Source organism: Pelmatolapia mariae, linkage group LG6 (genome assembly GCF_036321145.2).
Source record: "Pelmatolapia mariae isolate MD_Pm_ZW linkage group LG6, Pm_UMD_F_2, whole genome shotgun sequence".
Taxonomy (NCBI): Eukaryota; Metazoa; Chordata; class Actinopteri; order Cichliformes; family Cichlidae; genus Pelmatolapia; species Pelmatolapia mariae.
Genome location: NC_086232.1, coordinates 2604881 through 2749059, shown reverse-complemented (window position 1 = coordinate 2749059; position 144179 = coordinate 2604881). Strand labels below are relative to the sequence as shown.

Below are 144179 nucleotides of genomic sequence, written 5' to 3'. Positions count from 1 at the left end.
TTCCTTGCTAATAAAGACTTGCCCCACTTGGTGGAAATTTTTGGGGAGGATTCATAGGTGGCCCTCTGCAGTCCATTTGGGAATATGTTTATTGCTTGACATTGAACAATTTCTTTCTAATTTACATTTAACCTGTGAGGGTGCGTAATTTATGGGAGATGCACACAGTTATTTCCCCCTTTCCCCCCCTTTTTTTTCCCTTGTTTGTTTGTTTTGCTTTTGTGTGTTGTTTTTGTTGTTTTCTCGTTGCTGTTTTTTGTTTTTTTTTCTTTTCTCATCCTCTCCTATATGATGTTATGTGTATAAAGGCAGTATGTGTAACTTGTAGTTTCTGTAAGTTTAGCTACTCGTTTTGTTACGCTTCATAGATGTGTACACTGCTATGTTCAAAATAAATAAAGACACTGTTGGGAAAAAAAAACAAAAAAAACCCACAAAATTCTGCTGCTGTGTAGGGCCACCGTTTTTCTTTCCACTTGACTGACTGGGCGTTTGTGGAAGGTGCAGTTTTTGGCTTTCCTCATATTCCAAAACGGGCTTTGTTTTTGAAGTGATAAAACAAATTACTTGTATTCCCTCTCTTCGCCATTACTGTCGCCCCGCATAATTTGCAGATGATATTTTTCTGCTCAACATCCGACTGCTTAAACCCAAACCAGGTCCATATGACCAACGTCACACTGGTCTTCTTTATAAGCTCCTTGCTTGCATGACATCATCAACATGTGCTATCGCGGTAGAGCGGTATAGTAAAAAGCCAAATTCATATTGTTTCTACCGTATACCGTTTATACTGCCCACCCCTACCTTGAGGCACTATATAAGTAAAATCGAATTGAATCAATATGTTTTAAACACCAACAGAGGTTTGTCAGTTTATATGAAGGCATAAAAATAGTTCCAGTCCCTCTGATACAGTATGGTTGCTTTGCATTGTTGTTTCTGTTTCCCAGTTTCTTTTATAAATATCACTATTTTCACTCTTCTCTTTCTCTGCAGATATCAACATCTGGTTGGTCACATTTGGCTTTCATCTCCATAATGCAATCCCAGGATTCCCTATTCCGAAATTTGACCTGATACAGCCATCACTGGAGATGAAAAAGAGCCAGCTGTGGGATGACCTGCCTGTATGTATACTCAGATAAACTATGGAGGAACACCACTGTGCTGATTCAAACTTTACCACTGTCGTGCTTCTGGCCACACCCGATCAGTCACAGCGGGCGTTTTCTCTGGTTGCAGCCCAGTGACAGTGAAATAAGTGTCAAAGAAACAGTGGCTACATTTGTGCAAAATTCATTTTTGCTTGTAATACAAACCATGATTTTTTCTTAAAATTAAACAAGTAGTTTTATTGCCTTGATCTTACCAAACAGTGTTAGAAAAAAACTATCTTGAAAGTTAATTAAATTGAATAAATCGAATGGGCGTTATCAGTCGTACATATCACCAGTAGGTACTCATCTTTTCTCAAAAGTCTTCAGTGATGTAACCTGGCCTAGACGTACTTCTTAAACATATCTGAATCATCTTTCTTTGACTTTTCAGCACAAGAAAGAAACTCTAACAAGCATAATCCAGCTCTTCAGGGCTTGATCTGGAGCTCGTATTGTAGCCCACCATGCTAAGTGGCCAGCACTGAGAACGGCTTTAGAATCGTGCCATCAGGTAGCGAGTCAGTGGCTAATCTAGTCAGTCCAGTCACTGAATGATATTTGTAAATGGAATAAATGACGGCCTAGTGTAGATGATGTAACTGCATCAACCATATCTGGGGTGGTTTGTTCGGTACTCTTGTCACTGTTGCTGATGGCCACATACAAGACATTCTAGACCTTAATAGTTACTAATTTATATATAGTCATGCAAACATAGCGTTGACAAGGAACAGAAAATAACAGAACGAGAAGAAACGAGGAATAAATTAATAGGGAAGTGATTAGTGAGACACATCCTCCCATTTAAAGAGCAAAGGAAATAAAGTAAAGGAGGATATCTGTACACGTGTTGTCGGGTCATCAGTAATCACACTCACACACTGAGAGTGAGAAAAAGGCGCTGACATAGAGACACTGAAGTTAACTCAGTGATTAATGGAGGCAACGACAGAAATAGAAGTGGCAAGAGAGAAACTGAAAGAGGAAAGAAGCAGGAGAGACTAAAAGTGTGCACTTCATCCTGTCTTCCTCCGCCCCTCCCTGAGCCTGCTTCAGCCGGGGCTTTCTTCCTGTTAAAAGGGAGTTTTTCCTTCCCACCATCACCAAGTGTTTGCTCTCTATTATTGGGGTTTTCTCTCTATGACCCGAAACACGACTTCTCTCTCTATTTCTCTTTATTATTGTCAGGTTTTTACTTGATCATATAAAACGTTGTTGTGATTTCACGCTACATAAATCAAATTGAATTGAACTGAATTTGTACAACTTGGAGCAGCAATTCAGAAACTCTGGGAATGACCGATTGAGTCCACACACCTAGATGCAGCAGACAATAATTTTGAGTCAAATTTTCAGACACCTTTTCTCCTTTTTCTCCACAGTCTATCTCAGGCGTCCAGCAGGAAGTGACCCGTCAGTCTCAGGCCTTTCTGTCGTTTGAGCGCATGCCAGAAATTCAGCTCAGTCGGCGACATTCAGACCACAACAAGCCTTGGCTGTGGTTTGCCACTGTCAAGTCTCTGATAGGAAAGGGAGTGATGCTCGCCGTGATCCAAGGTCGCGTTGTGACCAGTGCTCTAAACATCGCCAACGAGGACTGCATCAAAGTGGCTGCTGTCCTAAATAATGCCTTTTACCTTGAGGGCTTGCATTTCACAGTGGAGGGAAGAGACACGCACTACTTCATCAAGACCAGCCTGCCTGAGAATGACCTCAGCGCACTGCGGCTCACCTCGGGGAGGAAGTCACTAGAAAATGGAGTAAACGTCACAGTATCCCAGTCCACAACAGTAATGAACGGGAGAACGCGGCGTTTTGCTGATGTGGAGCTCCAGTACGGCGCCCTGACACTTCACGTGCGTTACGGGACGACGCTAGATGAGGAGAAAGCGCGAATCCTGGAACAAGCAAGGCAGAGGGCGCTGTCGAGTGCCTGGGCGCGCGAACAACAGCGAGTGAGAGACGGAGAAGAAGGAGTACGGCTATGGACGGAGGGAGAAAAGAGGCAGCTACTAAGCAGCGGGAAGGTTTTGGGTTATGATGGATACTACGTACTGTCTATAGAGCAGTACCCCGAGCTAGCCGACAGCGCTAACAACATCCAGTTCCTACGGCAGAGTGAGATAGGGAGGAGGTAACACGGCATTAACAGAATCCAATGATCCCGCCCACTGACTGTCAGAGACTAACAAAAGTTTTTCAAAAATGGATGTCACAGACTGAAACCAAGCCACTGAAGAGATCCCGTAATCCCTTTTTTTTGGATCAAAATGTTAAAATGGGATTTCTAGACTGATGATGTAACAATCACTTCAGTGCAGCTGACCCGAAACACGACTGCAGTTTGATGGTCTGCAAACCCGGATAAAGGTTCTTTTTTTCGGCCATGTTCTTTTTCTCTATCTCGCTTTCTCTTTTTTTCACCCGGTCGTCTGCCTTCGAACAGCTTGCACGCATGACCCCCCATCCCCGCCGCCTTTCGTGAAAGGTGGGGGCTATAACCCGACTGCTATATTTGTGTGCTATCTAGCTATCGAACAGTGGGATGTAGAGACTCGTTCAAGCGGCCGACTGAGGATTTTACAGTTACATGAGCTTACAAGCGTTTCAACAGCTGTTAACTGTCAGTCAGTGTAATCGCCATCTGTGCATCCCTAAGAGATGTTGCAGGTGTCATATCTCTGTTTGGGTCTTAGACCTCTAGGAGCCATGTCTGTAGGCTCTATCGTGTCCATGGCTGAAGCAACTGAGTGGAACCACCGTCGTGGACTCTCTCTAAGGACAGGCACAAAAAATTATACTTTGTATGAAAGCTGAAAAAAATAAACTGATTTTCTCTTTGAGTTTTTTTCTTTATATAAACTTGCTGTTGCTTCAGACAAAAAGGGTATATGAAAATTAACAAAAACATTTTTACATAGTATTACTTATACCACTATTACTACTTTTACTGCACCATCACCACTGGAATGGACCATTATATGACCTGAACAAAGACAAACTTTGATTTGTGTTTTTACTTAAAAGCCACTTCTTCCCATTCTGTGCTCTAACAAGTTCTACAAATTTAGAGAGACCACAGTCAAACTGACGTATGTGAAGAACCAGGGCCACTGTAGGGCCACCGTTGTGTTTGAGTGGATGTACATTGGTCCTATAAATCCCTGGTACCCTGGCAGCCCAGGTGTTATTCACTTTTACAAAATGTGACTCGGCCTCATAACAAATAGACTTGTGCTTTTCTCAGTCACAGGTAGTAGTATTGCTTGCAATAGAAACATGTTATCATGGCTTTGGGTGGGAGGGGTGGGGGACAGGATTGCTGTGAGTAGTAACAAATCGTTGCTTCTCCCTTTATTTTTGCTTGTTTATCTTTAAAGGGACAGTGCATTGCCATCAGTGACATTAACGAGTAACAGTAATAGATCAAAGATCAATGTGGATGTTTACTCATTGACTGTGGGTCTCTGTACTCCTTTAGAGTTTCCATTGTGCGTATGTGTGTTTATAAGGTTGAAAAGTAACTTTAGTCATTTGGAAGGAAAGAGCAGGAACTTTCCACAGAGAGTTAACCTCATATGCTACCGATCTCTTTTTTTCAACGACAGTTATGACAAGTTGACAATGTTTTATGGTTTATCTTTTTCTTTATTTCGGAGGTTGATAAATTCCACTTATACGTACATCAATATTAGTCTCAGAGAAAGTAATTTATGTACAGTGTTTCTACAGTAAAGAATAAAATACATTGAAACTAACGTCTTTTTTGCTGTGTTTGTTCTTCACTTTCAAGGTCAGCTGCTAGCAGCAATAAGAAAAAACTGATTTACTCAATGCTTTTTCACACATTACATGCTTTTTATTGGCAACATCTGAAAACATTGTAACATGACTTAATAAATAAGCCTGGGATGGGGTAGGATTTTCTACAAAAGATGTCATTGAAAATCAAATCCACTAATCACCAACACCAAGAAACATCCTGCTCCCAACACAAACTGTACACAAGGACCAAACAAACTACATTCAGGTAGTGTTTTTCATGCAAATGCAAAACAAGAAGACCGTCTAAGTCAACTCAGAAAGACCGGAACATTGTAATGGGTGCTGACCCAGCTCTTCTTTTCCTTCTAAGGTTGATCACCATCTCAGTGGTCTTATGTGCATTCAAAAGCAGATTATTCCTTCCAGACCACTGCAGAAAATAATTTCAATATTTCGTGCTTTGTGCTCCTCTTCCCGTCCATCAGTAAAACATCCAACTACTGCATCTACTCCGGTCATGAGCTGAGCTTTACAGGGGAAAAAGGAATGGAGACAGAACAGTCCCTATGGATCTCCTGCAGTGCACAAATCTGACAGAGCACTGCCCAATTACAGTCTGTCTATAAGGTTGTTGGTAATCCATGAAGTGGCGCATGTGTTTCCTGACGTTTCCGTATCTTCACTCTCAGCAGCAGCTTCTGAACTGTGTAAAATGCCCTTGAAAAATCAAAGGTTATCCTCACCTGTTAACAGTGCTGGGTGCTCATGTGCATTGTGCAAACTGTTACTGGTTCTGCTTTCACTGCTCTGAGATCAGTTACAATCTGCACTTCGTGTTTAAAATTAATCATTTTTCAATAACTCTTAGTATTAAAAGCGCTTTTTCATTTTGGAGACCTGCTCCACTGGAAAATATGCATATCATATATTTCATTCTTCAGTTTTGTGATTACATATGTTTTATTTTGCATTATTGTGCAATACAAACATATATAACTATATACCATTCAGAAATTGTTTCTAGTTTTCTGTTTTTAGGTGAATTTTTTTATTCAGTATGCACAAAATGTGTGACTTTATTGGACGGCTTAATTGTTTGTGTGGAACTACTGAAAAACTGAATGTGTTTAAGAATCTTAATTCTATAACTGTTAGTGCTGACATCCACTCACAGTTCCAAAATAAATACACCTTATTTTATTTATTGTTTTAAATATTAGTGAGGAAGGGTTAGGGTCTCAGCTGTCTGAGGTAGGGTGGCCAGGGGAAACTTCAACTTCTTTCTACCCCACATGACAGTAATTATAAGCAGTTAAGCTAACATTAGCTAAGATGAGAGCCAATTAATAAAGCTCATCTGGCCATTTGGAATTGGAACATCAGGGTCGTCAACGTCAGCAGGATATTTGATTCTTTTAGAGATCTTTGGCAGATAGCAAAGTGACTCTGGACTGGATACACCACAGATATACCACAAGCTCCATAAAGGACGACAAACCAGGTTTGAATCGGAGTCCAGATGATCAGTTATGGATCTGGAACAGATCAGATCCGGTGATTTTCCAGGTCATCTGCCCGGGTCTCATTCAGATGAGTTCAAGTACATCAGGCCTGGATCCAGTTTGCATCTGTTCATGTAACAGTTCATCTGGCACAGATTCATTTTGGATCCATTCATGTTGGCTTGTTGCTGTTTTTGGTGCTTCAAACAGCTGAAAGCAACACTAGCTGATCATAAGGTAACATTATGTCTGCTAATGTTAGGCTTGAGTGTTATATAAAAAACAAATCACACTTTCACACTTTTGATAAACAGTTTGATTATATTTTCACACCATATGAGAGTTTATTCACAAAGTGAGGAAGTTCAGTTATGACAGATCTCCTTCAAAGACATTTTCTGTATATTCTTTTAAGTCTACTCTTAAAAGCTTAATCTTAAAAGAAGAACATTGTCTCTCAAATCCAACTGAGAGCTGGTTCCACAGAAGAGCGGCTGGAAAACTGAAAGTTCTGCTTCCCATTCTACTATTAATTATGGAACCACCAGTAAGCCTGCAGTCCAGGACTGAAGTGCTCAGTCAGGGTGATATAGACCCAGCGGGCCTTGATAAGTTGGGACCTAATTCTTCAAGACCTTGTATGTGAGAACAAGGACTTTAAATGTGATACTGGATTTAACAGGGAGCCAGTGAAGAGAAGCTGGGATGAGAGAAACACTCTCTTTCTAGTCCCTGTCAGGACTCTTGCTGAAGCATTCTGGATCAACATGTTTTAGAACACTGTGAGAATAATGATTTACAATATTTGAGTCTGGAAGTAACAAATGCATGAACTAGTTATTCAGCATCACTCTGAGACAGGATGTTTTTAATTTTAGAGATTTTGTGCAAATCAGTAAGGCTAGCACTTCTTGCATTGTCAAATCTAAAAATAGACATGAATTAAAATGTGCCAAAATAAAGCAATTGCTCTCCTTTTATGTTGGACAGCACTGTCCTAAAGCTCCTCGCCTCAGTCCTTTGCATTACTGGCCCCTTGTGGCCTCAGTCGGACATTGCAAGCTGCGCTTATTTTAATCTGACTGGAGACTGCAGCTCTCGCTGCCTGTGCCCTAAACACACTGTTCCCCTATTTTACCTGTGTTACTTTTGATAGCCTAAGCACAATTTTCCAGTAATACCGAGGTGTTCATAGTGTTGCTTATTTTCCTAAAGCAGAGGTATGAAAAACTTGTCAGTGGCAGCTAAGATTAAATCGTTTTTGGTGGTGACCGATGTGCATTTGATGTGCACCGACTAACATACCCTGGCCGAATATGACCACAGGATTCCTCACTGTGTTTCTGTGATGGCATTCCTCACAGTCTTACAGGTAATGCCATCTAAGGGAAGTATCTGGTTAGATACTGTGTTTCTAAGACTTTTAAGGCTGAGTGCAATACCTCAGTTTTGTTTGGATTTAGATGCAGGAAATTAGAGATCATCCAGGCCTTTATGTGTCTTTTGTTTTCACTTTTACATTGTGCTACATTCCTGTTAAATAAAACCTTTGCAGAGAAATGTTTATTCATGAACCCAGAGTGCATTCTCTAAAACCTTATAAAGTCTTTCACTTCACTCATTGTACCTGCCTGATGTTTGTAAATATAAACCCTAACAAAGTACTGTAGCTGTGAGGTCCCTCTCCCATTCCCTTGAGTGTTGCCACTTTAGGAAAAATAACTACACAAGGGAATAGCAACTTTTGTCCAATATGGTCAGCATATTGGACATTACTCAGTGTGCTTATTGGACAAATCTGGACAAACTATTTAGTCACATGGAATGCAACTGTGTTGGTGATTTGTAAAGTCAATGGATATGCAGACAGGCTGCACAGCCTCGTTCTGATTTCATGTTGGTCAGTTCACATTAAAAACCACTGCATTGTTTTTCTTGACCTTCATAAGTTAGTTCAGTTTCAATTCCATTTTGTTTGCACAGCGCAAAGTCACAAAAACAGTCGCTTCAAGGTGCTTTATATTGTAAGGTAGACCCTACAATAATACATACAGAGAAAAACCCAACAATCATATGACCCCCTATGAGCAAACACTTTGGCGACAGTGGGAAGGAAAAACTCCCTTTTAACAGGAAGAAACCTCCAACTGAACCAGGCTCAGGGAGGGGCGGGGCCATCTGCTGTGATTGGTTGGGGTGAGAGAAGGAAAACAGAATAAAGACATGCTGTGGAAGAGAGACAGAGATTAATAACAGATATGTTTCAGTGCAGAGAGGTCTATTAACACATAGTGAGTGAAGAAGAAACACCCAATGCATCATGGGAATCCCCCAGCAGCCTACACCTATTGCAGCATAACTAAGGGAGGATTCAGGGTCACCTGGTCCAGCCCTAACTATATGCTTTAGCAAAAAGGAAAGTTTGAAGCCTAATCTTAAAAGTAGAGATAGTGTCTGTCTCCTGAATCCAAACTGGAAGCTGGTTCCACAGAAGAGGGGCCTGAAAACTGAAGGCTCTGCCTCCCATTCTACTTTTAAATACTCTAGGAGTAATTTTAGAGATGTTGCACAAATGGAAGAAAGCAGTCTTACATATTTGTTTAATATGTGCGTTGAAGGACATGTCCTGGTCAAAAATGACTCCAAGGTTCCTCACAGTGTTACTGGAGGCCAAGGTAATGCCATCCAGAGTAAGAATCTGGTTAGATACCATATTTCTAAGATTTTCAGGGCCGAGTACAATAACCTCAGTTTGATCTGAATTAAGAAGCAGAAAGTTAGCGGCCATCCAGGTCTTTGTGTCTTTAAGACATTCCTGCAGTTTAACTAATTGGTGTGTGTTACCTGTCTTCATGGACAGATAGAGCTGGGTGTCATCTGCATAGCAGTGTAAATGTATGCTATGTCTTCTAATGATACTGCCTAAGGGAAGCATGTATAATGTAAACAGAATTGGTCCTAGCACTGAACCCTGTGGAACTCCATAATTAACCTCAGTGTGTGAAGAGGACTCTCCATTTACATGAACAAATTGGAGTCTATTAGATAGATATGATACAAACCACTGCAATGCAGTACCTGTAATACCTACAGCGTGCTCTAATCGCTCTAATAGGATATTATGGTCGACAGTATCGAACGCTGCACTGAGGTCTAGCAGGACAAGCACAGAGACTAAGGGAGGATTCAGGGTCACCTGATCCAGCCCTAACTATATGCTTTAGCAAAAAGGAAAGTTTGAAGCCTAATCTTAAAAGTAGAGATAGTGTCTGTCTCATGAATCCAAACTGGAAGCTGGTTCCACAGAAGAGGGGCCTGAAAACTGAAGGCTCTGCCTCCCATTCTACTTTTAAATACTCTAGGAACAACAAGTAAGCCTGCAGTGTGAGAGCGAAGTGCTCTAATAGGGTGATATGGTACTACAAGGTCATTAAGATAAGATGGGGCCTGATTATTTAAGACCTTGTATGTGAGGAGCAGGATTTTGAATTCAATTTTGGATTTAACAGGAAGCCAATGAAGGGAAGCTAAAACAGGAATGTTTGTTAGAGGTGCAGACACAACTTGATAGCCTCCATTGGTTACGATTTTGTCTCTCTTGTGCTAAATCCAAAGTATTTCCAATCAAAAATGATGGGACACATAACGGGACAAAGTTTTAGCCTTCCGATGTGCCAAATATTTAAATTTTGTTGTCTGTCTTTTAATGCAGTGTTACTCATCGAGACTACATAAAGGAAACCTCAAGCTACACGATGCAGGGAACAGCTGTGGCTGGAAAATCAGCTGCAATGTCAGATACTTGATTTGTTGATTTGATACTTGATACTAGTGTTAAGGAGTGCTTAATTTCATTTTTGTTTGAGTTCTGTTGGCAATGAAGCACATTTATTTGATTATGGGGAACTAAACTCGTGATTTTAATTAATTGTGCAGCCCTAATCACTGGTACAGCACAAAATTACATAAGGCCTAAATAAACAACTAAATATTAACAAGTACCTTTCCGTGGACCAAACTGGACCCGTAGATCAGGGGCGCCTACAGAATTTTTTCATGGGGTGGCCATATGGGGGCCACTAAAAATATTGGGGTGGCACACCAAAAACAGAACAGCGAAGAGGCACAGCGTACAGGAAGGGGTGATGACGGGAAATGGTGAGGGACATACGAAGGGACACAATATGACTGAAAAATGTATATGAAGAAATAAATAAGTTAATGTTTAAACTCATTGTATCTTCCTCTCTCTTGTGTTCACGTTTATTAAAATTATTACCAACATAAGACAGTCTTGTCAGCAGTGGCAAATGGGGGGAGCAAATTATGGGGGGTGGCCAGTGCCTCCCCCGGCTCCTCTTTGGTGGCACCCCTGCCATGAAGGGCACGTATTTGGCACCCCATTATAGAACATAGAGAGCAGAGACACACCTTCAAGCTCCAAGTGTATGTCCACTCATACGCTAGCAGTCAAAAGCATGGACACACCTTCTTGTTTAATGTTTTTCCTTTATTTTCATCACTATTTACATTGTAGATTCTCACTGAAGGCATCAAAACTATGAATGAACACAAATAGAATTATGTAGTAAAAAGTATAAAATAACTCAAGACATGTTTTATATTTTAGATTCTTCAAAATAGCCACTCTTTGCTTTGATTACTGCTTTGCACGCTCTTGGCGTTCTCCCTCTGAGCTCCATGAGGTTGTTACCTGAAATGGTTTCCAACAGTCTTGAAGGAGTTCCCAGAGATGCTGAGCACTTGTTGGCCCTTTTGCCTTCACTCTGCGGTCCAGCTCATCCCAAACCATCTCCATTGGGTTTAGGTCAGGTGACTGTGGAGGCCAGGCCATCTGGTGCAGCACTCCATCACTCTCCTTCTTGGTCAAACAGCCCTCACACAGCCTGGAGGTGTGTTTGGGGTCATTGTGCTGTTGACAAATAAATTATGGTCCAAATAAATGCAGATGGGATGGCATGTCGCTGCAGGATGCTGTGGTAGCCATGCTAGTTCAGTGTGCCTTCAGTTTTAAATAAATCCCCAACAGTGTCACCAGCAAAGCCCCCCCACACCAGCACACCTCCTCCTCCATGCTTCACAGTGGGAACCATGTAGAGACCATCCGTTCACCTTTTCTGCACAAAGACACAGCAGGTGGAACCAAAGATCTCAAATTTGGACTCATCAGACCAAAGCACAGATTTCCACTGGTCTAATGTCCACTCCTTGTGTTTCTTGGCCAAGACAAATCTCTCCTGCTTGTTGCTTTTCCTTAGTCGTGGTTTCTTAGCAGCTATTTGACCATAAAGGCCTGATTCAAACAGATGTGTCTGCTACTGGAACTCTGTGCGGCTTTTATCTCCACAAATTCTACAAATGAACCCTGACAGGCACGCCTGTGAAGTGAAAACCATTTCAGGTGACTACATCATGAAGCTCACTGAGAGAAGGCCGAGGGTTTGCAGCACTATATCCACATTTTGACTGGTAGTGTACGTGGGTATTTTTTAAAGCAGGCCTTTTTCCAAGTTTGTTTTGAAAAACCTTTCCATCAACATGAAAACACAACCTGAAAACCATGATGCTGTTTTTGAGTAGCCATTTCCCTTGCAGTTGGGTCATAAAAATGGCGTTTGATCTCTGTGAAGGACACTCTCATGAGTCATCAAGTAACGCCACTGACTAGTCCAGTGTTTCCCAACCACTGTGCTGCGGCACATAGGTGTGCTGTGAGAAATGATCAGGTGTGCCGCGGAAGATTATCTGGTTCCACCTGATTAGCACTCTGGGGTGCGTAATGGGCAGAACAATTACATTCTCTTCCACTAGAGGGCAGTACAACTACCTGCTCTAATTAAATGGGTTGCCACCTGCCGGTAAAACAGAAGAAGACAAAGAAGAACTGACATAACAGTTCTACTGTGAATAGCAATAGATAAATATTTGGAAAAAAAAAAGTAAAAGAAAGAAAAACAAGTATACTGGGGACAAACCGAACCGATTCTGCTATGTCTGGTGCGCGAGGAAAAATTATCAATATGCTTTTTGTGATATTTTAGTTTGGTGGTGTGCCGTGTGATGTTTCTAATGTGATATATGTGCCGTGGCTCTAAAAGGTTGGGAAACACTGGACTAGCCAATCGGTGCCATGCAGTCTGTTGATGTTACATTTTTGGATCACCTCAGATAACTTGGACCCCAAGCTGAGTAGGTACTAAAAAGTACCTGGTAATAGGTACTACCTTTTAATGAAAAACACTAAAAAATGGTTTGAGACTAGCCCATCTGAGTAGGTAGTAGTGGAAAAGAGCTATAAGAGATGCGGTTTTCTTCACAAAACTTTGACTTTTGTAGTTTCAAATTTTTTGATAGCTTCATGGTTAAAAGTTAAAATTAAGTTTTAAATGCAAAGCAGATTAACTTTACAGTCAGCTTGGTAAAAGAACTGGTTTTTATATAGCACTTTCTACTTCACCTGAGCGCTATATAAGTGCTTTAAACAACTTGCCTCATTCACACAAGGACTTCTTTCTATGTAAGTGCTTTCTATCTAACACTCACATGCAGTCTTACTCCAATGGATGCATGAGAGAGCAACTTGGGGTTAGCATCTTGCCCATGCAGACTGGGATCGAACCACAAAGCACTGAGCCGATACTCCTGACACATATGGGATCACTACAGGTTTTCGCTTGGGCAGCGGTTGTCCTTCTCTCCTGGATCGGCTGGAGCTTTCTTTAGGCGCCTTCCCAGCTTTGACAAAAGTCCAGCTGGGATAACCACATTTACTCAGGGCCTTCTTGATGTGCCGTTCTTCTGCCTCCCTGGCCGCTGTGTCAGTGGGGATGGTGTTCGCTCTGTGTTGTAGCGTCCTGATGACACCCAGTTTGTGCTCCAGTGGATGATGAGAGTCAAACCTTAGATACTGATCCGTATGTGTAGGTTTACGGTACACGTCAGCTTTTAGATGTCCCCCATTACTGATGGAAATCTCACAGTCTAAGAAGGCTAACCTGCCACTTTTCATATCCTCCCTGGTGAATTTGATGTGTCGGTCCATCGAGTTAATGTGATCTGTGAATTGTAGTACATCCTGAGATTTGATTTTTACCCAGGTGTCATCCACATATCTGAACCAATGGCTTGGTGGTGTTCCAGGGTGGGATAGCAAAGCCCTCTTTTCCACTTCTTCCATGTACAAATTGGCCACGATGGATGAAACTGGGGAGCCCATGGCACACCCATGTTTCTGCCTGTAGAACTGACCCTTGTATGTGAAGTAGGTGGAATTGAGACACAGTTCAAACACACTTGGTCGATGCTGAGAGTGGTCCTGTTGCTGAGGTTGGTGTCATCCTGTAATCTCTTTTTTTTTTATTTATTTATTTTTTTTATTAAACCTGTCCCGTTTGGTTCTTTTGCCATCAGAATTATTGTCTAAAGGCGAAGAAAGATGCCCAACGGATTTACTTTACCAAATGGACCATCCCAGCCTTGCCGTAATGGTCCATTTGATTTACCTTTTATTGTTTATTTTATTTTATTTATTTATTTATTTATTTTTTACTTGCTAGATACGGGACAGGGGAAAAGAAAAGGGAGAAAGAAAGAGGGGGAAGAAAAAAAAAACAGCGAAGAAGAGGGACGGGGATAAAGGGCAAAAAACAAAAACCAACAAAATAAGCAGACAAAAAATACATATATCAATCACCTGGATCACCTGTTGGGAAAGAAAAAAGAAAACAAGCAGAAGAAAATGAGAGTAATAGAATAAACAACATCACAATGATATATGGGAATATAACGCTAAATACTTAATATCATGACATCCTGTAATCTCTTACGAACTACCTCCAACGCTTCCGTGACTGGGATGCAAGTGAAGAAAGATGTAACATCGTACGAGACCATGGTTTCATCTGCCTCCATAATGACATCTCTCACCTTCTCAACAAAATCCAAGATGTCCTGGAGGTGATGGTAAAAGGCTGTCCTGGATAATTACCCCCCCAAAAAACCATCTCCATTGAGACTGTGTCAGCTCCCAAACAGACAAAAAACAAACCAAAAACCAGCAATAAAAAACTTAAACATAAAAAATCAAAAAGAAAGAACAATACAGAATCCACATCTGAACCAAAGAGTAAAACAGTGAAATGTGGATTATTAAATATTAGGTCTCTCTCCTCCAAGTCTCTGTTAGTACATGACTTAATAATTGACCAACAAATCGATTTACTCTGCCTTACAGAAACCTGGTTGCAGCAGGATGATTATGTTAGTTTAAATGAATCAACACCCCCGAATCATTCTAACTACCAGAAACCTCGAAGCACAGGCCGAGGGGGCGGTGTGGCAGCAATTTTTCACACCAGTCTATTAATTAACGAAAGACCAAGACAGACTTTTAATTCATTTGAAAGCCTGATGCTTAGCCTTGTCCACCCCAGCTGTAAAACTCAGAAACCAGTCTTACTTGTTATCATCTATCGTCCACCTGGGCCTTACACAGAGTTTCTCTCTGATTTCTCAGACTTTTTATCTGATTTAGTGCTCAGCTCTGATAAAATAATTATTGTGGGTGATTTTAACATCCATGTAGATGCTAAAAATGACAGCCTCAAAATTGCATTTAATCTGTTATTAGACTCAATTGGCTTCTCTCAAAATGTAAAAGAACCCACCCACCACTTTAATCACACTCTAGATCTTGTTTTAACATATGGCATAGAAACTGAACATTTAACAGTGTTTCCTGAAAACCCTCTGCTGTCTGATCATTTCCTGATAACATTTACATTTACAATAATTGATTACACAGCAGTGGAGAGTAGACTTTATCAAACTAGATGTCTTTCTGATAGTGCTGTAACTAAGTTTAAGAATATAATCCACCCACTGTTATCATCTTCAATGCCCTGTACCAACATAGAGCAGGGCAGCTATCTGAACGCTACTCCAACAGAGGTCGATTATCTTGTTAATAATTTTACCTCCTCACTACGTACGACTCTGGATACTGTAGCTCCAGTGAAAACTAAGGTCTCAAATCAGAAGTACCTGACTCCGTGGTATAATTCTCAAACACGTAGCCTAAAGCAGATAACTCGTAAGCTGGAGAGGAAATGGCGTGTCACAAATTTAGAGGATCATCATTTAGCCTGGAGAAATAGTTTGCTGCTTTATAAGAAAGCCCTCCGCAAAGCCAGAACATCTTACTATTCGTCACTGATTGAAGAAAATAAGAACAACCCCAGGTTTCTCTTCAGCACTGTAGCCAGGCTGACAAAAAGTCAGAGCTCTACTGAGCCAACAATCCCTTTAACGTTAACTAGTAATGACTTCATGAACTTCTTCAGAAATAAAATTTTTATCATTAGAGAAAAAATTACCAATAATCATCCCACAGATGTAATATCGTCTACAGCTACTTTTAGTACCATTGATGTTAAGTTAGACTCTTTTTCTCCAATCGATCTTTCTGAGTTAACTTCAATAATTACTTCCTCCAAACCATCAACGTGTCTTTTAGACCCCATTCCTACAAAACTGCTCAAAGAAGTCCTGCCATTAATTAATTCTTCAATCTTAAATATGATCAATCTATCTCTAATAATTGGCTATGTACCACAGGCCTTCAAGGTGGCTGTAGTTAAACCCTTACTTAAAAAGCAATCTCTAGACCCAGCTGTCTTAGCTAATTATAGGCCAATCTCCAACCTTCCTTTCATATCAAAAATCCTTGAAAGAGTAGTTGTCAAACAGCTAACAGATCATCTGCAGAGGAATGGCTTATTTGAAGAGTTTCAGTCAGGTTTCAGAGCTCATCACAGCACAGAAACAGCTTTAGTGAAGGTTACAAATGATCTTCTTATGGCCTCTGACAGTGGACTCATCTCTGTGCTTGTCCTGCTAGACCTCAGTGCAGCGTTTGATACTGTCGACCATAATATCCTATTAGAGCGATTAGAACATGCTGTAGGTATTACAGGTACTGCACTGCAGTGGTTTGTATCATATCTATCTAATAGACTCCAATTTGTTCAAGTAAATGGAGAGTCTTCTTCACATGCTGAGGTTAATTATGGAGTTCCACAGGGTTCAGTGCTAGGACCAATTCTGTTTACGTTATACATGCTTCCCCTAGGTAGCATCATTAGAAGACATAGCATAAATTTTCACTGCTATGCAGATGATACGCAGCTCTATCTATCCATGAAGCCAGGTAACACACACCAATTAGTTAAACTGCAGGAATGTCTTAAAGACATAAAGACCTGGATGGCCGCTAACTTCCTGCTTCTTAATTCAGATAAAACTGAGGTTATTGTACTCGGCCCTGAAAATCTTAGAAATATGGTATCTAAGCAGATCCTTACTCTGGATGGCATTACCTTGGCCTCCAGTAATGCTGTGAGGAACCTTGGAGTCATTTTTGACCAGGACATGTCCTTCAAGGCACATATTAAACAAATATGTAAGACTGCTTTCTTCCATTTGCGCAACATCTCTAAAATTAGAAATATCCTGTCTCAGAGTGATGCTGAAAAACTAGTTCATGCCTTCATTACTTCCAGGCTGGACTACTGTAACTCATTATTATCAGGATGTCCTAAAAACTCCCTGAAAAGTCTTCAGTTAATCCAAAATGCTGCAGCAAGAGTACTGACAGGGACTAGAAAGAGAGAGCATATTTCTCCTGTTTTGGCTTCCCTTCATTGGCTTCCTGTTAAATCCAGAATTGAATTCAAAATCCTGCTCCTCACATACAAGGTCTTAAATAATCAGGCCCCATCTTATCTTAATGACCTTGTAGTACCATATCACCCTATTAGAGCACTTCGCTCTCGCTCTGCAGGCTTACTTGTTGTTCCTAGAGTATTTAAAAGTAGAATGGGAGGGAGAGCCTTCAGTTTTCAGGCCCCTCTTCTGTGGAACCAGCTTCCAGTTTGGATTCAGGAGACAGACACTATCTCTACTTTCAAGGTTAGGCTTAAAACTTTCCTTTTTGCTAAAGCATATAGTTAGGGCTGGACCAGGTGACCCTGAATCCTCCCTTAGTTATGCTGCAATAGACGTAGGCTGCCGGGGATTCCCATGATGCATTGAGTTTTTCCTTTCCAGTCACCTTCTCACTCACTATGTGTTAATAGACCTCTCTGCATCGAATCATATCTGTTATTAATCTCTGTCTCTCTTCCACAGCATGTCTTTCATCCTGTTTTCCTTCTTTCACCCCAACCGGTCGCAGCAGATGGCCGCCCCTCCCTGAGCCTGGTTCTGCCGGAGGTTTCTTCCTGTTAAAAGGGAGTTTTTCCTTCCCACTGTCGCCAAAGTGCTTGCTCATAGGGGGTCATATGATATGATTGTTGGGTTTTTCTCTGTATTTATTATTGTGCTATCTACTGTACAATATAAAGCGCCTTGAGGCGACTTTTGTTGTGATTTGGCGCTATATAAATAAAATTGAATTGAATTGAATTGAATTGATAATCAAGGAGGGGGCCTAAGGCTACATCTGTCACCATCTTACAATGCTGTGATTGCAGCCATTCCCCAACTCTCTGTGAATGGGACTCATGGCCATTGACAATGCTCACTGATCAATGATCAGTCAGTGGTTGATCAGTGGTCATGACAGTTTGCATATTAATGATCAAGGAGCTGACCTCCCAGCCCATTGTTCATTCAGTGGTGCTGGTTTCAGTCATTATGCAAATGTACTGTTTATAAGGTTGGAAACCTGCAGTCAGCTGAGACTGAAGAAGTCACTTGAAAATGGCAGACTTCCATCAAATATGAATTCTGCAAACATTAATCTCCTGCTAAAACCAGGCAAAGACCCTGTATATCCCTCAAGCTATCGTCCAGTATCCCTTATAAATGTAGACCTTAAAATAATCTGCAAAGCTCTCTCGAAGAGACTAGAGAAAATAACCCCCCTCTTAATTCATCCTGACCAAACTGGTTTCATAAAAGGTAGACACTCATCAACTAATACACGTAGATTACTTAATTTGATAGACTACTCATACAGTAAAAACCTTGAAACTACAATATTTTCTTTAGATGCAGAAAAAGCGTTTGACAGAGTTAACTGGAAATTTCTATTTGCAACTTTACACAAATTTGGTTTTGGACCTTCTTTCATCAACTGGTTAAAAATATTATATAATTCCCCAACAGCTTGTGTCAGAACAAATGACCAAACATCCTCCAGCTTCTGTCTCCTGAGGGGCACCAGACAGGGATGCCCACTCTCCCCTTCACTGTTTGCAATTTTTATCGAACCACTAGCAGCAGCAATTAGACAGAATTCAGTAATTAAGGGCATAAAATGCAAGAACGTGGAACATAAAATTAGCCTTTATGCGGATGATGTGTTACTCTTTCTCCAAAATTCACAAACCAATATCTCTGGGGTGATTGAACTGATAAACTCTTTTGCAAGAATATGAGATTACTCAATTAACTGGTCAAAATCTACAGTCCTTCCGATTAATTGCTCCTTCCATAATTCTTCTTCTACTCCACTGCAATCGGGAAATATAAAATATTTAGGTATTAATGTTTCTCCCAAGCTTGCAGATCTAACTAAATTAAACTATATCCCACTTTTAAAGAAAGTAGAAGGTGATCTGGCTAGGTGGAAATGTCTACCCATATCACTCATGGGAAGGGTTGCCGCTATAAAAATGATGGTATTACCAAAAATAAATTATTTATTCTCAATGATCCCAACTAAACCGCCGCAAGATTGGTTCAGATCTCTAGACTCATATATGTCCAAATTCCTTTGGAAAAATAAGCCCCCACGTATAAGCTTAAAAACACTACAAAAGACGAAGGATAAAGGAGGATTAGAACTACCTAACTTTCAGCACTACTTCTTAGCCAACAGGCTTCAGTTTATCTCAGGATGGCTAAAACATACCCTCTTAGATGAACCTTGGCTAGATGTAGAACAAGCACTTTGCAATAATCTAGAGATTTCAGATCTACCATTTATCAGCTCAAACATCCAACGACATGAATGCTTCAAAAGCGTCAACATTAGCTCCTCTCTGACAGCGTGGTGGGAGTTTCTAAAAATGACAGAGTCTTCATTAATCCCATGCAAACGTACACCTATCTGGAACAACCCTGACATATTACAAAACAATAATATGATAAACTTTTCAGATTGGAGTGGTAAAGGAATCAAATACTTAGAACATATATTAGAAGGAACAGAATTTATTTCATTTGACAGACTAGTTACACAATATGGGATCAACAAGAAAAGATTTTTAGAATATCAACAAATTAAATCCATAGTAAAAAAGAGATTTAAACCGGGTCAAGTTGAAATACAAACACCACCAAGTGTGGTTCAATTTCTTGCTCTTAAAACCCCCAAATTACTATCCAAAATATACAGAATGCTTTCTAAAACAGATGAATCAATATCACTTCCTATTGCAAAATGGGAAGCGGATTTATCAGTTAACTTAGACCAAAACTTCTGGTCTCAAATTTGCTTAAAAACCTTTCATCTAATTAGAAATCCCAGTCTTCAATTAATTCAATACAAAATACTACATAGAGTGCACTATACAGGTCATCGGATGTGCAAGATGGGCTTTACGTCTACCAACAACTGCTCACACTGCCAAACCAATTCACCGGACAATTATATCCACGCTCTTTGGTTCTGTCCACCAGTTCAGAAGTTTTGGCGCGAGATATGTGAAGACTTATCGAAGTGTCTGAAATGTAACATTCCAACTTCTCCTTTAGTATGTTTGTTGGGCAGCTTAGATAATGTCACTACGGAAAAGAATATAGCCCATATGGTTTTCACTGCCCTATGCATAGCCAAGAAAACAGTCCTCATGAACTGGAAAAATAAAAATAATCTTAATTCTAACCAATATAGAAATGATCTATTAGATTACATTAGTCTTGATACAGCCTCTGCCACCACATCAGATCAATTGCTCTGGGCTCCTTTGATCAGCTCCATCACCTAGTGGGGGTGGGGGGTCGTGGTTTGGTCCCACCTTCACTGTTGTGATTGGTGTGGGGGTAGGGACAGGCTTAGGGCGTCGGGGGGTTCCCCAGGAGCATCTTCCTTGGGGGGCTCAACCTGGGGTAGCGGTCATGGCCAATTAGGGGCTCTGTCGGCTCTTAGGTGACGGTTTCCTCGTGGCTGCGTGCAGCGGGGCTAGGGGAGGGTCTGTGCTGACGGACGTGGGTTACTGACCTGGTAGCCTGGCTGCCCCTGGGTGGGTCCGGGACGGGCGTGAGGTTCTGGGGGCGCTCCGTCTCTGGGCTGGGGCCCTGGCCGGGCCTCAGGGGTTTGGGTCCTGGTTGGTGTGTTGCCGGGGTTGTGGGCAGGTGGGTGTATGGGGGCCCAGCCCTGGCGCAGGGTGCCGCCGGTGCATCGAGCCACCTGGGGGGCTCTTCAACTGGTGGGGGAGGATGTCACATCTTGCAGGAGCTTTCCTCTCCTCAGGAATTCTCTCTGCAGGAGGGGGAGATACAGGAGAGGTGGAGGAAGATCTCAGCCTGGGCGTCTATTGTCTTGTGTAGTCTGGAAGATGAGTGGATGATGGGGTGGGTGCAGTTTTCTCTGTGGTGGGGTCGGGTGGGCTGTCCCGGGCTCTGTGGGGCCGGGCGGCGCTGCTGCACTGGGCCCCGGTCCGGATGGGCCTGGGCCCCCTTTCCCTGGCGGGTTGCGGAGTATGGGGGTGCCTACTGGGGTCAGCGGGGGAGCTGGCCCCAGGGAGGGGTCACTTGCCCCTCCCTTCCTTCCCTCCCCATCTCCAGCTGCCTCCCTCTTCCCGCTCCACCACAATCACCCACACATGCAGGGCCTTGGGGTAGGGGTGTGTCACCAGGGTGCAGAGGAGGCATCCCCCCCCTCTGTCCCCTTCTGGCTGCCTGTGCCTCAATTTTATCCCACGACTTAGACATTCACATTACTCACACTCTCATTACACATACATATAGGATCTTGGGGGTGGGCACGCTACACGGAATCCAAATTACCATCAGGGTGTACAACCTCACCCCTGGCGTCGTTGCCCATCTCTCAATTTTAAATACACGTAGACATTGAGGGCTATCAGGAGGGGCTATGCGCTTACCTGCTGCTCTGGCAGGTAGCTCCATGCCCTCCTGGGTTTTAAATGCACCTTAGAACACACATACATCAACACTACATATGAGCGGGCGGAGGGAGGTTTGGAGTCTTCTCACACCCCCGTTGTCTGCGGCCTGCTGGAGCGGGGGGGCTAGGAGGAGGAGTTGGCCGTCCGACTGGGGTCTGGAATGTGGGGCCTCCCTGCTGCTGCGGAGTCGGGGCAGTCTGCTTCTCTCCACCGCAGGGAAAAGGGTAACACCACCTGGGTCTGGGTGCAGTTTCCCCCTCCAGGGGCAAGGGTACCTAGACCTGGGGCTTAGAGTACGCTTGGGGAGTGTGATTGTGTGTACAGTGTCTCTTTATGTCTGTCTCCACGTTGGTTGAGTGTGGAGTAATTGCCTATGAGAGCATGAGGGTGGGAATGGATGTTTGTATTTGAGTGTGCCTGTATGTTTGTGTCTATATGTCAGGTTGGGTATCAGACGCCACCTCTCTGGGGACATCTCAGGTCCTCCTAGGTTTGGAGGCCTATCTCCCCCCACCACTTCCCCTGCTGGTGGCGGACGCCCCCAGACATCGGTGCGTTGGTGGTTCTTTGTGTCCAGGGGTGGGCGTCCGGGTACACACCGGCTCACTCCTTGGCGGCTGCTTATCGGGGCCTGGAGCCTGGGGCTCGCTCGGGCCACTTCGGAGGTGGGGTGCCCTCGGCCTCTCGGCCCGGGGCTCGGTCACTCTGGCGCAGCCGGCTGCCGGCGGAGCTCACGGGCACGTCACTTCAACCCCCCCTGGACTCTGCTCCACGGCTGCTGATTGACCCCTCATCTGGGACTCTCCTCAGCTCTTTCTGGGATAGTGGCGCGGCTGCCCCTCTGTTGGTCTTCCTTGGTCTCTTGTGTTCTGGGGGCCTCTGGATGTCTGGAGTTTTGATCTCCTCCACACCTGCTTCATGCCCTGGAGGACGGGGCAGTGGCCCCCCACACCCTCTAGCAGATCATTACATGAAGGAACCTTTTAAAAAAATCAAGCGCGTCCATGTCCACAGATGAGCACACGGGTGATCACACACACAAACTACACCCTTTTTGGCTCCTATCTCAAAGCACACTGTGCGCTGTCAATGTTACGTGCTGCACAACAATGTTTAACATTTAATATTTACTGCCATATTCCCATATATCATTGTGATGTTGTTTATTCTATTACTCTTGTTTTCTTCTGCTTGTTTTGTTTTTTCTTTCTCAACAGGTGATCCAGGTGGTCAATATGTATTTTTTTTGTCTGCTTATTCTGTTGGTTTTTGTTTTTTTGCCCTTTTCCCCGTCCCTCTTCCCAGCTGTTTTTCTTTCCCTCTTTCTTTCTCCCCTTTCTTTCCCCCAGTAAAGTCTGTCCCGCATACAACAAGTAAAAATAAAATAAACAATTAAAGGTGAATCAAATAGACCATTACGGCAAGGCTGGGATGGTCCATTTGGTAAAGTAAATCCGTTGGGCATCTTTCTTCGCCTTTAGACAATAATTCTAATGGCAAAAGATCCAAACGGGACAGGCAAAAAAAAGAAAAGAAAAAAAAAGAAGTCACTTGGATGAGTGACGAAACATTTGAACAGAACAGAATCAACCTTTTGGGATTTACTTACCTGGATGATTGGGCATGCATCAAGAGAAATTAGAAAAGTACTGTCAAATCCTTTCCTTCTATGAGTCTGACTGGCAACAGCTTCATTTTTAGCATAACAATAATCCCACCATGATAGATTGGCCTCCACAGAGCCCAGATCTAAATGTTATTGAAGCAGTGTGGGGACATCTTAACTGGAATGAAAGTGTTAGGGTTTAAAATGATAAAATAAAGCTGTTTTATTATTATTATTGTATACACATCGCATGTGCTCATTTTACGAGTTGGCGCTACGTGTTTTGAGGGTCAAACGTTTAGCAGTATGACTGGACTGAGATATTGAGAATTGTTGTAGAAGTGCTGAGAGTCTCTTTTTTGCTGCATGTTTACATCACATCAAAATAACAGTTAGAAGGATATTTCCTGGACCAAAGGGAGTCTGAACAGAATTTCCTGAACTAGATAAATAGAATCAGTGGTAGGTTAATATTAAATAATCAGGCGGGGAGGTGTTTTTGTCTCTGTCATTCCAGGAAAAGGTCGGGAGTGAGCGGAGTAGGAGGGAGACATCAGGACTGCCGCGTTGGTTCCAGGAAGAAGATAGTCTGATAGCACTGAAAGAATAAAGTCTGAATTGTCATTGTGCATGTGTTGGGTCCCACGGTAGTAATGAGCGGTTTCCCAGCACATGAGGCAATGATGGACTCACAGGCAGGGCAGTTGTTGGCATAGATGGTGGCTACCATCCACCATGAACAGGTGGCAGCGCAGCAGCAGTAGCTGGAGACGCTGCAGGCACGCTCTGAGCCGCACACAGAGGTATTGGTAAACCTGGTAGCTTGGTCTGGGCCCTCGGTACAACTGAGCCTACAGCGTCTCTGTGCACTGTGGTGTACATTCCCAGTGGTGTGCATGCTGTCTGGAATGTCAACTGGTAAATCAGCCGGCCATTCCATGGCACCCATTACCATTAATGGAGGTCTGGTTTGAGCGCATTGGTATGAACCTCATCAGCATATTTTAATAAAGTATACAGGAATATCGCTTTAAACGAGTTCTCGTGTATTATGCCATGTGATATCCTGAAGCAGTGCTGCTGTGTGGGATATTGGCAAGGAGTGTGTTGCAGGTGCTGTTCCAGGTTATCACCTGAGTTGGCATCCAAAAAGAGATACAGACAAAGATCTACGTGAATGACTGAACATTAAGCATGTTTGGACGAGCATGACAACTCCCAGACTGACGGGGTGGTGCAGGACCGGAATAAGACCTTAAAGTCCATGATTTGTACGTTTATTCATGAGGATGAACGTGATGGGGAACACTGGTCAGACCTGTTGTTTGCAGTGTGGGAGGTGCCCCAGGCCTCCATGGGATTTTCTCTTTATTATTGTAGGCTCTTTATTTATAATATCTGTTGTTGTTTGTTTTTAAGATTTGTTCAAAACAATGAAGAGAAGAATGCTCAGTCAACAATCAAACTTACTAGTGACTAGTAAGCAGGTAACAACCTTAATGTGTCATCACTTTCAACCACAACACAGACAAACACACAAAAAGGCTTCTTCATAGACAAAACTCTTTTTCTCCTAAACTCATTAGGAGAAAAAGCTTTAAAACAGCAGCTATTGAGCGCGAGACTGTGGGAGCAGAACAAGCTCTCTCATGGCATTAGTCATTTATGTTATGTCAGCAAAGCTCTGTTTCACGTTAGATCATTATGCAGAACTTTGCTCCGTTTCTGTCTCATGACAGGCTGAAGGGAGATAATGGGATTTGTACAGGATAGCTTTTGCTTTAAATCCCTTGATGGATAAAACACACACCAAAAACAGGTAAACCAAGTACAGACAACTGCTTACAAGAACACATATGGTACAGATAACCGATATAAAGACATTTATAATATAAAGTGTGATAAATACTAACAATTATTTTTAGAGCAGTTTAAATGATGAAGTATTATTATTATTACTATTATTAATGTTATTGTTGATGTTGTACAACCTAATTCAGAAAAGCTAAAGCATTGTGTGAATTGTAAATAAAAAACAGAATGTAATGCTTTGTAAATCTCACAAACCTTTATGATTATTCATAGAAAACATCAAATGTTCAAACTAAGACATTTTGCCAGGCTTTTGGCTTTTGCCAGGTCTGGTGAAGGTGCCTGAGGGTGAGCGTCTGGTGGCCGGGGCCCTGAAAAAGGGACATGGGCCCATCCTCCTGTAGGCCCACCACCTGCAGGAGGCGCCAAAGAGGTCGGGTGCAATGTGTGTTGGGCTGTGGCCAGAAGCGAAGGCCTGGCGTACCGATCCCGGGCTACCAAAACTAGTGAGTGGGACATGGAATGTCACCTCTCTGGTAGGTGAGGAGCTTGAGTCAGTGCGTGAGGTTGAAAGGTACCGGCTACATTAGGGGTCGGCAACACTCAAAGAGCCAAATGGACCACATGGAGAAAGCACCTGGATCTGCAAATCCTTTTTGACATGTAAAATAAAGATAACACTGCATATACTGTTTTATGCTATGTATAAAAAAAATAGCTGGCGTCTTGCTTGTGAAATTTTATTTATGTAAAAAAAAACCATTTTAAACATTTAAAACAACAACAACAAAAAAAACCACGCTGAGTTGAAAGTCTCTTTCAAATGAAATAAAAAGTTGAACTTAAAGTATACATGCAGCAAATTAAAACTGCCGCAGACAGTTGTCGTGCCAAGACAGGTGTCCCCGACAGAATTTGTTTCCCCTGAATTGGGAGCGTTACAATTACAACCAACTAGATGTGGAAGTAGTGATGTTTTACTTTAATGAATAAGTGAAAGATGAGTGTCGTTACATTACCGGTCTGTTTTCCAGCAAGATTTCTCTGCCTTTTCATACAACTTACTATGAGTTTTGCCCATGCCTTGCCATACCTCGCTCTTTGCCGTACACCTAGCCTCCCAGTTCTAACTCTTTGCTAATTTTTTTTATAATTCTTTCCTGTACTTCGTCATTCCACCACAAAGACTTCTTGGCCTCTTTCCTCTCTCCAGAGGATACAGGAAATACCCTCTTTGCAGTTTGCCTTAGTTTTGGAGATGGACTTTCTTATATGGTAACTCTTCTGTACCACCCAGAGCACGTCTGAACTCCTTCTGACCTCTGTGTAACATTCTTCCTTATTCAACTTCCACCACTTAATCCTATGCTCTGCCTTCACTCAGGTCCTCTTCTTGATCACCAAAGTCATCCTATAGACTACTATCCGATTCTTCTTGCACCATCTAAACCCTCTTTTCCTGTTATAATCATTCCGGTCAACATCTCCCTGCCATCTTGAACAACTTCTATGAGCTGTCCTGCCTGATGGCATTATGAGCTACATCTTCTGCTAGTTCTGCCCTAATTGGCCTTACAAACACCTCCAAAACTGTGTACCGTCACCTTCATTCGTTTAAAATTTTTTTACAAAGTAGTCATCACTGCTTTGACAAAGTGAAACTAGCCAGCCAGGCAGCCACCTTTCAATTTTCTATTTCAAGATAAAAAACAAACAAACAGATAAACCCCCTAAGCCCTCACAAGAAACTGGTCCATTACCTCCAGCTTGAAAAATCCTAGCATGCTTCACCTTTAGAACCTCTGTTGATTATCAAGTCCAGCCACATTGCTGTCTAATTTTGGCTACTCTCACACTACCATCAAGTTTGCTCATTGTCCGGATTTTCTTCCCATCTCCTCTCCAGCTTCTAACCAAGGAATCCCCGACTACCTGAATGAGATCATGGGCCACCCGTCATTGTTACAAATATTTAAGTGTTACACTTACAATCTTGAAAGAACTTCATAACGCAGTCATTGCTGCAGCAGTAAAACATTTCTTTGTCACCACGTTTTCACACATTTCAAAAGAGATTTTGGCCCACTTACACTGACAGAAAATCTCTAAATCAGGGGTCTCAAACTCAAGTGTGGGCCACTGCTGGCACTGTCCTCTCATTGGAGGGCCACTTTAGTGTTCAAGCAGTACAAAAAAACAACCAAGCAAACATGAAAACACCCACAAATATTTCTGAAATCATAGTTTTTGTTTGTTTTTTAAAATGTCAAGTATTGCATAACAAGACAAAACTGCAAACACAAGCACAATGTTTTTTTCTCACTACAGGAGTGAAGTCTGGAGGCAGGCTAGGGTACTCCATGTGCTGCTTCTTTAACCACGTTTTTGTTGCCTTCACAGTATGTTTTTGGTCATTCTAATGCTGGAAGACCCATCCACGACCCATGTTCAGTGTTCTGGCTTAGGGAACACGAGATTTTACACTACATGGTTGTGTCCATTGGCTTCTCAATGCGGTGAAGTCATCCTGTACCCTTAGCAGAAAAACAACCACAAAGGATAATGTTTCCACAAGCATGCACAGCTGTGGGGATTGTGCTCTTTGGATCATATGCAGCATTTCTCACCCTCCAAACATGGCAGGTCAAGTCGATATCAAAGAGCTGCAATTTATTTTGATCAGACCTCAGCACTTTCTGCCAAGTCTTCTTAAACCATGTAGATATTCACTGGCAAACTTAAAATGGGTCTCCACAAATGCCTTTGTGAGCAAGGGGACCTTGCAAGTGCTGAAAGATTTTAATGCTCTGCCTTCTGATTATTCATGATTATCCACACCCCATGAGGTAAGACTTCACAGAGATTAAAAAAAAAACCCTCCAACCTGGCAATTTTGGTTCAGGAGGCCCACCATGGTCCAGTTAAATGTGTGCACAGATTTGTGTAATTTCTTAAAGCAATGGAAAAACTGAGTAATACATGTAAAAAAGGGAAATCAAGTAAATATGGAAAAATCAAAATAGCCATTTATTTTAACTGAATCCTTGCATCTCTCCCTTCATCTGTTTTCTTACCACATCTTTATCTGCAGGTAGTCTTTATCCTTCGAGCATGAGTCCTCTACCAGAGGCCTGGGAGCTCCAGGGTCTGCTGCAGTATTTCTGCTGTTCCTACCCCTGCACTCTTCTGGATAGAGATCAGGGATGTTGTTCCTGGGCTCTACTGGAGCCACTGGCCCAGTTTGGACAGTTCAGATTACCACTGTTGCATTCATTAGCGTATTTGTTTATCCACCTTGAGAAATCACGAGCCAAAACACTTCATCTATGATTGTTTATTAACTCACTGGATGATTAAATATTAGCACGTATGTGGATCTCTGTTCCTGTATAGTATGCAGGCCACTTGGTTATGGCCTGCCATGTATGCCCTGCCTGCTAGCATCTTGCTGTTATGTGCTGGATTGTCTCAGAGGAATCTTTGCACAGCCTGCACCTGGAGTCTTGCCTGGTGTTGTAGATCCCAGCCTCTGTGGATCTTCTGCTCAGAGCTCGTTCCTGTGATAGTATGATTAGTGCCTCTGTGCCATCTTTCAATCAGCCACTTTTTTCTATCCGACGCTGGTACAAACTGTGCAGGGGTTCGCCTGTCTGAGGTATTCACTAAGCACACGGTCAGTTGCAGTCATCTTCCTCATGTACTCCTGATGGATCTGCCTTATTTCATCCTGGACTTTGCTTCTGACACTCACCAGTCCTCACCCTGATTTCTTCCAGTTGGCTTACAATCTCAAGGTGCTGGGATGAAACCCTCCATGCATGGTAAGGAGCTTCCAAGCTTTGATGTCAGTGACTTCGATTGCTTTGGCCAGCTTATTATCAGCAGGGTATCTGATCAGTGGCAGGGCATAGGTGTTGATTGCATGACAGAGATTCTATATTTTTTAACTTTTATTCATCCCCAAACATAAACAAAGTGCAAAGTATGTAAATAAACATACATATATGTAAATTTATTGGTTACAAACAGCCATTAAACCTTTTTATATAAATTTATATGAAAATTATTGACTCTCCTCATGTGTATGGCTAATGGTTACCATCACCAGAGCAGGAAAGGGGAAAAAACAGTGGTAAGAAAACCCCCCCACAAATTAAGAATAATAACATAAATAATATAATGTGTAACATGGGCAGTATTAATGTGTCCCAGTTTTTTTCACTTCAGCTGCAGTGACAGTTGACATGGCTGTGTGCTACAAATATGGAACTGAGCAGTGTTTCCTACCTGTGTGGGGCCTCAATGGTACACGGACACAAAATAAACAAATGATTCATTTTCACGCGTGTTTAATGAATGAAAGATTTACTGTGGTACAATCAAACATTCTGTTACAAAGGTCCAAAATAAAAACTGTGTGCTCTCTTGTTTCTGACACTTTACTCCGGCTGTAGTAAAGACATTCTTCATTACAGAGGAGGCATTAAAGAGTAGAACACTTAGTAAAAAGTCAGAGATGGGGTAAAATTTACAGACATTACTTTTGGTAAATAATATTGGCAGCTTCCAGTGTCACACCTCATCCTGCTAGTAGATGCAGCTACACTAAATACACGGGAAAATCGTCCTGACTTATCACCAAGACTTAAAACTTGACCTCTGACACCGACTTTGAGGTCAGATGTTGAGGTCACCAGGATTCGACCTCATCCAAGATCTTTAGGCGCTGCACCTACGTCACCTGGATCTCCAGTAATCATATTCACAAACTTGGCTGTGACAAAAATACATAAATCAGCCTTTCACAGCTTGTTTGCTTAATTAAAACTACCATTTGGCTATAATGAGTGATGAGGCTCAGCTGCATACAGCTAATTCGTATTAACAATATTAAAGCCCAGTATTGTAGAGGTGGCATCAGTCGAGAGGATGAAAGTAGTCATAAAATACTGAATGTTGAAACACGGAGTGCCAGCAGTAATGACAGCATCTCCCAGTCTCAAAAAACAGATTCAGCTGCGAATGTGAACAAAGGTTAAGTGATCTTCATATAGGAGAACGAGCCTGGAAGCTTGACAGAAACAGATTTCTGAATTACTCTCCAGACACCTCGCCATAAGAACACCAAACACAAGAGACTTAACCATAAAACACTACAGTTTGTTCATAAGCCTTATGAATTCCTTGACCCAGAGGGAGCTTTAAAAGAAAAACGTTAAAGCAGCAAATCAAAATATCTAAGATGCCAAAGTCAGGTTATCCTTGAGATTTCCTTTGGACAAAGCAGGAGGCGAGAAGACATACATAAAAAGAGGCATCAAAGTCCCTTTTAATCTCGTCATTCTTCGTCTGACTCACTGCCTCATTCAACAGCTCCCCAAGGTGAGTCATTTGCATTTTCACTTGGTTGCGCAGTTCAGCATTCCAGAATAGTTAATGGAATTAAAATCAATGACAATCTCAGTCCTCTTGGGCTTGAACTGCCTGTGAAAACACCAAACACATGCACACACAGACTAGTCAGAGACGCACCTTTACACACAGAAAATGCTTAAAAAAAAAGAAAAAAAGAAAAAATGCACCTTTTAAAGATTTTTATTGGCCTCCTAGTCTGATAAGTTATAACAAGGTTCATGTAGAGGTTTGTAACCACAAAAATCCATAGTTCACCTCACAGACATGTCTTAGGATCTTTTTAAGCCACATCGAGCATCATAACTTGGGTCTAGCAGGTGTTCCTGAAACGTCCCCCGACTTTCACAGGCCTCTCCTAGTCTTCTCTGTATGATGAGCTTTCTAGAAGTGCAGGTTGTCCAAAAACAAATTGAGTATCGAATTACGATACTCGTTTGAAACAATTGCGATACAAACAGTGCTGTGGCGTGGCACTGCTGCAGACAGACACACAGCTCTTCTCCTCACTAACAGCAGAGTCCAGACTGTAGAGAACTAATCTGAGCAAATAAAGAGTCGAATCCAGAGCAGCACAGCTGAGTCAGATGCAATTCAGGCCTGAACAGAGAGAGAGAGGCTGAATGCAGATCTGGACAAGATAATAAAGTTGATCATTACTACCTTTACGATTATTTATTAAAGTGTGTTTCTTATTTTATTTATTTTCCTCTCCGTGAATCACTACCTTATCGTGGTGGAGGGGTTTGTGTGTCCCAGGGATCCCAGGGGCTATGCTGTCTGGGGGCTTTTGCCCCCTGGTAGGGTCTCCCATGGCAAATTGGTCCTTGGGTGAGGGACCAGACAAAGAGCGATTCAGAAGACCCTTATGAGAAAAACATCGAGGGAACAGGTTACCCTGCCCGGGATAGGGTTACCCCTTCTCGCCCTGGAGCCAGGCCCGGGGAGGGGTCTGGAGAACATGGGCCCATCCTTCCGCAGGCCCATCACCCGCAGGAGGTGCCGTAGGGGTCGAGTGCATTGTGTGCCGGGCGGCGGCCAGGAGTGGAGGCCCTGGTGGACTGATCCCCAGCTACCAAGACTGGCAATTGGGACATGGAATGTCACCTCTCTGGTGGGGAAGGAGCCTGAGTTAGTGTGTGAGGTTGAGAGGTACCGGCTAGATATAGTCGGGCTCACCTCTACGCATGGCTTGGGCTCTGGAACCAGTCTCCTGGAGAGGGGCTGGACTCTGTCTCAGTCTGGAGTTGCCCCTGGTGAGAGGCGGCGGGCTGGGGTGGGTATTCTAATATCCCCTCGGCTTGCTGCCGGTACGTTGGGGTTCTTCCTGGTGGATGAGAGGGTTTGTTCCCTGCGCCTTAGGGTCGGGGAATGGGTCCTGACTGTCATCTGCGCTTATGCGCCGAGTGACAGTTCAGGGTACCCAGCCTTCTTAGAGTCCCTGGGTGGGGTGCTGGAAGGTGCTCCACCTGGAGACTCTGTTGTCCTACTGGGAGACTTCAATGCTCACCTGGGTAATGACAGCGAGACCTGGAGGGGCGTGATTGGGAGGAACGGCCTCCCTGAACTGAACCCGAGCAGTGTTTTGTTATTGGGCTTCCGTGCAAATCACAGTTTGGCCATAATGAACAACGTGTTTGAACATAATACTGTCCATAAGTGCACGTGGCACCAGGATGCTCTAGGCCGCAGATCGATGATCAATTTTGTAATCGTATCACCAGATCTGCGACCATATGTTCTGGACACTCGGGTAAAGAGAGGGGCTGAGCTGTCAACTGATCACCACCTGGTGGTGAGTTGGATCAGGTGGCGGGGGAGGACACTGGACAGACCCGGTGCACCTAAATGCGTAGTGAGGGTGTGCTGGGAATGCCTGGCAGAGGCCCCAGTCTGCGAGATCTTCAACGCACACCTCCAGCAGAGCTTCAACAGCATTATGAGGGAGACTGGGGACATTGAGTCTGAATGGACCATGTTCAGCAGAAGCTGCTGCTGAGCTGCGGCCGCAAGGTGGTTGGTGCCTGTCGTGGTGGTAATCCCCGAACCAAATGGTGGACACCAGAGGTGAAGGGAGCCACCAGGCTGAAGAAGGAGTCCTATCGGGCTTGGTTAGCCTGTGGGACTTCAGAGGCAGCTGATAGGTACCGACAGGCCAAGCGGAATGCGGCTCGGGCAGTGGCTGAAGCAAAAACTCGGGTGTTGGAGGAGTTCGGAGAGGCCATGGAAAAAGACTTTCAGACTGCCTCGAAGAGATTCTGGCAAACCGTCAGGCGTCTCAGGAGGGGAAAGCGGTGCTCTACCTGCACTGTGTATAGTGCTGGCGGAGCGCTGCTGAATTCGACTGAGAAAATTGTCGGGCAGTGAAAGGAATACTTCGAGGACCTCCTTAATCCCACTGACATGTCTTCCAAGGAGGAAGCAGAGTCTGGGGATGAGGGGGATGACCCGCCAATTTCCGGGGGCGAGGTCACTGAGGCAGTTAAACAACTCCTTGGTGGCAGAGCCCCTGGTGTGGATGAGGTCCGCCCCGAGTTCCTGAAGGCTCTGGATGTTGTAGGGCTGTCCTGGTTGACACGCCTCTACAATGTTGCGTGGAGATCAGGGGCAGTACCCCTGGACTGGCAGACCGGGGTGGTGGTCCCCATCTTTAAGAAGGGGGACCGGAGGGTGTGTTCCAACTACAGGAGGATCACACTCCTCAGCCTCCATGGGAAAGTCTATGCCAGGGTGTTCGTCCGCTAGTCGAACCTCAGATACAGGAGGAACAATGCGGTTTTCGTCCTGGTCGCGGAACACTGGACCAGCTCTTTATCCTCTCAAGGATACTTGAGGGTGCATGGGAGTTTGCCCAACCAGTCTACATGTGTTTTGTGGACTTGGAGAAGGCATTCGACCGTGTCCCTCGGGGTGTCCTGTGGGAGGTGCTGCGGGAGTATGGGGTGTCTGGCCTATTGCTACGGGCCATTCAATCCCTATACAACCGTTGCAAGAGCTTGGTTCGCATTGCCGGCAATAAGTCGGACTCGTTCCCGGTGGGTGATGGGCTCCGCCAGGGCTGCCCTTTGTCACCGATTCTGTTCATAATTTTTCTGGACAGGATTTCTAGGCACAGCCAAGTGGCGGAGGGCTTTCACTTCGGTGGCCTCAGAATCTCATCTCTGCTTTTCGCGGATGATGTGGTTCAGTTGGCTTCATCGGGTGATGGCCTCTAGCTCGCACTGGAACGTTTCGCAGCCGAGTGTGAAGCAGCGGGAATGAGGATCAGCACCTCCAAATCTGAGGCCATGGTTCTCAGCCGGAAAAGGGTGGAGTGCCCACTCCGGGTCGGGAATGCCCCAAGTGGAGGAGTTTAAGTATCTCGGGGTCTTGTTCGCGAGTTATGGGAGAAGGGAGCCGGAGATCGGCAGACGGATTGGTGCTGCGGCCGCAGTGATGCGGATGCTGCACCGGTCCGTCGTGGTGAAGAGGGAGCGGAGTGTAAAAGCGAAGCTCTCAATTTACTGGTCGATCTACGTCCCTACCCTCACCTATGGCCATGAGCTGTGGGTAGTGACCGAAAGAACGAGATCGCGGATACAAGCGGCGGAAATGAGCTTCCTCCGAAGGGTGGCTGGCCTCTCCCTTAGAGATAGGGTGAGAAGTTCGGCCATCCGGGAGGGGCTCAGAGTAGTGCCGCTGCTCCTCCACATCGAAAGGAGCCAGTTGAGGTGGTTCAGGCATCTGACAAGGATGCCTCCTGGGCGCCTCCTGGGTGAGGTGTTCCGGGCATGTCCCACCAGGAGGAGGCCCCTGGGCAGACCCAGGACACGCTGGAGAGATTATATCTCTCGGCTGGCCTGGGAACGCCTTGGTGTTCCCTCGGATAAGCTGGAGGAGGTGGCTGGGGAGAGGGAGGTCTGCGCTTCTCTGCTTAGGCTGCTGCCCCCGCGACCCGGCCCCGGATAAAGCGGAAGAAGATGGATGGATGGATGTTTCTTATTTTGTTGTGACCAGCTGTGTTATTATCACACCTGCATTTTAAATGCAGGTGTGATCAGTGCATCTTTCACAGTGAGTGCTCTGGGTTTTTTTTTCTTACCTTTTTATTTTAGTCTAATAGCAGACCTTATCTATAGCTCATTTTAAATTGGTTCCATAACAGCAGAATTACACACAGTCTGTATAGCAGACAGAACACCTAGAAGGTGGACAAGTCTAAGCCCAATGCTTAGCCTTGTCCACCCCAGCTGTAAAACTCAAAAACCACTTACTTTTTATCATCTATTGTCCACCTGGGCCTTACACTGAGTTTCTCTCTGATTTCTCAGACTCTTTATCTGATTTAGTGCTCAGCTCAGATAAAATAATTATTGTGGGTGATTTTAACATTCATGTAGACGCTAAAAATGACAGCCTCAACATGGCATTTAATCTGTTATTAGACTCAACTGGCTTCTCTCAAAATGTAAAAGAACCCACCCACCACTTTAATCACACTCTAGCTCTTGTTTTAACATATGGCATAGAAACTGAACATTTAACAGTGTTTCCTGAAAACCCTCTCCTGTCTGATCATTTCCTGATAACATTTACATTTACAATAATTGATTACACAGCAGTGGGGAGTAGACTTTATCACAGCAGATGTCTCTCTGAAAGTGCTGTAACTAAGTTTAAGAATATAACCCACCCACTGTTATCATCTTCAATGCCCTGTACCAGCACAGAGCAGAGCAGCTACCTGAACGCTACTCCAACAGAGGTCGATTATCTTGTTAATAATTTTGCCTCCTCACTACGTACGACTCTGGATACTGTAGCTCCTCTGAAAAGGTCTTAATTCAGAAGTATTTGACTCCGTGGTATAATTCTCAAACACATAGCCTAAAGCAGTTAAGTTGTAAGCTGGAGAGGAAATGGCGTGTCACAAATTTAGAGGATCATCATTTAGCCTAGAAAGCCAGTTTGCTGCTTTATAAGAAAGCCCTCCACAAAGCCAGAACATCTTACTATTCATCACTGATTGAAGAAAATAAGAACAACCCCAGGTTTCTCTTCAGCACTGTAGCCAGGCTGACAAAAAGTCAGAGCTCTATTGAGCCAACCATCCCTTTAACGTTAACTAGTAATGACTTCATGAACTTCTTCACAAATAAAATTTTAACCATTCAAGAAAAAATTACCCATAATCATCTCACAGATATAATATTATCTACAGCTACTTTCAGTACCATTGATATTCATTTAGACTCTTTTTCTCCAGTTGATCTTTCTGAGTTAACTTCAATAATTACTTCCTCCAAACCATCAACGTGTCTTTTAGACCCCATTCCTACAAAACTGCTTAAAGAAGTCCTGCCATTAATTACTGCTTCAATCTTAAATATGATTACTAGGGCTGTTCGATATAACGATATATATCGGATGACGATATAAAAACGTCCATCGTTTCATTTTACGCTATCGTTTGTTTCGTGGTGTTGCAAAATAAACTGTTTACGGCAATATTTTTTCATCGTTTTGATGGTCACTGTAGTGGCTATATTAATTTCTTAAATTTCTCTCTTTCTCTTATATTTAATATAACCACACTACGGACGGACAAGCACCTGTTTTTATGCGTTGTCGTTAGCAACAACGATGGTAAAACCATCGCGTGTCCGTTTCTTTATTTTCCACATAAACCTTTCACAATAAAGCTCAAGACACGAGAATTTTCAAAATAAACTGAATCACGTGAAAGAGTATGCAGAGTATTTATGGATGAAAAGCAAAAAAGAGCCGTCAGGTGCTAAAAAATAAACCTTAGACTCAAACGTTAGAACAGGCTTCTCCCCGCAGCACGCCGTGTAATAAATACTCACAAAGAAAACAGCGGCCGTTACAACCTATGTCTAAAAATGTATCGTTTCATGCATCGGTTAAAACACTCGACTCCAGGTACACGACGCCCAGCTGGAAACACTTCACGCAGGTCAAGCTGCCCAAAATTCACAGAATTTACAGAAAGTGTTACATTTTTGTGATTTATATCGTTATCGGGATGATAGATGTCTTATATCGGGATATGAGATTGTGGTCATATCGCACAGCCCTAATGATTACCTATCTCTAATAATCGGCTATGTACCACAGGCCTTCAAGCTGACTGTAGTTAAACCTTTACTTAAAAAGCCGTCCCTAGACCCAGCAGTCTTAGCTAATTATAGGCCAATCTCCAACCTTTTTTGCTTTAGTAAAAAACAAACAAACAAACAGTTAAATATGTAACTTCTTTACACTGACAGAAAAGGGAGTTTCACTGGTCTGGCCACCTTAGGATCAAAGTGAGCTGTTTGTGGTTGCAATGTAAAATGAGTTTGATACCCCTGGTCTATAGGGTTGGCGAAATCTTGATTTGGTACTCTCTTGGAATCGCCAGCAGGTGGAGCTGTGGCTGCTCTGCACACCCTTGATCCTATTTTTCAGCCGTTCATCCCAGCTGAGGAAAACTACACGTTTCTCCCACTGAAACAGGTGCTTTACTTTTCTTTACATCTTCTTTTCCCTTTAAATCAAATACATGAATCATCCTTTTCTGACCTCCATAATAATTCCAACCCTTTCACCACATTTTCACATGCACAGTTCATTTGTTGTGCTCCATTCCATGTCTGTCCACTTAGTTCTCAGATCTGGTGGTCCTTTGTTTATACTGACTTATTGTAAGTCAATACGTCTAAAAGATAACTGTTGTTGTTAATTGGGGCTATGTAAATAAGCGTACTGTTATGTCTTGATGCATGCTCAATCATCCAGGTAAGTAAATCCCAAAAGTTTGATTCTGTTCATCTGGACGTAGCGTTGTCAGAGGGAGAAACGTCTCGCCACTCATCCAATTTACAAATGCAACCTGAATTTTGTGAATTTGCAGAGTTCTTGGTAACTTTGTACAGCAATCAAATAGAAAACCCCACAAGAACAAAAATATACCCACTTTAGCCTCTGCACTCAAGAAATGTTTTATTGCAACTAATATAAAATCTGAAGTTTAAGATTTGGATGCAGTTCCACTTAATTGTGCTATTGGATTTAGCACACATCTATTGGGCAGTCTTAACTACAGTCACAGTATGAGAACATCCACAGAGATTTTTCTCTGTACTGTCTCCAAAATGAAGGAGGAATTGTGTGAAATTTAGGTGAAGCACCATCATCACAACAACTTTTAAGCAAAAGCTTTAGTTTTGCTATTTGGCCATAATATTTGCAGCAGTGGCATTCTGCAAGCATGGAAAAGCAGACTGTTGGCCTAAGCCTAAGTTTCCTGATAGCAGTATGTCAACAACAACAGAATTACAACATTCTGAAACTGTCCGAGACAGACTACTGCAGAAAAGTAACCACTGATTGACCTGAATTCAGTCTCTGGTCCTGAGTAGTTTGGCCGTACTTAAGGCAACGAAACATCAGTTTCTCCTTCTAGACTGATGTGTAACTTACCTGTACTTGATCTTTGCCATACTGAGCAGCCTTCTGGAAGCAGTCATTTCAGGTGTGTCATGGTACTTATCAGAAAGATACACCACTTCCTTCAGACCTGGAGAAAGTGAGGGAGGGATCATAAATTAATCTTATTTGATATTACAGATAATGGAATATTGCAAATCAATTAAGGTTAAGACATAAACACTAAGTAACAGACACACCGATGAGGGTTTAACACTTTTTATATATTTACGTTTTTGTTTTTTTTCTGTTCTAAAGGACTGAACCACTCTGCAGCCTGATGATAGTAGTAAATCACATTCTTAAATGTAAAAAAAAAGAAAATAAAAAAGGCCATCTATGTCCACTGTGAATGACCATTATTGAACAGAGGTGGTGGCCACAACCCACACTCACACTTTGCACCAGGTTACATCGTGTATGTAAGTCAGGTGATAGAATGCGGCGAGGTTTCACCTGAAACCCCTGGAGGTAATAATAATAACAATAATAATAATAATAATAATGGATTGCATTTATATAGCGCTTTTCGAGACCCTCAAAGCGCTTTACAATTCCACTATTCATTCACTCTCACATTCACACACTGGTGGAGGCAAGCTACAGTTGTAGCCACAGCTGCCCTGGGGCAGACTGACAGAAGCGAGGCTGCCATATCGCACCACCTCTGGCCAACACCAGTAGGCGGTAGGTGAAGTGTCTTGCCCAAGGACAAAGACAGACAGAGCTGGGGATCGAACTGGCAACCTTCCGGTTACAAGATGAGCTTCCCAACCCCCTGAACCACGGTCGCCCCCTACGCCCTCTTTCACACCTTGGCTCATATGATAACGCTGATGACTAATAGATGGTCAGTGACCACCTCTTAAGGGACAAACTGGGGTTTAAACACTGTTGGTTGGAAAACAGCCTTGAAAACAGCCTCTCATCCTCTTGGATGAGAGCTGAAACATCTTCAAAAAACCAAAAGAAGTCAAATTGCCTTCCTTTCAAGCTCCTAAGGTGACCACGTCCTGGGTGACCGAGCACCTACACAGACAGCAAATTGCATTATTATTATAATTTATGTTTTCTCTGAGCACTCTAAATCATCTAGAACTAAATGAAAATGTGAATAACTGGATGGTCTTTGAAACAAATGGGGGGAAAGACGTTCTCACAATGTGGTCAAGCATGCTTTGGTCTCGACTGCAAACACTGGTACTTAGAAAATGTGCCAAGAAAGAGGAAGAAAATGAAAGCTGACTGAAACAGATGTCACACACCTACTTTTAAGTACATGGAGAGAAAAGAAGATTACTGCTACTAAGAAGTCTTAACTAGTCTGAGAAGATTTTCAGAATGACCATAATTAGACAACTGAATGAAAAAGGCTTAAAAGGGAAGAGAAGCTGCTAAGAAGCAGCTACTGAGCATTAAGGAGGTCAACAAATGTACAGGAACACTTCAGATTTGTCAGGGAGCACAGACACTGGAGTGTAGGTGACTGCAACTAGGTACTTTGAATTCTTCAGTCAACATTACTGTTCCTGTGCCCACAGAAAAGCTGCTGCTAGATGCACTGTAACCACAGTGACAGACACACACACACACACACACACACACACACACACACACACACACACACACACACACACATGTCTGGTTTGCTATCCTTGTGGGGACATCCCATTGACATAATGCTTTCCCTAGCCCCTTACCCTAACCCTAACCATTAAAAATGAATGCCTAACCCTGACCCTTACCCTAAACCTAACCATAACCTAATTGTAACCCTGACAGTAAAACCGCATTTTGAGTGTGAAAATTGCTTTCAACCCCGAGGGGACCTGGATTTTGGTCCCCACGGTGCAGAAAGTCCCCACCAGGATAGTAAAAGTCAGATTTTGGTCCCCACCAGGATAGTACGAACCCGTACACACACACACACACACACACACACACACACACACACACACACAGTAGTATGGGGTTACATTTCTGGAAACAACATGGGGAAATTAGTGAAAATTGACATCATTAAAACAAAAAGGTTTACAACAACATCTTGTTGCATCATGGAAACCCTTCTGGACTATTGTGGGCACATACACCAACAAGACAAAGGCCACAAGCAAACTTTAAAGCAACGCAGAGCTTAACTAAACAAGAAAAAGTAACTTTGAGTACTTGAACTGACAGACTGTCCGAATCAAAGTGTGGACTTAAATCCCACTGCACACATTTGGGATTTGGTGGATTTGGATGGATCACACAAAAGTTTCATCCAAAGCAGGTCAATGGGAACAGCTAGAAACTTTTTGTAAGTCACTAACAAAAGAGTATTACATAAAGTACAAAAACAATGCCAAAAAACATGCAAGCTGTTATCAAAGCCAAGAGAGGCCATAAAAACCACTGTTTTTAACAAGTTTCTTTGTAGAATAATAGCTGGGCACAAATGGAAATGTGTTTTAATTACAATTTTTTAAACAGTTTTGACTCTACTTGACAACGTATTTTAAATCAGTCATTATGGGATGGAGGTGTGGACTTTTAACTAAATATATAACTCTTACAAGGGACAAGTTACAGAAAGACTTTACTATCACACAGTGATAAACATTGACAAATACAGTCTTCTGACTTTGTTGGGTGTCTACTTGATTTGTTATTCAGTGAGACTAAATACAGACAGACAAACTGGTGATGGCTAACCAATCAGACAATAATAATCCATTATTATTATTAAAAATGAAGTGAGTTCTGACAACATTGGCCGCTTTGACTAATATTATTACCTGGACCTTCATGAATCAGTATAAATGTAGAAATAGTTACAGTGTGTGCTGTTAATACTCACCTGCCTGAATAATGAGCTTGGCACACTCATTACAGGGGAACAAAGCCACATACATGGTGCAGTCCTTCACATCAGCACTGTTCTTATTCATAATAGCATTCAGCTCTGCGTGGCACACTGTGAGACACGACATTGAAACAAACCTCAGTCACTAAAACACACTGCAAGTTTGATAGCTCTTCATTATTTAGCCTCTGCTGCCCCCAACTGGCCAAACGTTTGAAACTTTGTTCCATCCACTTCCATGATCAAAGGTGCATAAAATCACGCACAGATAAACATTTGTGAAAGAATGAGTCGCTCAGGTGTGAGGGCAGATGAACAAATACTTTTGGCAGTATGGTGCAAATGTAGATAGGATCTGGTTTACTCCAGACATTCTCCCACACATAAATAATGTGGAGTAGATGGATGAAAGCAGGAGTGCTTTGTTACTTTAATGCACCAAATACACCATTTTAAAACAAGCTGTTGTAGAGGAAAGCAAAAATGACAGTGTGCATTCTCACCATAAGGGTATTTAGTGTCAAGCTGGTCATCAGCAGAGCGAGACCATGGCAGCAGGTCATCATTACAGCCATTAGGCATACCATTGTAACCGATGCCCACTATCTTATTCTCCTGGTTCACTATACATGCTCCCACCTGCGCACACACACACACACACACACACAGTGAGAGACACCGAGACAGAGGGACATAAAGAGAGGGCAAGAGGAAGTGATATATAGAGAGCAATAGAGGGACATATACACAGAGAGACACACACAAAGAACTGATTCCTATATTTATAAAAACAAGACCATCAAATTAAAATTATTATACCACCAAGTCCTATTTTACAATAATGCATGCCCCAAATTCACTCCCTGACAGACTTTCTAATATTCAGTTCACCTTAAATTTGTGTGTTTTTTTCTATTTCTTTCATCTGCATATTTAAATTGGGAGAAAATACAATTTTTTGGGCACGTTCAATTTCCACTTTTCCCATGTTTTTCTTTCCATCAGAGTCTGAGTAACTGTGTTAAATAACCATTACATCAACAGTGAACATCATATTGGAGCAGGCCTAAACCTTGTCTCCCTGTTTTTGGACAGCAAAAGGAAAAAACTAAACTAGGACTGTGCATAGACAGCTTGACAATGAAGGTGACATTTGACAGTTTTCACATTAACCTATTGCATTATAAATGTTCCTGCTAATACATTATATTTCATTTTAACACAATGGGAGATTGTGCCTTTCGGCCGGCCTGGGAGCTCCTCAGTGTCCTCAGACAGCTGGGGAGAGATGAGCAACAAAACATTCTCATCCCAACATGCAAATGACAACAACAACAGTAAACTCATAGTAACAGACTCTTCTAAACCTGAACCACACCTCAGTTCTGTACACCAGAATTTTGGATATGAAGTCATAGTAAAGTATCTGTTTCAGCGCTGACACATAAGCAAACACAGATGTACCTGGGAGCTCGGGTCTTTGCTTCTTTGTGCTGACAGAAAAGCCACAGCCATGAAGTACTCTGGCCATTCAAGGTAGTCCTCTCTTTTCTTGGTTTTGCCACTATAGAGAAAAACCCCCCAAGAGATTTATAAAGTTATGTGAGAGAAAACAAAAACTGTCCTTACAACAATTCTGGTTTAAGGGACTTCACAGCTTTGTGAGCCGTCACTCTGGTAACTCACCATCAGTGTTACAATTCAGTTTGTGTTATCTGATGTGTACATTCGTATGTATTAATTGATGAGCTGCCAAAACAATCATTTACATATAAGCACCACAGTGGAGTCTCCTGAGTAGAAGCTTAATGTGCATAACCTTTAGTAAAAGCTTGACCATAATGGTTTACAGTCAGTGTCCCTTACAGCCACCTTGGGAGCAGGCTTCACTTTGTTACTCAGGTCTCCTTCCTGTTATCTGGGTTTGAGGACAAGCTTTAGTAAGAAATGTAAAGGAAGCATCAATATTCAGGCCAATCAAACGTGGGTTGTAGACATGGATGAGGAAACAAGGACTGCATTCGTGGGTGTAAAACTAAAAAGCAGAAAAGACATAGAAACTTGGAGACTTTTCCACAGGAAGTCAAAACTCCTGATTACTGATTATTTAAACAAAAATTACAGAAAAGTAACACTTTGATGGAAGTATTGCTGATTTTGTGTACGTATTTACCAACTATTATAACCAGAGTCTTTTCAACAGGATAATAATTGATTTTTCAGTATCAGCACTTGTAACAAGACTGATACTATTCAGATATACACCAATTAGGCACAACATTAAAACCATGTCACTAATACTGTGTAGGTCTTCTTCCTGCCCCAAAAATCAGCTAAGCTGCCAGAGTATGGAAAGAGTGGACACAGTGCCTGTTGTGTCTGGCACTGGGATGTTGCCCTGGCTGCCCTCTGCAGCACAATTTACAGGGATGGTAGGGTGCCAGCGTTAATGTCCAACCGATAATGACAAAACTGATAGTTTTTAATTATATTAAAAGACGAATAATAATTTTATTACTCTTTATTATTACACATTATTATTTTTTTATTAACATTATGAATAATAAACATAATATTTCCCCCAAAATGACTCATATAAGCCCCCTGACAAACAAACCTTTTTACTGAGCCACAAACGATAACACAAACTACTCAGAGCCACAGGGACACTGCTTATGTTTGGAGAAAGAAGGGCCAGATGTGCAACCCAAAGAAAACTGTCCCAGCAGTGAACAAACAGAGGGGGCAGTGTTAGGCTGTGGGAGATGTTTCCTAGTGTCTGGAAATGGGGAACTCATCAAGGTGGAAGAAATCATGAAGACAGAAGGATAATGGGAAGATGATGAATGAAAACTTTAAGCAGTCAACAGCAAAACTGGGTCTGTTGGTCCTTGTTGTTGCAACAAGGACCAAAACATATGTCGATCTCGAAAAACTCCACTTCAAGCGAGACTAAACTGATAACCTGGAGTACAGGAAGTGTATTTGGGACTGACGTCACTCCCGATTATCGAGTTTGAGAGAAAAAATGTAGAAAAAACAGGATTTAATTTGGTTCTCGGCAAGGTAGAGCCGTGCAGGTATCAATGGGAATGCAGCATAATACTTTGCGCTTCAAAAAAAAAAAAACCTTATCACGAATAGAGCCACATGGTGAGTCAAAATCCACAACAGTGCAGTGCAGATTAAAAGTTCACGCTTTTACTATTGGATCGTTAACTTGGGGTATGTTCCGACTTTTTTGCTTTTTTTTTTTGCATTCCACAAAATCTCTCCAACGGGGAACTTCCGACGATGCAGGAACGCACCATAAAACTCGAAACGTCACTAGCACAGAAAAACAGCCCAGTGAGACAGTTTTACGATCTCCAAGCATTAAAAATAAATGTGAAAAACATTGTGACAGACTGATAAATAAAAGACAGTGGCTCAGGGTGGAACATATACTAAAACACTACGTAACAGCACACCACACGCGGACAGACGTTCTCATTTATTACTCAGCTGCTTCTCGGTGAGAATCTGAGCCTTTCTCGTCACGTGTAGAGAAAAGTTACCTGTTTAAACTAGAACGCTGTTGGTTTTCTTCCATATTGTAACAAGTAACTGGTATAAATCCCTCTGACAACGACAGCCTTTGTTGATACCGCACGATGGTCGCTACGACACCGTAAACCACGTCACAACACAGGAAGAAATCTCCCGCGCTTCAGGCCGGACTGTGAGGAGTTTTTATGCCCTGACTTTTGCTTCAAAGGACTGCAGCGTCTTCGGTCACTATATTCAGTGGCGGATCGAGAAAATCTTACAGGGATGGGGCACGGCGGCATATACATCTTTAGTAGAGTACGTGAAAAATCACCTATATGTAAATGGAGCCAACAAAATATCCACAAAACACTTTAAAACTATTTATTATATCATTCTTCAGCAGGCTGAAGAGCCTTGCCTGCTGTAGATCCGCCCCACATGTAACTTACACTGGGTTGATTATGTTAGAGGAGAGTACAGGACAGTGCTCTTCCTTGATAGACATTATTCACACAATGACCATATGACACATTTATGGTAAGTTTAACATAAATGAAGTTTCTTATTGGCCAAAGAACCGAAAAGGTCCTTATACCCCCTCAACTGAACTGTACAGATACACTTCTTCGAACTATGAAATTCAGTCATACGGTTCGGTAATGAAAACGATAAACACCCACCATCACTAATTACTTGAGCTCAAGCTCTAAGAACATAATTAGAAGGTTAACAGCTGCCATATAAAGGGCAGCACTTGTGAAGTACGCTTCATGTCTCTTTGGAACTAAAAGAGGTCATTCATCAGCGTGTGCAGCTACACTATATAGATAAAATTCAGGTATTTGCAGTCAGTATGCTACAAGTGTATAAAAGTGGCTCATTCTAAGGAGCTCTGTGAATTCTGAGCACGGTAACATAATAGCATGGCACCTTTGCAACAAGTCAGTTTGTAAAATTTCTTCCCTCTCTCCTATACTCTGTGACCAGCTGTAAGTGGTATTACTGCAAAGTAAAAGAGTTTAGGAACCACACCAAATCTGTAGCCAAACGTTAAAGAGGGAGGGTCACTGACTGATTAACTCATGGTGCACCAGGACCTTTATTAAGACAAAAGTAACAAAAACATCATGTCAAATCATAATTTTCCATTTTAGTCCTGCAACTAGTGATACCAGCAGACTCTTGTACGTGAGGCTCTCCTAGAGCGCTCTGTTTTTGGTGGAATGCAGTTCAGTCGGACGCAGGTCAGGTGACTGACTCAGCCAGCGGATAATATTCAGAGTTTTTACCCTAAAAAGTTCTTTGTCTGAATTGTTGTGCTGATAACTTTCTGTTGATGCATTTAGCTGACTGTGAGTGCTCCGGTTTACATCTCTGCATGAATTATATTGATGTTGTCAAACTTTTTATTCCCTTTGATATCTCTGTCTGTTGTTTGTTAAGCCTCACTATTTTTTTCTGATTAAACTGATTAATGGGTGCATATGTACCTGTATAATAAGTATACAGTATACTAAAGTATAGTAAAGCTTTAGTGCACTAAAGCTTTGAGTGTTATTATTCACAGTGTGTTGTGGATGATTCAGTGTACAACAGACTGGAGGTGCTCTTCAGCCTGCAAATTTTACAGTTAAAGAAGTATAACTGCATCAAAACAGCACTGCAATGCAAAACACCATTACACTGAAAATCAAGCTGCTACTACTGCATAAGTACAATCAGGTACTTACAAGTTGGCAACACTTTGTATCCCGTGAGTAGCCTGTTTACAGTCTTCCTAAACAAACAAACAACACAGACGAACAGCAGGTTAAGAAATAAATACTTCAATTGGGACACCTTGGAAAGTTTTCTGTTTTCAAATGAAACAATCTCAAACACACACACACACACATACAAATATGCGTGTGTGTATAGATGCATTCAGGAGCAGCATGTGAATATAAAGTATGTCAACATTAAGCTAAGTCAGCACCCAGTTTTTCAATAAAAACACTGATAGCACAACAGCAGCAGTGAAGATGACGCTAGCACAGTTTAACGTGGAGCCGGAGTCCGTTTACACACACCGTCTCCTTCTAGCACGGCACTACCTCTCAGAGCAACTTCACCATCTCCTCCTCCTTAGCTCGCGGGGAATCTCAGCTCTCTTCTCAGGTATTACTGCTGTGCTAAATAGGTTCTAACAGCTGTTATGTAAACAATGCAGCCATAGGTAAATACCAGGTCTCTGGTCACTGGATGAAAAAAAAGAAAAAAAAGAAAAAGAAAAAACAAAACAGTATAACAGGACAGCTAGTGCAAACAGAAAAAGCCTGTGTATATGCAAGAATAATCAGAGGAATAGAAAAACGTGAAATAATAATAATAATTAAGAAAACCTCAGTAATAAGCAGGAACTCTTTTAATAGGGTGCCTCACATGTGGCAGTCATCAAATGGTAAATGGCCTGTATTTGTATAGCACTTTACTAGTCCCTATGGACCCCAAAGCGCTTTACACATTCAGTCATCCACCCATTCACACACTGGTGATGGCAAGCTACATTGTAGCCACAGCTGCCCTGGGGCGCACTGACAGAGGCGAGGCTGCCGGACACTGGCGCCACCGGGCCCTCTGACCACCACCAGTAGGCAACGGGTGAAGTGTCTTGCCTAAGGACACAACGACTGAGACTGTCCAAGCCAGGGCTCGAACCGGCAACCTTCCAATTACAAGACGAACTGCCAACTCTTGAGCTACGATCGCACAAATAAATAAAATCCGGGAATAACGTTCTTGATTGGTCTGTAAATGGTGATTTCCTACCAAGTTTGGTCAACAAAATAAGTTACCGTAGTGATAGCAGAGATAACCCAGAAGTTGTCCTCATACGCCCAAATCTGGGCCTTTGTACCAGGAAGCAAGTTTACCATACCCAGGGTATCTTTTTGTTTGACACTAACATTAGCAATCACAGTAAATGGTCACGTGAAGCTGGTTATCAACCTGTTAAGTTACCCTGGGTTTCCTAATCTAGGTACAAGCACGTGCAAGGGGTGACACTGGCAACATCTGACCAATCCCACTAAATATTGAGCAGCAGCTTTAAATGTTTCAGACAGTAAGACTGGAAAAAATCTACTATAAAGAAAGAAATGAAAAGCTGGCAAAAAATGCCAACAGACTTATTAATAATAATAATGGATTGGATTTATATAGCGCTTTTCAAGGCACCCAAAGCGCTTTACAATGCCATTATTCATTCACGCTCACATTCATACACTGGTGGAGGCAAGCTACGGTTGTAGCCACAGCTGCCCTGGGGCAGACTGACAGAAGCGAGGCTGCCATCGGCCCTTCTGGCCAACACCAGTAGGCGATAGGGTAAAGTGTCTTGCCCAAGGACACAACGACCAGGACAGAAAGGCCAGGACAGAAAGGCCGGGGATCGAACCGGCGACCTTCCGGTTACAGGTGCGCTTCCCAACCCCCTGAGCCATGGTCGCCCCCATTCCATTAAATGAATGTTCAAAATTAGCATAAGACAGTTTTGTATTTTTTATTTTTTAGCTGCATCCCAGATGGTGTTGAACAGTCTGACGGAAAGTATAAATATAAAAACATAATTAAGTGTAAGTTTATTCTACTTGCGATTGATATAAAGTACAAATAGGTGTCCTGAGACTTAATTATAGGCAGTGATTTAATGATTTCATCATCATCATGTCGATGTTTCTTTTTAGATACGTGTCACTGTGACTCACAGCCAAAGAAGTCGTGGAGGTACCAGCAGGTCTAAATGAATGGTACTTAATTGCATAGACAGCATAACAGAACAAACTTTAAAATAATAACACAAAAGTTATTGTGGGGTTATTTAAAAATAACTCATTCCAATCATGAGAAAGCTTGAAAACATAAGGTTTTCAACTCAGCTTTATTATCTTTTTTCCCAAATTACTCAGTGTACAAACTGTCAAGAAGGTTAAATTTCTGCATTTTGGTCTAGTACTACTACTATTACTACACAGGACAGATAAGGAGCAAATTGCTCACCTTTGAAGGATCACTTGTGTAACTGGAAGAATGTGATGAGGTAGATGACTGGCATGGTTGTGTATTGTGCACCTAAAAAAAAGACATGAGAAGGCAAAAGGAGATGCAACTAAAATGGCCATTTTTAAACCATTTGGGTAAACTGCAGATTACCAATAATTTAGAAAAGGTGGTTTAACTTATTAAAATATTTGAACAGAGCTTCTAACCTGCTGAATGTAGCGATGTTACATCTAGCCTGCTAAATGTTAATTAATTAATTAATAATGATGTATTACATCAGCCCTGAATTTCGATAAGCAGTTAAGAAGGCTCTGATTTTGGGCTAGGGGAGCGGGAGTCCAATAACCTGGGAGTAGTTACATTACATGCACAACTGCCTGTACTTATGGTACTATCAGTGGACGAAGTGGATGAAGGAATTAGCCTTAGACTTCTATGTTCTATATTCACTTTTATTTCTTGGCGGGGGAAAAAAAGCCTGCATGAAAGTGATTCGATTCTGATTCACAAGGTCCTGATTCGATTCAATTAAATTTGGACTCAGATATAAAAATATGGATATGCACTTATAAATGATCAGAATTATAATATTTCTTACTGTCTATATATAAAAACAAAGTTGACACTGTGAGACTTCATCAGAGGTATGAGCATCACAGCAGAGGCCTTTGTGTCAAAGTGACTGAGGATCAAACAGAAAAACATGAAGGAGATTTTCCTGGAGTGGCTTTTTATAGCAGATAACCTTAAAAATATTCTGCAGTAGAACAAAAACGTAAGAAAACCATGAATCAGCATCTGAACATTACCTGATGCTGTTAAAGTGAAGCAGAGCAAAGTTACAGAGGTTTGATTAGAGACATAGCTAAGAGTTTTGCAATTTGGCATCATTTTTAAAAGTTTACATTTGTTCGCTATAAATTTGATTTGAATCAGGAAATCAATTTTTTAAACCCACCCCTAATCAATTGCCATGTATCAACAAAATTACAGGGAGAAAAGCAGATGTCACAGCATGTGCACACACCTACCTGTGTATTTCTCTGGTCAAATTTTGCTTCCAACAACAGGACTCTGCTTAGCAGGTTTTCCCAGCTTTCTCTGGATATGGTGACGACTTCTCCCACATTCTGGAAAAGAATATGATAATTACAAAAAAGAAGCACTCTTTGAAAACGCTCAGGTTATTCTCTTTCCTGTTGTCTATCAGAGAGAAGACTAAAACAATACTAAAGAAAGGGCAAAATATTTTAAATAAGTAGGGAGTATCTTGTTAGCTTTATCTGTTTTTCTGCCTTGCTCTAGGCGTTTTTCCAGAATACCGATCTTGCTGAAGCCAGACGCTGCATAGCTGAGCTTTTGTTACGATCCCTGAGTTTGGACCCAGTGTTTTCAGTTGAACTTTTTTCAATATTGATATTTTAAGCGAAGTAGATGAGCACTTTCTCATCTACTTCAGTTCTGGGTTTTAGTTTATTTTGTATCCTTGGAGTCCCTAATGAATTCTATCCCTCATTCTAGTTAACTTGTTTCCACTGTGGTCCCCGTGCTCCTGTAGTTTTTGTCTGTTTGTGATTCCATGTTTTGTTACTTCCTGTACTTAAGTAGGCTTTTGTCTCCTGTGCTTCAATATCCAGTTTAGGTCCAGTTGTCTTGTCATTCCTGATTTGTTCCCTTCTGTGTCCCTCTGTAGTTAGTCTCATCTCCTCAGTCAGTCATGTGTCCATGTATTTTGACCTTTGTCTGTGTCAAGTAAGCATATGAATGCTTAGTTGTTCTCCCAGTGTCTCCCAGTTTGTTCCTGCCACTCTTCTTCCTTATCCTCATCACCTGCCATGTTTCTATTGTCTCCATGTGTCAAGACCCATCACTGATGTGTGTCCTTTGCTTTGTGACTCCTTTGCTACCTAGTGCCATGGTTTTCTCTAATTTCCTAGTGTTCTGTATTCCTGGCTCCAGTGATCTCTTTATTTTGTATTTCAGGAATGTCACATGTAATAAAGCAGTTTTTGAGTTCAGGTTTTGCATCTCGACACCTGCATACTGGGTCCAAAACCTGTCTGCCATATACACCACTCATGGTATTGACATGTGTTCAACCTACCCTGAAAATATCCTCAGACTTTCATGCCTATTCAACTTTGAGATGCACTGAATCTTTTAAGATTTTTTGACATCATTCGTTAAAGTATGTCCAGTATATTGGACATGATACACCCACCCTGCTAGGGAAAAAAATCTGTATTTCCCAACTGGTACTAAGTGATTGGGGGAGGTTCTTGGCTCTCGTTACTACTAAGTGAGTGGTAGCCAAACTTCAGAAAGTGTGACACAAGCTTCAAAGTGAAAGTTGCCTCAGAGCTGTACCCAACATCTCTCAAAGCGCAAATGGTCTCAGTTTCCAATTTGTATTGCACTTTCCACAGATTCATTCTAGCTTCGAGAGTTGCCAGCGAGTGTTTATAGATAAATTTGTTACTTTCATCCGAACTACGGACAACTATGGCAACATGCTTGCCAACAAATCAATCACACGGTGCTGTCTGCCAACTGGTGAGGGAATCACAGGCCAGTCTCAATGGCTGTATCCCAATTCAGGGTCTGCAGCCTTAACGGTCCACAAGGGCCGCGTACTCAAAGACCGCTAAGGCTGGAAGTGAGAGGCTTGTGAAATGGGACGGTCTAGCCTCGGTCGCGCTGCCCAGGTTGCCCAGCAACCATGATACTAACTGCTGGAAACGTTTCGTACAGCATTGTTTGACAGAAATGAAGGAGAAATTTTGTTCATTTGTTTGTTCTTACATGAGCTTTGTTTGATTTGTTGAGTATCTGAGGCTGAAAAACATGATTGTTGGGCTTCATTTCTGTACTGAACAGTCATTTCAAGATTAGTTAGTAAATAACAATTAGCTAATGTTGTTCATGAGACTAAAATCATCTCACTGTGGTAATGTAAATATAATATGTTATAATGTAATAATAATAATAAGTTATTATTATATTAATCATTATTAATTATAACAACAGTGAGCTTGAACTCTGTGTCAAAGATTCAAGTTGCAGTTATTTATATTTCCTATCACCTTAAATCTTCACTCAAAGACAAGAATCTGTGACAGTGTATATACAGATGTATTATACATAAGAGACAAATATTGTTCGTTTAAAATGTTGGCATTATTTAATTTGGCTCAATGCTTACATACATGTGTAAAAATAAAATGTACGAGCTGTGATAACTGTTTCTGATAGAATGAAGAGTAGACTGATATATGAAATATTCCTTTATTGGGTGAGAAAATCAGACCATGTCATAACTGCTTTAAGTCATACAGAATAGATATCAGAGCCTTAAACAGGCTGACTTCTGCTAAATGGGTCAAACTGGGCAGAAAGTATACAAACACATAACATCCTTATAGAATATGATGTAACACTATAGATCAACTTACCTCAGAATATATAAAGCATATAAACAATTACAGCAATATGATGCAACAAACACAGCAGTGCTACTAATCCAAAATACTCAAAGCTTCATAGAACTGAAACAAACATTTATTTTTAGGTCCATTCTGCTGCTGATACATACTTTAGGTTTCTGAATATTAAACTTGTTGCTGCCTTTCATAGTGTGTAACTTGAAGGCCCTGAGTACTTTCTCCCACACTGAAAACACTGGAATGATAACATTATTTGAACATTACCTAATAAGACTGATTCAGGACAGACAATTAGTTATTCTAAACTTTCCTAGCAGTCCTTCACAAACAGGGAACAGTCTGTCTATTCTCTCCATCTGTCAGCTGCTGCTGGCTCTTCCTCCTCCTCTTCCTCACACACTGCTGAGTTTGTCCTGGTGGATCATCAGGGGTGCAAAGCCTCACAGATGATGTGCAGCAGTGGGTCCCTCAGTCTGTCCTCACTCTGGACACTTGCAGTTGTCACACATGGAAATCAAATGTGTGATAAGCTGCAGGATTCAAACACAAGTGTAACTTATAAATACATGTTCATACTTTTATTCCACAATCAGAGAGAAAGAAACAGAGAGAGAGTGCAGGACAGACAGACAGGTGACAGTCTCAGGTGTATCCACTGCTACAAAACAGCACAAGAGAAGGAGGATTTAGTGTTTGTGTTATTACGAGTGCTAAACAAGAAGAGTTCCAGATGGTACAGTGGACACATGTGTGACTCCTGTGATTAAAGCATCTTTCTTTTAGCTTAACGAGTGAACCGTCAGCTCGTTCAAACACACGTTAAAGTCCGTTTGGCTCGACACCACCGAACAGAGGCAGCAATATAACATAGCTAACATTAACAGTGCAGTGAATCCTGCTTGTGCCGTCATATTCAGGACTGCAAACCGAGCAGCATCACTGACTTTCAGCTTGTTGTGTTTGTGGATATATGACTGACTTTAATTATCCATGAAATCATCACATTCTCTGTCAGATTAAGGTCGACTATTGAACGGCGTATATTTTAAAGTAAAGGCTTTAAAACCAAGTTATTACAAACATCACTAATGTCACATAACTTTGCCGACATGTGGCCAACAGTCATGTTTTAATGTTCTTCATTATTAAACATTTGCACATAAATACGTGACATATTATTCAGTACTTACTTTTAAAAGTTTACTCTTCGTCTGCTCCTCTTCCGCCGTTTTTTCCGGCAAAATTATCCACTCCCACCGCCGTGCTATGACGTCTGGGATATGTTGGGCCACGAAGTCTACACCGACCCATCCTTAAAATTCAGGGAAATGAAGGACGCATTTGAGGGCCGCATTTCGAGCAGCCTTTGAATTGGGACAGCCTTCGTCGCGTCGCTGTGATGTAATCGGCCTTAAAATGCGGCCTTTAAGGCTGCAGACCCTGAATTGGGATACAGCCTAGGTCTGTCTGACCGGGGCTTTACCAAAGATTTCCCCATCAACCTCAAGTAACCACTTGCAATTGGTCAGGGAGTACCCAGTTTTCCCCCTCACAACCGGTACTTGCCAGATGGCCACTGACTAACCTCAAAGCCTGTGTGATTTGGGCCTTATTCATTTTATTCTAAATTGTCATCACGATTTTCACGGGTGGAGACAAGTTAATGTCACATGGTTAGCAGTCACGTGTTAGTAAAATCTCAAATAACCAACATCTGTCACAGGACTTCACTAACATGAAGGCTGTTATCCTTATCCTCTTTTCCTGGCAGCTCTGCAGTGTCACTGCTGGAAGAATCAGGGGAGTATACGTCACCAGAGGCACATGTTCCATTATACAAGGAGAATGGTTCAGGATGGGAGGAGTTTGTGGGAGATGTCATAGGATTTTCCATGTGATGTATGACAAATGACTTCTTGGATACCTAAAATGCATAAAAACACAACGATCATCTGTTAATGTTAAATTATTATCGTCACGCCTCTCTGTAAATGTGATCCTCCAAACATCTGTGAATGGCTTTCAGTTAACAAAGACATGACTTTCTTTGAGTGCCTGTCACATTGAGTAAACTGCATCACTGATGTACAGTTTTGTACAATGCTATGCCATTCTCTGGACATCGACTGGTCCTCTACAACTTCACACCAGACTGAGGAGCCAGGGCATTTGACTCTGGGCTACAGGATTGCTGTATGGTAACCATTTCTCTAGACACATACTTTGAGGTGGAACTATACTTGGGCTGTGACTGATGAAGTTTCCGAAGTCCACAAGAACACACAAGTACGCATATTGATAAATGGCCCGCGAGTGGGGTTGAGCTGTACCATACAGTGGAAGAAATGCGTATGTACTTTATTGTTACCATTTTTAAACTGGCAAAAACAAAAAACAAAGTACATGGGTGGCAGTTTTGTTTTGTTTTTTTTAAACTGGCAAGTCCACTGGCATGATTATTCAGCAGCAACCACCCCATCTCATGTCCATAATTTGTCTCTTTTTTCCACTGCTGGAGAATATCAAGGCAGTTCTCTGATGTTATGAAATGTATTGAATGCCAAACTAAAGTAAATGTATTTTACCACTTTAGCACCTCTGCTGTTTTCTGTGTGGCTGTAAACTGTGGTACAAATGGTATTTCTATTTATCACTGTGAGTGTGAGAACAAACAAACAAGTCTGACTTTTAATACTTTAACAAAGTCAACACACTTGTATTTGGTTCAGAAAAATCATCAGAAACATTCTTAATATTAGACTTTTTTGGCCTAATATATTCATCCTATACCACATATGAGTATGTAACATTTATAGTTTAATGTAGTAACTAATAATCAGTACATTACACTGTTGTGTTACACTGTTACTCAGCTGAATTGTGTGTGTCTCAGTGGTTTTTCCTCTGAGCCATTCAAATGTTTTGGGTTTTATTTTTAAATATATTTTCAGGGCTTTTCTTTATTTCTTTCACTGTCCTTTCTTTACTGAGACAGGACAGTGAGGACAAGACAGGAAAGCTGGGAAAGAACAGGGAGAAGACACAAGAAATGGCCTCAGGAAGGATTCAAACCGTTGCCTCTCCAGTAGGCGTGCAGCATATGGGTCACCTACTTGAACCAGTGAGCTATACTGGTCCCTGTGGAGATCCTGTTCAGAGTAGTTAACAGGATTTTTTACTCAAGAATAAAACACTGAGTAACTCTCTGTACCTTTGGATATTATTAACAGAATATCTTGTGACATTTTAGTCGTATATTAAATGTTTGCTTTGAGAAAATTAGAGTGAGAAATGACTCGTGTAACACAGTCTGCCACTTGTGGCCGCACCCACTGAGAAAGTGACCCAGCAACAAACACAAACTCAACAAACACACTACAGAAACTTATGGAACAAGCTCTCTCCATTTGAGGCAAATACATGAAAATAAAAACAAATGCAAGGTTTAGTACCTTCTTCAGCTGGCTGTGTTTCTGCAGGACCAAATTAATAATGTCACAGACGACAGAGATTTTCCTTTGAGAGAACCCCCACTGGAGGAACTGCTGCTTGGTCAGCATGGGCTTATACTGGAAGATATCTCGTAACACCTTGACAGACAAAACAGAGACAGGAAACACACTCACAAAGCTGGACACATTGTTACAGGCTAGAATGGACTGAATGGACTTTCTTATAAAGCACTTTTCTAATCAAATGGGATTAAAAGTAGAGAGAGTGCGCTCGCTGTCTGCTCTTTTCCAGGGACTGCCCGTCTGCCTGCAGTGAGGTCTTTGGTCAGATGGAGGTAGTGTACACAGTATGTGCTACAACCAGTCTGTGTGTACTCCTCCTGCTGTTGTTGGTCCACGATGAAGAGTGAAGGTATAGCACATACAGAGCTGAAGTGTTGAAAACAAAACAAAAAGATCTAAACTGCAGTCTCTGTCTGTGCTTTTCATGCTTTATTTTTTGGTTTTTGATGTTTTTTAGCACTTCTTTCGTTCCCAGTGAACATTATCATTATTGGATTAAAACACACATGACATTATCTAGCAATGCTGCATTAGGCTTGTGTTTAGGAATGGGCACGCTATAGATCTATTAGCAATCCCTTGTGTAACATGTGTTAACACAGTATGTAAATCCTTTAATTTCATATCTATTCTTTATATACCTGGTCAACAAACCTTTTCTCTGCACCCTTACTTGTGACCATGGCTAGCTTTCCTCAGTTTGGCTTGCTTTCCTTAAAGCGTAGCACTTGTGAAAGTAGAATAATATCTACAAATATGGAAAATACTGGCAGTGACCAGTGGTACCCCTCAGCATCCTCGTAGATACAGTATCAATTTCAATACCCTACATCACCCTGTTCTCAAGTGATCTCATTCACAAGATTTTCAGAAAACTTGACCTCTGACCTTGAGGTACACATCACTGATATTCAAACTTGTCCAAGGTTTTTGGTAGACACACCTGTGGTATCAAATTGAAGGGTGACGACAACACCCCACCAGTCTTTTACTACTGAGAGGTAAAAACTACTGAAAAACTATGTTTTATTATTTTAAATGTGTCTCACATTATCATTACAAATACCCAGCTACAGCGAGACAGTTTTGCGTCAGTGTTTAGTCTCCTGCTTGCTGCAGCGCTCTCTGCCATCATCAGATCTACTCTTCAGTGCAATGCAATTATAAGAGTTGTTCTTATCTATATACTTTTTCCTAATATTTAGCATTTCTTTATATTTATTTTTTTCTTTCACTAATAATTGCTTTCCTCACACAACAAAAGGCTAACTGTGTGATTACTGAACTTAACGTAACTCAATGAATGAAGCATGCTAGGATTTGGAAACAAGCAACAAAGTTTACATGAAGCAGATAAATGTTCTGTGTTGTAATTAATGTGGGTGAGTTCCTCATGCTTTTCATTCCCTATACCAAACAATACTGTTTCTCAAGTCTGTTTGTGTGCATCCTTTATTACTGTTGTTGCATCCCTGAAACAATTTTTAATCACAGAAACAGGCCTCACATGGAGTAACACAAATAGACCCATGTTCTTGGCAATGGTAGATCAACACTTTTAGGTCAATACCATCTTTGAACGGTTGTCATATAGTGCTCTGCAAAAGTCTTAAGCAATCCTTTATTTCTTTCTTATTTTTTATTCCAATAAGCTTCTGTTCATTTCTTAACAGTGGACTTGAGTAATAGTTCTTGAGGCCTTCTGAAAGTCTTTTTCTTTGAACATTGGCTGCTTTTTCATTCATTTTCACTCAAGTCCTTGTATCTGACCATTTTCAGAAGAATGTTTTTTTCTTTGTTAAGCCTCTTAACACTAACCTGTAAATCACTCGAGCATAAAAAGCGGCCTAACTCGAGGGATGAACCAGTGTTTTGTCAACATGTAACAGAAACAAAGAACCAAACTTAAATTGTGTCTAGCACAGACCTGACAGAGGCATCTAACTCGAGGGCGCTGACCTCAACACTTTTGAAGCACGGAGAAACAAGGGGTGGCTCAAGCAGTATAATAGTTTTTGCGCATTAGCAAAAAGACAACACTCTAAACACAGGAATTTGTTACCTTATAAACAGTCTCTGTAAAGCGGAGGTCAGTTTTACCCGTCAGCTCTAAACCAGCTGCCATCAGTTGCTCAGCAAAAGGTGGAGAGAAGGAGGTGAGGGTGAAACTCAGTATTGGCAGAAAAGCTGATGGATCTCCTTTGGACAGCCTGGTAGAGTAACACACAACAGCATTCAAAGCATTAGAGCACATACAAAAATCCATCTGCTATGCTGATTTTTTTTAACCATTACACATTCTTTGCTTTTCAGAATCAGGTCATTCAGAACATTCATTCAAATTTACATTTTGTTCTTTTTTTATTCATCTGGTATATCTGATATGTATTTACACAGACTTGGCAGAGGTACAACCATCTGTATTATGTGCAAATTTACATTCAACATAAATACTTACAGAATATATACAAATTCATGCAATGATGCAATCCTGCATCTTCCCAAAATGGTAAATGTAGTATTATGGGGTATTACAGGGTTTTGGTTGTTTTGTTATTACATTTTTTAAACATACATTCACACATACTTAATCATGTAGAACAAGCCAAGTATTTTCTTACTATTTCTTACAAATGATTCCAAGAAATGTGAAATGATGGGTGGTGCTGCCAAAGCCGCTGAATACACACATGTGTGCTCTGATACTGATACCAATTCACGACTTCTGCTTAAGTATAACCCCTGTGTGAGGTTGACACTTGGTCTGCATGGCCTTAAATGGCAAAAATTAATCTTTCAGTCATCACAAAGAACAGCCAGTCTCTTGCCAAAATTGTGAACAACCTGCCAAGGACCAAAGTGCTGAATCAAAAAACATACTGGAAAAACCTGGAAGGTGCAGAGATATTTCTCGGTATTGGGTGGAGCATATTAGAAGAAAAGGGCAAAAAAACAAACAAAACAAAAACCAAAAAAAACCCCAAAAACATTGGACCTAACATTCATTTGATGCACAGGCAGGGGTTGAAATTAGCACCTGCCACTGGCCAAATGTGGCTACATTTATGAAGTGGGGTGTAAATTTGAACAATGCACAAGCCACTGTGGCGGGTTTAAATTTGAACAGAAAAAATACATTCAATTTGAAATGCATCTGGGTTTCTGTTATCTAAATGCCACTATGCGATCCGAGCAGATACTAAAATGTGACGTCATCAGACTGACTGGTCAGTAGCGTCACACGATGAGTCATGAGAGCGTCCCGTTCACAAAAATTAAAACTGCCATTTTTGAAACCCAGCAAGGGGAGAAATGGGAAAAAAACAAGTCGATCCGAGGAGGTACTAATGGAAAAGGGGCTCTGGAAGAAGGAGGAAAATTTCAACAGTAGCTTTTGCAATGTAGATTTACATTTCTGGAGTTTAGTGGGACGTGTCAAGGGAAGAACCCAAAGTTAAACTGTGATTTTTTTAACGAAAAAATGAAACAAGCTGACTAGTGCTGGGCGATATATCGAGTTTTTTTTAAAAATATCGATATATTTTTATACGAGATATAAGATGTGACAATATCCTTTATATCGATATAGTCTATGTTACGTTATAATCATAGTTGCGGAGCCGCAAGTTTGCCTCTCTTTCGTCCACTTTTGTCTTTCCGCAACGTTACTCGACCTCGCCTCTCCTTCACTGAACACAACTCCCCCTCCTCCCCCATCGCTTCACCTGCAGGGAGCGACAACATGGACACGGCAAATCTCCGTTAACGAGTTACTGCGCATCGCCCCGTGCGTGGGGCTGGACGGCGTCAACGTGTTAACGAGCTAACCACGCTAACGAGCTAGCCACGCTAACGCCTAACTGCATGGCCTGAAATCCTTTCATTTTCTCAAAAGTTGACTGCGCGCCTTTTGTATGAATTCTGGTTGTGCTTGATGACCGCGAACCGATTTTATGTGGTACACAGCGCTCAGCAATCTGTCAAAAAATGTTTTAGTACGACTTTGGTAAGCTACGGCGCTGCACCGCTTGATGGTTACGAAGCGGATTTCAAACTCCAGGCTGTCAGTCACGCAGTAGAAGTTGGGAACAGAGCAGCTGTGAAATCTGTCTGTTATTATGCTCAGCGTCTGTTAGTTTACATTTTGACTGCACAATTGTGAGCTCTTTGTTATGCACAAAACAACATCGTTTTCTTTTATTTATAGCGCATCATTATTTAATAAATGCTCATAATTTATTTTTGAGTAGTTTTTTTTTCATGTACATCTATGCTGTATGTTAATAAAAGTGCCTGTGTGACACCTGGGACACAGCTTTGACTAAGAACTCTCTTTTTGTTCTTACTTTATGGCTTTAAAAAAATATCGAGATATATATCTTATATCGCCATCCAGCTAAAAAATATTGAGATATGAATTTTGGGTCATATCGCCCAGCTCTAAAGCTGACAATGGTGAGCTACGCGACTGGCTTGTTTTTGATGAGAGCAGCCAGTCAGTGTTTTGTTCCAACTGTCGGCAGCACGCATCTTCCCACAGCAAGACTAATAGCTTTATTGTAGGCACAAAAAAAGGGAAATTGGAGGCCATCAAGGACCACGAATTTTCTAAATGCCATAAGGAGAAAAGCATGATTCAAGGAATCATGGCTCCAGCAGTCTGTGCTGTGTTACATCAGTCTGTATAAATACAAACGTATGATTAATTATTACATTTCTTTACAGTAATTTTTGTCTTACAGAGTTAGGAGTAAATCATACAATTTATACGATTTGATTGTTCTGTGGGTATTTGTAACTAAGGCAAATGTTACACACAAAAAAAGAAATAGTGGCTGGTTAAATGTTTGAGTGGCTGATGCAAAATTTTCTTAATTTCCACCCCTGTGCACAGGTTTGCTAACTAGTGTGGTGGATTTTTGGATGTATACCTATGTAACTATATACAATGTATATCTACCTGAACTGAAAATATATCTTTTAACTTTCACGCAGAGTCTTTAGCACAAGACATTTTGCTTCACCTTGGTTTATTAAGATGGTACATTAACAGTTAATGCTGTTGAGAGTTCTCCTGAATAACTCACTCTCCAGCTCTAGTAACTAACTCCCCCCAATACACACTCAATGTCTTTCATGCAGCACAACCATAACAGTAACATTGTAACAGAGATACTGAATACATCACAATAAAATCACCTTAAGGATCAGCACGCGCACACACCCCTACTATAAGCCTACAATGAGAATAAGCATGTAACCTATGTAGTTAGGTCAGGTATTATTTACATGTATAATATAAGATTATGCCACATGTTGACTGCCTGTTGTAAGATTTAATAATTGGGATTAATGTGCAATGTTTGAGTTGGTTCTGACCTATTGTGATAAGCCAAAGAAAAGGCCAGTCAGAGTCCTGACTGGCCTTTGGCCAAGACTTTTGCCGGTACCCGACCCTGCAGCTGTGTTTGGCCTGAGGACGGGTGGGAAAGTTACGCAGCAGCAGGGGGCGGGGATACTGGCCCTATATTAGGGGACCAGAGGACACCCCAGCACTTCCTTTTCTCCTGCTGCTACTTTCTGTCCATCTCTGGGTTGCTCTGCTGTCTGTGCTTAAGGCTGTACACCCCGGGGTTTTTGCTTTGCTTGCTATACTCTGTATGTATTTTCTTGCTGTTCATATGATTCAGTGTATTAAACTCTGTTCCAGGAATTCTCTTTTCCAGAGCATCTTTTTGAGTGCCTTGATTTTAATTGGATCTAAAAAAGTTGGTGGGATAAGGTTATCAGGATGGCTTCAAAATTTGCGACCACACTATGTAGAATGTTAAATACTGCAGGGTTCATTTTGTGACAACAGTGATACCTAGAGTTTAACTGGCAACATCAAGCTCAAGCATCCATTCAAGCTCAGTTAAACAAACTAAGAGGCTCCACTCAAAAAGATTATCGTGCAGCTTGGGGGGAGCAAGTGTCAGGTAAAGAGTGGGCTTCTTTCTTTATGAAGGCTGATGGATTGATCCACGGCTCCATGAGCTCACCTGTCAAAGTGTCCCTGAGCAAAATACTGGAACGGCTTCATCCATTGGAATGTTATCTAGCATTTATGACTGGAAATTAAATAATACGCTTATAATATTCATAATAATATGCTCATTAAAAAAGAAATTATAAATATTACTAGCAGTAATTGGAGAAACGCTACAGAAGAAAATGTTTATGTAAGCACTGGGAATTTACAAAATTTCAAATTTCTGCAATGAAGAGAAGGGAGGAATAAGTCAAAGAAAAGAGACTTAAAACAAAATTCTATTTTATTCATGAGCATGATAAGTTCACTACAGTCTGAATTAAATCTTACTTATTAGCATTGGCTATGGGTGCTTATTGTCGCACTCAAAGTAAATGGATGGAGCACGGCAAAAGGAACACCAACTCCTTTCATCATTTGGAAAAAAGAAATCAACCATATACATAAACTTAAAATGAACAATGAAAATATCTGAAAACTCTCAACAAATCTCTGTCTTTATTGAGGGATTTTACCAAAAGCTACAGTCTAAAAAAACTTAACCTTTCTTTACACAAGTTAAAATGAGCGCACAAATTATTGACAAAAATCAATGGAAATTATGTGATCAAGAATTATCCCTGAAAGAACTCAAACAGTTTATCAGTTTACTGAACAAGAAAAAATCCCCAAGTAATGATGGACTTACTGGAAAATTTCATAATATCTTTCAAGATCACATCACTGACTTATTAAATGTTTTAAAGGAGGCCATAGAAGCTTGTAAGTTTCTTTCACCAGTGTGTCAGGGCTTAATTACATTGACACCTGTACCTGATAAGAATCCATTACAAAATGATAATTGGAGGCCAATTACACAAATTAACAATGATGTCAAATTATTGTCTTAGATTTTTACAGAAAGACTTAAATTCGGTTTGAAAGCCATTATAGATGAGTGTTAATCAAGCTTTATGCAAGGAAGACAATGATGCATTTGAAGGGATCACCATCTCAGGTCAGGAAATTAACAGATGATACAGCTATCTCCTTGAAAGATGAGTTTCAGATTTAAAAACAAAACAAAACTGTATTAATGCTTTCTCTGAAGTATCAGGTCTTACTTTAAATAAAAAAAAATTGTCCTGTTCCCTCTCAAAGAAGCTTGTATCCATAAAGAAATTGAAGGTATTCCTGCCAAAGAAGTAGTAATTACCTTATCTGGGGATTCATATTTGTCAATATCAGTCTGAGAGAGTAATATCTCATTTTCAGCATCAAATGTGATATTCAACCTGAACTGGATCAAACGTGTCATTAGAGACAAACATAGATTATGGTATTTAATACCAAACCTTATTTTTAAACAAACTGGAGGGATAGAATTCCTTCTTATGTAGCGCTTTACACAACTTGCCTCATTCACTGCCATTTGCACAAACACTTTTTTCTATGCTCTTTCTAAACAAGTGCTTTCTATCTAAGATTCACACACATTCATACTCTGATGGATCGTTGTGAAACTTGGTATTAGTATATTGCCCAAATATATTTGGCATTCAGACTGGAGGAGACAGCGCTCAAACCACCAACCTTCTGATTAGTAGGTGATCTGCTCTACCTGCTCACCCAAACAGAATTCCAATTCCGTTACAAGCATTTCCATGCTGGCTTCATCTTTACAAACATAATTTTTCCTGACATAAATCTTTGATTTGGAATAACAAATATATTAAATACAAAAAAATATTTTTATATCATAGACTTAATTAGGGCAGCCCGGTGGTATGCCTCACAGCAAGAAGGTCCTGAGTTCGAGTCCATCACCTCGTTGGGCCCTTTTCTGTGTGAAGTTTGCATGTTCGCGTGGTATTTGGGGAGTTAGTGGGGTTAGGTTAATTGGTAATTCTATATTGCCCATAGGTGTAAATGTAATTGCAAATAGTTGTATGTCTCTATGTGTTGGCCCTGAGACAGACTGGCAATCTGTCCAGGGTGTACCCTGCCTCTCACCCTATGGAAGCTGGGATAGGCTCCAGCCGCCCCGCGACCCTGAAAAGGATTAGCTGAAGAGGATGGATGAATGGGTGGATACTTAATTGTACTTCATATCAATATCGATTACATCCACCTTTGTTCTAGCGTTCGTGTCACATACAAATGATGTCACGGGATGGTCGACCGCATTGCTATAACTACCCCAAGTACATTAAGCTGTACTCAATGGTACATGTAATGGAAACATCAAATGGTATGCTTCTCTCCTATGAAGAATTTTGTCTACATCTCAATTTAGCTATAAATCATGGTGATTATATTTGATAGTATTTGGCTCAATACCATCAGGGGTTTGTATGCTTTTTAAGAATAAACCTAATATCCCTTCATACCATATGCCGTTGGTATCTCCAATACAAACTGTCGTTGGTAAGATATGCTTATCTAAGCATTCTAAAAACAACAAAAAATCTATTAGACCTTTATTTCAGAATAGTATAACCAGGGGTGCACATAAGTGGTCCGCAGGTGCACATGCGCTGTGAAAATAAAAAACGTGCACCAGATAAGAAGTTGCAACACGCGTTTGCGTACATAAGATTTTCTGAAGGAGGACAGACATTTGTTTAGACTCTTAAAGATGTCGAAGAAGCAAGCTCCTTTAAGCAATTACTTTGGTGTTCCTCCACCTCCAAAGAAAGTCTGAACTGCAAAAGAAGCGCGTATTCTCGGAAGGGTGGTTGCAGGAGGTGAGCTGGCTTCAAACAAATGATGAACGCACAGAGATGTGGTGCAGAATATGCCGCATGTTCTGCACCACATCATTTGTGGAACGAAGTTTGGAAACTACCTAATCAGTTTTTAATTACCAACAAAGTTAAAGACATTTCTTACAAGTTAATACACAGAATTTACCCATCTAAAGATTATCTTCAAAGCAAATTCAAGTTAGACATTGATGCAAACTGTAGCTTTTGTAAGACTTGTAAGGAATCTGCTATACATCTTTTTTGGTTTTGTCCCCTTGTACAAAACTTCTGGCAGAGATTACGTGTCTTCATCTCAGAAAATGTATTTAAAGGTTTTGCACTATTTTGGAAATATGCATTATTTGGTCCCCACAAAAACCAAAGACAATTCAACAAATATATGATTAACTTGTTAATCTTAAAGGCTAAATTTCATATTCACAAATCCAAATGTTTAGGAAGACATCCCTCCTTTTCTATGAGTTTTTGCAATATCTTAATTCAATTAAGAAATCTGCTAACCCTAGAGCTATAAAAACTATGGTTGTATGTGAAAAAATGAAGATCCTTCAATCACTACTCTTTGGTTTAATTAGATAAACTTCTCCCCCTAGCGTATGTGTATTGTATGTTCTGGCTAATGTTTGTTTGTTTGTTTCTGGTACACAATTTCTGTAAGTACAAAACCTTTAATGCAATACTGTTTAATTTTACTTTGTATTGTACCAATCTTTAAATAAGGATCTTATTTAAAACAAACAAACAAACAAAAAGATAGTAATGGAAAACGAGTCGCGTCGAGCCGAGTAGGTACTAATGGGAACGAGCTTTGTACCCTTTAGCAGTAAAAATGCTTCAACTGAAGAGCCATGGGTTTTAATCAAAATGGTTTTTTTTTATTAATTAAATTACTAATAAAACATTATAACGTGAATACTGTTAGTTTGGATCTCTTTAGTAACAAGGGACTGGCGGTGGTGACGCTTACCCATTGTAGTCGACGTATCCCGGATACTTGATCACTCGCAGGAGAGCTTCCAGTTTACGGAGATAACCTTGAACATCTCCAGTAGACAACATTTTAAATAGATGTAAAAGAAAGAAGAGCCAGTTGATACCAATCCCCGTTTTTATTCCCAATAGGTACGAAGGAGTTTTTCTGTTGTGACAACGCTAAATTTAAAGAAGCCGAATTAATTGTTTAAAAAGTCGAAGCTCTATTAACACTCCTTTATCCTTTTTTTCACAAAGAGATATAACTCGTATGAATCATTCTTCTGCCGCTTTTCGTTTTACTTTAGCTAGTTTTGTTTCTCCCGGGTAGTCAACAACGCGACGCTAGATTGGCTCCTCTTCTTCTTCTTCCTTAGTTTTAATGGCAGCTTGCATCCAACAATGTTGCACTACTGCCACCTCTTGGGCTATACTGCTACATCATTTCCTTATATGCTCTTGATGAGTTCGGTACTTCTCAGAAACGAAATTTCTTTCCTTTCCCTTCATCATGATTTAACTGAGCAACCACATTCTCAAACTTGAATTCCCTGTTAGTACCCATTTCTACACTCAATATTCTTCTTTGATTGACTTACTTCCGGCAGCTAATAAGCACACACCAATTACATAAACCAGTTAGATGTTTCCCCATGTTGAAAGGAGTGCCATTCAAAAAACAATGACCTGTTCTTATTCTATTTATAATTATCCCCTCCCGCCTACTTATTCCTCTGTCTTGTAACTCCAACTGTATTTTATATTGTATATAAATGTTTCCCTTTTACCTCATTATCCCACATCATTTTTCATAATGTCTTACTATTTTCCAAACGAATATATCTCAGTGATTCTTGAGATAAGGGACAAAACATGTCCGGCAGATAAAACCCAATTTTGTGGTTATAAATATGCATACAAGTGTTAACCCAACTGCCTAAAAGACAAACCAAGGCAATTTTTATACAACAAAAGTATGATTTTGCATTTTTTATACATATATATTTATTTTAAATAGTACAATACATAACCAGTACCTTAAAAATCCATTGTCCAGAAGCAGGTGTGATAATATTAAAATACAGAAAAAAAATTAAAAGTAATGTAAAATTAAACGTCATGGCTCTCGTCACTAAGTATTTAAGTCAATACCTTATATAATATCAAAATATGCAATTGAAAATTTATTTTTACATATTTTTTAAGTGATTAAAATCGTGTCCAGAGTTTTTGTCAACACCATCAGATTTTTTTAAAAGTACAAAAAAATCAGGAATTATTGTGGGTAGCTTACACTCTGAGGACCCCTTTACCACTTCCTGTTTGATACACATGCCATGAGCCCACTGCTGTGGAAATTGTTTTAATTTTTATTTCATTTATTGCATACCTTTCTGATAAAACTCTGTGTCACAACCATAGTGCGTCAACACCAAAGTCGATGTAATCCAAGATTTAATTTGTTTTTTTTGTAAAAAGAGCTTCATTTAGGTAGATTGTAGAGGCCATAAGCAAATGATGAAAAACAAGATGGCTTCTGTCAGAAAAACATGTGTTATGAGAGAAAGTAGGGTATTTTGTCAGCACCATCAGATGTCAACACCATCAGGATTTTTGTCTGACGGTGTTGACCCTTTTTCTAATGGTGTTGACAAATGCCACAAAAGTGTGCTATTCACCATTTATATTAAGTTATTTTTTACTAATATTTCAGATATATTACTTCCTGTGTATTTTACTGATATTTCTGCTTTGTGTCAAATATTATCAAATTTGCCTTATCTTGAATCTCATTGTTTATGTATACATCATTAATCCTGTAGGAAAATGCTTAGTCCTCTGCATTTAACCCATTCACTCAGTGATGCAGTGGGCAGCTACAAATCCAGGATAGCCGCTGTTCATTGGATTTGAATGCCCAACCTTCCGATCATGTGGCATCTGCTGAGCTAGCTGTGCCCCGAGAGCTGGTCTTTAAGTGATGATGTATGAATCCTGCTTCCAGGCCTAAACTACTCTGTGTTTATTAAGCCTGTTGTGCTGTTAAAATGTTTTAATGCTTTTTATCTTGTTCTATTACATCTAAACAAGCCCCTAAAAACAGTCAGTGATCACTGTCAGCCTAACCATCGGGAACCCTCACATTAACTTTTATCAAGTGGAAAAAAGTTAGCGTTCATCCTCCAGCTTCACTGTGTTTATATTATGCTAACATAGCTGTGTTGCTAGCGATCATGTAGCACATCACTATATGCAAGCTAGCCCAACTTCAGTAACCTGACAATAGTCACTGCTGTTTAGTTTTCTGTCTTCATTTATGTTGGAAGTGGTAGCAGAGCTGATATATCATGTTTAGGTGGAAACAAGCAATCTAACTTCTAACTCTGTTAAATTTCATATATTCTGTTTTCATGGATACCTGGATGTTACACCTGGTAGAGCACCCACACTGATCATTTTATTAAAGATGAAAGAATTTAGACAGTTTGTAACTCTCAGTGATGCCACAGAGTTCCTTTGACTTTGGGATCTGCAGCGGAGTTTGGACCTGGAAACGGCTAATGACATCAGACTTAAAGACCGGATAGCATCTCTATTGCTTAATGCATAATTGTGTTGTGAATATTCATCCTTAATCTGTAAAAAAGCATCAGGTTCAGAAAAACTATAGTAATTACAAAATGGTACATTTCAGGCTACAATAGCAAAGGGGAACCTGACAGTAGAGGAACGAAAGAAAAGGAACAGGGATGATCAAAAAAGAAGGAGAGAAAAAATTAACAGCCAGCCCGAGTTGAAGAAAGAGTTTCTCATAAAGGAAAGGGAAAGATGGAGAAATAGAGTGAAAAAGAGAAAAATAAAGAACATAGTGATCTGAAAGAAAGAGAAAAAAGGCAGAAGAGAAGGTTTTGGAAACAAGCACAGAGAAACAAAAGGAGAGAAAGTCCAGCAGGGTCTAAACACACAACCACAGAGTACTTTAGGAATCAAGGAGTAGTAGGTACCTACTACTGAACTATTAAGATGTAGAACTTGACGTGTGCAAAAACAGAATTGTTATGATGTGTCTTGTGATATTACAAAGGTTGTTAAGGTTTAATGGTCATTTTGAAAGAAATAATATCTTGTTTTCTACTAGTGTGTCAACACCGTCAGCACCTTGTCAACTTCATAATATGGAGTTTTGGTTTATTTTTCTCTTTTGGAGAACCATATATTTTCCTCCCTCATGATCTTCCAATAAAAATATGTAATTTTCTCAATAAATGTGTAATGTGCATGCTGCTAAATATGATTGTTTCTTATAGAGATTAAATACAAGCTTCTGAAAATATGTATGACTGTAACTCTAATAATAAAAAGCCAAAACAATCTTACTTTTTAATGTGGTATAATTACTTTGAAAACATATGTGCATAAACAATAGAATAGAGAAGCTGCTAATAGTCAAAATAGCTGAAACAACTTAATTTAAAATATATATTTTTGCATTTCTTTGTGTCTGACGGTGTTGACAAAAACTTTGCACTTCTCCAGCAAAAACATAAATTATTAAAAAATGTTACACCTGGGAGATCGTACCGAAACATGGTGAGACAGCCAAAACTTTGTGTAACAATTATATATAAATATGTTTTTGAAAAATCAAAAAATATATTTTAGAAAATTAAAACCTGTTTTGTCCCTAATCTCAGGAATCACTGATCTACTAAAATATCTACTTTTGTAATAGCTTCCTTAGCCAGCTTATCTGCTCTTTTGTTACCCTAAATACATACATGAGTCCACATTATTACTATATTTTTGTTTTGTTCACACAATTTATGATAAGCAAAAATGCTTTCATACAGAATGTTCTGGCAATTAGTTGTACTTCATATTTCAATGCTCAACAATGCTGACAATGATCACTGTCAGCATTGTTGAGCGAATCACTACATAATATATTAACAATTCTACTATCTTCCACCCACTCTAAAGTCAATAATATGGCACATAATTCTACACCACATATACTAAAAAATAAACTGATGTTCTTTTGTGAAATCTTGATATTTTATTTTATAATTCAGGAGCCACTACTGCTACACTAGTTGTTTCAGCTTTTGGCTCTTTCGATCCATCTGTATAAATCTGCAAGTAATCACTGTACTTGATCTCTACTCTGTTATAAAATTCTTAACAAATATCTTTTATATTTCTTCTCTTTTTAATATCTGATAATGTCTACAGTAATGTATTTCCATGGGTCCTACTGTCTGACTAAATTCTTTGCTATATACTTGAAATACTCTACCAACCCACCCAAAACTATTTTTTTAATCCTTTCCTTTTTCCAAAACACTTTCTTAACAGGATGACGTTTATTATGAGCTTTCAAATGTATCCAATAATTAACCATTAACTGCTGTCATCTAATATATAGCGTTATTCCGACTTGTAAAGCAGGCTGATTGGCTCTTGCGTCTGTGCGCGTTGTCTACGTCATGCAATAAGTTGACGTCAGTGACGCAGACGCTGGTTCTGCTTTTGTTTTTTTTTTTTGTTTGTTTGTTTTTAAAGCTTTTTAATCACATTTATGTTAAATACCTAAACATTAATCCACTGATAAAGACAGACCGGGGGAAGTTACATTTTCTTTCGATTCAACCTTTTTTGTCTATAGTTATGACGCGATAGAAAAGGTGGGAGGGCCGACAGGAAGAAGAGAGTGAAAACATAATTCAGTTTGTAGACTCCTGTATTGAAGGGCTTTGCTGAACCGGAGGACCTGTTGTTCTGTTTTTATCTGTACTTGGCTTAATGAAATTACTACAGTATACGTTTGATAATAAGGAACTCGCTCTTCCAGCTGTCATTGTGCGCAGGTCAGGTTGTCAGGGGATTCATTGAAGTCAGGTAGGTAGCGCCACTCACGTTTCTGTAACGAACTCATATTTTGCAGATGAAACGGTTGTGTTCTTTAATATGTAAATAAAGAGAACGCATTTGTCCTCAGTGCACTTAAACTATCTTGGTAGGCTAACTTGATGATTTGAAAGACTAGCATAAGAGTGAAAGACAGTTCAACCAATGGGTTAAGAGGTTCAATGTTACTGTGATTTTGTAGCCAATGGTATTGAAGGGAGGGCGGGTCTGCAAGTCAAACTACCGTGCTGGCTGGAACTTCCAACGTTGATGTTTACAACAGTGTAATGGAAGTTGTTTATGTAAAACAGCTGACGTTTGACCGGCCTTCAGACTAGCCGCTGTCTCCTTGCTGTTGGCACGCAGGTACCGAACAAGCTAATTTTCAAGCTAGTTAGCAGCAAGTGTGCTCTGTGGATGCTGACATTAATAGCAGCGGTGTATGCTAAATGTAGGCCTGTGTCGGTGATCGTTATTTATTCTGAAGCACAGTTAGAGTGCTGTCAGATTCTGATGGCTGCGTAGGCTTTTTAATACAGGAAACGGGACACAACGGCTCATTACTTTACTTCAGTCTTAACCCCTTTATAATCTCGATTTTTTAATAACCAGTCATCTAGGTTTGATCTAAAAAAAAAAGTATGACAAGATCCCTGTACATAAAGTAAATGGTCAAATATTGCCTTGTCGAACAGTGCTCACTGTATACATCCATTGATCATGTATTTAATGTCATGCCAAAGTATGCAAGAAAGAAACATGCCTGTACAAAAAAAGATGTAGTCTACTACTTTATTTTTCACACAGGTAAGTGGAAATGTAGTATATTCCTTTATATCATCTAAGTGTCTTTCTCCTGTTACAGATGGGTCAGGCACTGTGGAGGCTGCCTCCCAGACAACAGCAGCAGCTTCAGGAAGAGCTCGCTGATCGACTGGCTGAGAGAGGAGGGGGAGGAAGACAGGAGCAAGGTACTCTGCTTCAGAGCAGAAAACAGAATTGACTTGGAAATGATGAAAATTCTATATTTAATTGAAATTTTGAAACTGAAATGTTCTGGTGTAATTTATATAAATATTCCTGGTGTTAGACTGCAATCCAGGGTGCGGCGTCATTTATAGATGTAGCCAAGTTTTCTGAATAATATAGATTTAAATTACTATCTCTTATTTGTAATAGTTTTATACGTGAAGATAATGAATCAAAAATATTAATTTTCTTCCACTTATTCAGTCCAGGGTCATGGGGTGGGGAGGCTGTCACAGCTATAATAGGGTTAGAGCAGGGGCACACCCTGGACATGTCACTAATCTGTCAAGGCTAACACAGACAGATAACCAGTCACACTCATGGCCGATTTAAATTCACTAATTACACGTCTTTCGAGTGTGGGAGGAAGCTGGCGTAGCCAGAGAGGGGAACATGCAGACTCCACACAGAAAGGGCACCTGGCTAGTGGATTCAAACCAACGACTTTCTTCCTGTGAACTGATGGTGCTAACCACCACACCACTGGGCAGCCCTAAATTCAGCATGTATTTACCATATATTTATTTATTCCTAAATCTGTATATATTATTAAGCATTAATGAGTTTCTTATGCCATGTACAATAATTACACATGCTGTCATTTGAACTGACAGCTAACTGGATTTATCCTCTCCTCTTTAGGTTTATTTTTAAGTTTTGGCAGTTTCTACCAAATCCACTGAAAAAAAGTAACCAGTGGTGAAGCTTAGAACCAGAAAATGATTAATTTTTCTCCTAGAGGTGAATTTCAATGTCTGCGACTGAATAGAAAAACATTTTCTTCTTTACCTAGGGAGAGATGCAGGCTCCCAGAAAAGAGCTCCACAGCACTGCTATCGGCCTGACATCTATCATCTGCTGAGAACACGCAGTGGCGGTATAAACATACAAACACACACGATGCAATCTGTATTAACAATTCATGCATGTCGGGAATCCTAACATCTATGACCATGTCCCCAGGGAGAAAAAAGTCCTTCATTCTCGTTTACTTACATTTGGCTTCACTTCTCTTCACTTTCACTATGAAATAATCCACTCAGTGAGATCATGTGAGATAAGGATTTCTAAACTAAAACAAGGAAATAGGTTTCCAAAAAATGTAGCATCTTGTCCTTTGAGGCTCCATTTTTGTTTGTGTGTTTGTTACATTGTCCATTGCACACATCAGTCAGGTCCCCCTCTGGACATGCTGAGTGACGTTAGAATTCCTGATCGCGCTTGGGTAAAAAACTTGTGATGCACATGTACTAACTTGTTATGTTGTAAACTGTTTGGAAAAGGGACAGCTTTATTGAATAAAACCGTGCTGATCGCATCTTGCAGACATCTCCTCTGTCAGTTGATTGCACCACTTGATAAACCTCACTAAACAAGAAACAATCAAACAGTGTCAGTAACTACAGCTTGTTGGTCCAACATAAACTAATCAAAGTCTATTGGCAGCAACCAAACAACCCAATGACATCATACTCTGTACTAAACATGTAACTTTAGACACTTATTTCTTAAAGCCAACTTGACATATAATGTTAAATCGATGCCTTTATTAATGTAGTGTTTCATCTCCACTTTAGTACTGTTTAGTTGCTTCTTTTTACATTTTGTACATAATCAGAATAGCTATAGTTAATAGGCTATTACTTTTGATTCATATGCAGGATGTTAAACCTAAGAAAGAGATAAATACTTTCATCCAACTTGATTATTATCCACACAGAAAGGCTCCATCCAGGGTTTCAACCTGGATCTTGCCATTAGGTGAGGCTGGTGGGCTATACCTATTCTATTGTAGGAAAGGATTGTATACTGTCCGAAGGTTTCCAAGAAATTTGGGTGTAATTAGTGAGAGGCATAGCTGTTTGACCATGAGTTCTGCTTAGTAAATGAGTTTTTTAGCATGTACTTAAAATCAGAGCAAAGTAGAAGTACAGTGCTACAAGTCAGTTTGTATTTTGAAGTCCTGGTACTGGGGTCTCTTAGTTGACCCCAAGGTCTGAACACACTGCAGCTTAAGAAAATGTATGCAAATCGAAAAACAGAGCAAATTATGAAAACGTCTTCATCAATTTCACAGCTCATATGTTCTAAAAGCACACAGTGCAACCAAATACAGAAAAATGCTACAACTAAATCTAAATACGTCTGTCTATTTTGTCTCTCCTCTTTTGGTAGGTAAGGAACCACATGGTTTTATAGACTTGGAGATGCTGCCACCTGAACTGGGCATCACCATACTGTCATACCTGAATGCTACTGATCTGTGCCTGGCTGGATGTGTGTGGCAGGGTCTGGGAAATGATGAATATCTTTGGCAGGGGTAAGGCACTTCACCTCGGTGTTTTTTCTTGTGGTAGTTACATTTTTACTAGAAGTGTTAAAAATGTCTATGTTGTTTGTTTTTTTAATAATCCATGTCAATTCCACCAGGCTATGTAAGTCCACTTGGGGCCACTGCTCCATCTACAACAGAAGGCTTCCTGCTGGTTTCTCATATAGAAGACTATACCTACAGCTAGATGAAGGCAGCCTGACATTCAATGCTAACCCACAGGAGGTAATATATAAAGTTACACCCAGGATCTGTAGTAGAGACGCATCAACTGTGAATATTTCTTTTGTTTCCATCAAATCCCCTGCCAGCCAATATGTTAATTTTTCCTGGATTTCAGTGTAAGAACAAAATAACTTAATCCCCGTCCTTCACCTGACCTAATGATTTAGTCAAAGGGTCAGTATTGGTTGATGCGCACATCTGGATTTGGGGCATCTGCAGTCTGTTGTCTAAACCTTCAGTGATAACAGTTGATACAGTTATACACTGGAGGAAATAAGTATTTGATCCCATGCTGAATTTGTAGGTTTGCTCACTTACAAATAAATGAATAGCTTCTGTGTGAAGGGAAGCCAATGCAGGAGAAATATTTATCTCTCTTTCTGGTCCCTGTCAGTACTCCTGCTGGAACATTTTGGATCAATTGAAGGCTTTTCAAGGAGCTTTTAGTTTTTAGCAGTAAATGCATGAACTAGTTTTTCAGCGTCACTCTGAGACAGGACATTTCTAACGTTAGAGATGTTGCACAAATGGAAGAAAGCAGTCTTACATATTTGTTTAATATGTGCATTGAAGGACATGTCCTGGTCAAAAATGACTCCAAGGTTCCTCACAGTGTTACTGGAGGCCAAGGTAATGCCATCCAGAGTAAGAATCTGGTTAGATACCATATTTCTAAGATTTTCAGGAACTCCATAATTAACCTCAGTGTGTGAAGAGGACTCTCCATTTACATGAACAAACTGGAGTCTATTAGATAGATATGATACAAACCACTGCAGTGCAGTACCTGTAATACCTACAGCGTGCTCTAATCGCTCTAATAGGATATTATGGTCGACAGTATCGAACGCTGCACTGAGGTCTAGCAGGACAAGCACAGAGATGAGTCCACTGTCAGAGGCCATAAGAAGATCATTTGTAACCTTTACTAAAGCTGTTTCTGTGCTGTGATAAGCTCTGAAACCTGACTGAAACTCTTCAAATAAGCCATTCCTCTGCAGGTGATCTGTTAGCTGTTTGACAACTACTCTTTCAAGGATGTTTGATATGAAAGGAGACTGACTTATAATTGGCTAAAGTGATGGCTTTTTAACTACAGCCAGCTTGAAGGCCTGTGGTTCATAGCCAATTGAGTCGATAGGTTGATCATATTTAAGACTGAAGCATTAATTAATGGTAGTATTTCTTTGAGCAGTCTTGTAGGAATGGGGTCTAAAAGACATGTTGATGGTTTGGAGGAAGTAATTACTGAAGTTAACTCAAAAAGAAAAATCTCTAAATAAATATCAATGGTGCTGAAAGTAGCTGTACATCTGTTACATCTGTGAGATGATTATGGGTAATTTTTTCTTGAATGGTCAAAATTGAGTTTGAGTTTTCCAACAGGGGTGGACAAGGCTAAGCATCAGGCTTTCAAATGAATGAAAACTCTGTTTAGGTCTTTGGTTGATCAACAAGCTAGAGTGGGAGATTGCTAGCATAGCAAAATAAATTAGCAACCTGACTGCTCATCAGTTTGGTAACTCTTTTAGTTCAGCAGCGCAAATGACGGCGCTGGGCTGGGGTCAGCATTTACTCAACGTTAGTGTCATTGTGGGTTATTGGCTAGCTTAGCTTTAGCATGCTGTCTGTGCAGGTGCATGTTGTGTTAGCAACATTGTGCTGTTGTTTCTGTCCTCAAGTAGTCTCCACTTTACCATTGCGCTCTTGTCCCTTTGTGCGAAAAAAATAAAAGTAATGTCTGTATCCACACTATAAACTGGGCCACTATTTTCCTTTCCCCAACACACGAACTGAAATCAGCTAATTGTAGTGAGAGTGCAAGAACCGATAAGCAGAATCAATACGCAGGCAGACTAGCGATTCCAAGGAATTGGACTACCACTTGGACTACTTCTCGATGTCCATCCCTAGTCAGAGGATGTCATGGACAAGATTGTAGACGTGCACAAGCCCTACACTGGGCTACAAGCGCATCAGCAAAAAGCTCATTGAGAAGGTGACAACTGTTGGTGCGATTGTTTGGACATAGCAAAAATATAAAATGACCATCAGTCACGTTTGGTATGGAGCTTCCTTGCAAGATCTTACCTCATGGAGAGAGGATGATCGTAAGAAAAGTCGTGGGTCGACCCAAAACTACACTACAGCAGTTTGTCATGGATCTGAAAGTAGTTAGGGCCACAGTCACCAAGAACACCATTGGTAACACAGTGCGCTGTGATTACTTAAAATGTTACTTGCGACACCTCAAAGGTCCCCCTGTTCAAAAAGGCACATGTGCTAGCCCGTCATAAGTTTGCCAGTGACCTTTCAATTTAATTCAGTTTTATTTATATTAAAATATCACAACATCAGTCACCTCTAGGCAGTTTATATTGTAAGGTAGAGGGTGTACAACAATAATACAACAATAATAAATAATAAAAAAGTATGATCCAGAGAATACCATCCCCACAGTCAAGCAGAGGGGCAAGCTGTCTTTACACTGTCACCACGCCCATATAATAAATGCTGCATGAAAATGAGTGTTTTGTAGCTTGGAAGACGCTGCCGCTCACAGTAAAAGAATTTGTTGGCTACAACTTGTAGTTTTCTCTTGGGAAGCATTTGTTTTAGAGCTTCATTTCTGTTTGGCGGGCTCTCTGTGTCTGACCCTGAGACGCAGACGTCTCCCTTCCCTGAGTCGCTGAGTCAGTGTCTAGATTCTAACTTTAGTCCTACAAGTCTTTGCTATGTCAGAGCATCATTTTCCTCTTTGTGTTTGTGTTTGTAGGGTATCAGTTATTTCATGTCCAAAGGTATACTAGTGGATCACCCCACTGAGCTGGCAAAGTTTATTTTCTACACCAGACGGCTCAACTGGAAGATGCTAAGGATTTATCTGGATGAGAGGTTAATACACACACACACACACACACACACACACACACACACACACACACACACACACACACACACACACACACCAACACCAACACCACTCTTCACTTGACATTCACAACAGTTTGTTAAGCTGAAAGATTGACATTTGCAGTTCATAGGTCCATGAATGTTTAGAGACAGTCACATCATAATAGATTAGTTTGCAATCCAGTGTGATGGTGCTCAGAGGGAAAATGTTTACCTATTGTGTCCAAATACATTTGGTCCTAACTATCCCCAAATATATAAATATGAAGTCTCAAAGCATGCCTTTACTGCTAACTATTAAATGTATTTTCATGTTAGTATAGATATTTTAATATGTTTGTCTGGAACAAGTCTCTCTTGTAAATGACAAATTGAATCTCAATGGGATAAATAAAGGTTAAATAAATAAAGATATTCTGTGACTGTAGCTTGTGTGACTGTATGTTTCTGTGTGGGCAGACGGGATGTCCTGGATGAGTTGGTGAAGCTCCATAACTTCAGTAACCAGTTTCTCCCCAATGCTCTGCGGGATTTCTTCAGACACATCCATGCGCCCGAGGAGAGAGGAGAATATCTGGAAACCCTTATTACCAAGTTCAGCCACAGGTTTTGTACCTGTAACCCTGGGCTTGTTCGAGAGCTAGGCCTCAGTCCTGGTTAGTACTTAGTGTTCCTGCTTTAAGTACAGGAGTTAACTTAAGTGTCACCAGTTTATCTGGGCCTCGAGATTGCTCTTTGATAGAAGAGTGAAAAATGAATTAACTGTCTTAGTCTTCTTCCTCTTCAGCTGCTTCCTTTAGGGGTTGTCACATAGGATCATTTCACCATATCCCTAGCACCCTCCTTTGTCCAACCAAGCCCCAGCATGTCCTCTCCTCTGTGGGCCTCCTCTTTTCTTCATGCCTGACAGCTCCAAATTCAACATCCTTTGTCCAATGTGTCCACTATCCCCTCTCTAAACATGTCCAAAACCATCTAATCCTTGCTTCTCTGAATTCATCTCCAAACCATTCATCATAGCAGGTCTCACTATCATCTTGTAAACCTTCCTTTTCACTCTTGTTGTCCTTTTGTCACAAATCACCCTGACGTCCATCTCCACCCACTCCACCCTGCGTGCACTTGTTTACCTTTCTTGTGCGTTGCGTTAAACGGTTGACCCCACATATTTAAATTCATCCCCTTTCACTCTTTCTGCTCTGTGTTCACCTTAGCACCTGTCTGCCTCTCATACACACAAGTGTATTCTGTCTTGCTCCTGCTGACTTTCATTCCTCTTCTCTCCAGAGCATAGCTCCACTGTTGCAAGCTCTCTTTCACCTGCTCTGTACTCTCACTACACATCATAATGTCATCTGCAAACATCAAAGTCCATGGAGACTCCTGCCTGACCTTATTTGTCAACTTGTCCATCACCATAGCAAACAAGAAGGGGCTTGGAGCTGATCCCAGATTTAATTCAACCACCTGGAATCCATCTGTCACTCCAACCGCACACCTCACCACTGTCTCACTTCCTTACTATCCTTCCCCAGCTGTTTATGCTTCTGATTTTCTGACTTCCTCATACACATTTTCTAGCAGCTCCATTTGACCCTCTCAAAGAACATCTAATTTGCATCTGTAGTGCTCTTTCTTGGCATGAAGATGGCTCATCAGCTTTATCCCTCTGTAGTTGCTGCACATCACTCTTGTTTTGGAAAAACTGTACCAGTACCTCAGCCATCCTTTCACTCTCCACAATTGTGTTAAATAGTCTGATCAAAAACTCCTCCAAAATAAGACATGGTATGTCATTTGAACGACCTGCCTTTCCACTCTTCATCTGCTTCATAGTGGCCCTGATTTTGTCGCACTTTCTCATTCACTCTGTCCTCCATCCGCCCTCCTCTCTCTCATTTTCTGTGTTCATCAACTCCTGAAAGTACTCCTTTTATCTACTCAACACACTGTCTTTACCTGTTAGCACATAGCCACTACTATCCTTAATCTGCTGCACATCTTTTCCATCTTAATAATCTCTCTGCCTTGCCAGTCCAAGTCCTTTCATAATGTCCACCCTCACATACAACTCACTGTAAAACTTTTTCTTTGGTGCTATCATTAAAAGAGATGCCCAGCAAACTCTAACATTCGTGAATATTTTTCAATGTTTTTGCCAGAACTGTTAAACTGATATTGTCATTGACAGCGAACCGTCTTGTATTTGTATTCTGAAACAGATAAATGATAATAAGAGTAAAACTGGAAACTTCAGTTTTTAGGATTCAGAAATGTCGAGGGAGTGTGATTTTCATCGTTCTGCTGTAGTAACAACAAACTGTAGTATGCAGACGTGACATGAAAACCTCATTCACTGCCACATAATAAGGATATCAGAACATTTTATTCTTTCCCTGGCCTCAGCATTGTTAATGGTCTGTGCATTTACCAAAGGCTTTGTTAATGTCAGCAGAACATAGAGAAACCAATGCCTCTCTGGATTATTGCTAACTCGTCTGAACTGCTTGTGTGGTTAGGAATTGTAGCAGGATTAGTCTAACACTTTTGAGCCCAAGACTAGAGAGGGATGGATTACTGCCTTTCTGAAGCACGCCTTTTCATGGCATTGGTACTCTAAACACCTATCCCCTCTGGAAAGTCTTGGAAACAGCAATCAAGAATGCTCTAGAGCTATTTAGTAGTAGAAATCACTCAGATTTACAAGTTTTTTCCACTTTCTTTTCCTCTCTCCAATTCCAATCTGGTGCCTTCTCTCTGCAGATGCTGTGTATGTGCTGTGCTACAGCCTTATCTTGCTCTCCATCGACCTCACCAGCCCACACGTGAAAAACAAAATGTCCAAGAGGGAGTTTATCAGGAACACACGACGAGCAGCACACAATGTTTCGGATGACTTCGTAGGCCACCTCTACGATAACATATACCTGATCGGCCATGTTGCTGCATAGCTTCAACTGTCAGCTGACCGTACTGCACTGAAAAAATAAGAACCGGCTTCCTGTCTAAAAGTATGGATCACCACAGAAATGGATTCGAACAATTTTTCACATCTTACGAGGAATACGACAGCTAAATCTTACTGGAAAGATCAGAAAAAGAAATAAAATTGTCACTCCACTGCGAGAGACACTGTGCTACCAAAAATTAATGTTGACTTACACATGTGAAAGAACCCAATTTCTTTAAAACCCAGTCACTGCAGAGGAGGAGATTTGAAGTAGAGCCACGAAAGTACTGCACTGATTGAAAGGGACTACTGACTGATGGTGGAGGAAGAGAAGGAAAAGCTTCGTCTTCAGTCTGTTTTCAGATGTCAGGGTAATTCTGCTGATTCCGTTTAGCTAAGCGCTGCTCGTCTCTCAGCTGCAGGATGAAGCCTGGCTCACTCTTGTTGGTAGTGACACACGAAATTAAAACGGAGCTAACACAGTATCAAACATACCATCAGTTTAATAAGAATAGTAACTGTTAAGCAGTTGAGCCCATGGTATAAACAGTAGGCTTCATGCAAACATTGATCAGCCGTATGGACACTATGGCTAAGTAGATCAGTTGTAGACAGTGTTTTTGAAACTGCTTTGCTGAATAAGCCTAAATATGTCTCAAAACCCTCCGAACTATAATTTAACCACTGGGTTCTCATCCTGAGGCATAAGAGTCAGTACACATGAACACTAAACAATGCCATGTAACAGGGTTTTACCTGCAGTATCTGTAACAAACAGAAGTTATGGAGGCTATAATACTACTGTGGCAACGCTGGAGTCAAACAGAGGATTCCTGCTGCAAGTCGGAAAGATTTTCTAATTATATGAATGAAAGAAACACTCTACATCCACATGTAGTTTATAATGAATGTGTGAAAATATTGTTCTTGCAGGAGGGCTGCTGTTGTAAATTTTAAATATTGCAAATTGCAATACAGTTGATTGTTAGTAACAGCTAATAAACATGCATATCTTTAGTTACTTAAATTTAGTTGAAAGTGAGTATGTGATTTAAGAAAATGTGTCATAGCAGTGGCTTGGTGGTGATGGAGATGGATGGCTATTCAGAGAAAAATAGCTCAAATCAAGTGTAGAAGGAGATAATGTTAGCCAAGTCTTTTGGGAATTTGTCTCCTGAACAGGGGTGGAATGCCAGAACTCTGTAAATAACAGTAATAACAGAGTATAAATATGATTTAGGGCGTTCATAAAACTGTGTCCTGAACAGTGCATGAGTTTAGCCCAACTGCTACAGTTTAGTTTTATTTCCTGAACAAAATAAGTCTTCCACTTTGTTCTGTGACATTAATCACATGTAGTGTAATTCTGTTTTACAGTAACACCACAACCCCTGCAGAAGCAGTCCCATGCTTTCAGAGATCAGTGAGAATAGATTAGAGTGCAATGAAGAGTAGGACTCAGTACTCTCAAGTTTTATTTAGCTTTCTATTTATACTAGCTGTACAGTGTCTGAGCTGTTATTGATGGATTTGTAAGGTAACACTACAATAGGGAGGACATAGATTGATTGTGGATACAGATACTCATTCTACTTTTAAGTTTTGGCTTAAAACTTTACTTTCAGTTTCCAGTCCTAACTTATAGTTAGGACTGGATCAGGTGACCTGAACCATCTTGTAGATATGCTGCAATATGCTTCGGGTGCTGGGGGGCTTCCCATGATGCACGGAGCACTTCTTCTTCACTCACCTCTTTGTTTTCACGCCAGCACTATATTTAATTATTAGCAATGATTAAACTCTGGTTCTCTCCCGTAGTGTGTTTCCTGTCCTGTCTCTCTCTGCTCTCTCATCTTCTCCCTTTATTCCCCACCACAATACTCACTCTGTGCTCGTAGCTTCTAACAGTGAGTGCCAACAGCCAGAATGTAGCTGCAGCTAAAGGTGAAGTATCACAGTGTTCACTTAATGTAACCATAGCAACAAGACAACACATTTTCTATGGTTTAATTAAGGGTTTGATTTTATTTTATCACAGTGTGGGTATTGTAAAACAGTCAAAAGATACTGGTTTTGTTTTCTGTCCAACTCATACTCTTCTTTAGATCATTATCACTCACTCAGAAATTTGACACGAATGTTTAAATTATGAAATCTTTATTGTTGTTTTTTTTCTGTGTTCTTATGCTATGAAAGTCAAAATGCACTGAGAACTTGTTCCAAGGATGTGTCTTTATGACAAGTTTCAACCAAGTTGAAAAAACAAGTTTCAACCAAGGGAGAAACTTGTGGCATTCCCTCAGAGCAAGCGAGACAAGCAATGCTCCTCTTGTCTAAATTAAAACGTACGAAAGTAAAGCGATCTCTCTCCTTTAATATCAGACATGCTGTCGTGAATCCTTATGCTACGCTAGCGTTCTCTGTGTCCATCTCCCATTAACAATGACTGAAGCTGTGCAAAGCTGAGATGCGAGCAGGTGTTTTTCTGGTGAATTGCACATGCACAGCTAAATGCACTGAGATCAGTTACAACCTGTGCTTTGTGTGAAAACACAGCTAGCATTACCAAGTAAATGACATTAAGTGATTTATCAAAGTAACAGATGAGTTACCACCTTAGCAGGCGTATAACATAGAGTAGATGGAGTATGAAAAAGTATTTAATAACTTAAAAAGTAAACCTCTTAATTCAGCAGATTTTAAAATTATTATTCATAAATTTTAACATACCTTTAAAGACATTTTTTTTTTTCAGCGATACGTGAACCAATCATGAACCAGACACACATTGGGTTGTCAGATTCAGGCTTCTTCCCTAAACTTGTCCTGCAAATGTAGACTAATAGAAACCAAAAACCCAACAAATACTTAATAAACACAGCTATGAAAAACCTGATGGGGATCAGATAGGAGCAATGAAGAATCTAACCACTTTGCTCCACGTTCTCAAGGTTTCTAATTGAGCAGCAAGCTATCCGCAACTAATTAGCATTTAGAATAAATGAGAGAAGGGCGAGAGCATGATAATGGGAGTGACAATAAAAAATACAACAGGACAGTGAGTGTACAAAGGCCCTGAGGTCACGTGCAACACTTCTTTGTGTATAAAAACTGGTAAGAACCAGAAAAGGTTAGGTTTAGATTTCTGCAAGGTTGTCATTTTCTGTTAAGCAAAGCTCAGGCTTCAGTTAAAGTTAACCTTAGGATATGTGGTTGTTAAGTTCATGTTATTTTGAGCTGACTCATTACACCAGCTTCTTCTTCTTCTTCAAACTCTAAAAATAACTGGAGTGTGTAAGAGTGTTCATATTTGAGGTAAAACATTCAATCTTGTCCAGACAAAATACGACTCCAGATACTTGATGTGTGTGATTCAGAGACAGACGTAGAACAACCTGTCCCCTGCTGGTATTTGTTTTATGCATTGCAAATGATTAAATATCAGGGGCTAGAGACACATTCCCATCCATACATACATGTAGGCACACTTACTGCTGTGCATGTTTGACCATATTCATACAGTGCCAACACAACTGATTGCTAAAAGAATGAACTTAATGTTGTCGTCAGCTGTGTTACTACTGGAAATGCTTGAAAATTGGACCCTTTTTAAAACGTGGATAATACAGCATTTAATTTACAGAAAGAATGAATTAGGAATTTGCACTATTTTTCATGAAATTAGTGTTTCAGTAATATGTCACTGAAAACACAAATGCACCCACATCAGATGTAATGTAAGCAAATGGTTGTCTTGAACAGATTTGCGTATGACACACTAAATTATTTTGTTTAAAGCCATGTTTACTTATTTTTGTATTACATGAGGCACTGAATTTGTCAGACTCCAGTTATATATTATACCTTTAGAAGGAAAGATGTTTACAGATGATGTCAGATAATGTGACATTGTGTGGTGTAATGGCTCAGCTTTTGCTGATGATTTTGACCCAAACGTGTCTCGAGGCTTCCAAACGATCTGAAACTCAACTCCATGGTGACATCTGCTGGCCAATTTGGCTATCGCCACATCATGATTATGCTGTTCTGTGAAACGATGATGCAGACAAGCCCAGCGCAATTCGAAATAAAACTACTTGTTATTCAGACTGTCAGTAATGGTGATCAACATGTGTTGGAGACTGTAATATTTGTGTTGATCACAAGAAATGAATTCATAAAGTAAAACATACAAGACTGCTGTGTTTACTTTAATAATCACACAGGTTTCCAGCTGTTTATGGCTTTGTTTTGTGCTCACAGCTCTCAAACTTTTTATGTTTTTTTTTTTATTACTTTTAAGTTTTCTGGGAGTTCCTGTCATCAGGTTTGTTCTACACACTCTCAAACAAAGCTACAAGCTGGCATAGTGTGACTTTTATTTTTAATTAGTTGCATAAATATACACACTACCAGTCAAAAGTTTGGACACAGCTTCTCATTCAGTGTTTTTTCTGTATTTTTGTGTAGAAAAAAACTGAAAACATCACATATATGAAGCAAGATGGAATTATATGGAATTATAAAGATAATATATAACTCTAAATCTGTTTTATATTTTAGATTCCTCAAAGTAGCCTCTGTTTGCTTTTCAATGAGCTTCATGATGTAGTCACCTGAAATGGTTTCACTTCACAGGTGTGCCTTGTCAGGGTTCATTTGTTGGATTCCTTGCCTTCTTAATGGAGTTGGGGCCATCAGTTGTGTTGTGCAGAAGTCAGGATGGTCACAGCTGACAACCCAATTTGACAATTGTTAGAGTTCATATTATTGGCGAGAACCAATCAGCTGAGTAAAGAGAAACAACAGTCTAAGAAAAGAAACAACATTAAATGAGAAGGTGTGTCCAAACTTATGACCTGTAGTGTATTTAAAGGAAACAAAATGTGTTTTCCTTTTTTAACATTTATCACATTTTTGTGGGCTAATTCTGACCATGTGAACACAAGGAAAGCGGCGGGGCCAGACGGCATCACCGGCCGTCTGCTGCGCTGCTGTGCTGACCAGCTAGCAGCTGTGTTCACTTCCATCTTCAACGAGTCCCTGGCAAAGTCTGTGGTCCCCACATGCTTCAAAAGATCCACCGTCATCCCTGTGCCCAAAAATAGCAGACCCTCATCCCTGAACGATTACCGGCCAGTTGCACTAACCTCGGTAGTAATGAAGGTGTTCGAGAGGCTGCTGAAGAACATCATCTCCTCCTCCATCCCAGACACCACAGATCTGCTCCAGTTCGCCTACCGACCCAACAGATCCACAGAGGCCGCCATCGCCCACGTCCTGCACACCACCCTTAGCCACGTGGACAAGAAACAAGGTAACTATGTGAGAATGCTGTTTGTTGATTAAAGTAGAGACTATCTACTGGCCTTTGTCATTAATCAATATCAACATTAAAGTTATCGCTAAGTCACTTACATCTACAGGTTAGAAGCAGTACTCCCCTCAATAATTCACAATGATAAAACACAATTCATCAAAGGCAGACATTCTACTGATAACGTTAGAAAATTATTCAACCTCATTAGCCTGGCACAGCCTCACAAAACAAAAGCGATAGTAATGATAGATGCAGATGCAGAAAAAAAATCTTTGACAAAGTTAAACTGGTCCTTCTTTTTCATAGTTTTTTTTAAAAACTTTGGTTTTGGAAAGTCTTTTATTCATTGGATAACAGCTCTATATAACTTACCCAAGGCCACAGTTACCACCAACAGGTCATATCACAATGTTTCACCTGGAGAGAGGGACCAGACAAGGATGAACACGGTCACCCATATTATTTGCAATTTTCCACAGACATACTGGTCGTCGCAATACACGAGAATTAGAATATCAAAGGTATTTAAACCTCCCTATTGGAGCACAAAATTAATTTATATGATGGAAATGTATTACTGTGGCTACAGGAACCGACAAACTCAGTAGTTTGTAGTTGGATAGAATTAGAATAAATAGATTCTAAAAACGTTAAACTTTCAGAGCTTACAAACATATTACCATTTCAATTCCCAATTAAATCTTCTTGGGAGGGAAGGTTAGGATGGTTTTAAGGTAACTGGTTTTGTCCAACATAGGCTGGACCAGGGGTAGGGAACTCCAGGCCTCGAGAGCCGGTGTCCTGCAGGTTTTAGATGTGTCCTTGATCCAACACAGCTGATTTAAATGGGTAAACGACCTCCTCAACATGTTTCGAAGTTCTCCAGAGGCCTGGTAATGAACTAATCATTTTATTCAGGTGTGTTGACCCAGGGTGAGATCTAAAACCTGCAGGACACCGGCTCTCAAGGCCTGGAGTTCCCTATCCCTGGGCTGGATTGTGCAGTCTGCATGTATGGGGCCTGGCTCATTTTTGGTGCAGCATGTTTGGGGTTTAAAAGCCACGGAGATGCAGTGTTTGTGGGAATGGTGCTTGTTCTGTGTTGTAGCGTCCTAATGACACCCAGTTTGTGCTCCAGTGGATGATGATGATGATGGAGCACAAACTGTGTGTCATCAGGACACTACAACACTCTTTCAAGGATGAGGATGTACACATCCTGGACAGGGAGGAACGCTGTTTTGAGTGCGGAGTCAAGGAGGCCATTTACGTGAAAAGGGAAAGATAAATTTGAAAAAGGCGCCTATGTCTGAAAACGCTCCGCGTCCACACTATTGTTTTCATTCGTTTTCACAGAGTTGTTTATCCACATTGAAACGGCTGAACGCGCTTACGTCCCAGTACTGGGCATGCGTGACATGCATGCATTTCTGTCTGCCGTTTATTTACTTTCCAGCTCTTTGAAACGTTGCGGCAAAATGTCAAGGAAAAGCACCGAGTTTTTCAAATGGACTAACAATGAGGTGGACTTGTTGCTGCGAGTAACACAAAAGTACAAAGTTGCAAACGCGAGTGAGAATTAAAGAATTTGAAGAAAAGCTATCTGAAGCATATACAAACTGATATTAATATTTAATAGGGCTGTCAAACAAAACAACTGCTGTATAATGCCCTCCGCTATCTTAGTTTAATTGGTCACATGACTGCATCACATGACTAAAATGTGTCATCACTGTTTTCAAAAAGGCTCCGGGTTCGCTGTCCACACTGGGACTCAAAAACGGCGTTTTCAAATGTATCCACTTTGGAGAGCGTTTTCAAAACGCTGCGTTTTCCTTGACCAAAAACGGCGTCTCAGTGTGGACGGGAGGCCAAAACGGAGAGAAAACGATTACTGTGGACGTAGCCTGAGACTGAAGAAGTCACTTGGTTTTATTTTCTCTAACTCAAAGTATGCTGAAGTGAGCATGAATGAAGTTTCAAAGTATGGTGGGTTTGAAGAAGATTTAAAGCATTCTCCATTCATCTGAGTGGAAAAAAAATTATTATGAAATATTTTAAAAAGTTGCAAAAAAGAAACGTAATAGCACACTTTTCCAGAAACAACTGAACGTTTTGATATTAGAACGGTTTCTGTACCACAAAGTATGCAGAAGCAGCTTAAGTACAAAAAAATGCAAAACGATAACAACAACGTGAACACCTTATAAATAAAACTGAATCAAAATGAACTGAATTCAGTGTTTTCAGATTTTATTTCTTTGTCTGTTTCCTGCTGCATGCAGTTTCACGAGTATTACTTTGCTTTTCTTGATTTTAGCATTTTTGTAAAGTTTCAGACAAATCCTTCACAGTGCATTTTTGTGTCTGAACTACTTTTACTCTACCTTATACCTACAGTTTTGCTGTAGTTGTTATATATACTGTAAGGCAGTGGGTACATTATAGTGCTTGAATTCAAAGACCATAGACCTTTGCATGACCCAGCCCCCTCCCCTTTCCCCTCCTAATGTCATCTATGCCCTTTGACCCCAGCAGGGCTGCCAGACCATCAGAATTTTTCACTTGTGTTGTTCCAGAGTTTTCTAAGCAGCTGCTGTCCAGGCTTTGTGCTCTCAGCTGAAGACTATGCTGTTCATGTCTCAGCTCTTGTCAGATGTTGTACAACACTCAGCCACAGCTGGCAGAGCCATGCAGCCTGAGCAGAGAGCCTCACAATGATGATTTATTAGTTCAGAAGAAACACAAGGACACGATCACTGTTGGCTCACGTTTTCTTTTTGTCTTCTTGTCTGTCCTTCAGTTAATTTACTGCTGCTAGTGCAGTTCTAGGACAGCAGAGAGCTGCTAGCTTATGTTTTCATCACAGACAGGAAGGAAGGAGGAAATTGAACGAGGTGAGTTCTGAAGATTATGTGAATGGACAAAGTTATTTTATCAGCTAAAATGTAGAAAGGAGGAGCGAGTAGTTGCTGATATCTGATGAGGGATCCTCTGATAAAGTTTTTTTTAATTAAATATTTTTATACCAAACTTGAAACAGAGTAACACTACTGGATGTAGGAGAAGCTGAAGTCTAACTTTCCACTTGGTGTAAGCTTCCCATCACAGAAATGTTTTCAGTTTTCAGTGTTTTCACAGCAACCAGTTGTGTTCTTTGTTGTTTTTAAATCTAGCTTTCTGCACTTTCTTAACTTTGTGAGAGGTCTTTAATTATTAGTGATTCATGAGTCACTGGTAAGTTCAAAACATTCCGATGTGGAAAGTGTTAAAATGATGTGACTGCTCACAGCTGAGGAAAACCTACAATATTCTGCTGTCACCGTCACAGTTGGAGCTGTGCTGATGACATCTGACATGGAAAAAAACATTCATCAGCTCCAAGCTATTATATTCACCACTACTATAGAAAGATTAGTGTGAACGCTGATTAAGCATTCACAGTAATGAGATCCAAGTCTTTTTTGGCATCTTCAACACTGTTCAACTTAGAAAAACCGTTCAACCACCATTAGATTCTGTTTCTTTTGAACATGTGTGCATATATTTTCTCATTTATAAATGTTCTAATGTACTTCAGTGTTTAAATCCTCATTCAACCTACTTCTCTTTCAACTCTACCTCTCTATAGACACCATTTAAACTTTAAAACGAAGCCAAGTTTATAATCAATGTGCATGCTACGCACTGTTGACAGCTACAGTGAGAGAAGCAACTGGCAGTGTGGGAGAAATCAAAGGATTCATCTGAAAGCTGCTGCTGTGTCCACAGTTTTCAGTCTGCAGCCATTCTTTGACCCTCAAAATGTAGCACCGTTTCTCTTCTTTCCAGCGATGAATCTCTCAAAGCTAACAGATGTGAACAGATCCAATTGGAGGGAGTACCTTGTAACTGAAGCATAGATGCACAATGTATTCTCAATGAGGAGTTTGTCTTAGCAGCAGGAAAGACCCTAGTGTGTGTGAACACACAGGAGCAATTTACCAGGAGCAACACCAGTGGACTTGCTGGTTAAGATCTTGGATTTAGATGCAGTTTGAACCAAATTTACCAGGGATTTGCCGCAGAGTAACAGTACGTCACTATTTCCTGCAGTCCAACTGAAAGCTGTTGGCAGGTATTTTCAGTTGATGAATTTTTCTTTGGCAGACAGGTGGTTTAAATCTGGGCAGTTGTTGTCAGTTGATGATTTTCAGATTTGTCTTTTCTGACTGGATGATTAGAATTTCAACCATTTATCTGTCTGTAGTGAACTCCCCCACATTTCAGCTCATCTAATGTAATACCTCTTTTTTCAGTCTGTATAGTTGAAACATACGTATTTTAAAATAAAATCCAACACACACACACACACACACACACACACACACACACACACACACACACACACACACACACACACACACACACACACACAATATGAACATGCAAATATTTTGGTTTTGAGTTTGAGATTTGACATAATTAAAGACTTAAGTGATTTAAAGTATGTGAGCTTTCAATATTCTGACACTAAATTTACTTTTTTCAATAGTCAGCTTTTTCTAATGTACATTTTAACGATATCCGACTAGTTTCCAACTTTGAAACTTCAGTTTTCCTTGTGAACTTCAACTTTCAAGAGTTCTGCACTTTGATCTTCAGGTTAATGAGTCAGTGTATTTCCGCTGATTCAACAAGTTTCCCCCAAATTTGAAGATTACAGCTATTGAATTCAAATCATTCAGCTATTCAGACTACACTTTCTTCAGGAAATGAAGTGGCCTGCTTGATAGCCTAGACGATCTAGACTCTCAGGTAAGAGTCACTTTGATCCACAGTGCAAAATCTATGAAATGTTGTTGTTCACAGTTGCTACGCAACCCTAAATCGCTTGTGTGTGAAAGTGCTGTATTTAAAAGCTCTCTGTTCAATTCAAATTAGATAAAGAAACTTGACAGTGAAGTAGACAAACAGCAAAGAATAGGCCCAAAATAAGTAACTGAGGCCATCCCATAAAAAAATAAAAAATGCTAACCCCCAGCTGTTCTGTTTTCACACAACATCAAGTGTAATTTACTGCTGACGATGAAGTCTGCGTCAAAATCATTAAAATAAAGCACCTCAGTTATTATATTCCATACTGAGGGCACCAAACATATTTGTATTAAAGGTCACGGAAATCCTAAAACCAAAAATGTCACTGTTACAATGATGCAAGATGACTCAGAGATGATGGTTCATATACATCCTTAACTGGAATCAACACCAATAGATTTGATAGCTTAAAAAAAGGTTTCTTCAGATAACATCAACATTTGTTGCATATACAACACAGTGTTAGTTGGTCAGTGGTAAGCAGTCATATTACCAAACAGTTAGTTGGTGCTTACCTGCAGTCTATATGTGACAAACAGTGAATGCAGTGTAAGCTCCAGCCATCTGTTAAGCAGCTGTGGAACGATGTCTCCTCGTGTCTCTTTGTTGCTCCCTGGCACTCTGACTGTTCCCCTCGCAGAGGAAGAGATGAGCTGAGCTAAGTGGCGCAGAGATGCTTTATGGGTTTAAAAAAACCCCGTCTGAGGAGCTTAGCTCAGTGACAAATTACTAACATTAATCTTGTCATAGACACCCATAACTTTTACCTTTGCCATTGACAGTATTAGGAATGTAATGTTATAATACTAATTGCTATTTTCCAAGTGGGATTTTTAGTGTGTCTACATATGACATGATAAATACCTAACCTGCCAGTTTGGAATGAACATTCCAAACTGGAATCATTGTTTTGTCATTGTTTCTAGAATGACAAAACCAAGCACAAGCAAAAAACAAAAACAGTGCAGCCAGCATGTCCCAACTCAGCACGTTCCTCAGTCATTAGACAGCTGTTATTTTACAATGTGCATTGCAATTTTTACAGTAATCCAGATCGACTGAATTAAACTGATTCAGTCTGAATTAAATTGAAGTTAGTTGATTTTGACAAGAAGAGAAATGGTGCTACACTCTGCTAACAAAGTTACTACACTTTTATTGGAAATTTAAAGTGACCAAAACTAGACACATATGCTTTGTTAAAGATATTTCCAAATTTAAACTACAGACTTACAGGTTTTTATCAATTTGCTGTTTTTACCGTTCTCTAATCACAAGAGGACAGCATAAAAGGTAAAATTCAATTCACTTTTATTTATATGGTGCCAAATCATAAAAGTCTCCTCAATGCACTTTATCTTGTACAGCAGAAACTCTATGATAATGGAAAAAAGCCAACAACCAAATAGCCCTATGTGAGCAGCACTTGGTGACAGTGGGAGGGAAGAACTCTCTTTTAACAAGAAGAAACCTTCGGCAGAACCAGGTTTAAGTGAGGAGCAGTCATCTTTGAAAAAACACTTAATGACTACAGACATGAGGGCTATAGGTCTGTAATCACTAAAGCTGTCTATTCCAGTCTTTTTGGAGATGGGAATGATGGTGGATACCTTCAGACAGGTGGGAACAGTGGCATGAGTCAGGGAGAGGTTGAACAGCCTTTTTTTTTTTTTTTTTTTTTTTTTGCCTGTCCCGTTTGGCTCTTTTGCCATCAGAATTATTGTCTAAAGGCAAAGAAAGATGCCCAACGGATTTACTTTACCAAATTGACCATCCCAGCCTTGCCGTAATGGTCCATTTGATTCACCTTTTATTGTTTATTTTATTTCTTATTTTCACTTGCTAGATACGGGACAGACTTAAATGAGGAAAAAAAGGGAGAAAGAAAGAGGGAAAGAAAAACAGCTGAGAAGAGGGACGGGGATAAAGGGCAAAAAACAAAAACCAACAAAATAAGCAGACAAAAAATACATATATCGATCACCTGGATCACCTGTTGAGAAAGAAAAAAGAAAACAAGCAGAAGAAAAAGAGCAATAGAATAAACAATATCACGATGATATATGGGAATATGACAGTAAATACTAAATATTAAACATTATTGTGCAGCACGTAAGATCGACAGCGCACAGTGTGCTTTGAGGTAGGAGCCAAAAAGGGTGTAGTTTGTGTGTGTGAGCACCCGTGTGTACACCTGTGAGCATGAGCGCGCTTGTATTTAAAAGGTTCCTTCATGTAATGATCTGCTAGAGGGTGTGGGGGTCCACAGCCCCGTCCTCCAGGGCATGAAGCAGGTATGGAGGAGATCAAGACTCCAGACATCCAGAGGCCCTCAGAACACAAGAGACCAAGGAAGACCAACAGAGGGGCAGCCGTGCCACAATCCCAGAAAGAGCTGAGGAGAGCCCCAGATGAGGGGTCACTCGGCAGCCGCGGAGCAGAAGCCAGGGGGGGGGGGGTTGCAGTGACGTGCCCGTGAGCTCCGCCGGCAGCCAGCTGTGCCAGAGTGACCTAGAGGTTGAACAGCCTGGTGAGGATCCCTCACAAGGCCTTGGTTAAAGCCTGCACAGACAGCCCCTGGGATGCCCTTGGAGCCAGGATATCTTCTGGGGTTCACCACCCTCAGTCTCCTCCTGAACTCTTCCTGAAGGGAGAGGGGGAGGTTGGGGGAAAGGGCAGTAGAGGTAGGGTTGGTCTCAAACCGAGCAAAAAAGGTGCTGAGCTTCTCTACGAGTCTCTCACAGGGCTAACACATAGAGAAACAGTCCAAGGAGCTTGGAAAGAAAAGCGTCTGGACTTCTTTAAGTTGCTTGAAGATGTTTCACCTCTCTGTCCCAGCTAATATTTTATATTCTGCAACTATGTGATGGATAGTCTCTGGGGCGGTTGCTCAATCTAAGACTGTTGCTCATAGAGTGGTGTGAAAAAGTGTTCGCCTCCTTCCTGATTCCTTTTTTTTTTTTTTGTATGTTTGTAACACTTAAATGTTTCAGATCACAAGGGGGGGGGGATCCACACCTACATGTGCCTGTGTGAAAAACTGATTACCTCCTAAACCTAATAACTGGTTGTGCCACCCTTAGCAGCAACAACTGCAATCAAGGTTATAAACTAACAAAGGTTATAAAGCCATTTCTAAAGTTGTGGAACTCCAGAGAACCACTGTGAGGGACATTATCCATAAATGGCAAAATCATGGAACAGTGGTGAACCTTCCCAGGAGTGGCTGGCTGACCAAAATTATCCCAAGAGTGCAGCAAAAATGACCTGCATATGGCCTAATATCTATATCACGGTATAATTTGAAGCATGTGCGGTAACGATATATATCACAATATAAAATTTTCTTCTGTATAACGTATTTTAAACACTATAAGGTGCACTTAAAATCCTTTAATTTTCTCAAAAATCGACAGTGTGCGCAGAAATCTGTCAAAAATGTTTTGGTATGACTTTGGTAAGCTATGAAGCCGCACCGCTTGATGGATTGCCGGAGCATTACGGCTGCTGTAGTCAGGAGCCTCGCGGCGTAATCTGGGTCCAAAACTCCGTCTGCTTCAGGTCCCAGCGTCAAACAAACACTGCGGCATCACTGAGAGTTAAAAACTGTCTAAATTCTTTCATTTTTAATAAAATGATCAGCGTTGCTGCTTTACCAGGTGTGACAATTAAGTTTAACATCCAGGCATCAATGGAAACAGAATTTATTAAATTCAACGGAGTTAGAAGTTAGCAGGAAGTTAGCTCGCTAGCTTCCACCTAAACATGATATAGCATGTTCTGACTGAGAGATTTCTGAAAGAATTCAAACGTACAGCTCTGCTATCACTTCCAACATAAATGAAGACAGAAAACTAAACAGCAGTGACGTTTGTAGGGTTACTGAAGTTGGGCTAGCTGATATATAATGATGTCCTACGTGATTGCTAGCAAAACAGCTACGTTAGCATAACATTAGCACAGTGAAGCTGCAGGATGGACGCTAACTTTTTTCCACTCGATAAAAGTTAATGTGAGGGTTTCTGGTGGTTAGGGACAAATGCAATCGCATGGCAGGATGCTGTAAACGGACCAAACTTCAGTCAGGAGAACAACTGAGATAATCCATCCACAATACGAGGTTAGTCATTAATATACTGCAACAACATGGGAATAGAGCAGCTGTGAGAGAATTCAACATTAATGAATCAATGGTACGGACGCGGAGGAAGCGCAGTTTTTGGCTTTCCCCATATTCCAAAAGTGCTTTGTCTCTTCGCTATTACTGTTGCCAAGCATAATTTGCAGATGATATTGTTTGCAGCCGCTGCAATGCTTTCGACCAAAACAGCCGCCGCTTGATGACACCATTAACATGCGCTATCGCAGTAGAGCAGTATAGTCAAAATCTCTACTGTTGGCCAAATTTATATCGTTTCTACCGTATACCGTTTATACTGCCCACCCCTACCTGCATTGCAGAATTCTAAGACAAAACCCACTGCTGAGCAAAAGGAACATAAAAGCATGTCTCAGTTTTGCAAAAAACACAAGACAAGAGAGTGAAACACTAGACAGAACAGGACGATACAGACACAAGACAGTGCAATGGAAATGTGCAAAATACTGAGTATCGTGCAAAAAGTAACTTGGTGTCTGAAGGTGTGTGTGTGTGTGTGTGTGTGTGTGTGTGTGTTAGTCCAGTCACTGAGTGTTCAGGAGTCTGATGGCTTGGAGGAAGAAAATGTTCCGTAGTCTGGTAGTGAGGGTTCGGATGCTCCAGTACATCTTTCCAGAAGGAAGCAGGGTGAAGAGTGTGTGTGAGGGGTGTATGGGGTCCTCCACAATGCTGGTGGCTTTGCGGATGGAGTGAGTGCTATAAGTGTCCGTGATGGAGGGAAGAGAGGTCCCAAGGATCTTCTCAGCTGTTCTCACTATCCGTTGTAGGGTATTGCAATCCGATACGGTACAGTTACCATACCAGACAGTGATGCAGCTGCTCAGGACACTCTCGATAGTCCCTCTGAAGAAAGTGGTGAAAGTTGATGGAGGAAGATGGGCTTTTCTCAGCATCCGCAGGAAGACGCTGTTGGGCCTTCTTGGTTATGGAGCTGGCATTAAGGGACCAGGAGAGGTTCTCCGCCAGGTGGGCACCAAGGAATTTGGTGCTCTTGATGACCTCCACAGAGGATCCATTGATGTTAAGTGGGCAGTGATCTCTTTGTGCTCTCCTGAAATCAACAATCATCTCCTTTGTTTTGTCCACATTCAGAGACAGGTTGTTGATTCTACACCAGTCCGTTAGCTGTTGCACCTCCTCTCTGTATGCTGACTCGTCTTTCTTACTGATGAGATCCACCACAGTCGTGTCATCGGCAAACTTGATGATGTGGTTCGAACTGTGCATTGCTGCACGGTCATGAGTCAGCAGAGTGAACAGCAGTGGGCTGAGCACACAGCCCTGAGGGGCTCCAGTGCTCAGTGTGGTGGTGTTGGATGCTGCTGCCGATCCGGACTGTCTGAGGCCTCTCCGTCAGAAAGTCCAGGATCCAGTTGCAGAGGGAGTCTTTGAACAGCATTCGTACATATGTGTCCACAGATGGCGTCATCTGTTGACCGGTTGAGACGATAGGCAAACTGCATTGGGTCCAGTGTCATGACGAGCCTCTTCAAGCACTTCATCATGATGTGAGTGAGTGCAACGGGATGGTAGTCGTGGTGGTGGGACACTGGGGACTTCTTTGGCACAGGAACAATGGTGGTGGCCTTGAGGCACGCTGGGACAACAGCAGTGCTCAGGGAGAGATTGAAGTTGTCAGTAAGGACATCTGTCAGCTGGTGTGCACGGTCTCTGAGCACTCTTCCAGGAATGTTATCTGGACCCACTGCTTTGCGTGTGTTAACTCTGCAAAGACTTTTCCTCACATACGCAGAGGTCAGAAACAGAACCTGGTCGTTCTGAGAGGGGGGACGACTTCTTCACCAACACATCATTCTGAGCGTCAAACCGTGCATAGAAGTTGTTCAGCGCATCTGGTAGGGAGACATCATCATGGCAGGCAGGTGTTGCCTTCCTGTAGTTGGTGATGGCCTGGATGCCCTGCCACATGCGCTGCTGTCCTGGCAGTTTCTCTGGATTCTTCTGCCATGCATGTGCAGAAGAGGAGAAAAAAGAAAAAAAAAAAGAAAAAATGGAGAAACCAAAAAATAAACCTAAAGTTAAAGAGGTACCTAGACAGGGAATGTATGTAATAATGTAAATATCTACACAGATATCTACAAGTTATATATGCCATATAAAGGAACAGGTGCAATATAAGGTGCAATGTGATCAGTGGTACTGCACATGGTGTAAGAGGTAGGACTAGAGGTAGGAATGTTGGTTGCATTATATTAGAATAAGTACGGTTTATAAATACAGTGGAAATGTCCATAAATCTTAACAGCACAGTCCACCTTCAATCAGGGTGGAGGTAGATCCTGTTTGACAGCCTGTGGGTAGGAACTTTTATTGAGTCTGTTTGTCTTTGACCTGATCGACCTGTAGTGTTTACCCGAGGGAAGGGGGGGAAAAAGTGAGTGTCCAGGGTGCGAGGAGTCCTCGATGATAACACTGGCTTTCCGCGGAAGTCTTCCAGTATAAATGTCTCTGAGGGGGGGTTACATTTGCCAAAATCTGCGTTTTGTCTGGACACAAGACGTCGCACACCTTCATCATGCAGCTCTTCAGAAACTCTCCCTCGGTAAATGGCCGGGCTGATTTGGCTATCTCCTCTGCTACAATAAAACTTGCTTTCACAACAGCTTCACTTTGTGATTTTGCTCTGGTGAAAAAAGTCTGCTGAAATGTCAGATTCTTCTTTAGCTCTTCTACTTTCTGTAGTTTCTGCTCTGCATTTAGGTTTTTCAGCTTATCCTGATGTTTTGTCTCGTAGTGCCGTCTTAAATTAAATTCCTTAATTACAGCCACATTAGCTCCACTAATAAGACACACGGGTTTACCGGCAATGTCTGTAAACATATATTCAGCCTCCCACCGGTGCTGAAAGGCTCTGCTTTCAGAATCAACTTTTCTCTTCGCCATTGTGAGCGGCTAGCTTCGCAATAACAGAAGTTTGATTTGATTGACGCGGGAATGTTCCCAGCTAGCCTAGCGTTCGGCAAGGAGGCTGCAGCGCTGCATTTTGGGATCTGTAGTTTGTGTGTTATTAGCGCCTCATATCACCGGGCCATGCATAACAATAATAATAAATCTATATAAAATGATCTCGCGGGCCACATATAAATGTCCGCCGGGCCAGATGTGGCCCGCGGGCCTTGAGTTTGACACATGTGAATGCAGTACAACATGGGCCAGACAATATAATGGGGCACAGAAAGGAATAGGCAGGAATATAAGAGGAGTGAAACACCAGCTACTGGTAGAAAGAGCTGTCACCCAAGACTGCAAGACTAGGCTGACCAACATGTGCACTGCCTGGATTGATTACAAGAAGGCCTATGACTCAGTGCCCCACACCTAGGATGCCTAGATCTATACAAGATCAACAGGACCCTAAGAGCCTTCATCATGATGAGATAGCCTTTATTTGTCAGTTGCAGTTGCCCACAACCGAGATGACAGACCTTGCCAACCGTACATCTAATACACAAACATCACATTGGGGAGACAGGTCAGGCTAGGTAGCAAGGGAAAAAAAACATCGAAATGTGTAACACAAAAGGATAATCCAGGAATGCACAGATATCAACACACCATAACACAGTAAAACACAGACAAGCAACATGGGAGAATATTCCAGTGTGTACAACTGGATCTGGGACCGCTGCAATCTTCGATTGCGCCTCCAGCTGATCCGCTGTCCACATTGGATGGGAGGTAAGCAGGAACTCAATGGGGATGTGGCAGACAACACTAGAGGCCAAATTCAAGCCCAAGCCCAATAGCACAAGTCACCATCAAGTGCGGGATCTACCAAGGAGATGTGCTGTCCCCACTGCTGTTCTGCATAGGCCTGAACACAAAGCTAGGAAAGCTGCAACCACCAAGTACCTGCAGAGGGTCAGGCAAGTCCTGAGGAGTCAGCTGAACGGTAAGAACAAGATCCGGGCTATCAACACCTACGCCCTGCCTGTGATCAGGTACCCTGCCAGGATAATAAGCTGGCCAAAGGAGGAGATAGAAGCCACTGACATCAAGACAAGGAAGCTCCTGACCATCCATGAAGGGTTTCACCCCAAGTCCAGCACCCTGAGGCTGTATGCTAAGCAGAAGGAAGGAGACCGGGGACTGGTGAGTGTCACTACCACAGTCCAGGATGGGACAACAAACATCCACGAGTACATCAGGAAGATCGCCCCAACCAACAGCATGCTCAGTGAATACCTCAGGCAGCAGAAACCCAAGAAACAGGAGGAAGAGGAGGCACCATCATAGAAGGACAGGCCTCTGCATGGTATGTACCACTGGCAGATAAAGGAGGTGGCTGACATCCAGAAATCCTACCAGTGGCTGGACAAAGCTGGACTGAAAGACAGCACAGAGGCACTAATCATGTCAGCACAGGAACAAGCTCTGAGCACAAGATCCATAGAGGCTGAGCAGCCCGTTCTCACTCCTGGGGCGTATACCGACGTTTTGTCACGGCCCGTGGCGTTCCTGAGGAATGCGAAAGGTGACCTTCCGCGTTCTTATGGTCCGCGAAGGGTTATGGCTGAATTCCAGTGGAATGACGGTCCCGCGGTAATAGACGTTCCAGCCATGTGTTCCAGCCCTAAACCTAACCTTATCCCTAACCATAACCTTGGAACAAACTCCCAGAAAGCCTCAGATCAGCTGAAACACTCAGTTTATTTAAATCCAGGTTGAAGACTCACCTATTCTCAGCTGCACTTGAATAAAACACCAAATCCACACTTTTAAGCTTAAATTTCAAAACTTACATTTTAACTACTGATTTTATCTACTGTTTTGATTTTATTTACTTTTTAAAATCAATTTTAAATCATGCTTTTTATTTGTTTTTGTTTTTTAATGTTTTTGTAAAGCACTTTGAATCACCTTGTTGTTGAATTGTGCTATATAAATAAACTTGCCTTGCCTTGCCTTATTCCTAACCTTAACCGGCAGTTAAATGACGTAAAATAGTGTTTTCCAAAGCAATTTTAAGATAATGAACGAACATATGTAGATTGAGTCCAAACGGTTCTCATGTGTTCTCCTTTTTCTGATGTCGTCATTTAGGAACGTATTGGGTACCCGAAAGCGTAAAATGTTGACAATTTGTCACGTAGCGTAAAATATTACGCTTAGGGAGTGAGAACGTGTTGGGCTGGGGTCTATCACACCAGGCAAGACCCCAGGTGCAGGCTGTGTAAAGATGCCCCTGATACAATCCAGCACATAACAGCAGGGTGCAAGATGCTAGCAGGCGGGCATATATGGAACGCCATAACCAAGTGGCCGGCATAGTGTACAGGAACATCTGTGCCAAGTATGACCTGGAAGTCCTGAGGTCAAAATGGGAGACTCCCCCTAGGGTGGTCGAGAATGACTGACTGAGCTAAGATCCTCCTTAGCTCTGAGCTGATCTGAGCTAAGATCAGATACGACTGACAAAATGGTGGTGGTTAAGCAACCAGACATAGTAGTGGTGGACAAGCAGAGGAAGACGGCCGTAGTGACAGATGTAGTGATACAGAATGACAGCAATATCAGGAAGAAGGAACACGAGAAGCTGGAGAAGTACCAAGGGCTCAGAGAAGAACTCAAGAAGATGTGGAGGCTGAAGGTCACAGTGGTCCCAGTGGTAATTGGAGCACTCAATGCAGTGACCCCCAAACTAGGCGAGAAGCTCCAGCAGACCCCCGGAACAACATCCGAGATCTCTGTACAGAAGAGCACAGTCTTAGGAACAGCTAAGATACTGCACAGAACCCTCAAGTTTCCAGGCCTCTGGTAGAGGACCTGAGCTTGAAGAATAAAGACCACCTACAGGCGCGAGAGGAGAGCTTTTTTAAAATTAACTTTAAAAAAAACAAACAAAAAACTTTAACTTTTTCAAATTATTTTTTTTTATAAATGTAGAGACAAGGTTTTTCCATTTTTTTGAAAGAATGGAACCCAAATCTCTAGTGACTTGTCAATGTAATTTCCAGTTTCTGTGCTCCTATCACAAGACCAAGCATTGTTAATTCAGAATAATGTCAATGGTGCAAAAAACAAAACAAAAAACAAACAAACAAAAAGCAAACAATTAAAATACAAGTGTCCAAACATTTCCCATGAAGTTGAATGCTATTCTGTTTTCACGGTTGTATTTTCTTGAAATGCTGTATTTCTTCTATCTTGCAAGCAATGATAGGTGGTTGTAGCTACTGAAAAAGAATCCAGTGATGCAATGTTTGTATAAATGCATAGTTTCTATTTTATTTTATTTTATTTTATTTTATGTAAGTATGTATTTAGTAATATCAGCTGGGCTCCCGTGATTAAATAAAGGTTTAAAACAGGCCAGAATGTACCTACTTACGCAAAATTTGCTGCTACTGCATAAATTCAAGTTTTAATCATGCTGGATAGGAGAGTCTAAGGGAGAGGAGTAATTCTGTATTAGCTAGCCGTTGTAAACATTGTAACTGTTCCCACATAATATTGCATGTGCATACTTGGGTCCTTGATCATTTGGAAATGCACCTACGGAGTCCTTGACAGTAAATAAAAATACCCCTAGGTTTTCTTTCCAGTGTTTGTTTAAAACATAGCGCAGGCAACTTTCTATCAGAACTCATCCTAGAACAGAGGGAACGGTGTAAAAACCCCCAACAACAACAACAAAAAGCCCCCCAAAAACCAGAGGGTGAACAGACATGCACATTACAGCGGTGATGGATCGCGTGTTTCCGACGGATTGATGAGCTGCTTTTTCAGACTAATTTTCTCCAAGCCCACATGCTTTCTTCACAGTTTACCTGCGCCCACGTCTTTGTATGTGTATTTTCGAAAGTTAATTTGTAATATGCATCAGCGACGTTACCATTCATCATCTTTACTTACACACACACACACACACACACCACAAGGTCAGCCACTTAACCCTCTTTAATCACAGGCGCCATTATCATCATCACGGTATTATGTGGAAATCAACACCGAGACATAAACTTGCTGTCACGTTTATATTTCAAACGAAAAACGCTCCTGTTCCTACCACAAGGGTTATTTAAAAGCTCTATAATAATCTTCTTCTTTGTCGCAAAACACTCAATTACCTGGAATTTCATTTGCAGTTATTCTTTTCTGAAGCAATTTAAAAGTATTTTTTTTTCATGTAACATTTAATGGGAGTTACGCATAATTTTTCAATAGGCTATAAATTTGCGTGTATATCATACATCCAAAGTGACCAAAATTATGTACTATGATAATAATAATGATAATAATAATAATAATAATAATAATAATGATGATGAGAACATTACATTATGTTACAAACGCACACTGTAACGGATTTGAATGATTGTAACACTTTACCACGCAACTTTTAAAAATATTTCATTATATTAGATGTCATCATTAAAAACAATTCATAACATTTTTAAACACTCAGAGAAAAATCAAAATAAAACAATTTTACTTGCACACCAAAAGCCTCAACATTGATTTATATGCCCCTGTTAACTTATGTACAGTGTTCCGTGAAAGGATTACACGGCAATATAGTTTTGCATTGCAGTGAGTAATAGCTAATTCTTGGCTACAATTGAAAAGCTACTGCTGTTAGATTCGACAGGAACAGATTCTCTTGGTTTACTGCGAAACTCAAAATGTTTTAATAAGAAGTTTTTCTTTTCTTTTTCACAACCAAATTAGAGATGGTTTAATATTATCCTCATACTGTAGGCTTCAGGCCTCCACCTTGGAGACTGTATAGGCGTATTTACCATATGCGCTCAACATTAAATGTTCATACTGGTCGGAGGCTCCACTGTCCTTCCCGTCTAAAGAAAGTATTGGTCTGAATGAGTGTGAAGCTTAATAATGTGTTCGAGTGATTAGAGGACGTTAGCGCATTAGACATTAGCTGCTGACAGTAGCAGAAAAATATGAACATAATCTTACAGTCAGATGGTCCAGTAAGCCACACTGAATCCGTTAGAACACGCACCTTGTGACAACAACACGGTGCGTGTCATCCATATGTTTAAAATAAGTGCGCATGAATGTTTCAATTTTTTGAAACAAAGAAAGGAAAAATATATATTGTCACATAAAAAAAGAACTATATTATATTATATTATATTATATTATATTATATTATATTATATTATATTATATTATATTATATATAATCAGCAGACACCCGAAAGGTTGGTTTGGTTGCGACCTACCTTCAGTCCTGTCCTCGGGTGCCTGGAGCCAGTGTACCACTGCCGAGAACTGTGCACTGAGCCTCGAAGCAGATTGGCAGACCGTGGACCCGCAGTCAGCTTTTCAACTGCAAGACACAGGCACCAAAGACTTCACAGATAAATCAAGTACTGAGTGCACATACAAACAAAACATACAAAAGCGCTCCACACTTAATGTAGAGTGAAGTTTTCAAAAGCTTGTCTGTCCAGATTCCGCTGCCTAACGGATTTTATCCTCCACGTCGTTTTAACCGGTTCTGGGTGAAGAGAATCTTGAGCAGAAAACAGGAAAGGATAAGATTGCATTGCGGACTAGTTTTCTTGTCTCTCAAATGGAAATACTGGATTTACACCTGACAATGGTGATATCCCCATTTTTGGAATGCTATATTTATTCTATTAATTTTTGCTAGTATTTTGTATTAATTCCCACAGAATGTATAGAGAAAAAAATCTGTGGGGACATGTCGCTTGGTTTTAGCTAATGTTTGTCATCTTTTTAGCTCTATTGCTTCAAGAAGGCTACAGCATGTTATTCATTTACAACATTTAAAACGTTTGAAACAATTATATACAAATCCAAAACCTTTAGCAGCAAGTTTGTAAAATATGTTACTGTTGCAGGGATCCCAAAGTCATTAACACCGACATAAAATTATATAATAAGATGTATTTAATTATGTCTTCTTTATTTATACATGTATTTGGTTGTTTATTTATTTATTTTTGTGAAATTATAGAAATGTGTTGCCCAGTTTCTATTCAGTAATTACACATAATTGCTTACCTTTAATTTTTAATACCAGGCCTTTTTAAAATAAAGTTCTCCCAACTGAAAAGCAGGATGTTAATTTCAGGTGTGAAGGATTACCTGCTACTACTCCTTGATTTAAGAATACATTTATGGGTAATGACGCCATTTGCCAAAAATGTTACAAAATCAAACTCAGAAATCTGTTTTTAGACAAGAGTTTTTGACTATTAAACGTGTCTTATTAAATATATTAAACATGGCATTTTCAGACGTGTTTCATGGATAATTCATAAATATATATCTTAAATAACATATATCATAAATTTTACATTCAGTTGTTTTTCTTTGCGCAGCCTTCAGTGATATGTGAAAATAAACAAATAAAATAATGATATGAGGAAAATACAGTTTTAAATACACTATATGTGTTGTTTTGTATTGTTTTGAAAAATATATTAGCATTGTCTTTTTTGTACCTGATAAGCTGCTTGACTATTATTGTCTGAGAGTCTTTATGCTGTGGGTGTCTCTTTCTTTCAGTTTCTCGGAGAATTTCTCTATGTGAGACTCTCTCAACCTTAGTGTGTGAGTGTCTCTGTGTGCATGTGTGCGGGCGTCTGCGCGCGTGCGCGTGCGTAAGGAATATCCTCTTGGCCTTGGGAAGAAATCGACATGCGACACACTGACAGAAAACAGACTGTGGCATACAGGTTCCTCTCAGCTAATGAATTCCTGATCTCTCTCTCTCTCTCTCTGTCTCTCTCTCTCTCTCTCTCTCTCTCTCTCTCTCTCTCTCTCACACACACACACACACACACACACACACACACACACACACACACACACACACACACGTCGTTTTAGCTACACGCAGACCCTTAAAATCAGAAGCTGCAGCTCATAGAGCAATAAATAAATAAATACATAAATACATAAATAAAAATAGTACTTCATCCTCTTTAAAATTTTACTCGGATTATAGTTAATTGAAGCTACAGAGCGCACAAGCAAACCTGTTTCTGTTTCTTTGTTTACTTTGCTGCAAATACCACGTATTCATTAAATAATGCTTGCAATGCTGAGATTAAAATGTCTTTGTGTAAGGAGAGGAGGGCAGTGCTCACTGCGTCAGTGTGTGGTTTCACCAGCTGACCTGCAGGGGGCACAATAACCCTCTGAAGGTCACCATATAATATTAGAGACGTTAGAGCAAGAAGCCTGTAAAAAAAAATAGAAGACTTTAGACCTATATACTGGAAAACACAGTATGAACACACGTTTACTTGTTTTAATATTAGTCAAGCAGTAAAACTACCAATATTCAACATAAGAGTTCAGACATGGTGTTAATGCCAAACTGTCCAAATCAATGTGATAAGCATATTTAATTGATCGCAATCTTTCATTGAAGGTTATTTTACCGGGAAAAGTTGTGACTGAATGGGAATCTAAATTCCTCTGTGTGAACAGAAGCCAGATTGGTTGTAACCTTTCCGTGGAGTCTTATTAAAAGCAAACCAGAAAAAATAGAACTGTATCAATAACCACAGGCATGTAACTTTAACTAAAAGTGCACGCTGCTCCACAGGTTTACAAGCGAGCATGGATGGAGAGACGGGGCATCTTGTTGTTCTGGACAAAACTAAGACTTTAAGAGCATCCATCAGCTTCTGGAAGTCCTCTTTTTCTGCAGCCATAACCACGGCAGCTGAAGGCCAGCATACACTTCCCCCTATGGTAGCCTCTTACTGCAACTGGCTCAACCACAAAGGTTTATCACTCAAATGAAAACTGATCTCTTAGATCCAAACAGTTCAGTTAAACCTGTGAATAAAATGACCACCACAATTGTCCTATTGATAATAATAATATTACTACTAATAATGATAATACTTTTTCCTTCCAAATGCAGATAGCAATTGGAGTTAGAAAACAGGTTTAGATGAGTGCAAGCAATCCATTATTCAATGTAATCCAAAAACATTAAGCGTTCTTTATCCATCCAGGAACACTGCTGTGTACCTGAGAAACAACTGAACGCTGCCTCAAGCAGCCACTTACCTGAAACTGAATCTGCTTTTACCCTTGAATTTTCTAGTATTTGTTGCCAGCAGACAAAAAGCCTTGGTGTTACTATTACATAAAAAATAAACCTTGGGCCCTAACATGGAATATTTCATCAACTCTGTTTTCTATCTTCTTAAAAATAAAGGTAAGTTGGGACCGTTTTTGTCCCTGTGCATCAGGGAGAAAACACACTTATATTCAGTAGATTAGACTACTGTATTCCTATAGACCCAAATACGTTATCATACATTCAGAACTCTACTGCATAAATGTTGATCAGGGTCAGAAGGAAAGAACACAATGAAGCCAGAATACATTCTATTGTAATTTTTAAAATTCTTTTGTTTTTGAAGCACTTTGTGGTCATGTACCATGCTTCCTATGATGTTACATGATTGGCTCATTCCATCTGAAATAAGCCAATTTTTATAATATCATTTTGATAAAAATCTATGGTCCAATGTTTTCAATATATCTAATGACTGTTGTGAAATTAGCTTCATATATCTTAATATCATTTTGGTGGGGGAAAAATGATCCATCAACCCACTTTCTAAACACTTTTGAATATTTCAAAAACTGTAAGATAAAAACCCCCAAAGTCTTTTTACCATCAACATGATTCAGAATTTTTAATTTTGGGACGATACACCAAAAATGACCGTCTAGCTAAAATGTGAAAAAAAAAACCCCCCCACAAAACAAAAAGCTAAAACAGTCCAGCCCTCCCATATTTGAGCACACATTAATAAAAAAACAACTGCTGACAATTTCTGAATGGTATGGAGTTATATTTTATTACAATGCAAATAAACCATGTGGAATAAACAAGTAGGAATTCTTAGCTTCAGGAAAGAAGAAAATGGTATTAAAATAACAGTAGGTAGTCTAATCTGAATTGAGTGTGCAGAATTTACTCTGATACTAATAATATTAGTCAAATTATACTTTAGAAAATAATTATAATAAATATATTTTAAGTACATTATTATAATAAAATAATAATACTGGTTATATTATTATAGTTTTCATTTTTGAGACGTCACTCCATCTCAATCTTCTCCAATTTGCATTAAAATGTTATAATTGCAAGTTTGGACAATTTTAGCTTCATGTGCATAATACTAATATGAATATGAAAACAGATACTCAGATTCATATTTTAACATTGTTGTGAAATGGATCTATGTACTATTCAGAAACTGGCACCAGTATTTTTTACAATACGATTTTTTTTCTTTTATTAGTGTGTGCTCAAACATGGGACTTTATGGGATATTCATCATTTTAAAGGTACCGTCCCAGATTACATATATCCTGTATTATTTTGATGTTAAGAAAGGACAGTGGAAATTCCAGGCCTTTGTCTTCAATAGTCTGAGGTATCCGTGTTCAAACATTGCCTCCAAATTAAATGTGCAAAGAAAACGGCACCAAAGTGTGTCGACTGAAAAACATGCACATATTTAACTAAATTATTTTCTTCAGTTTTCTTCATTTTTGTGACTAAGAATTTCATCTTAAAAATTATTCTACATGCTTTATTTTACAGTATTGTGTATACCATTCATAGATTATCATTAATTTTCTCTTGCAATATGAAAGATAATTTTCTTTGATATTAAAGTGTACTCAAATATGGGATTGTTGGCCTTTTTTCATATTTTAATTAGCCAGCATATGCCTCAGGTTTCAGTGTTCAGGAACATTTAGTTTGTTTTTGTTTCACTTTTCAGATTTGAACGTCATTAAAAAACCTGCAGAACGGTTAACGTTAGGTTTACGATCAGGGTTAGGATGTTTATCATGTTAAATTACATATGAAGAGCAAACATTTCATATGGTAAAACTCTGAATAGATTTTGATTTAGTTCTTTTATACCTATTATTATATTGTTTTATACATATTATTATTTTTATAGAGTAAGGGGTAGCTTTTCCATCCCCAAATGCTAAGACAAAAACCAAGCAAGCTAAAGGTAATGCCACTTCTTGTCCAGACAGATATATAAAGCCTAGAATTACCGATCAAAAAGAGGTTTTATGTCAGGGTCTCTGAGTTGAAAATATTTCAGAATGTCTGTGTAAATGAAACAGCTTACAAGAAAACTAGCTAATAGGCAGAGATGTGAAAGTACAAAGATTATGTGTCTGTTTGAAGTTTCCTTACACACCGACTACATATACAAGCAAAAACACATGACTGAGGCCACCACAGTGGTTTTACAACCTGAGACATATATAGGCACTCGTGCGCACGCACACACAAATGCACACAATCGCGCACATACCAACACACAATGTATAAGAGGCAGGTTAATAGCTGGCTTAATGGGCTACTTACCTGAGTCGGACATACAATAAATCTTGTACTATGAAAGGTCTCTCATTTTCAGCTGGAGACACTAAACACAGCATCACTTCAGGCCGATGTCAGATAATCACAGAAGGTTACTTTCCATGGCAGTGATATGTTAATACTAACCCTCTTAGGCACTGAGCTTACATCTCTGTCCAGAAGTATTTCTTTTCACCACTGAATAAGTATATTACTGATTAATCAGTGTAAATTGTGAATCAACCTGGCAACCATTTATTTATAATACAAGTCAGAAAATGAGAAAGAAAAAGAAATGAATCTTGAATAATTTGGGTTGTTGAAAAAGACTTAGACAAACTTGGTGAATCCAGAGACAAACCTCAGATTATCTTCAACAGGAATCTCTAAGAATTAAAATTTTCATGTAGACGTTGGCTGATGACAAATGTCTAACCTCCTGTTGGTGTAAGATACATGCCATACCCCTTTATTTATTTTAAACTTTGATAAATGCTATAATAATATAAGTAGGCTGGGATAGCTCGGTAGGTAGAGTGGTGGCCCCATGAATCGAAAGTCAGGGGTTCGAATCCACCGAACAGCTACCCTGAGGTACCCCTGAGCAAGGTGCCGTCCCCACACACCGCTCCCCGGGCGCCCAATGGCTGCCCACTGCTTCACAGAGTAAATGGGTTAAATGCAGAGAGGAATTTCCCCACAGGGATCAATAAAGTATACATCATCATAAAAATAAACTTTATACTATTATTACAATTATTCCTGAAGACTATTTCAGACTGGCGGTCTTAACAGGTACTGACTTTCAAGCCCATGAGAACTGCACAAAATGTTTTGGTCTTGCATATATAAATGGAAATACAGCATTCCCATTTATGTAGCACATATTTCAATAAATTACTCCAAATGTTTCCCATTTATACAACAAAATACAAAGAAATGAAGGATGGGTCAAGACTTTATATTTCTTTGTAGGAGTCAACTGTTGCAACCTGTTTTTAAATATATGAGATAGTTCAAAGCGTGCCCTGCTGCACTTCCTGAAACAGCAACCCATCTGATGGCATCACTCTCACCTCACCTTATGTCATACTTGACCAACCAACTCTCCCACAATTTGTGTACTTTTTGTGTACAGACATGTTTTGGCCACGAGCCCTTGTCTTCAAATTACTGAAAACAAATCAATAAATTCCTGAGTCTGTGTATGTCCTCAGCTGAAATATATCGATATATTACTAGACAGAGCATCCACATAAAGAAGTAGATCGTTCAGACAACAAAGTTATTTTCAGCTTGAGCAATTAAGTGCCTCAGTTATTAGAGATCTTCCACTTGTGCCACAATCAGCTCATTTCAGTGTGTGCTGGAGGAGGTAAATAGTGACCCAGTCTACAATATGGATATGGACATTACATATTACTGCACAATATATATTATATTATTGCACAAAAGGATGAGATGGTGCAAACTGCATCCATGACAGACACAACTGCATTATGCTGCTAACACAGTATAATCTTTGTAATCACCTGTAAAGACAGCAGCATAATGCAGGGTTGCTAGCCAACAAACCAGACTGATGTTAAAGTGAATGTTGACCCCAGCCCCAATCCAACATCACACATCTTGGCCAAAGTGGTTAGTAAGATGAAACTCATCTATTACGATGATAAATCACTGAAGCTCGTTTAGCTGCTAATGATAGCTGTGTTTCCATAAGAAGCACAGGTCGTAACTGATCTCAGAGCAGTGAAAGCTGAGCCAGTGGCAGCTTGCCTCACATCCTGGTCTCCCATCAGTTTACTGTGAAAGACCAGACATTTATCCTCACAGCACATTGCAAATCACCAGGAAACAGCTGGTGATTTGCAATGTGCAATGTGCTCCACTGGAGCTGGCCTCACTTAGTTTTTCACAGGACTGCATATTCATGACTGTGTTAGTTTTCACTGTAATTTTTTAATACATTTAATGGATTTATTTATACATTTACACAAATGTAATTTAAAATTGGAAAATTTTGTCTTTCATACTAAGACCTCATGAGGACATAAATGAACTTTATGACCATTATTAGGCTACAGTTAGATCTGAATGAAGATCACAGTCACGGATTTCCTTCGGAGCTCTTGGTGCCACCAGAGATTACAAATAAGCTCCGGTAAAGGGGGAAATAACAAAGTACAGAAACATTTTACTCTTTACATTTTGAAACAAATATCTGTACTTTTGGCTTCAGCTGGTTTCAGCCTAAACAGTAACACAAAAGATGCAAAACTTTGCCAGGATGCCATTTTTACGCAGTCTCTTTCTTACTGTTGAATCATGAACTCTGACCTTAACTCAGACATGTGAGGCCTGCAGTTTTTTAATGTATTTCCGGGCTCTTTTGTGAGCTCCTGAACGAGTCATAGCTGCGCTCTTGGAGTAATTTTGGCAGGTCGGTCACTCCTTGGACTGTTCCAAGTTTTCTCCATTTGTGTATAATGGGTCTCACTGTAGTTCACTGTAGTCCCAGAGCCTTATAAATGGCTTTGTGACCCTTTCCAGACTGATAGATGTCAGTGACATTTTTTCTCAGGCGCTTCTTTGGATCGTAGCATGATGTGTTGCTTTTGGAGATCTTTTAGCCTGCTTTACTTTGTCATGTGTCTCTTGATTTAACAAGAGGGGCAATTCCTTTTTAACACAGAACCAGGTAGGTTTGGATAATTTTTCTCCTTTATTCAAGGAAATCATCATTTAAAAACTACATTTTGTATTTACTTGGGCTATCTTTGTCTAATATTAAGATTTGTTTGATGATCTCAACCATGTAAGTTTGACAATTATGAAAACACTGGGAAATCAGGAAGGGGGTAAACACTTTTTCACACCACTGTTATGTTTTTTTCATATTGTGAAACATGCTGCAAAACAAACTGACCTTGACTGTGTTATTTAAGGTTGCATGAAAATACTCTGCAGGTCAGTGCAGGATAAACAGGTTATTTTGCTGTATTGTGATGCATTTAAAGTGAAGAACAGTGTGTTGGACTGGTGCACAGTAGCTGTGTTGCTCATGGTCAGTTAGGTACATTAATTTGAAGTTAGCCTGATGATGCTAAGATTCATTCACTGAATTCCACCTTCATTCCAACTGTATACAGTCCAATGTAAAGACACCATAAACAGTTCAGTGTCAGTGTAGAGGATGAAATCAGCCAGGACAACTCATGAAACATCTGCTGACATCTTGTTGAATTCAGTTGTGTAAATTCACAATGAGCAGTAATCAGAGCAGTGCTAGCACAGGCCAGCTGATCACAGTCTGTATACAAAAAAAAAAAAAAAAATCTACAGGAGCTCTCAACAGAAATTAATGCAAGTTGTGATTCTTTTCCTCACACTGAGCCACCACTGATTTTAAGGGTCCCCACCTGCTGAATTCCAGTATTTGTTCCAGTCCTAAATTCAGCGGCTGTTCTGTTTTCAAACACTAAAGGCCTCAGCGGACTAGCAGTCCTTCCTTAACTTCAGCAGCACTGTCACACCCCTTTTGGAACTCCTGCTGGCTGACACTCTTTGCTTACTAGCTGAGAGGAAAGAGATTACCTACAGAGCTAGGTGAGGCTCTAACCTCTTGCCCAGTAACTGCCATAGTGAGCCCTGTCAACCAGTACTGGGCCTCTTTCCCTTGCTAGTGTCCCACAGTAGTAATGCAGATTGCTGAGAGATACATCTCCAGCTCTAGTGTCTCTGTCATGTTTCGGCTGTGTGCAGGCAGGGATTGGACCCAAACGCAAACTCACAGGAATGGAACTTAAACTCAAAAGCACAACTTCATTGCTGGGAAACAGGCGATACAACAATACGAAACTAAACTGGGAAAAACTAATTAGAATATGCACAAGGAGACACAGGGAAAATAACACACAGCTATGAGGGTAATTACACGTGACAGGACAGGAAAGACACGGAAACTGAAAATGCTGACACCAGATATGAACCTTCAACGCAACACACAGAGGCAACCTGCAGGGAGAGAGAGAACAAGGAGCAGCACATGACGGGGTGAGGAAAACACGGAACACAAGGCACCAGAACTAACCTCACAATATAAACACAATTACACAAAGGGAGACACAGAGGGCAACTACACGAGGGAACCCTATTAAATACACAGGGAACTAAACAGAATACAAGACACTCAAACTAGGACACTAGGCTCTGAATAAACTAGGGCAACAAAGAAAACTTAGAACATAAATTTATAACACAAAAACACTGAGGCACAAGAAACTCAAAACACTGGGTCCAGAGACCCAGGACCCTGACAGTCTCCCGGATATCTGCTTCATGTTCTGTCTCTCGTGCTTTCACGTCCCATGCTTCACCAGTCCTGACCTGGCCTCCTTAATTAGCGCACCTTGAGCTCTATGCCACGACTGTTGGCTGGCCCTTGGCAACTTGTCCCTTAGCACTGGATTGGCTGCTCGACTATAAAAAAACTAACCAATCTTAATCCAGGGGAGGATACAGTCAGCAGAACGTATATAAATGTATAAAACACAGAGATCTAAAATACTAAAAAAGCTTCCACAAAAATAAATCTAAAGCAAAATAAAACATGCAAATAACAGCCAACTATACATTCTGACTTGTGACAAGTGCATGCTGACCCCAGACCAGCAGCCAAAGCTTGATCTTCAACAGGTAACAAAAGCAGTCATGAGCCTCCTCTTAGGTCATCCTTTTTTTCCTTTCTGTCTGGCACCTCCATCTTCATCACTCTTTGTCCAGTATATCCACTATTCTTTCTTTGCACATGTCCAAAACATTTCAGCCTTGCCCTTTTTAACCCTCTGGGGTCCAGGGTATAATTGGCTGTTTTTGACTACTTTTGATTTTACCTCTGTATTTCACCTTTAAAAACTGCTTATCTTGCCTTGTTTGGTATCATTATTTTCAGCACAACCTCAGCATAATATAGTTATTTTTTCATTTTGGCATACTATATTAGCACAATTGATCTAAATCCAGACAAAAAATTCAAAATCCGAGTAGAAAAAAGTTATATCTTTTACTGCAAAACCCAGAAATATGTTTAACGAATCATTTTCATAACTTGAAATGCAAATAGAAATTATACATTTCTAAAAATTATGCACAAGTTTTGCAAACAACAAAGTTATATGGTACTATTTACCTAAAAATGCAGCCAAGGCCTCAGGCGTTTTTTATATAACCATTTAAATCTATTTCCAGAACAATCAGGTGTTCTGCATCAAATAAGAAGGCACACAAATTATTTGTGCCAGTCCAAAAAAATTGTTTGTGTTCAGTATAAGACAGAGGAGAACACTACAGGCCTAAACCCTGCAGGTCCGACAACAGGAGGTGCATCAGTCCTGTTTTCCATGTGGGAACAGCGTTTACACTGGAATCTGCCTTTGATGGCTTTTTTGGAGCAAATGTGACATTCACTAGTATAACTGACACACAATACAAAACAATAACTACACAACACACTAACTATAGCCTCCAAACACGCTAAACGTCACTAATGTCTCACATATGAAAACTCGCTCTCTCTCTTTCCTTCGCTCGCCCGCTATCCGTCGCAGGTGTCACTCCTAAATCTGCCCCCTCTTCCTATACAACCAAATGTCACATGTTGCCGTATCATTTTTTTGATTGGCTGACATGGTAAATTTTAACACCAATAGGGAAGGGGTGTTTTTTCTTTTTCTTTTTTCACTCGCAAGCGGAGAGTGTTTGCTAGCGCTGTCTGTAGAAAACGCCGTTTTATACATATTACTTGGCTTCTCACCCAGTTTTTTTTTCCAGGATAGATTATTTATTATTTTTTTATGAATACAAAACATAGAGTGTCCCTCTCCAAAAGTTGATTCTGTTCATCTGGATGTAGCGTTTTCAGTGGGAGAAACGTTTCATCACTCATCCAAGTGACTTCTTCAGTCTCAGCTGACTGCAGGTTTCCTCAATCTTATAAACAGTACATTTGCATAATGACTGAAACCAGCCCGCTAACATAGAGTGGAAAATTCCAGGACAGGGACAACATTATAACTTACCTCAATATTTTTCTGAATAGGAGAATTAAAAAACACTCTTTGGAAACTAAACATGGGCTTGCTTAGAAAACCTTATTGCTGGCTATGTGGACCAAGCTCTTGCAACGTTTATATAAGGATTGAATTGCCCATATCAATGGACCAGACACCCCATACTCTCGAAGCACCTCCCACAGGACACTCTGAAGGACACGGTCAAATGCCTTCTCCAAGTCCACAAAACACATTTAGACTGGTTGGGCAAACTCCCATGCACCCTTAAGTATCCAGGACGAAAACCGCATTGGTTCTACTGTATCTGAGCCTTGACTAACGGATGCTGTCTCCTTTCCAGCACCCTGACATAGACTTTCCCAGGGAGGCTGAGGAGTGTGATCCTCCTATAGTTGGAACACACCCTCCGGTCACCCTTCCTAAAGATTGGAACCACCACCCTGGTTTGCCAATCCAGAGGTACTACCCCTGATCTCCACACAACATTGTAGAGCTGTGTCAACCAAGACCGCTCTACAACATCCAGAGCCTTCAGGAACTCGGGGCAGACCTCATCCATCCCAGGAGCTCTGCCACCAAGGAGTTGTTTAGCTGCCTAAGTGACCTCAGCCACGAAGATAGATGATTCGTCCCCCTCATCCCCAAACTCTCCTTCCTCCACAGAAGATGTGGAGTCCAAAAGTCTTTTTCCATGGCCTCTCTGAACTCCTCCCACACCTGAGTTTTGCCTCAGCCACTGCCTGCGCTGCGTTCTGCTTGGCCTGTTGGTACCTATCAGCTGCCTCCAAAGTCCCACAGCCTAACCAAGCCTGATAGGACTCCTTCTTCACCTCTGGTGTCCACCATTTGGTTCGGGGGTTACCACCACGACAGTCACCAACCACTTTGTGGGCACAGTGCAGAGGCTTCAGCAATGGAGGTGCTGAACATGGTCCATGCGGCCTGAATCTCCCCAGTCTCCCTCAGAATACTGTTGAAGCTCTGCCGGAGGTGTGCGTTGAAGATCTTGTGGACTGGGGCCTCTGCTAGGCATTCCCAGTGCACCCTCACTATACATCTAGGTGCACCTGGTCTGTCCAGCATCCTCCCCCACCACCTGATTCAACTCATCAACAGATGGTGATCAGTTGACAGCTCAGCCCCTCTCTTTACCCGAGTGTCCAGAACATATGGCTGCAGGTCTGGGGATATGATTACAAAATCAATCATCGACCTGTGACCAAGGGTGTCCTGGTGCCACAAGCATCCTCAAGCACCCCACTGCAGGGAACAAACCCTCTCGTCCATGTGGAGAAACCCAAACGTACAGGCAACAAGCTGAGTGGATACTGGGATTTCCACTACAGCCCCTCACCTCTCATCAGGGGGAACTCCAGACTGAGACAGAGTCCAGCCCCTCTCCAGGAGACTGGTTCCAGAGCCCAACCTGTGTGTTGAGGTGAGTCCGACTATATCTAGCTGGTACCTCTCAACCTCATGCATTAACTCAGGCTCCTTCCCCACCAAAGAGGTGACAATCTCATGTCCCAGTTGCTTGTCTTGGTAGCTGGGGATTGATTCAGACATGGTCTTTCCCATGTAAATGGCCTCCCTGACTCCCCGCTCAAAGCAGCATTCCTCCCTGTCCAGGATGTGTAGATCCTCATCATTGAAAGAATGTCTACTGACTTGTAGGAGTCCTGGCCTGACGAGTTAGCTCTTCTGTGTTGTGCCATCTGATTAGCCAGAGGTTGTTTGGTTTCCCTGTTATGTAAATCAAGGCAGTGCTCCTCACTTAACAGCGTACACTATATTACTCTGTTTGTGTCGGGGGACCTGATCCTTGGGCTGGCCCAATTTTTGACACAGAGTGTTTTGGGGTTCGAAAGCCACAGAGATGTGGTGTTTAGAAAAAATGTGTCTTAGCTGTTCCACTGCTCCTGACACATATGGGATCACTAAGGGTTTTCGCTTAGTCAGCAGTTGTCCTTCTTCTCTCCTGGATCACCTGAGGAAGAAATTACTTGGAAGGTTTCTCCTTTGAAAACGCTATGTCCCAATGAACAGAATCAACTTTTTGGGATTTTCTTACACGAATGATTGAGGATGCACCAAGAAGTATTTTGAATCATATATATCATACATCTCTATTCTGACTGTATACTACAAAATCTTTACTTTAATTATCTCAAAATGCCCACTCTCCCCTTCACTGTTTGCAATTTTTATTGAACCACTAGCAGCAGCAATTAGACAGAATCATCAGAATTCAGTAATTAAGGGCATAAAATGCAAGAACGTGGAACATAAAATCAGCCTTTATGCGGATGATGTGTTACTTTTTCTCCAAAACTCACAAACCAATATCTCTGGGGTGATTGAATTGATAAACTCTTTTGCAAAAATATCAGATTACTCAAATAACTGGTCAAAATCTACAGTCCTTCCGATTAATTGCTCCTTCCATAATTCTTCTTCTACACCACTGCAATAGGGAAATACAAAATATTTAGGTATTAATGTTTCTCCCAAGCTTGCAGATCTAACTAAATTAAACTATATCCCACTTTTAAAGAAAGTAGAAGGCGATCTGGCTAGATGGAAATGTCTACCCATATCACTCATGGGAAGGGTTGCTGCTATAAAAATGATGGTCTTACCAAAAATAAATTATTTATTCTCAATGATCCCAACTAAACCGCCACAAGATTGGTTCAGATCTCTAGGTTCATATATGTCCAAATTCCTTTGGAAAAATAAACCCCCACGTATAAGCTTAAAAACACTACAAAAGACCAAGGATAAAGGAGGATTAGAACTACCTAACTTTCAGCACTACTTCTTAGCCGAAAGGCTTCAATTTATCTCAGGATGGCTAAAACATACCCTCTTAGATGAACTTTAGCTAGATGTAGAACAAGCACTTTGCAATAATCTGGAGATTTCAGATATACCATTTATCAGCTCAAACATCCAACGACATGAATGCTTCAAAAGCGTCAACATTAGCTCTTCTCTGACAGCATGGTGGGAGTTTCTAAAGTCTTCATTAATCCCATGCAAACGTACACCTATCTGGAACAACCCTGACATATTACAAAACAATAATATGATAAACTTTTCAGATTGGAGTGGTAAAGGAATCAAATATTTAGAACATATATTGGAAGGATCAGAATTTATTCCATTTGACAGACTAGTTACACAATATGGGATCAACAAGAAAAGATTTTTAGAATATCAACAAATTAAATCCATAGTAAAAAAGAAATTTAAACCGGGTCAAGCTGAATTACAAACACCATCAAGTGTGGTTCAATTTCTTACTCTTAAAACCCCAAAATTACTTTCCAAAATATACAGAATGCTTTGTAAAACAGATGAATCAATATCACTTCCTATTGCAAAATGGGAAGCGGATTTATCAGTTAACTTAGACCAAAACTTCTGGTCTCAGATTTGCTTAAAAACCTTTCATTTAATTAGAAATCCCAGTCTTCAATTAATTCAATACAAAATACTACATAGAGTGCACTATACAGGTCATCGGATGTTCAAGATGGGCTTTGTCTACCAACAACTGCTCACACTGCCAAACCAATACACCGGACAATTATATCCATGCTCTTTGGTTCTGTCCACCAGTTCAGAAGTTTTGGCGCGAGATATGTGAAGACTTATCAAAGTGTCTGAAATGTAACATTCCAACTTCCCCTTTAGTGTGTTTGTTGGGCAGCTTAGATAATGTCACTACAGAAAAGAATATAGCCCATATGGTTTTCACTGCCCTATGCATAGCCAAGAAAACAGTCCTCATGAACTGGAAAAATAAAAATAATCTTAATTCTAACCAATATAGAAATTATCTATTAGATTACATTAGTCTTGATACAGCCTCTGCCACCACATCAGATCAATTGCTCTGGGCTCCTTTGATCAGCTCCATCACCTAGTGGGGTGGGGGGTCATAGTTTGGTCCCACCTTCTGTGTTGTGATTGGTGTGGGGGTAGGGACAGGCTTAGGGCATCGGGGGATTCCCCAGGAGCATCTTCCTTGGAGGGCTCAATCCGGAGTTGCGGTCATGGCCTATTAAGGGCTCTGTTGGCTCTTAGGTGATGGTTTCCTCGTGGCTGCATTCAGCGGGGCTAGGGGAGGGTTTGTGCTGACGGACGTGGGTTACTGACCTGGTAGCCTGGCTGCCCCTGGGTGGGTCCGGGACGGGCGTGGGGTTCTGGGGGTGCTCCGTCTCTGGGCTGGGGCCCTGGCTGGGCCTTGGGGGCTTGGGTCCTGGGTCCTGGTTGGTGTGTTGCCGGGGTTGTGGGCGGGTGGGTGTATGGGGGCTCAGCCCTGGCACAGGGTGCCGCCAGTGCATCGAGCCACCTGGGGGGCTCTTCAACTGGTGGGGGAGGCTGTTACATCTTGCAGGAGCTTTCCTCTCTTCAGGAATTCTCTCTGCAGGAGGGGGAGATATAGGAGAGGTGGAGGAAGATCTCAGCCTGGGCGTCTATTGTCTTGTGTAGTCTGGAAGATGAGTGGATGACGGGGTGGGTGCAGTTTTCTCTGTGGTGGGGTCGGGTGGGCTGTCCCGGGCTCTGTGGTGCCGGGCAGCGCTGCTGAACTGGGCCCCGGTCCGGATGGGCCTGGGCCCCCTTTCCCTGGCGGGTTGCAGAGTATGGGGGTGCCTACTGGGATCAGCGGGGGAGCTGGCTCCAGGGAGGGGTCACTTGCGCCTCTCTTCCTTCCCTCCCCATCTCCAGCTGCCTCCCTCTTCCCGCTCCACCACAATCACCCACGCATGCAGGGCCTTGGGGTAAAGGTGTGTCACCAGGGTGCAGGGGAGGCATTCCCCCCCCCCGTCCCCTTCTGGCTGCCTGTGCCTCAATTTTATCTCACAACTTAGACATTCACATTACTCACACTCTCATAACACATACATATAGGATCTTGGGGGTGGGCACGCTACACGGCATCCTCACCACCACAACCTCACCCCTGGCGTCGTTACCCACCTCTCAATTTTAAATACATGTAGACATTGAGGGCTATCAGGAGGGGCTATGCGCTTACCTGCTGCTCTCTGGCAGGTAGCTCCATGCCCTCCTGGGTTTTAAATGCACCTTAGAGCACACATGCATCAACACTACATATGAGCGGGCGGAGGGAGGTTTGGAGTCTTCTCACACCCCCATTCTCTGCGGCCTGTTGGAGCGGGGGGGCTGGGAGGAGGAGTTGGCCGTCTGATTGGGGTCTGGAATGTGGGGCCTCCCTGCTGCTGCCGAGTGGGGGCAGTCTGCTTCTCTCTATCCCAGGGAAAAGGGTAACACTACCTGGGTCTGGGTGCAGTTTCCCCCTCCAGGGGCAAGGGTACCTAGACCTGGGGTATAGAGTACTCTTGGGGAGTGTGATTGTGTGTACAGTGTCTATTTATGTCTGTCTCCACGTTGGGTGAGTGTTGAGTAATTGCATATGAGAGCATGAGGGTGGGAATGGATGTTTGTATCTGTGTGTGCCTGTATGTTTGTGTCTATATGTCAGGTTGGGTATCAGACGCCACCTCTCTGGGGACATCTCAGGCCCTCCAAGGTATGGAGGTCTAGCTCCCCCCACCACTTCCCCTCCCAGTGGCAGACGCCCTCAGACATCGGTGCGTTGGTGGTTCTTTGTGTCCAGGGATGGGCGTCCAGGTACACACCGGCTCACTCCTTGGTGGCTGCTTGTCGGGGCCTGGAGCCTGGGGCTCGCTCGGGCCACTTCGGAGGTGGGGTGCCCTCAGGCCTCTCGGCCTGGGGCTCGGTCACTCAGGCACAGCTGGCTGCCGGCGGAGCTCACGGGCACGTCACTGCAACCCCCCCTGGCTTCTGCTCCGTGGCTGCTGAGTGACCCCTCATCTGGGGCTCTCCTCCAATTAACAAACAAAACCACCGCTATTGGTCTGACACTAACCCACATTGGATGGGTCCCTCCAAGACTGTTGGAACAACAAAAGTGATGGTTTGGTGTGGTATATGGGGTACAACGATAGTGGGTCCATTCTTCATCAATGGAAACCTCAAGGCCACTGGATATTTGAAATTGCTACATGATGATGTGTTTCCCTCTTTATGCACTGAAGCTGGGACGTTCCCTGGGTTTTTCCAGCAAGATGGTGCATCACCACATTATGGGTGCCAGGTCCGAGCATTCCTAGATGAACAGTTTTGGTCGTCGTGGGCCAGTTGAATGGCCCCCAAGGTCTCCTGATCTGACCCCCTTAGACTTTTATCTTTGGGGTCATCTGAAGGCAATTGTCTATGGTGTGAAGATACGAGATGTGCAGCACCTGAAACTATGGATACTGGATGCCTGTGCTGGCATTTCTCCTGCGGTGTTGCTATCAGTGTGTGAAGAGTGGGAGAAGAGGGTTGCATTGACAATCCAACACAATGGGCAGCACATTGAACACATTTTATAAGTGGTCAGAAACTTGTAAATAACTCATGAAAGAATAAAGTTACGTTGAAACCAAGCACACCGTTGTTTTTCTTGTGACATTACCAATAAGTTTGATGTGTCACATGGCCCTCTTCCTATTGAAAAAATAAAAAGTTGTATCCAAGATGGCCGTCTTCTAAATGGCCACCATGGTCACCACCCATCTTGAGGAGTTTGCCCCCTCACATATACTAATGTGCCACAAACAGGACTTTAATATCACCAACCATTCCCATTTTATTACGGTGTATCCATATAAATGGCCCACCCTGTAGAATCAAAATATATTGTTGTATGGACTGATGTACCCCCCAGTAGCTTTGTTTTGTTTTTTCCCTTTCTTTCTTCATGATTATGTAAGCAAAACTTTTTAAAAAAGAGTTAAAAATGAATTGAGGCTACTAGCTCTGATGAAGTTCTCTTCTGCAGCATTTTGAACTCTTGGTGGTGTTTATGTGTTTATGTGTTTATGTGTTATGGTGTTATGGTGTATTGTGAATGACTGTCACCACAAGGAAGCCACCTAATCTAGTTATATTTCATGTATTCATAATGAATTTAATTCAATGACTGTCATTGTTTTCTTCATGTGCTGTAGTGTAGTGTGCGTATGTACATCTACAAATAGCCAAGTGTTCACTCTGTGATGAAGAATTTTATATCCCTTTAGCAGACTTTATTAACAGGTCTGGAAACAATACCGTAAGTAGCCAGCTGTTGCATTTTATAGTTATAACATTTTGTTCTAAGCATGCTTTCACTCAACAAAATTAGCATTCATTTTACAAAAATTATAAATGCCTGTTGTTAACCAAACAGGAAAGTTAGTGGTAGCTTTAGCTTCTTCCTTATTCTTATGGTTGTGTTAAACAACCTTAAGACAACAACAAAAACAACAAAAAACAAAACAAAACAAAACAAAACAAAGAAGCAGCCAAGATGGCAACAGCCAAAATTACACAGTTGAGGTGATTTTACAGTGGATCAATCCATCTTTCTTGTATACTTCTTACACTCACATTTTGAAATGAGAAGTGCGAATCTTTTAAACAAATGTCTTAATTCTTAAAATCATGTTCACATTATGTACCGTGTTGACTATTGCAACTTACAGAGTCACATGGTAACATTTCATCTTTAAAAAGAAGCTATTATCCTTAAAAATGAACTTTTATTTTGATGCTTTTTTCTGTTTTTTGTAGCTACTGAATAGGCCCGAGAGACACCATAAACCATAAACATCTGTTCAGCTGCATCTTTGACTTGAGTGTCTCTTTTATGAACCGCTGCACAATCACTCATAGGCAAACACGTCCAGAGAAAGAGGATGTGTCAATTACATCCTAACCAAATTCAGTTAACCTTTTATTTCTTAGGTCAGAGATACAGGGCCAGGGCCAAGGGCCAACCAGGATATAACAAACATGCACGCATGCACGCAAGCACATATAAACTAACAACAACATACACACACAAAGGCCTGTGGTACACATTAAATGAATTAATGGTGGTCCAGAACCTAGTCTGGACATCATCAATGAGGCATCTGTTTCTTTCCTTCTTTCTGTTGATGTCTCTCTACATCTTTCTCTGTTTGTCTTTTGTTTACCCACAGCTACATTCTCCAGATAACAACTTTATCTCTTGCTAATGAAGGCTAAATCTTTTTTTTTTTTTTTTTAAATAAAGTGAAGCTGAAACTACCCTGGCATGGTAGATCTACTGTTGTTCTCAATTTTCTTCAACTTTTCTGTGCTGACATAAAAACAGGCGTCTCACATATCATGTGACTCTTCTTCACATAAAACGATCCCTATTATGAGATGATGATGACAAATTGTGACAAAAATATATAAATAACATAAAAAATATAACAGTAAAATACAACTTAAAACGCCTATAAAAATAGTCAAAATACTGTTATAAAACTAGTAATTAGGCTTATAATTACAAATATTTATTTTTCTTTTTTGATAACTGTAATAAAGCTGTAATAAATATGTAACTTTTTATGAAATTATTGTGCAGTCATTAGATCTTTACTGTTGAAGGTATTTTGAGATAGTTTGCCATTTTAACAATAACTGAAAAATGTAAGTGTAAATAGAATAATGTTAATTAGAGATCTCATTAAGTACAAATGAATCCAGTTCCACATATAATGATGATGATATGAACCTTCAAAGAGTTACACCTAAATATTAATTTTACTTTGTTACAGCATTACTGCAGTTTCATTTGCTATATTTGTCAACGTTCTTTCGTGGTTCGGAACCGATGTCTGTCAGGTCAGTCACTCTTCTCTCCCGTCTCTGGTCCCCAGTATCACTAAAAAGGACGGAGACCTCATTAGCACAATCATCTTCACCTGCCCCACCAGCCTCCCTGGCTCTGCCTGCACCACCCCTCCACTGCAGCAGAGCCACACCCCTGCCACACTCTCTTTTACAGGTGCCATGGCAGAAATTAGCCACAGGTGGCTGCAGCTAGTGAGTGTAAAAACTTTTATATAGTTACTGTTTGCAACATACATCAGATGGTGCTATCAAACTGAGATGAAGTAAAAAGAGAAAATACACTTTATTAACTCTGTTTGTGGTGGTGGGCCTTGAATAATACATTTTATGATGGGAGCAAGGGGCCGTATAAAAAATGACCTGATTGGTCAGACTTGTGACATGCCTGCTCTAAGCAAAATACTAACTGAAACCCATTTACTGAAAACAGAGACAAAGGTCAAGAATAAATAAACTAAAAATCCAAATGAGCATTAAATAATAAAGAATTCAAAAGTCCAAAATCAGAAATGAAGTGAATGTGAAAAATGGAAAACTTACTTCCTGTATACATGTTCTGTCCTTCTTTTTTTATTTGTGGAATTTATTTTAAAGCAATTGAATAAAAAAACTTCTGTAACAGCATGAAAATACCAATTGATGAGGCTTTAAAAGCACAACCTGCATCAGAGACTGTATACACAATGGAGTCTTTGAATTACTGACCATATAAAGTATACACTGTGTATCTGCATGTATGCATACAATACAGACACACTGACAAGGAGGTCATATGTATACATATTAATAAAGGTAAACTGTCCAGTCAAATCCCAATACATTTACAATGCAGAGTTTTAAAACTTATTTAGTAAAACTCAGTGAATTGCCCTGCAGAACATCAAGGTACCATTAAGAAAAAAAAGAAATGTACCCAGGTTTCATGGTTATATAAATATAGTGTAAGACTTATTAATATGATAAAGCTAAATATGGGAACGTTTTCATCTGAGGCTGCAGGCCAAGTCTAATATTTACATGTTAATGATAAAGCTTAATAGGGAGGAGCGTGTGTGAGTGTGTGTGTGATGGGATTTAGGGTTAATATATTTATATGTAGAGAGGTACTGCCAAGGTAAGAAAGTAGTGCGCGGGTTTATCCTTCTTTTACTCTCTCTCTCTTCACTTTACACACACAAACTGTGCCAAGTGGCAGCTAAAAGTGTGCATTTGTCCCAGTGCCAGTTTCCTTTCAGTACAAGGACAACGCAGCTGTCACATACTAAACACTTTTGAAAGTTGTGAGATGGTCAAACACCTACCAATAAGCCAATAGAGCATTGCAATTCTGAGACCCAGATAACATATATAATGATAAAACTAGAGGTGAAACATTTGTCAGCTGCTTTCCAGTCAGATTTTCTAAAGCAGCAACAAGTACAGGTAATCATGTCCTAAATGACCACTTGTTAAACTGTGCTCTTTATGCCTGCGAAGTTTGGTAGCTTGCCCAGAGACATTTGACATGCAGGCTGGAGCAGACGGGGATCGAACCACTAACCTTCCAATTAGTAGATGACCTGCTAATAAAATCCCTAGGAGGAGTTTGCTACTTGCTACTTTGTCTGTCTTGAGCCATTTTGAAACACCCGCGTCTGAAACCAATGAAATACAGACATTTTCAGCAAACTTGACTCGTATAAAAAATGTCATGAGATTTTGAGTATGTTAAGGACCTGAAAAAGAAGATACAGTAGGGCCTTTGTGTTGTTAGTGCTTGGGCCTAATAATACCTTCCAAGAATTAACAGATCTATGAATGAATCTGTAAATCAGCGGAACCATCACAGCTTAAGGACAACGGAAAATATCTCCCCACTACAGCTGTGGACTGTTGGAATGTTGCCACTTCCTCAGCATCGCAGACCGTTCAGTCAAGTGCACTTCAGACATCGTTCTTATGATCACCAGCAGCTGACGGCTGACTTGGGGCAGAACAATCCCTTGAGTGACGATGGAAATCATGGGATAGAGCTTTTTTGACAGCATGTCACATCCTTCAGTTAAGTTATTAGTGAATTTGTGTTGATTGGAAAATGTATTTTAGTGCCAGACACTAAGAATTGTGAAACAGCAAAATCTTGAAAAAGGTCAGAAGCTATTATTTAGTTAAAGGTTGGTAAAACTGGTTTTATCTTCACATTCACTTAAATCATAAAAGTGGAAAAATAAAGTGTTTAAAATACACTTTTCTTTCATTAAAAAACATACTGGCCACAGTACAAAATGTTACAGTATATGTTACATTCCATAATATGAAGTACTAATTTATCTGTTACTATACAGGAATTATAATTTTTTGTTTATTAAACAAAATATCTGTTATACATTTTTTAGCAGTCAGACAGAGAAACATATATTAAACTCTTACATATAGATATTTGAAAAAATGGTAAATGGCCTGTATCTGTATAGCGCTTTACTTAGTCCCTAAGGACCCCAAAGCGCTTTACACTACATTCAGTCATCCATCCATTCACACACACATTCACACACTGGTGATGGTAAGCTACATTGTAGCCACAGCCACCCTGTGGCTGTGGCCCACCTCCCACGGGAGGTGGGCCACGCCCCCCGCCGCCATGACAGTAGGCCAGACAAAGCATACAGCTTCAGCTATGGTTCGTACGTGTTGTGTTGTCAGTTGCAACGTTAGATCTCACGATCGTGAAGGCAACAAACTGGATAATGGGCTATCTTTTCATCGTTTTCCATCCTGGCGGCAACGTGAGGGATCCCATGTATCCGATAACACCAAACAAAGACGCCAGGCATGGATTGCAGCGGTGAGACGAGCGGATATCGAGTTCCGTCCAATCCCCAACTTTTTGTTGGTTTGCTCTCCGCATTTTCTCTCCGGTGAGTTCTAAATTAATTCATATCACTCTTAAAAGGCTTTTAGTGTTATTTTCAAGGCGCTGCGGTCATAGATAATGAGATAAAACATGCTAATATGTGATGCTGCAGAACCACGTCATGTCGACTGAGTAGCTTTTGATTTGGCATTATTGCAGGCAAACCAGCATATGAAATGGATGTAACAAATCCAGACTGGGCACCAACACTGCACATGGGCCACGACGACATACCTGTATCGGACTCAGATCGGCACGCAAGGCGTATGCAACGGAAGCGAAAAAGAGCACCCATTGCAGGTAAACACCCCCCCCCCCTCCCCTCCCCTCTAAAAACATACTAAATTGCACTTATTGTACAATAATCCGCACATAACTTAAAGATGAATCACACACCTGTCATTGGAATATTGGTGTACATTAACCTTATGTCTATGCACTATTTTTATCTTACAGGCTTGATGATCAATGAAGTTCAGACAGAAGAAGAACAACAACATAACCATGTCATGGAGGCAGTTGACAGCAATTGTGTTGGACAAGTGGAGGTTGATGTACCAGCTGCAAATGTGGACAGTGGTGATGGGAGTGACAGTGTCACGGAAGCTGAAGGGCAGGCGAAGGATTGTGTGTGCAGTGAACAGGGCAGAGCTGAAATAAACCGGCTGTTGGAGGAGAACAGACTGCTTCGAGCACAGTTGCAAAAGACAGAGCTGAATGAAACTTTCTTAAAGGACGATACAGAAAAAGTAAGATATTACACTGGTCTACATTGTTATGCTGTCTTTATGTCCCTCTTCAGCACTGTCAAAGACTTCCTGCCAATATCGAAGAAACTGACAGGTTTCCAAATGCTCTTACTCACACTAATGCGTCTGAGACTTGATCTTCCAGTCCAGCATCTTTGTCATCTATTCGATGTGTCCCACAAAACACTGTCTTCTGTCTTCGCCGATACCATTGATGTTTTGTATGCCCGCTTAGGAGCACTGGTACACTGGCCTGAGAGGCACTGTCTGCAGGCCACAATGCCTCCACAGTTTACTGAAACCTTTGGAAAACGAGTGGCCATCATAGTTGACTGTTTTGAGATTCGAACAGAAAGACCATCAAATTTAAAGGCACGTGCACAAACATACTCTCATTACAAGGGTACACACACCATAAAATACCTCATAGGGATTACACCTCATGGAGCTATTTCTTTCATTTCCAGGGGATGGGGAGGGGGGGGGGGTCGTGCATCAGATAAACACATCACAGAGAGATGTGGCATTCTTCAAAAGCTTTTACCAGGGGACGTAGTATTGGCTGACAGAGGCTTTGACATCAGAGATGCTGTAGGAATGATGTGTGCGGAGGTCAAGATTCCAGCTTTCACAAAAGGCTACTGTCAACTTGAGGCAAGGGACGTTGAACAAACGAGAGCAATTGCCCACCTGAGAATTCACGTTGAGCGAGTAATAGGTAGTTTGCGCAACAAGTACAAAATGTTACACACTACAATGCCAATCCGATTACTCTTATCATGTGAGGGTGAAGACACAACACTTCTTGATAAGATCGTTAAGGTTTGCTGTGTTTTTGTTAATATGTGCCCCAGTGTTGTTGTCAAACCAGGGCCAAATGACACTTGCTCCTGTTGAGTATTCTTAAAGCTGTTGTTTTGAATGTACAGTACATTGTAAATAGTTGTACTTTGTGTAAAGTTGTTTTAATAAAACAAGAAAGAATAGTATAGTTGTTTGTTTTTTTATTATTGATCTATTCACATGTATTTAGCAAGTGCATTAAAAAGGAAATGCAAACAATTTACATCCCACCACACAGCTGTCATCAATCTTGAACCACAACATGAAACATTACAGACTATTTAGAGCAGCACGTTGTTTCGAGAAGTATTTCCCAACAAGTTCAGGAAGACACACTTTAACAAAGAATTCTTGTGCTTGCTTTAAGCGCGGTTTCCAGAAATCCACAGCAGGGAAGATGCGGATCACAGCAAGGTCTCTCTGTGTCCACACAACGAGGTCACAGTGGTTGGCGCCCGTAACAAAGATTTGTGTTTGTACCTGACAGTAGTATGGGTGCGCCTGCTTCAACTGAAGACCATTAGCAGCTACCTCCAAGCAAAAGTCTTTGTCCTGTGCAGCCAAAGCCTCCTTAATGCTGGCCGTTCGTTGTTTAAAAGGACACTTTATCTCCAGGCACCCCTTACCACAACAGTCACATTTTGTCAGTCCGTCTGGAGATGCTCCTACTTCTGGAAAATTGGTGTTCACACAGAAACCACATAAACGCACCTGCAGTTTGCGGTGATGTGATGCCATTATCTCGGTGTAGGCCTTTCTTGCATCCTCTTCATGCTCGACACCCCACCTTGTTTGCACAGTAGAAAAGGTCTTTTCTGGGTAACACACACGATTCACAACACTATAGGCTGGAGTGTCCAAACTTGTAGCCAAAACAACATGCATAGCCGAAGCTGTGATTCTCCCTGCACGCCAGCGAAACCATGCAGGGGTCATGTGCTGCGATCTAGTCTGTGCTTCAATCTCTTCTGCCTGCGCCTCTGTAACACTTGCTGCCGTAAGAAACTTTAGACAGTGCGCCTGAAGATCAGGAAGGCCGAGGGACTCAGCGTCTCTGTTGTGTAAACATGCTAGGGATTGGGGTAATGTGGGTGACTTTGTAGTGTAGTTGGTGTAATAGTTTTCGACTCCACACAAAGTCACTGCTTTGCTGTGCTTCTGCAGCGTATCCAGTAATGGTGACAAATCCTCCAGCGTTGCAATAGGAATGTGCCTTTTTTGCGATCGCCTCCTTTTGCCTCTCGATGCAGATGGTGTGTTTATGATTTCATCAAGACCAAGTTTTTGGGCAGCTGCTGAGGAGAAGTCAATGTTATGTGCAACCTCAGGCTGTATCTTGGTCATATTTCCAGGCAACACCCAATATGCAGGCTCGTCTGTTACAGTTCTGGTGCCTCTGATACGCACTGTAGCCTCGACTTTAAACAAAAGAGCAGCGACATGGGTGCAGGTCTCTGCAACTCCGGCCATGCATGTGCAGTGAGCTGCCTCAACCCTCCCATTGGTGCTCACAATGACCCATGGCTGTAGTGCAGTTTCATTCAGTCGTTGTGAGTGCAGGACCTGAAACACACAAAAATCACTTTTAATATAAAGTCTGTAATTAACCAAGGCTAATATAGATGGGTTGGCTGTACGTGCAAATCAAAAACTGTAACAAGGAAGTTGTTTAGAAAGTTATCAAGTTCAAAGCGACTTACCTTTGTCTTAATGACAACGTACTCGCAGCATGGAGGCTTAAAGACGGACAAATCTTGCACCCAGCCGTTCGTGAATTGGATGTGGGCCTCCAGGGATTTATAATTCTCAAACTGGTTCGCTGTGTATGCGCTGACTCCACAGACAAGGTATGCGAAGATATCGGGATAGGACAAAGGCGGTAGATCGTCTGGGTTTCCACTCCATTTCCTTATTTCATACAGGTCCACATTACCGATGCAAGCAATTTTTTCCAAGTACCGTCTCTTGGCGTCTGGGCACAATCGGTGGCGATACAGCCCTTTGTCTTTTGCGCTGATTTTGAGCATGGTTCTGGCAGTCCCGATTCCAACACTCCAACACTGTGCGCTTGTTTTGCTTTCTGGCCTACTGACATGGCGCCGCGATCCCACAATGCACTGCGGCGTGACGTCAACTCCAAAGCCCTGTAGGCGATCATGGCTCAAGAGTTGGCAGTTTGTCTCGTAACTGGAAGGTTGCTGGTTCAAGCAACGGCTCCGGCAATCTCGGTTGTTGTGTCCTTGGGCAAGATTTGAAAAAAACACAGAACACTTTATTTGTGTATTTCCAGTACGTAGAGGAAGGAAAGAATCTTTTGTGGTAATAGTTTGTTTAGTTTTTTGTTTGCCCACTGTTTTTTTTTTTAACTTTTTTTTTTAAAGCCCACTGTTTCCCGGAGTGTCAGAGATACTGTCAGCATCCCTTTTAATATGTAGGGTTACCGCAACTTTTGATCCCTGACAGGAAGGCAAAAAGGAACTTATTGACCCAATTATGAGAGAGCAAGCATTGGTGAAAGCAACAAGCTTTCACCAATGCACACCCCACTGTCCTTGGGGTCTGTGACACACAGCTGAGCATCTGAAGGAGGCCAAAGGTGTTCTTCTGCATTCATGGGGGATAACTTAAGGTCACATGTTTAATCACTGATAATGCGACCAACATCATTGGTGTGCACAACTTTTACAAGTGCAACAAGTGCCTTGTTTTGCTTGCACACCCAATTGGTAAAAATAACAATGAGCAAATCCCTGTAATGCATGCATTACATCTGCAATCAAAGCAGATAGTGGGCCTATTTAAATTTAGTGCCACTGCTAAGCAGAAGCTCTCAGACATTCAGGAGCAAATGGGAAAACCTGTGATGAAACTAAGACGGTTGAGACTAGATGGAACAGCACCCATTTAATGTTTTGGTGTCTGTTGGAGCAGCATGAAGCTGTGGCAGCAACCTCGCCCTTACTCAACACAACTTTGACTCTTTTTAACAGTGCTGACCAAGAATCAGTCAGCCAGTGTTTTCAGGTTCTTGAATGAAGAAACTGTGGAACTCTCATCCAAGTAGAGTGTTTATGCTTCAAAAATGATTCCATTCGTCAGACTCATTCATCACAAAATTCATTAGAAAGGTCAGAGGTCAACAGTACCAGCTGCCTCTCAGTTTAGCAAGCTACAGAAGAGCTTGAGGGATCAATGTGGGTTGGAGCCTGTAAGGAGTGTGGCAGTGTCTCCTAGATTGAAAGTTCTGGCTTTGGGATGTTTAGAAAAAGAGCAGGAAAGACGTGAAGGCTAAGAGTTTCATCACACATCCATGTGCTGTGCTGTCACTTGAGCAACTTCTCAAGCACAGGCAAGTGCTTGTGCGCCATCAACATCAGCTGCTACAGTAGAAGAGACCAGTAAACATGATGAAGAGAGCATCTTTTTGACAGCAGAGTAGGTGACAGCAGTCCCCTGTGAGAGAATATTTTCCATAGCAGGAGAGATTTTGAGCAAGAGAAAACATTCCAGTTTATTGGGTGTAATAGTCCCAAATTTCTTTTATTTGACCAAAAGACGTCCCTGTATTAAAGTGTTCGGAATGTTCCAAAAAGTAAGTAAGTAAAATGTATTCCTGTTTAAGTAAAACAGGAAGTTATTTCAAAGTGCTTCACATGGGAATAAAAGCATATCAAACGAAACAATAAAAACAGCATAAAGAGGGTATAGTAGCATATCCAATAAAACAGTATACTACACATGAATATTACCCAAATGCCTGTCTAAACACATGTGTTTTGAGCTGTTTTTTAAAAGAAGCTACAGAGTTGATGGTGCGTAGCGGGGGAGGTAAACTGTTCCACAATATTGGAAGGTTTGAAAAGCGCGATCCCCCTTCGTTTTCAAATGGCTCCGTGGAATGGTTAGAAGACCACTATCGTTGGATCTAAGGATGCGGTTTGGTGAGCAGGGTTGGAGAAGGTCAGTGATATAAGTGGGGGCCTCACCTTGTAGGGGCATGAATGTAAGAGTGGGGATTTTAAACTGATATCTATACCCAACTGGAAGCCAGTGGAAGGATTTTAACACAGGGGTGATATGGGAGAATTTATGACTGTGGGATAAAAGCCTTGCTGCGGCATTTGGGACTGCTTGGAGGCGATTTAAGGAAGCCTTAGACAGACAAGAAAAGAGTGTGTTACAGTAATCTAAATGAGAGGAGATGAAGGCATGGTCAAGCATCTCCAGTTTGCCTTTGGATACAATAGTCCTGAGTTTGGCAATGTTTCTTAAATGAAAAAAGCAGGAGCGGGTCACAGACTTGATATGAGGTTGAAAAAGGACCCAGATGTTGACTAATTTGGGGTTCGATGCTCTCTGGGGCAAAAATCAAACACTCAGTCTTGTCTGCATTCATCTGCAATAAATTGTTTGTCATCCAACCATCAATCTCTTTAAGAGAGTCCATTAGAGTGGATAATTTGTCCAATTCCCAGGGTTTAAAGGAGATGTATAATTGGATATCATCTGCATACAGATGGTAGGAAATAGTTTTGAAGCTGCTAATGATACGGCCTAAAGGAAGGATATATAATGAAAACAATAGGGGGCTTGGAACTGAACCTTGCGGGACTCCTCATGACAATTTAGCTACAACTGAGCGAAAGTTTCCCACGGAAACTAAGAATGCTCTATCTGCCAGAAATGAGGTGAGCCATTTCAGAACAGATCCAGATATCCCTACCATATGATTTAAGCAGTGAATTAAGATCTGATGATCAATGGTATCGAAGGCCGAGCTAAGGTCCAATAGAACAAGGATTGAGCAATCGCCTCTGTCCGCGGCCATCAAAAGGTCATTTGTAACTTTGAGGAGAGCAGTTTCTGTGGAGTGTGACTTTCTAAATCCCGACTGAAGGTTATCAAGAATGTTATATTTCTCCAGTGCCTTCTTTCCTTGGGACCAAACAACTTTTTCTAATATTTTAGAAATGAAAGGAAGTTTTGAGATGAGTCTGTAGCTTGACTGAAGAGTCGGATTCAGGTTCGGCTTTTTCAGCAGGGGTTGAATAACACCCTGTTTAAAGCACCTGGGGACAGAGCCAGACAGCAGGGAACAGTTTATCAGTGTGACCACAGAGGGCCCAATGGTGTCAAAAAAAGATAGATTTAAAACAAAAAACAAAAAAACAATTGTTCCAAATGATTCGATCTCCCAAACATTCCAGTTCTGTCATCACTGGCAGCTTTATTGCTGATACAATAACTCAGGTAAGTTAGAAACTTCCGTTGTAGTCATACAGCGCCAAATTGCAATAACAGTTGCCTCAAGGTGCTTTATACTGTAAGATAAAGATCCTACAATAATACAAAGAAAACAGAGAAAACCCCAACAATCATATGACCTCCTGTGAGCAAATGCCTTTGGGACAGTGGGAAAGAAAAACACCCTTTTAACAGGAAGAAACCTCCAGCAGAACCAGGCTCAAACTTGGAAATAAGAAAGGAACAATGAAAGTCACCGTACCCATGGGCACACACAGCAAGATGAGACGACACAACAAAGAACAGAGAAAGATGCAGACAGTATATAAACACAGGAAGAGATAGGCAAAGTGCACACACCTGGGCAACATAGACAGGGTATGCAAAACGGAACATAATACACAGGAGATGGGAGACCATCAAAATAAAACAGGAAGTAATTCACACACACTGAGACTCAGACACGTGAACTTGACACTAGGACTGGGGATAAAAAGACATGGAGATATGACAGACTGGGGAGACAACAGGAAGTAACAGAGATGAACATGGGAACAGGGAGAAAACGCAGGGACAGGACTAGATTTACTAAATTAACAGACAAGACCAGAATCGCAGACAGTCACGAAGACAGGAAACAGAGAGATCAGACAGCGACAGGAACATGGCCAGGGAGACTGAAAGGATAACAAAACACTGAGATGAAACTAGGACAGACTGGACGGGGGAACAAACTTGAAGAAAAACAAGGATTCAAGAACTAGAAATATAAATAATAAAAACTCAGAGGCAGTGGGAAAACTGAGCTCAAGATTAACTAACACACAAAATATAGAACTAGAACTAGTAGAAGTGATCACAAATTTCAAAGAAATCACAAGTCCATAACAAACTCAAACACTGTGGCAAAATTAAAACCTCACAAAGACAATTTGTTTATGTAGACTGACTTATTTCAGATTTCCATAACACTGCCCATATGGAAAAGAAATAATAAAAACTTATATGATTTACTCATGAAAGTGGCCACATTCTCATTACTTTCATATATTGTTTTAGTAAGTATCCAAAACATACAAGTTTCATTATATAATTTTTCAAGGGATCTTATATCTGTTTTCACTCTTGTATGCTTTTCATGCAAGTTTCACACAAGACAGATACAAACTTTATAAGATTTATATCTTTTCCATATGGGTGTGTCACAAGCCGGCCCATAGCCAGTGACAAAGAGGGGAGACAAGTCAGGTTGGGTTGTAGATGATTATTTTACAAATAAAATAAATAATTGTTTTATTTTTTAGTTTTAATTTGTATTGCAGCTGTTGGTATTTAATATTACTTTTTGCTATAGTATGTTGGGTAGCATATTGTTAGCTTAGCCACCACACACTCTGCAGTTCTGCACAAGGGGTGTGTTTATTTGTCGGGTGGTTGTGTTTGCATGTGTTTGTTGTTAGGAATGGCCCTTGCAGCCCTAACTTAATACCAGTACATTGCTGCTACTATCTCTAAACAGCAGAGAGAGCACCCAGAAGGCATCCATATTGTTGCTGGGGACTTTAATGAGGCATGTTTGATGTCTGTACTTCCCAAATTCCACCAACATGTTAAGTGTCCTACGAAGGGGGACAGGGCACTGGACCATGTGTACAGTAACATCAAGCATGTCTACAGAGCGACACCCCTTCCCCACCTAGGACAATCTGACCACCTCTCTCTGCCCCTCATCCCTGCCTACACCCTCCTCAGGAAACAAACCCTCCAAGCACCCAGTTCATTGAAACATGGCCAGATGATGCTGTCCTCCAGATACTGTTTTGTCCTCCAGGACTGTTTTGAGCTGAAAGATTGTCCAATCTTTGAACAGCAGGACCTGGAGACCTTCACTCAGCCTGTCATTTTCTATGTTAAGTGCTGTGTAGAGAATGTGACAGTGACAAAAAACAAACAAACAAACAAACAAAAAAAACATGCAGTTTTTTTCCTAACCTCAGGCTGAGGCACAGTTCTTTGCACAGCACTGCCAGAGCCAACCTGAGGTAGTGTTTATTAACAGTCTGAGTGGACCAGGGGAAGAAGCTGTTAGTGAGTCGGGAGGTGTGGGATTGATCTGAGGTCTACCAGGACAAGCACAATATCCACAAGTCCACTGTCAGAGGCCATAAGAAGATCGTTTGTAACCTTCACGAAAGCTGTTTCTGTGCTGTGATGAGCTCTGAAACCTGACTGAAACTCTTCTAATAAGACATTCTTCTCCAGATAATCTGTTTGCTGTTTTACAACTACACTTTCAAGAGTACCAAACACGCAGGCAGTAGGAGAACACGCTCTAAACTGAGTAGCAGTAGAAGGCCTGCAGAAGCTTCCGGTCCAAGTAATTCTTCCTCAGGACACGGAAGAAGTGAGATGCGAGCTGCTGCCGAGCCGTCTGCATCTAGTAGAGCTACCTCATCTCAGTGTTTTATTATTTCAGAGTCGAAGTTGCCCAGTCCATAAACAAGGTCTTTTCCCCTCAAATAAGTCAAGAGATCCAACACAAAGGATTTTACTTCTAAGGCTCATACAAATAAAGTTAAGTTTGTTAGTTTTTTCTTGCGGAATAGGTCAAGCATCTTTTCCTGTTTCTGAGCTGGCATATAATAAAACTTCTTGTCCTGGTTTTATGCTGGAGGACTTAAGAACTGAGCCTTCGGATTTACAGCTTGCGTTCTCTGTTCCAGAAGTATTGTAACAGTCGCAATTATGTGGTGTCTCTTTAAGACAGCCTAAGTTAATGTTTTGTGATGTCACACGTATACGACTCTGCCCTCTGTAGAGCGTGGGAGAAGCGTGCTTGCACATGGACACATGGACTGAGATGGACTATCTTTATATCTCTAACTCAAAGTAACGTTACAGGTTGCACAAACACTGCTCGCGTCATGTATGATAATACAGCAGCTGTTCAACCGGGCCTTGTAAGGTTGGTGAAGAGTGTGTTTACTAAAAGACAAACACTGTGGAATTCCCAGTACCAGTGTGGTCGTGAGTTTTTGATTGAGTGTTTCTGCCGCCTCCTTTCAACCACTGAATACAATCCACAGTACAGCATGCAATGTTGTCGAACTGACTAATAATGAAAAAGTTGCATGTTGTACTGTGTCTCTAAAAATAGTTGCTTCTCCTGAGCCATCTTCTCTGCTTGTCCCTACTCGTAGGGCAGCTCGGCCCCAGCTTTCTCCTGCACCCATTCCAGTTCTACTGGCCATGCAGCCAGCCCCCCGAGTACCCTCATCCCTGCTGCAGGCCTCAGCCCCTGAGCCCTTCCCTGTGGTCCGGCAGACATTAAGTAACTCTAGCATCTCTCACCCTCTCTCTGTTTCATGCTGTTTCTCTGTGTATCTGTCTCCTGGTCTCTGTCCTTTACTTCTGATATGCTTATTTGTTTGTTTGTTTTATTTGCACACAAATAGAATCAACAACAATGTTGTTCCCTGTGTGCCCAGCTGTCTCCACCTCCTGATCACCCTCTTGTGTATATATTGTCTCATTCTTCCTTTGTCAGAACGTCAAATCATTCTCTCCTTGTGTTTCCTAGCCTCAGTGCTGTTCTCAGTTCAGGTTCCAGTCAGTTTGTGTCTAGATTACCTTTTGTATCTAATGTTTTGCTTACTGCTGCATCCCTGTCTTCAGTTGGAATAAAAGTCTTGTTTTGGGTTTACCCTGTGCCTCTGCATCTCTGTGTTTGGGTCCTCACACTCATCTCCACAAAAACTTAGCAAGGAAGCAATGCTGAGCTCGTGTTGTGATCGTGACAAACTAGAGGGTACTGAGTAGATATTGTCACTATTTATTTCCCCCTGACGTTATTTTGTCTCTTCTTTTTATGTTAAGCCTTGGACACAAACTCATTGAGCTATGATAAGGTAAGTTTTTCCTGCTTTACTGTCATAGATAATATGGAGTTAATAAGACTTAAATGGATAATGGCAAACCTAAAGATATTAGCTTACAAAATATTAAGATAAGGAATGCTAATTCCATGTTTAGCTGTTATGTAGTGTTAGAAATGCGACGGGCAAGGCTGTATTATGACAGATTTCAGGATGGTGTGAAGTGTAAAACATGGGCTTACATGCTGACCTGATTGAATTTCAGCAGATATAATGATGACATGGGTGTGACATGGTAAACTCTGCTGGTGTGGAAAGCTTGATTGCTACAGGGCGTCAGATTAGAACTGGCCTGGTCACGTATCGCAGCTGAGGAATTCGATCACACATTGTTGCTCTCCTTTAACCGAGACTTTATTGCCTCATTAAGGGTGTACAACAGTGGATGTGTGGTCCTGGAAAATATAAAGTACATCAAACTTGAGCCATAATGTTAACACAGAACGGGATAACATGGCTCATTCTAACATTTCAACAAGTGTAATTCTGACTTATTCATTTCAGAACTAATAATGGTTCCGTACTTATGTTTGTCCTACACACGGTGTACAACACTTCAAAATCAGGCAAAGATGTCACAAAACACAAGCTACTCCCTAATAGTTTCTATCAAGTCACAGATACATTTTCCACTCTCTCTCTTATCTAATATTCAAATGGTAACAATCCACCTCATCGCACTTGATGCTGATTGGTGGAACTCTCTACCTGTGAATGAACAGGTAATCAGAGCCAATGAACAATTAAGAGTCCTGCCTCCCAAATGTTTATTAGATTAATACACTAATATCTCCTGAATGGGGTTTGTGTTCATGTGTATGTGTTTTACGTTCAAGTGTGGAATTGAATAACTTGACCTGAAAGACTTTAAGACTTGAAAAGAGCACGTGGTGGCTGCAGTGAAGAAAAGCCAGGATGTTAACATTCTCAGTACTGGTATTTGTGCTTTCATGCAACGTTTCCTGCTGCAGAAAATGGATGTTCTGATGGTGTCGATGTTAATGATTAATGCCAATATTAATTCAGTGTCCAACAATCCTAGGTCAGTTGCTCAGAGTTTTACTTGCCCAGTATTTTTCAGGTCCAAAGGTGGAAAATAATGTTAATAAAGCTTTAAAATCAATATGAAAAAATATGATGTCATTAACCCCATGCCCCCCTTTAGACTCTCTTCAGCTTGCTGCAGGAGTCACTGCAATCAAAACTGGGAAGGCTGCCTCAGCCTTCAGTAAGCAGCATGACTTAAACATCATGTAGTTCATCAGCATACAAGCGCCTTTATTTTAGCTGCTGTAGCTTTACTGTAAATTTTTCTCTGTGTAAAGCAAACAGTGTGCAATGGAAGCAACTGAATGTTTTGTTTTTCTTCATAATTCATGCTTGTTGGACGGTAGTTTGGTTAAGAACTACCACCAGCTTTTTCCAAGTAAAAGTTTTAATGTTGATTCACTCTACCTGAGCTTAGCACCTTGCTGACAGCTCTAGCTCTTTTCTCTTTGTCATTAATCTACACTTATTCTTTAAGTTAAGTTACTGTGTCGTGTGGGGTTGTGTTGTACGTAGTGCCGATGTGGGACAGTTTTCCAATTTCATTGTACTATTGTACTACCTATGACTGTGCAATGACAAGAGTTATCTTATCTTATGACAGCATCATCACTGAGGCTGTTGTGTTATCAGTCCTTTTGTTGATAAAGCTTGTGTGGGCTTAATATGTGTAATTTTGTGTAAACACATTTCTACTGCAGGTCTACTTTTAGTTGTAAGTGTGGGTGAAATGTTTCCTTTTACACAGTGGGCTCTATAGAGTTGTGTATTAATCGAAGCTCAAGCATTGATGATTTTTTATAAACAATTTCTTTGAGTTACATGATGAATGGTTGCAGCCTTACTCTCACACTGTCACACTGTCAAACATCAGTGGCCAGAAGACTTTGAATTTCCTAAGACACAGATCTTCTGTTAGAGAAAGACAATTCAGACTATTACACACTTTACAAGCTGTTGACTCTTACCTCTCAAATCAACACTGATATCCTAAACAGACTAGCTAAATAAATTTAACAATACAAGGGTTACCTAGAGGATGTCATTTTTTGTTCCACTGCAGAGGCAAAAAAAGGCAACTTTGTTTTACTGTGTGTGCAAAAAGGGTGTAACTATTGTAGTGTTGACAGTGAATTAGATGGAGGAGTTGTACAGGGATATGGCCACGGGCAGGAATGATTTCCTGTGTCATTCAGTGGTGCTTTTTGGTAATCTCAGTCTCTCACTGAGCGTGCTCCTGTGACTAGCCAGCACGTCATGGAGTGGGTGGGAGGTGTTATCCAGCATTGTCCTTATCTTGGACAACATCCACCTCTCAGGCACCACCTTAAGGGAGTCCAGCTCCATCCCTACAACATTACTGGCCTATAACTTTATCAGGCTGCATGCATGGTTAATGCATGCGCACTAGTAGTGGAAAAAAAGAGACACATGAATATTTCATTTTTAAAAAATCAGTGTCCCTAAATTCTCATTTTGCTCCTATATTCTTTCCCTTTACTCTTACCAGTCCCTGTGAAAACAATTTTACTACTACTACTTTAAATCTTTACACTGCAGCTCTGTGTGAAGATATAAGGAATCCACAGCTCTGCGACATGATTCAATACTTTTCTTTGATTAAGACTCTGAAGACCATTACTGTTTGTCTACAGGATCAGACTTGGATCAGTAGATACTGGTATGAGAGGCCATGTCCGCCATCGGCAAAGTGAGTACCTCATTTATCAAGTTTGATGTTTCGAGGTGCAGAAACACTGAATCATGGATTCTTCTGGCTATTCCTATCATCCTTTCCCATGAGCCACCCATGTGTGATGCATGGGGAAGGTTAAAGACCCATGAACTGCCTTTGCCTGCTGGACTGTTTTACCATTCATCGACTCTATACAGAAGCCCGACACTATCCTTCCCATATTCTCAGTCATAATAGAACATATCTTTAGTGTGTAAGATGCAGTAGGACTTTGCACATTAAACTTATCAAAGAAAGCTAAAGACTGCTGATCTATGATAACACAGGGTTTTGTGGCTTTGTCCCATTCTACTTTAGGATAGACCATGGCCGGGCAGATCTTGGAGCAATTCTCAACAGTAAAAGTCTCACTCCACAGATTTGAGTGAACTGGAATAGTAATGTCTAAAGTTTGTATGGGTTCTGGCTTCCGTCCATGCTCCAAAAGCAGGTTTATATTCTTAACCCATGGTGGCTGACCTGGGTGCAGAGCAGATTTGTGTTTGTCACTGTTGCGCTCAGTGCACTTAATGTTGCTTTGACACTCCCTTGCAGGGTGCACTGAGGACTTGCAACCCCTAAAACAGTTACTATTCTCCCTGAGGAACTTTCTCTCTTGCATGACACTTTTTTAATGTGTGGGGTTTCTTATCTGTAGGACATCTCCTATCTGGATCCATTCTCTTTGTGTCTGTGGTCTGAGTGAGCAGCAGCTGACAGCTCTGTTTTGTTGACGGAAACCTCCCCCGTTTGTTTTTTCAAAGAGGTTTTTCTACTTTAACCATGTCGGTTTGACAAACAGAGTTGAAACTTGGATCATTCCTAATTTGTGCTTGCTGGTAGATGAAGGCAACAAAGAGGGAAAATGGGGGAAATGGTACACAGTGTAATTGTTTGTAAGTGGATCCATGAGAAAGCCATTTAACTTGTATACCATATGTAAACTTTTGTACTATTGCATTTACACCTCTGGGGGTATCAAGATAAGCAAGACCAGGCAGATCTCCCTCAGCCTTAGCAGCATCTAGTTCCATCATCAAGTTACTGAGATCCTGGAGTTTGGCATGGCCTTCCTTGCCAATTTTTTGGGAATACCCAGTTTTTTGGAACCAAGCCTTCTCAAAAGCTTCAGATGAACTAAAACAAGCACCAGTATGCTCCAGATCATGCTCAGCACTTTGCTGGCTGGTGTATGTGGGTGGACCTATTGTATTTTGCATGCTCAACTGATTGACCTCCCAGTCATTTGAAAAGAAGATCCATTTCTTCATCACTTGTTAGGTTTAAGTCTCTAACTGCTTTCTGGAATGAACCCCACCAGCCCCTGTAGTTTTCTGGTCTGTTATTAAACTGTGAAAGACCAGTTGTAACAAACTCACATTGTGATAGAAATCTGACAAAAATGTGTCATGTTTGGAGTAAGTGGGTTGCTGAGAGTTACCACATGGGAGATGGGGAAGCGCTTCCTTGGCATCGTTGGTCTTGCAGGGTGGCTAATGTGCAGTTATGTTGCATGAAGGCATTAGAAAGTCTTCATAATCATTTTCTTTTATTACTTTGTACTGGTTCTCTGGTGAGGTGTGATTCACATCTGGTGTGACAAATGGGATGAGGCTTTTTCGATTACTTGCTGGATACAGCGGAGTTTCACAAACAGTATCAACATCAGGGGAGCATCTCTCAGTGAACTAATGTTTGTTACTTGTCTGCTCTCCTCTTTTTATGGAGGAAAATGTTATAACTGTTCAAAAATCTTGCCGAAAATAACATGTGTTAAATAATCATGATCGTTCTTTATTAACTTCTTTTGGACATATTCAAGAAGCCCTAGTCCTTCTCATTATTGTCATGTTAAACACACTTTTGTCTTGAAGATGCAACCAGTGAGTTATCAGAAAATAAATCCTTAGTAGTCCTCAGAGTACTAAGTGAAATACTTTTACACAGTGTTCTCAAAGGATGTTTCCATGTGAGGATTTGAGAGGAACAGTTTCAGTTTGGATGTTCCAGAAGTACAAGGAGCACACCTCTTTAGAACAGTGGTTAAAGCTCACACTAAGGACTTTGGTTTGTAGGACTAAGAAGACTACAGACTTTTGGTTTATCGCTGGCTTATATGGAACAAGTAGTGAAAGGAACAGAACAACAACAGTGACGTCAGGTAGTGAAGGCAGTATTTTACTGGAAATTATACTTAAACTACAATTAGGAAAAAAATTTTTCTCCAAGTGTTGAATTTTTATGTCAGTTTATAAAACTGTTGTAAGTACCATAAGTGTACGTTTAACAGTAAAACAACACAAGCTTCGATATTCAGATATGGAAACTTGTTTCTGCCAAGAGCAAAACAAAAATTGCTCATTCAAAATTTTGAGTTAATTAATTAAATATTCATTAATGTTCTTTAATATTCATATGGATAACAGTGATCATCCTGCCTCGATAGTTTTGGCTTTAAACAACACATAAACTTTCCTACTCATACTAAGGGCCATACTTTGGACCTAGTTTGTTGCTCTGGACTTACTCCTTTCAACTGCAAAGCTGATGAACTGCTAATTTCTGATCACTTGCTTCTTTCTTTCAATGTGAAAATGACCTTTTCTATAACCAAGAACCCTCATACCATTTCTTTTCGGAACATTAAAAAAATCAATCCTGATACCCTTTCTTTTCTAGTCATTTGCATTTTCATAACCTGCTCACCCAGGAGGACTTGGTTTCCTATTATAACTCTAGTCTCAACAGTATTCTAAACTCTGTTGCCCCACTCAAAACCAAATCTGTGTCATTCTCTCAGTCAGCACCCTGGTTCACAGCTGAACTCAGGCTCCTGAAAGCAAAAGGCCGACAGCTTGAATGCCTTTATCAGAAAACTGGTCTTGTTTAATAATCATATTCTGTATTATAAGAAGTGTAATCTGCCTACTACTCCACCATTATCTGTTCAAATGTTGACTCAACCAAGATACTGTTTTCATTGTTCAATTCTTCTTTTAGGGCACCAGATTTTTTACCTGCGCAGCTTTACTCATCCTCCTTCTCTGATTCTCTAATGTTATTTTTCATTGAGAAAATTCACAAAATACACCAAGACCTGGATTCCGATGTTCCATGTAGCTCTTCCTTTGTAATTCCTCTCCCATCACACTGTTTTTCTGCTTTCCAACTTTCCTCTGTTACTGATATTTCAGATTTCATCTGTAAGTCAAAACCTTCTACTTGTCAGCTAGACCCCATTCCTACAGTTTTGGTTAAGGCATGTCTGCCCTCTTTGCTTCCCCTCATATCTGCTATCATCTGCTCTTCACTTGCCACTGGAACTGTTCTTGCTTCCCTCAAAATTGCTGCCATCACCCCAATATTGAAAAAAACTGGTCTAGATCCCAATAATTTTGAGAATTTTCGTCCTATTTCCAATCTACCAGTCCTTTCAAAAATTCTTGAGAAGATAGTCGCCACACAACTCCACTCACATTTAACGAATAATAATCTGTACGAACAGTTCCAGTCTGGTTTTCGCCCCTCCCATAGCACTGAAACAGCATTTATAAAAATACCCAATGATCTTCTTATGGCAGCTGACTCCGGTTTACTTTCCATTCTTATTCTCCTCGATCTGAGCGCTGCTTTTGACACTATTTCTCACTCCATTCTCCTCAGTAGGCTAGCCTCCATCGGTCTCTCCCATACTCCACTAGCCTGGTTTAAATCTTACCTGTCTGATCGCACTCAGTTTATTCAACCCAAATCTTTTACTTCTCAGCCCTTTCCTCTGACCACTGGCGTGCCCCAGGGATCTGTCCTGGGGCCCCTTCTTTTCATTATCTACCTTCTTCCACTTGGACACATTTTCCGTAAATATAATATCCAGTTTCACTGTTAGGCTGATGACACCCAGCTTTATCTGTCCACTAAACCTGATTCTGCTCTTCCCCCGTCCTCCCTCACCCTCTGTTTAGCCAAACTAAATTCATGGTTCTCTTCTTATTTTCTTCAACTCAACAGTAACAAATCCGAGCTCCTCTTGGTTGGCTCCAAATCTACATTATCCAGAACCAACAGTTTCTCTGTTACTATCAATAACTCGCCGGTCTTTGTTTCTTCCTCTGTGAAAAGTTTGGGTGTACAGTACTCGACAGTACTCTATCTTTCAATTCACACAATAATGTCACTCGGTCTGCATATTTTCAATTGTGCAACATTAATCGTCTCCGTCCTTTTCTCACCCCACATGTTACTTCCTGGATCGATAACTGGATTGATTACTGTAATTCACTTCTTTTTGGTCTTACTCAAAAATCCGTCCACAAGCTCCAACGCTTCCAGAAATGCTGCCCGTATCATCACCAGGACCCCTTCTGTCCACCACATCACTCCTGTCCTGCAGCAGCTTCATTGGCTCCCGGTCAAATATCGTATCAATTTCCAAATACTCTTGTACACGTTTAAGACTATTCATCATCTCTCCTCTCCATATCTCTCTGATCTGGTTCAGATCACCGCCCCATCTCGATGTCTTAGATCTTCTTCTTCCCTTTCTCTCTCCGTCCCCTCCCCCCGTCTTGCCACCATGGGGAGCAGGGCTTTCAGCTCCTCGACTCTGGAATTCCCGAAATATCACCTCCTTCTCTCTCTTTAAGTCCCAACTCAAAACTCACTTGTTCAAAATAGCTTATCCCACATAACCTCTCCACTCTGCTATTTTAAAGTTGTTTTATGTCTTATGCTTTTATGATTGTGTAAACTGCTGGCTTTTATGTTGCTTTTATTATTATTTGCTGTGTACAGTGACCTTGAGTGTTCTGAAAGGCGCTTTCAAATAAAATGTATTATTATTAATTTCAAGAAAATAACTTAATATTTTGAGTTAGCTCTACCAATCAGGAAGCTCTGTAAAGGTACATTGTTACCTGGAAGCAGAAGGCGTGAGGCATCAGCTACCAGTGCTACCAGTACTACAGTTATGACTGAGCAAACTGCGGAGTAATTTCAGTGTGATTTTAAAAAGGATAAAATCCTTGTGTTACTAGCTGAATTGCATCTGTTTCTGGGGAACGTCAAGGATTAGCATACCTAACTTGAAATTTCAAGTTCTTTTCTCAAAATTTGGTGATACCTAACCTAAAATTTTGAGAAAATAACTCAAAATATTGAGTTATGGATGGCTTGAAGCCATTCATAAGCTTCCATACTAGAAGTGTTTCTCTACTGGTTTGAGAGAAGCATTTCCTTGAAAGTTGGTAAAATCCATAGTAGGTCTAAATAACATAACACTTCAGAGTAAAGCTAATAATTAAGTAAAAACTTCTTAAGTGAACTTGCCTGGAATCTTAGCTAAAACAATCCAAATTAAATCTGTTGGGTTGATCTGAATTAGGAATTTAATGCCAAATGACTGTTAACTTCCAGACAGACAGATAAACTGAACCGACTACATACTACTTCACTTTGGGGGGAGGACAAGGTTCAGAAGGGGTTTATTATGAAGAAATATACTTTTTTATAAGTATTAAAACTTTGACTTCATTTCCAAATATCTCACTTCTTAATGTGTATTTTCATAGATTACTTCCTGGATCAAAGCAAAGCATGCATTTCACATTAACACAGCTAATCTACATTCAACTCCCATGAGATTTTTTTTTTACTAAGCAGTTTCAATTACAGTTTTTGCTGGGTTTGGAAATATGATTTTGAAAAAAAGAGAAAAGAAAAAATCAGAACTCTGCTTTCAGTAACAGTAACCTTTCAGTTGTAAATCAAGTTTAATAATTAAACAGAATAACCTGAATTTCTTTAGATCTTATTCACA

General features: G+C 41.0%; 4 protein-coding genes across 15 annotated transcripts in view; 3 read left to right on the top strand and 1 right to left on the bottom strand.

The window, feature by feature from the left end:
* tenm3 (teneurin transmembrane protein 3) overlaps positions 1-4456 on the top strand; it is a 266186-nt gene extending 261730 nt beyond the window's left edge. For all 7 annotated transcript variants that reach the window (XM_063475648.1, XM_063475647.1, XM_063475646.1 and 4 more), the window contains 2 exons: positions 1000-1130; positions 2543-4456. In XM_063475648.1, the coding sequence (XP_063331718.1) occupies positions 1000-1130; positions 2543-3298 (887 nt within the window). In that variant the 3' untranslated portion in view covers positions 3299-4456. The remainder of the gene's footprint in view (positions 1-999; positions 1131-2542) is intronic.
* Positions 4457-29335: 24879 nt separating this feature from the next.
* LOC134628856 (centrosomal protein of 44 kDa-like) lies at positions 29336-103084 on the bottom strand. 5 transcript variants are annotated; one of them, XM_063475641.1, is made up of 15 exons: positions 101917-103084; positions 85063-85107; positions 84521-84662; positions 83987-84102; positions 57326-57473; positions 55201-55338; positions 53484-53672; positions 49337-49435; positions 48303-48374; positions 45995-46041; positions 42198-42297; positions 41237-41372; positions 40728-40844; positions 37880-37976; positions 29336-30487 (listed from the first exon to the last, which is right to left on the bottom strand). In XM_063475641.1, exons 5-15 carry the CDS (start codon positions 57386-57388, stop codon positions 30403-30405), a joined length of 1143 nt encoding a protein of 380 aa, XP_063331711.1. In that variant the 5' UTR covers positions 57389-57473; positions 83987-84102; positions 84521-84662; positions 85063-85107; positions 101917-103084; the 3' UTR covers positions 29336-30402. The 5 variants fall into 5 exon arrangements, with proteins under 5 accessions (XP_063331711.1, XP_063331709.1, XP_063331710.1 ...); XM_063475639.1 differs by lacking the exon at positions 83987-84102; XM_063475640.1 differs by lacking the exons at positions 83987-84102; positions 85063-85107.
* On the top strand, positions 69693-83513 carry fbxo8 (F-box protein 8). 2 transcript variants are annotated; one of them, XM_063475635.1, is made up of 8 exons: positions 69693-69912; positions 70787-70892; positions 71744-71827; positions 73126-73270; positions 73381-73507; positions 76284-76402; positions 76880-77076; positions 79184-83513. In XM_063475635.1, the coding sequence occupies exons 2-8, from the start codon at positions 70787-70789 to the stop codon at positions 79369-79371; spliced, it is 966 nt and encodes a 321-aa protein (XP_063331705.1). In that variant the 5' UTR covers positions 69693-69912; the 3' UTR covers positions 79372-83513. The 2 variants fall into 2 exon arrangements, with proteins under 2 accessions (XP_063331705.1, XP_063331704.1); XM_063475634.1 differs by lacking the exon at positions 69693-69912 and adding an exon at positions 70175-70287.
* LOC135933189 (uncharacterized) lies at positions 99147-126457 on the top strand. The gene is made up of 6 exons (XM_065471180.1): positions 99147-99416; positions 113511-113629; positions 114414-114608; positions 121945-122072; positions 124971-125111; positions 125268-126457. The coding sequence occupies exons 1-6, from the start codon at positions 99147-99149 to the stop codon at positions 126455-126457; spliced, it is 2043 nt and encodes a 680-aa protein (XP_065327252.1).
* Positions 126458-144179: the final 17722 nt, after the last annotated feature.

What these genes read in the sequence shown, in the direction of transcription:
- LOC135933189 (XM_065471180.1), top strand. Translation starts at nt 99,147, where the DNA reads ATGGTGGTGGTTAAGCAACCAGACATAGTAGTGGTGGACAAGCAGAGG. An exon ending in GAACAACATCCGAGATCTCT is followed by an intron (nt 99,417 to 113,510) that starts GTACAGAAGAGC and finishes TCTCCTTTCCAG; the next exon opens with CACCCTGACATAGACTTTCC. An exon ending in TGCCACACTCTCTTTTACAG is followed by an intron (nt 122,073 to 124,970) that starts GTGCCATGGCAG and finishes GCATTATTGCAG; the next exon opens with GCAAACCAGCATATGAAATG.
- fbxo8 (XM_063475635.1), top strand. Translation starts at nt 70,787, where the DNA reads ATGGGTCAGGCACTGTGGAGGCTGCCTCCCAGACAACAGCAGCAGCTT. An exon ending in GGGAGGAAGACAGGAGCAAG is followed by an intron (nt 70,893 to 71,743) that starts GTACTCTGCTTC and finishes TTCTTTACCTAG; the next exon opens with GGAGAGATGCAGGCTCCCAG. An exon ending in TCAATGCTAACCCACAGGAG is followed by an intron (nt 73,508 to 76,283) that starts GTAATATATAAA and finishes TTGTGTTTGTAG; the next exon opens with GGTATCAGTTATTTCATGTC.
- LOC134628856 (XM_063475637.1), bottom strand. Translation starts at nt 65,100, where the DNA reads ATGTTGTCTACTGGAGATGTTCAAGGTTATCTCCGTAAACTGGAAGCT. An exon ending in GCAAAGACCCGAGCTCCCAG is followed by an intron (nt 41,373 to 42,197) that starts GTACATCTGTGT and finishes GTGTGTGCGCAG; the next exon opens with GTGGGAGCATGTATAGTGAA. An exon ending in CAAGCTCATTATTCAGGCAG is followed by an intron (nt 37,977 to 40,727) that starts GTGAGTATTAAC and finishes CACTTTCTCCAG; the next exon opens with GTCTGAAGGAAGTGGTGTAT.